The sequence below is a fragment of the Ammospiza caudacuta genome, chromosome 4 (genome assembly GCF_027887145.1).
Source record: "Ammospiza caudacuta isolate bAmmCau1 chromosome 4, bAmmCau1.pri, whole genome shotgun sequence".
NCBI lineage: Eukaryota > Metazoa > Chordata > Aves > Passeriformes > Passerellidae > Ammospiza > Ammospiza caudacuta.
Window position 1 is genome coordinate 16,049,188 of NC_080596.1, and position 137,751 is coordinate 16,186,938.

General features: G+C 40.7%; 2 protein-coding genes across 2 annotated transcripts; one reads left to right on the forward strand and one right to left on the reverse strand.

Annotated features, from left to right (window-relative positions):
- The first annotated feature begins 21,618 nt into the window (after positions 1-21,618).
- Positions 21,619-51,197, forward strand: HPGDS (hematopoietic prostaglandin D synthase). Its single transcript, XM_058803988.1, has 6 exons — positions 21,619-21,697; positions 34,207-34,347; positions 44,928-45,020; positions 46,971-47,080; positions 50,081-50,179; positions 50,842-51,197. The coding sequence occupies exons 2-6, from the start codon at positions 34,215-34,217 to the stop codon at positions 51,004-51,006; spliced, it is 600 nt and encodes a 199-aa protein (XP_058659971.1). The 5' UTR covers positions 21,619-21,697; positions 34,207-34,214; the 3' UTR covers positions 51,007-51,197.
- A 1,744-nt stretch (positions 51,198-52,941) lies between these two features.
- On the reverse strand, positions 52,942-93,601 carry SMARCAD1 (SWI/SNF-related, matrix-associated actin-dependent regulator of chromatin, subfamily a, containing DEAD/H box 1). The gene is made up of 24 exons (XM_058803204.1): positions 93,444-93,601; positions 93,019-93,233; positions 85,843-86,008; positions 82,512-82,689; positions 79,530-79,593; positions 75,178-75,266; positions 73,179-73,268; positions 72,467-72,551; positions 70,634-71,025; positions 65,435-65,637; positions 64,175-64,265; positions 62,905-63,004; positions 61,339-61,398; positions 61,042-61,117; positions 60,468-60,603; positions 59,455-59,592; positions 59,054-59,149; positions 58,508-58,625; positions 58,132-58,253; positions 56,838-57,026; positions 55,849-55,967; positions 54,767-54,949; positions 53,963-54,072; positions 52,942-53,661 (listed from the first exon to the last, which is right to left on the reverse strand). The coding sequence occupies exons 2-24, from the start codon at positions 93,218-93,220 to the stop codon at positions 53,600-53,602; spliced, it is 3,069 nt and encodes a 1,022-aa protein (XP_058659187.1). The 5' UTR covers positions 93,221-93,233; positions 93,444-93,601; the 3' UTR covers positions 52,942-53,599.
- Between the last annotated feature and the right edge of the window lie 44,150 nt (positions 93,602-137,751).

Genomic DNA, 137,751 nt, shown 5'->3' on the forward strand with positions numbered 1-137,751 from the left:
TTAAGGGACCATTTAATGTTTGATTGAACGAGGTTTTGAATTTCTCCTAAACACTTTAAATAGAGTAGATTGTTTTGGGGTTTCTTTAAACCATAATTTTATTTAGAAATACTACAGTAAATTTTGCATTAGAACTATAGACAGGTCAGATCACACACTCTCAACTTCTCAGAGTACCCGCATGCATGTGCACACATGCACACACTTTGATAAAAAATTGATTTAAGTAAAAAAATATTTCCTGATATAGGGAACAGTCCTCATTGCTCAAGTTAACTGTACCATTACTGATCATTTATTCTGGGAGTTACAATTTTGAGTTCTCCATCCAACTTCTCAGCTCAGGGGAAGGCTGGCCTACAGAAAAAAACCCACTTTTTCATTCTTTCAGAAGCATAAAGGGGTGTTAGATTATAAAGTAAGCTTTGCCACAGTTAAACTCATGAAATATAGCTGCATATTACAACAGATAAACAGTATTAAATAAATTCTTGAGTTTCCTTATTCTTGTTAAGCTTTTCCCAATAGTCCCTAGTATTCTCCCCACCTTTATCCCAAAAGACACAAAGAATAGGAGCTAATGTTTCTTTGTTAGAGCTACACTCTGGTAACAAGGAACATTACATTGAGGCTTAAACTCTTTAGCAACAGCTATGCTTCTATATTTATAGATAAAGATTAAGGGAAGACCAGTGAGAAACCAAAAATTCAGAGACAGAAAAAAATCTAGTTAGACCATCCATTCTCTCTTGCCATCTCCATGAGTCAGAATGGCATATTACCATTCAAGTAATCACTGGAACCATTCAACTGGAAACAAGAAATAATCCAATTTGCTTCAGGAATCAAAGCAGCCTATAGCAAATTCTGTCTGGCAGAGAGCATAGGTTTGTGAGCTTTCAGGTATGTTTAGAATTGCAGTATTTTGCCCAACTACACCATTAAATTCAGTGTTGCAGCTCTGCCAGGAATCAGCAGCTAAGGCTCAGGAAAAAAATGAGACATCTCACTCAGCATCACAGCCAAAGTGTAGCTTTAGAAGTCAAGGAAGGAAAAGTTCTGTGCTCAAATGGCAAGATTTGCCATGGTTGTTTTGTTATTATTAAATTAAAAAATTAAATCCAAAAGTCACTTTATCCATCTCAGACTTGTAGAGCTGAAAGTCAGCAAATTTGGATTTGGTATAATACACAGCAGAAATATTAAGTTGCTTTTCAGCAAAAGCTGTTGATACAAATACAGTTTTATTATTCCTCTTGTCAGCTTCCCTTTCAGCCTTTGGTCCTGAATAATAAATCACTTAAGTCATGGAACCAACTGCTGCTGTTATATCACAAGCTTTCATTTGGCTTATCTATTTCTGTTAGGATAGTGAGAACAGAAGTTGGTTTACAACACTGATCTTCACATATGCATTAAAAAACCACCTTTATTGCATTTTCTAAGCAGAGATATTTCTGGGCACAAATCACCAGGATTTGGCCCTTACTTGGAGAGACTTGGCCCTTCTTGTGCTATATCCTTCACTCGGTTCACTTTTTGAAAGTCTGTCCAACACAAAGCTGTACTCTGCTACTCACAGAACCAAGTAGATTGGAAAAAACCTTTGAGATTGTAAAGTCCAACAAACACCACCTTGTGAATTAGACCATGGCACTAAGCACCACATCCAGTCATTCCTTAAACACCTCCAGGGATGGTGACTCCTTTGTCTCCCTGGGTAGTCTATTCCAATGTCTGATCACCCTTTCTGTTAAGAATTTCTTTCTTATATCTAACCAAAACATCTCCTGGTACAGCTGAAGACTGTGTCCACTTGTCCTGTCACTGGTTGCCTGGGAGAAGAGATCAATGGCCACCTGGCTACACCCTCCTTTCAGGGAGCTGTAGAGAGTGACAGCTCTCTTTGAGCCTCCTCTTCTCCAGGCTAAAGACCCCCAGCTCCCTCAGCCACTCCTGATAGAACTTGTGCTCCAGACTCTTCATCAGCTTTGTTGCCCTTCCTGGGAGATGCTCCAGCATCTCAAAGCCCTTCCTGAACAGAGGCACCTTGAACTGGACACAGGACATGAGACATCACCAGTGCCAACAGCAGAGGAGGAATCCCTTCCCTGATCCTGCTGATCATTCCTGGTACAGGCCAGGATGCCATCAGCTTTCTTGGTCATCTGTGCACACAGATCAGCATCCTGAATAGGCCAAAGTCTGCCCCCTGCAACTGAGGCGGCTGTATCTTCTCCCTTTTCTTGTTTCTTTCAGCACCTCTTGCTTCAGACCTCCCTGACCCTGATGTGGTGTAACAGGAACATGGCGTGATGCACAGGGCAGCATCAGGCAAAACTGTGCAGCCTCCATTTTAGCCATGCACCAACTTGTTTTTATTTCACTTATGAGGCCCCACTAAAGGCACAACATGTTCATTACCATTGTAGCACTTTATAAACAAAACATCAATCAAAGAATTAACTACGTAAACATCATGTTAAATTTGCTGTCACTATTTCCTTGTGATCTGATGATAGTTGCATAACTTATTGCTAATAGTAATTATTAGTCTTAAAAGTTTTGGCACATATAATGATTTCTTCATCCACTTCCTGGCATTACTGTTTCCCTGCTTCTGATCACCACTGACTTTGTGTTACCTAGAGAGCCTCGTGCTTTCTCCAGAGAATTTTGTAACCTCTTATCTGATCCCACAGCTCCTCTACAACCACCTAATTGAAGCAGTCACTTTTGGACAGGAAATATAAGGTTGAATTGATATCATATTCTTCTGAACATGGTAATTCTGAGTCATGTCATACATCTCATCATGCAGGGAGGATGCATCTCAGGGAGAACTGAAAAAAGAATTCAAGTCAAAGAAGAGGAGTTGAAGGCATCTTTTTCTTTCCTTTGTGGTGCAACAATTACAGCCACTGATCTAATTTAATAATTGTCTCATTATAAGATTCACAACAGTCAAAACTCTGAATATGTAGAACTGCTTTTTGATTTAGAAAATTGTGATGATTCATAATTATTTTTGTTTAAAAGAGGTGACTCAGAACCCTTAACAACAGGGTGTCAGCAAACTCCTAATTCTAGTTTTACAAATGGTGCTCCAAAAATATCTTCCAAAAATATTTTGGCTCCAAGGTATGAAAAATATGTACACAGGAAATTTAGCCTGAGATTTTGATTTAGTTTCTGAAACTATGGTTTTTGGGTCTTTATACTGAGAGATAAATTTCTTGGTTAAAGTTAATTGAAGTTAAAAAACACTCTACTAAACCTTTGCTGGTCTGGAGGAAAGGATATTTGGCAGATTTTAGAGAGAAGTATAAAAGCAGAATTTCTGAGGGTGAGCATGCTAGCTAGTGCATGTCCTTCACATCTTATAGAAAGCAAAGTACTCCCAAGAAGTGAACAATAGTCTCCATAAATTTATGGAATCTGTGAGTTTATCATATAGATTTATTTTGTACCTTTTGCAGAATGAAAGTAAGTTTGATTAAACCAAAGAAGTACCCATACATAAAATTTTAATGTTAACTAAACAAAAAAAATTGCTTAAAACTTTCAGGAAAGGGAAGCTTTTTGGGATTTTCCCCTGCTGGGCCCTTGCCCGCAAAAGAGAGGTGGAAATATTTTTATAGCTTCTTATACTTGCATTTCCCTGGATTATTCAGATACTGCAAGGGTGAATGCAGTAACACGTACAAGTTACTCAGCTACCACGGTGTTGCAAGCTACATGAGCTAATAGAGAAATGTTTCATTCATTTCCAGGGTCCAGTGTTACAGTGCTGGGCCCTTTTCCAGCAGCACTGTAAACTTTAAAACTGATGGATCAGTTTCCCAAGAGTCTTTATAACCAAGACTTCTGACTTCTCAGCAACTGGAACAGCCTTGTAAACTTGTAGTAAAAGCAAGATTTCTCAAAATCTTCTGGCCTGTATTAGCTAACAGATTTACATGATGCTTCAAACCCTCAGGATTCTTGCTTAGTATAAAGAACAAGGAAAGTCTGCTAAACAAAGCTAGTGCTGTTTGTTTGTCAGGTCTAGCATGAAATGGTTTTATATTCATGAAATGATGTTACACTCACCCGCTTTGCACTCACCCATAGCTCAAAACAAGAACACAGAGCAGCAAGACTCAGCTGAATAAAATGGATCTGTGATGATTTCACTGGGCTAAGGAGAACTGCTGAAATTTGATAAACCTGTGAAAAGTGAAGAGACAATAAGTTATGGAGTGTTGGCTTCTCCCATAGTAAAGTGTCTGCCACATTTTGTTCTTAAAATAGTGCCACTATTCCAGAGGGACATTTCACAACATGATTGACACCTTACTCACCCTATGATCCACCCTTCAGAAATGATATTTATCTAGCAAACAGATATCCTCCCTTAGCAGAGGGGCTCCTGCAGTAGTTTACATCCCACTGTCAGTGTCACAGTCTTGTCCCCCACTGTCAAAATGCCATCCAGCCTCACATGAAAATACTGCTGGTAAATCAAGGATAGGATCATCATAAGTTTAGTATATCTACACAGGTATTAAGGTGCTAGAAATTATTTAAATTGATTAATTTTTGCAACCATATTTGATTGTGTGAAAACTATTTTGCTTTGACTTGCCTACTTAAGATCTCCCTCAAGCAGTCTTCTAAAATGTACTGACAAAAAAAAAAAAAATAAAACATTTTGTTCTGCTTCTTAGTTATACCTTAGTTAGCAATGCAAAAAAAAAAAAACCTCAGTGAGATATTGCAGAGATGTATTTATACAATCAACATTCAAAACTTTGCTAAAATCAAGAACTGAGCAAAGGACTGAATACACCTTCAATGTATCACACAGAACTAACCAAGAGCTCTTGATTTTCCAGGGAAGCACAGATTTTATGGGAAGTTTACTAGTAGACTAGAATATTTTAAAAAAACCAAACCCCCTATTTTATTTCAGGTTGGCTTGTACAGAAATTAGTGCAATTCATTTTCTTGAGCTTCTGTCATGGCTTAATTTCTAGCAGTTAACAAAACAGAAAACTACCTTTTCCCTTTGGCCGCCCCTCCAAGGCACTGAAAATGGGAAAATCTGGGTGAGTAGAGAAGTTAAAAAGTGCCTTTCTGTAATTCAAGTCATGTGTCTTTTACAAACTTTGAAGTATGAAAATAATCTTGTTGATGTTGAAAATGCTTCTACATTGGTAAATTCCTGGTCTTTCAGAACTTGGATTCCCAGGAAAAAGCCTTGAAACATGAGGATTTTATATCAACAAAGCTCTGTGTGCAAATACTGGACTTTCCTGTACAGGGGTAAATACTAAATCCTGCTAAGCTCTCATAATAGTCCTCTTCAATCTGAGAGATTTCCGTAGCACGCATCACATCAGTGTAATTATTACTCTCCTAGAAATTGTTCTATTAACATTTTCTACTTGTACTTAAAGGTTAAGAACATTTCCTTACCCAAGCCACTCAATTATACAACTGCAGTTTTCTGGTGCTGAGATGCCCCTATTGGGCTACAAATCAAAGAAGTCTTTTAAAGACATTTATCAACTACATCCTGATTGTGCAAACATTATTCATGGGGAACCAGGTGACAGAGAAGTCCTGCCCTCTTAAATTCATCTTTCCCAGGCTGACAACTGCATGGAAAGCACGATGGAGAAAAACAAAACCAAGCCACGCCACAGAGCAAAAGCAGCTGAGCATCTTGAATTTCTTTGGACCTGCTGTTCAAGGTAATGATTTAAACCCAAGAAATTTGTGATCCTACTGATGTCTAACGTTTCTGCAGAGAAATGTTGGTTTAACCTCAAAGGGACAATGAATTCTCCATTCCAGCTCAGGAAAAACTTCTTATGTGATCAAAAGGTACAGAACCCATTGAATTATTTGTGGTCCCATTTTCCTCCCCACGATATAAATCTGGCCACATCAAAGCAACCACATCCCTGTTGCACTGATGACCCCACTAAGACTGAGCTGTCGCTCATGTTCCACTAAGTCAAACCTGTCAAACTGCTCTATGACCACTAAGCCAAGACCAAATGACTTCACCAGTGGCCCCTGGGCTCTAACTAGCGGAAAATAACATTGATCTTAATCAGATCAGACACCAGCTTCTCTCAACTCTATCTCAAAGTCTATTTGATTTCATGCTTCATTATAAAATCAATTAATTGTTTCATTGCCTAGTTATTTTATGTGCTTCTTATGGAATATATTGTGTTGATATTCAAAAGAAGCAGGCACTCAGGATATTTTGTATTAGCCACTCACAGTAAGAATGGAAAACAGCATTATTTTTAAGAGATGCAGCGCATGCAAACCAATGCCATGAATGAGTTCACCAGACCATCCAAAGCAGGGTGATCAATTGTACCGGCCAGGGGCCTTTCCTGAGTGCCTAAAAGCCCTGCTTTCACAGGGCCTTCACAACCTGCGACAAGGAGATAAGTGCCATCCACAAATTCATCCTCAGCATCACCTTTTGCCAGTGCACAAGCACTTCCCAGCACAAGAGCTCAGTCTCCTCAGAGCTGAAAGCAGAAGCATCTTCAGAGCACTGAGATATTCTGGAAACTGAAATGAAGCATGCAACACCAAATAAATGAAGGCAAACATTACAACATGCTGGAAAAGTTAGGCCACGATGAGGTTCTTTGGTGGCTGTGCAATAGTGATTTAATTTTCCATGCAACTCATAAATGTGAGTGGATGTTGATGGAAAATGGAATCATTCACTCACTTCATTCACTCAAATGAGTTTCCTAATGAGGGTGATTTTTAATAAAGTTATTTATACTTCAATCTATCAAGCTTTTCATTTACATCTAGATTCAGTAAAGCACTTAGCCGTTATGAATCTAAAATTAAAAACATTTATTTCAGACAAATGGAATTATAACATTAGCAATGAGGGAAAGAAGTTGTTAAGATTCAACCCTACAAAAATATGCATATATCCTTCCCCTGCAGAGAGTATTTGCAAGAGATGTGGGCTGGAAAACTGATTTCTCTTTTTATATTAACATTTGTCCCAGTTGCCATGACATGTTGTATTCATATTGTTGTTATCATATTTCTAGAGTCCCGTACCTTCTGAGTGGTTTTCTCACACACAGCTCTTCACAACAGTGTTGCTCCTGCTTCTTCATCAGGTCTCCTCCAAGGCTCTCCCTGACCACCCAACCCACCCCCTTTTATCCCAGTTATCTTCATTAGCCACAGCTGCAACCCAATTAAGGACACCACAGCTGCAGTCCATTTAGAACAACTAGGATTGGGGCAAGGCCACTTATTCAATACATATATTTTACTAGGACTCCTACTATAATGACATATTCCAAAGAGTAATTTCCTTAGCCTTCCTGATTAAGTGCTCTTATAACAACTATATATTTTTTTATCTTGGATTTAATTATGTATAGGTTTATCCAATATTCCTTACACTCATTCCTTGATAACCTGCCATGTTCTCTTCTTCTGTGATTTATAAATATTATTTCACAGTGGCCCAATGACATTACCCTTGCCCTACTTTTGTCAATAACTGGTGACAAAGGTGTCAATAATTGACAGAAGCCTGTCTTGAAGCTCTTTTGAAACCATTCTTTATTCATACCCAAGCTGTAGAAGCTGCACTCAGAGCTGAGCTTCACCTAGAGCACAGTATCCCACTCTTGATGCTGAATGCCAATAATTCTTTCAAAGAACATTCACCAGGACTTAAAAGAAGCAGAGATATGGAATAGCTTGCTGCATACAGAATGACATTTCCCCCTTTTAATTCAGAGTAGATTTACATCTCCTCTCACATTATGATCTTGTTTACTTGATATGATGGCAGCTTTTGATGGTTGAATTATTTCTAAACATTTTTTTGGAGTCCTAAAGGCCAGGGCATGTTCAACCACACTTAAGCACTCCCAAAGGCATCCCAGTGCCTTTGTCAGGCAGGACATCTCCTGCCAGTCAATTTGACCAGCCCCACAGACCTGGCTTTAGTCTGGCAAGTACCCTCCTGCCAATCAGGGGAATGGCTGGAACTACGAGTGACTGGCTGGTTTTCAACAAGCCAAGTAATATTTACAAGTATTCAAGGCAGAAATATTAGTCTCAAATCAGCTCACAGTGTCTTATGTTTTAGGTGTTCCTCTGTCTTTTACACAGAAGCAGCTGAATTCCACAGTGTTTCACATCCTCCCTGTGTCTCTTAGTCAGGGTCTCATTTCTATTCATTCCTGGAAAGTGGTCCTGACATAAATGCTCCATTTCTTGTAGCTTCTTCACCACTACCCTGTTGTCCAGTGCCAGCACAAGGCCCCAGAAGCTGCATTCACCTGCACTGTTTACCTGAGAGAAACTGCCTTAATCCACCCTGTCAGACCACTGAAAACCCCAAGTTTGTAAGCTGAGGTCAGGTGGAAGAAAGCCTCTTGGAGCAGGTATGTCCCTGTCCATGTGAGGAGCACACTGCAGTGCCTGAGTGCTGCCAGCCTGCCTTCAGGGGACACCAGCTCACATCCAGCCTCTGTCCTGACTCTCCAAGGGGCCTGGCATGCTTGGCATGTTGACTAGAGCCCTACCTACCATGTAGGAGTGACATGTCAGTAGTGGGAGGCAGGAACAGTGTAGTAAATGCCAGATGGGATGCACTGGAAAACAGTCTGAAAGAATTGGTCTTACTCTGAATACCTGAGGCTAGATAAGCCAATTTGGCATGTCCTTAGCTTCTGCAAGAGGAAAACTATTCTTCTGGAATGAGGATAAGTAAACATTTGGACTCACCAAATTACTGATAGCTTCCATTGAGTTTGGAGGGATTTTTAAAGTTCCTATTTTTTTTAATTTATGTGCTATTAGAAGAAATTTTTACTTAAATATCAATTTCCAATATTTCTCTGAGGCATAGAGGTCTAACATGGCTGGATTACTTACTCAGCACTGTCTTATCTCTTTGTTTGATCAATAGTTATCTCTAGAAACAAGTTAAAATGTTTCTTCTGCTAAATCTATTTACAACACCACTCTAATGAACTTTCATCAGGCTGAATATATACAGCACTCATAACCTGAGAATCACATTTCCTCATGTGTATCATCCATAATAATGTGAAACTTTGTTTCCAGGCTCCTGCCCTCACTATTTTGGAATCAAAGAGTGCTTCAGGACTCGCTAAATAACTCTCCCATCCTGTGACTGGGAAGACAGTCACCAATTTGAAACCAAGAAAAAAGGCCACTTTCAGGACTGTGCCTCAATAGGGAAGAGGAGGAAAAAAGTTGAGTCATAATGCCAGTGATTTTAACATTGATGAACTGTCCTCTCTATTTAATTTATGAAAAATTAACATCACCATTTGGCACTGCAAGGATGTAATGTAGGAATAAGTAGGTTAAATCCAACTTAATCATGACGAGGCCATATTGTTTCTACATTTCTGTTGTGTCGTATTTGAAAGTTTTATGCTCAATGCTGAGAGCTCATATCAAGCGCCACAGAAAAGGAGATTGTACAACACCTTCCTGGAATAAGTCCCACATTTGCATAATTTACTTAGGTATTACAACTCTGCCTAGAGAACAGCACAAGTCCACAAACAGTTTAAGATTGCTGCTTCCAGTGAGTGTGAGTGTACCTTCACCAGCTCCAGTCACAGTTCTGGGCAACCCAGTCTAAAGATGTGGAGTTACTCGAGTGGGACCAGCCCAAGGCTGTAAAGCATCTCAGGGACTGGAATATCTGTCATGTGTGGAGAGGAAGAAAGAGCTGGGACTGGTCAGCCTGGAGAAGAAACAGCTGCATAGACAGCAAAGCACATTAAATTCCATCTTCAGTATTCCATCAAGGATACACCATTTAAACTCTAAAGGTGGTAAAACACAGAAACAGGCTGTGAACCTATTAAAAATCCAACTGGACACAGGCCTGAGCTGCCCCTGCTTAAGCAGCCTGGCCTGGTTAGTAGATCTCAAGCGATCCCTTCCAACCTAAACTACTCTTATCATCAACACCATAACCTGCAGTAGCAACACTTTAAAGGCATTTTATTACCGCTATGTTTCTGCACAAGTAACACCATTTTTGGACAGTCTGTAGTTTTCATTGGGTACAAGTAACTCCAAATAGTTCCAATTGATTAGCCTCTAGTTGGGGATAACATGAGAAAATGAGGTCAAAGATAGCTTCAGCAATGGAACAAACATGTCATCTGCTTTAGTGGTCAGCCAAAGAGTTTGCAACCAAAGTCATACAAAGGGCAAATCCTCTTTCCAGTAACTTGCTATGCTAAAAGAGATAATCCTTGCATTGCCTTGTGACTGCTTTCAGTTCATTTCTCTGCTTAGAAATTGAAGTATCTATGCAAAATAAATCTTGTGAGAAAGTGTAAACTGCGCTACACTTTGAGAATGTGAACTAAAATCCATTACCTTAATTTTTCCCCCTAAGAATGCAAATAAATGCATTCTGGAGCCACTGATTAACCAAATCAACAAACCAATTTCTGAAGGCGACAAAATTTTACCGTGCTTTCAAACACTAACATGCACATACAGCTACTTCCAGGTAAACTCTTGCTGTACTTTTACTCCAGAGCACTGCACTGTCTCTCAAGTTGGGTCCTTGAAGGCCTTTTAATCAGAAGCTAACTGATCTGTCTCGGGCTGGAAAGAGAAATGTCACTTTTTAGCTTATAATGGGGATAGAAACTTCCACAGATAACCCAGAAAATAGGGATCCTTACCTCACTAGCTGGATTTCATAATCTGTGGACTCTTCTCACCTCCTTTGTCGTCAGACTAATGTTCAATTATGGTAAGAGATCGGCTGTACAAGGTGTAGGCAGACAACAGAGTTCCTCTTGCTTTTATAGCATCTTTCTGAAACGAATTTATGTCTTTAATTTCAGCTACTTCCTCTACTTCAGCTACTAACTCATCACCTTTCAAAAATTTGCAAAGTATGATACATTAAGAACACAAAGCTACTTTAATTTCTTTACTATTGTGGTAAAAAAGTCAGAACTGTCCAGTGATTTTGCTATTTCTTTAGAGGGAAAACAGCAGTGTATTACTGGAAGCCTGTACACAGGCAGAGTTTTAAAAGTGAAAGGAACTTAGTAAGTTTAACAAAATCTTAGCAAAAGTAGAAAGTTCCAAACAGACAATACTCAGCAGGGAGTATTTTAGTACAGAGGAGGAGATGTACAGTGTGGTGAAGACATTATCCAATGTTTTCTGCACATATTTTGCAATGATAGAGAGTGTTCACCACTTGATGAGACTCCGCCCTTTTCACACAAGGCACAGAAGGAAGCGTGACAGCATCCTCTCCTGTTGGGAAACGCAGCAATGCGGAAAACAGGAAAAGGGCACAATGTCATCTGAAAGGAGACAGCAGTGCCTGAGCTCTGGGCCTCTCTCTCAGGCGTACACAAAGCCTACAACCCTGCCTGCACCCATGCCAGGGTCATCTCTCAAATGCCTCAGCTTTCACTCAGCCTCAGATGTAGACTGTAACTGCAACTCCAACCACCCTTCCAGCAGGGATCTGTCTGAGCTGCTGCCATTGCTCAGTGAGGGGAAAGCAGCAGCCCTCGCTATGCGTAGATCAGCAGGGAGAGTGAGAGGGGTTTGTGAGACAAGGTTGTTGGAATCCTTAAAGTTAGAGGGTTTTTAGGAAATGGTTAAAAAAGTATAGGCCTCAGACTGAAGTTTTGTTAGCATTGCAAATACAGCAGAAAAGTTTCCCATGCAAGCAGAAAAGTTTCCCAAGCAGTAGACGTGACAAACCACAATAGGTCTTTGTGGAATTGGCTTTAGGATGGCAACAAGGTTATTTAATGTATATCTTTAGAAGGTTAGCATGAATAGAACTCTGTTCTTTGTCTCTTATGAACTAGTCTTTGTTTTAGCTACGATTACGTATATTTTATAAGATTGGATAGAATGCTTGTCAATATGTGTTTTCTGTGTCTGATTGGCTGAATTCTAGTCTGAGATGATTTTATGTATTGCTGTACCAGCGCTGTTGGAAGAGACATTTTTGGTGTGGATCAGTGAGCTGTCATGTCTCCATTTTGTATTTTGAGACCGATGTGCTGGAAATAAAAGCAAAAATCTCTTCACTGGTCTGGTTACAATGTTATCCATATTTGGATATTTTGCCGCGGCCTAGTGGATTCCTTTTTTAAGGCGTGGGTTCCTGACATCATTGGACTTATACCTGCCCCGTCCCCCACAAAGGTTGGCTTGGGTTAGTTCTAAGAAATTCAGAAGACTACCTGGAGGAGCAAACCCTCCCTGATCACTCATTCTGACAGGTCATGAGACTGGGAGAAAGGCAAGAAAGCTGCCTGCAGGCAACCTGTCAGACTGTAATGTTTGGGTTGCACCAACACCTCTGCTTTACCTTTAGGTACAAAACCAGGCTGATGCAGACCTACATCTGACATTCAACACCACCCCAACAACCCAGCCAGATCCTTCAGGCTGCTCCTCTCTTCCTGCACTCTGAATCAGTGGAAACAAAAGGGAGCAGGATCTGGACAAGTGAATCATTTCACAATGACTCCCAGAAAAGTTTCACAATGGAACAGAAAACATATGGATACATTATCTTGTCTCACCTTCTTGGCTCAGCTTACCTCTTATCAGATTCTCATTGCACCCTTGCAGAAGTGCAGTGATTACTTAACAGTATCTACTGGGGGGAACTCTCCATTGCTCATGGGCTGCTGTACACTCACAATTTTGATGCTTGGCATAAAGTGTGTCAAACGATGTGCCAGCAGTAAAATATCTCTACATAGGTCATCGAATCAGAACAGTTTGCAAGTAAGAAATAATCTTATTTATCAAACCAGTAAAATAAAAAATTATCATGGAGAAAATAACAACTTACATGGGTACTTAAAACTCTTGGAAAAAACATACCTATATTTGCTAAGAAAAACACTTACTGATAAAGATGATGTTGCAAAGGCCTTAAGATTACAGCAAGTATTTTGGATAAACACCAAAAATCTTCTAGTTCGAGCAACTTATTCTTCCTACAATTTTTGAGGATAAACAGAATAGTCCAAAGTATGTTCAAAACAAGAATTTTACTTTTAGCATCCAAAGATTTTTTTCCTTTCTGCATTAGACAATGACAAAAATATCAAAGCCTACAATAGGACAGAGCTTGGTCTTTTTACTCGGTGCACTTCCAATTTTTGTTCTGTTTTTCATTCTGCCAGCAAAGAACTTGCACCCAAACAGAGAAACTTTTCTGTTGAAATGCAGTTGTACTTCTCTCATCTTCTAAGTCATTTAATGCTACTTACAGCAAACAGGAAGAGGGAACTGCTCTGCAAATACTACTCAGTTTATCACTAAGACTTTCTGTATTTTGAAATCAACAACAAGAAGTCCTATAAACGTAATAACAAAATATGCGTAGACACTTCACAGTGTCACAGTCAGCATTTGCTGCATGGATGAAGTCAGTTATACGGCAGCATCTGCCAAAAGCTGGAGGCTCTCTACTACTTTTACCTCCTGAAAGTCTGCAGAAAAGGTACAAGAACATATAGTTAAAGGAAGAGTGGCTGTTTGAAAGTCTTAATATCTCTCAGAGACTGTTTTGCCATCTGTATCTCCTGAGAAGTACATTGGAAAGAGAAGGGCGGGTAGAAAGAAATGTTTTCACAATATCATGATTGACAGAGAACCAATAACTCAAAACCAGAAACATCTTAAGAACAACTCAGCAGACAGGAACCTTGATTATTTCAGGCTTCCCTTCACAAGGCAATAAAAGTACTGATATTGACCTCGAAAATCCCATCTCTGGAAAGCTGGAGACAGTTCACATTATTTTCTCTTATGCTGAAAAGAAAGGAAGGTAAATCCAGGAATCCTGACAGAGTAAGCTCTGGTCTCCATATGAATTAAATCACTGAAGTTGATGAATAATTTTGCTGCGGTAGAAAACAGAAATTCAACTAGTTTTATATTAGTTCATTTTACCCTGAAGAGACTTCCTCTAGCTATGACACTTTGCTCAGGGCCATCTCTGCCACTTTGGAAACTGCACCATTATGAGTAAATGCCTCTGGTTCTTGTTGCTGATGGACACATCTTGTCTACCCAATGTATCAGGCATCTTAATAACACCTCCAAATATGTCCCCAAAGCTAAAACGAGCACATTACTAGAAAATACAGTATTTATTTTCATTTTGCCTCTACAGAAGCAATGTGAAGAGACAATGCACTTTTGCTCTGCTCTTTCGTATTGACCTCCATGCCTGGTTATCAGAGTTGGAACATGGAGCACAACTGCTGCTGAGAACTGCATTTTGATCCAGATCACCCTTCCAGAACATGCTGCCATGGCTATTTTAGGCACTCTGGCACCTGAGAAAAAGCCAAAGGCAATCCCTGTTTCTCTCCCTGAAGAACTTCCCCCAACTGATTCTTATTGTAATTGTGCGTGATTGTTGTTCATTTTTAATGAATTTCATAGTTTACATCTGCCTAACATCAACCAAATGTTAGCTCCCAACCCCTTCTGCTGTACTTTAAACCACGAAACAAAAGACATTGCTTTGTTCTCTGGGCCTGCAACTACTGTGGAGAAGCACAAGACAGAGATAAAAAAGTAAAATATTTATAACTAGAAATGGCCTCCAGGTCTCTGCCCCTAGCTTTGTGCTTCTTTGTTTTCTATGGGCAAACTAGGATTGCAGCTGCCTACCACACACAGTTACCTGGGGACTGCACCCTGAGCTTCAAGCCACTTGAAGCAAGCACCCTTAAAGACATGCCTGCAGGTCTGAACACTGCATGCCCCCAGAAAAGGAAAGGCTGAGGCCAAGGACTGCACTGTCAGTTTAAGGACTGCACTGTGGGGCAGGGCAGCACACGTCAGCTGAAGTCTCTGAGAGCCCCAGCCAGACAGAAGTGTCACCTCATGCTGCGTGTGGCTCACACACAGCACAGTCACATCCTCTGGCAGCACAGGGGTGGAGCTGCACTTGTGTAAGAGCTCCAGAAACCACCAGAGAGATGACAGGAGCAAGGAACAGAGGACACTAAACTGCCCTTACCTACCTTCTTGATTTTTTCTATTGCCAGTAGAAATTCAGACAAAGAACACCTAAGTAACTTCTGCTTGAGCATCTCAGACTATTGCTTGATTCAAGGAGGAGGAAGAACAGCTAGCAATCCAAATGCGAGACTATTTTTATTTTGAGAAGCTAAACATGCAAAGTTCCTTTCTCCTTAAGCACAAAAGAACAAGTAAATAATTTTCTTGCTCATAAATTCATGGCAATTTTCTATTCTACTAATCTTTTAATGACTTCTACACTACAGCTTCCCTGTTTTTTGAGTTCAAATTTGTTTCTGGTGCACAAAGATTTGCCCCTTCTTCCTCTTGTCTCTGCAATAAGTTCTGAGAACTACCTCAGTCTAGTGGCACTAATTCTTCCTGAAAATTTCTCCTTAGTGAACAGAATCCAGTGCTTAGGCTAGACAAGTTAATTTGTCATCTGGTATTTTAAATAGTTTTTAGAAATATCTATTATACTTCCTCTAACCTCCTTCACCATACTAATTGACTGGGGACACAGTGAGTATCAGAGGTGGGCTGGCTGTTGAACTGGCTACGTTCTGTCATCTGGACAAAAAATACAAGCATTCCCTTAGTGAATTTATGTTGGATTTACTGGTTTCCATTGTGATTAGAGCTGTTGGTGCTGCAAGGTCACTGCTGGAGACATAGGGCAACATTGATCCTTTTATCCTACTCACTTTGACAGATCAGCCTCACATATTTCTGGGAACAGAAGACTTCTCCTACAGCAATAATTCAGAAAAGAAAAGAAAAAAAAACAAACAACCAACAGCAACAAACTCCCCCCAAAGATTCACCCCAAAAGAATGAAAAAACAAAATCACAAACAGATCCAAACCAACCAATCAACAACAACCAAACCCAACCAAGTTTTTAAATCGTGTTCTTCTTAATCCGCTTTAGTTTCCTTGAAAGCAATTGTGACATGTAATGATTCGTTTTGTGGAATCACAAAGGACAGCATGAAAGGATTGGGTTTTTTTTAAAAGAAGTCTCAAATTTCACATTGTTGAAGCGAATGTTTTCTCCTCCTTCATCCCTCCAAGTATGTATCTGTAAACAGGTCCTGTGCCTACTCAGGGCTCCCTGGGGGCTTCTGAGTGGGACTGTCCAGTACTTGTGCATGAGATGAAGGGACTTGATGTTTTTAGGAAGGCTTCCCTTTAAAAGCTTTCATTTGCTTGTTAAGTAACACATTTGTCTAACGTTATCCCTGCTGAAACTGATGAGGATGGAATCAGGCAGACAGCACATGTTACATTACATTACGAGTCTTAACATTTCACTAATTGCATTGACCTACTTCTGTGAATCACAGATTATTCTGCTGCTCACAAAGCACATCTGATTCCTTTACGTAGTTGTTCATGCAACGTGATACAATTGCAAGGGCCCACAAGGGGGTGAAATCTCATGATTTATCTATCCAAGTAAGCAGACAGCATCCCCAGCTTTCATCAATACTTTGACCACATGAACAAAATGAGGAACAAAGCTCTCTTATCTTCTGCAACTTGTACAGTTATTTATTACTTAACTTTTCCTTCCCTTTTAAACAGAGATAACAGAACCTTAATTGAAATTAGAAAAGCAGCTGATCGGCTCTGACCTGGACATGCGGTTTTTCATTTCCATGACAAATTTCTGCAGGATGTAATAGGAAACAAAGCTTCAGTATAGAGACCTCATATGGGTAGGGGTCAGGCATCAGCTGACATATCTCCATTCAGTGTCTCTGTGCTGAACTGCATCTTCTGAATAGATGAGTTCTCTGGCTATTCATCAAGAATTTTTACTTAATTGTCAGGTACACATGTAACTCCCTATGAGCTGGGAAGAGGGTCCTCTGCTAAGGCAGAAAAGCTGCTGGGATAAATGCATTCTATAGAGTAAGTGGCTTTTTAAGCCTTGGCCAGTTTCACATAAATAGAAGCACTAAGATCAAGCAAATAGTCTGCCAGCTAGCTCAGGACTGAGGCAAACACACTAGAAAAGGCAACTCCAAATGCTCCACCTAAATGAGTTATTATGATCCTGCCCAAATTCCCAATGGCAAAACCAGCCCCCGAGATGAAAGCTCACAAGTCCTTAGGCCAGCTTTACTGGACTTTGGAGCAAGGTCTTTCATATTAAAAAACCACCTGTAGCTATGAACCTTCCTACTTAGGAATAAATACAAGAGACCACTTCTGAACATAAAGAAGTGTGTCTAACAGACAGCTCCTTATGGCTCTCCATGTAGTAACCTGAAGATGAATCTTTCAGATGATGCTTTTCATTGTACACAAAAAAGCTCCCTGCTGCCAGGAGCAGAGGAAAAAGAAAGTTATCAGCTAAACTTAAAACCCCAAAATTGCAGGCTTGTCCATAGTTGATTGCTTCTCTAAGCTGCCCTGCTTCAAAAGCAAATCTCATTATTGCTTGTGTAATGATCTCATTGATCATTAAGCATGGCCTTTTACTAGAGTTACAGTAACACTGGAAGGATATTTGATTAAGAATGGATAATTGCTTTTAAATGCATTTGTGACTCTTCTGCATATTTTTAACAAAATATCATAAAAATGTAATGGACTATGCATGAGCAAAGCAAGGTGCACATGTAGAAACATGCTTATATTGACACAGATGGTGTTTTCAAATACATTAACCTTTTTGTAAATATTTTAAATTAGAAAAAAAAAGGCAACAAAAACATTAATTCCCAATAAACTTTAAATGTGTCAACTTTTCAAAAAATAAATACCTGGTACTTTCAATATTCCCCCCAGCATTTCTTTGTTTAAAAGTGTTTGCAAACTTAAGCTGCAAAGGTCCAACACTAGATCTTTCTGAAGGTGTACTTTTCTGGTTGAATTTACTGCTTGCTAAAAGAGAATAGCAAGCTCAGCAAATTGCTGAGCTCTATTATGAATAAACATAAAGGACCAAGCGCCTTTGCTACATTTGTGAGTCTAGCTTTTTGCAGGCCTAATACCCCTCCTTAAGTGGCTTAAAAATGATGCAATTCACTTCCCATATCATATGCTAAATGCTAGTTTGTCAAGTCTGTGATAGCAGCATAGTACTGTAATTTAAAAAATAACAAAAACAAACAACCAAACAAGGCAAAGGTTGGTGAGGAAATTACAAAGGAAGTGAACGTGATGACTATATCTAAGTTTACAGCGAAACTTCTGACTTGAGTGGATTTATTCTCTTCAACACACAAGTAGGCGCACTAAGAGCAGGTTACCAGTCTTGATAAGATGGCTGTTGTTTTGTGCAGTGCAAAAGTTGACTCACCATAAAAAACAGTTGGAATTTCCTTCCCAGCAGGGAAAAAGCTGCACTGTGGCGATGTGCTAACTCTCCTTTCAGCTCTGGGGAGCTGGCCTCTTTCTGTTCCCAAAGCAAGATTTCAGCAATCGTGGCTGTTTTGCCTGGCACATGCAGTAAGCAAGTTATCTCACCACAGAGACCTGCAACACAACACAGGCAACTTCAGGAGATGCTACATTTTGTTTCAGACCTTCTGCTTAACTATCAGCTCCCAGGCACAAGGTGGAGCAGCAGCTGGGACAGAAGAGGTGGGGAAGTTCTGGCCATAAGTCAATAGGCAGAGGGATCCCTCAACACTTAGGAGTCACGGGGCAGGAGATCTGCCTGGAGTGTACTCATCCTCTAATAGCCTGTGAATGCCCTGAAAGGGACATCTGCTGAACTAAATCTTGGATTTAAATTTAATCCATGTGAGTTCCTCTTCATTCATCTAGGGCTTTCAAACCACAGGGAGAGCCCCCACGCTGACCACGAAAGGAAATGTGTCATTGACTTAAATGTCCTCACTTCCCTGTATAAAACACAGAGAAAACATCCTTTCACTGACTAGTTACTCCACACAATTGGCAGGTATACGCCTACAGAGCTGTCCATGGGGCTCAGGTGACCATGAGAAACCTTTATGTTGCTCCATGACCAAAACACAAATGGGCAAGAGGTCAGCTGCTGAGTCCTGAGACAGCTGACTGCAGCTCCTGCTGCCATTCCCAGGAACTGTGTTGGACAGGAATGGATGTCTCCACACCCAGGTTTTATCCATGCTTCATTTATTACATCATCATCTTGACTGGTCTGCTCTCCCATCCCTGAAGTTTCCAGAAGTTGGGCAGAGGTGAGAGATGCTTTACGCAAAGAGCCTCACGTAACAGATGGATACACAGTCCCGGCCTGGCTGCTTCGTTGAGCAGTTCAGCCAATTTTTCATGCTGTCATCAGCAGTTGCAGGCCAAAGGGGCAACAGAAAGGGAGAGCTTAATCTGTAAGAAATCATCAGCAAATGAAAACAATGTAAGATCAGGGCAGCGCACTACCAACTTCATTATTTTGAAATTGTATGCACAAATCACTTCCCATTTTAGAAAGCAGAGGAATTTATTTGATAATCCACATGCATTGAGCCAAATCTGGCAGAAAGGAAGAATTACTTTTTCTTTAGGAGAGCCTACTTCCTGATCATGTAAAGAGTTGTACTTACCTTGAGTGATAGGTGCCCCTGTAAATCCCACTGTCTGACCCTGAGGTGCTCAGAGCAGCAGTGAGGGGAGGGAATAATGCCTGCCCCTGCAGGCAGCTTCCACTGGACAGGGACTCGGTTACCCATTCAAAACAGGAAGTGAAAAATGTGGTCCCAGCACACTCCTGTCACAGGTTGGAAAAGCAAAGGGAAAAAGAGGGTTTCAGTACCTTGTCAGTCATTGAAGGTATAATTGTAGCACAAAGGAGTATTTGTGTTTCATACCAACTCAATGAATGGAACTCTTGCAGTGAAGGTACAGTTTTTTGCAGTGAAGGTACAGTTTTAACTCTTTAAATGGCTCACAGAGAAAGTAAATGTTAGATTACCAGTGTGCTTACTAAGGCTTTACCATGTTTTTACTGGTAACTTTGCCAATCTGCTGTCTGTTGAAAACAATTCCTAGAGAAGAACACCTTCTGCTTCCCTTTGAGAAGGCTGAGAACCAGATCCCATAACATGCTGCTGTGTTTCACTCTCTCCTCCAAATTAAAATAAATAAAAGTTCCTAGTTGCTCAAAATTCGTGAATGTTTATAAAATAAGTTTGTTTCAAATTCCATTTGCTTTAGAACCCTAAAAATTCTTTCAGTTTTCTGCAAATTAAATGAGGAAAAAGTCTCAGACTGCTTCTCTGCAACTGAAGGAACTGTTTTACCCCATATAGCCTGCTTTATCAAAAGTCAACAATTAAAAACTGATGAAATATGGTATCAGAGCACTTGAAACTTTACTTTTTGGTATCCACTCAGAACTACTGCCTCCAAGGAGACATTCTGAAGAAAAGGAATATTAAAGCATAAACTTGCAGCCAAGGCAAATCTGAAAGCATGGAAGTGCCACCACCAAGGTAAGCCTCAGCAATTTGGCTTATCACTCAGCATACATCAGTCCCAATAAGAAGACACTTTGGGGTTCTTTTTGTAAACTTTTTCTTAGCTGTAAAGGCTGTTGGTTTGTGAAAACTCAGCTGTTTACATCAGGGAAAAACATGTATTACATGAAAATGCAGCAAATGATTAAGAGTGTGATCTATCACCTCATTCCAGGAGAGAGTACTTTGGTTAGCACCACTCCCTGCATCTGCAGGGAACACGCACACAATTTTTTATTGACACAAAGAAAACCTTAGAGCAGATTTGTGTGGTACACTTTGCACGGTACTGTCAGAAAACTTTGCTCTAATTCTGCTGCATTCTGGTCCCCTGCTCAGAGGAGAGCAAAGCAGAGCAACAACGAATGGACTTTGCTAAGGCCGAAGTACAATGAAAAGGAGAAAGAAAAACAGAAAACACAACGTTCACTACACATGAGGAGCAGCAACGTGACAGCCATAACTACAAATGTGCATTATTCATAGACACAGCTTGCACCACAAATCCTTCTTCACTGATAACAAAAACCCCACCCACCAAAACCACCAACTTAAATCACACTTGGTTCTTTATGTAAAAGGTTTAGGAGCTGGCTTTTTTTGGTGCTGCTGGTGGAGCATTTTGGAGTGTTCTTGTTCTGGCTTTTTTTTGGTGCTGGTGATGGAGTGTTTTGGAGTGTCTCCATTTGCAGCTGTTTGAGGCATTCCTCTATAATTAGATCAAATAGTGTGGGCTTCACATAAGTTAGAAATAATCTACAAAAGACATTACTTGAGTTGTTCCACACATTTTACATTTAGAAAAAGCACCTATCATCTGACTCAACTCCTCAGAGCCTGTCTTTACTGTTATTACTATTATATATTATCAAATGGCACTTTATCACTTTAAATTTGCTTTGAACGAAATCCAAGAAATTCCACCAGCCAGTACGCTCTGCTAGCCCCAAGTCAGCAAACTTGCTCGTTATCAGGATACCGTGTATGTGTGAGACGGGGGAGGAGGAGAGTCATGCAGGCGGTCATGGGAAGGGGGTGGTTTGCATATTTAACAGCCCGTGCCCGAGCGCCGCAGCCTTTTCGGGGTCGGCGCTGCGAGGGACTGCCGAGCACCGAGGAAGGGACGGCGTGCACCGCACCGGAGTGAGTTGTGTTCCAGCTGCGCTGCCGCTTCAGCCCCGCTCCGCTCTTTCCCCTTGCTGCTTCTGATCCTGCTCTGCCCTCCCTAGGCTACCGCGACAGTGCGTGCGAGGTCAGGCTGTCAAATTAGGCTGCGTGTAGAGCACGTCCTGAGAGTGTTTCATTTGTAGAGATTTGTTCGGTGTACTCAGCCTGACTGAGTGGTGCTGCCGGCAGAGAGTAGCTCCATGCGGTGGCTGCGAGTTTAACCCGAGCACGCCATCCATGCACCTTCTCTGCTGCTTCCAGGCATCCTTACACTGTGCCTGCTGCACTTAGGACATGTGTGCGACCACGTGCACCCCTAAAGCCAGACTTTGCTCAAAACTGTGAGCTGCTTTCCTGCGGCAAACAGGCACATCACTGGCATGGTGTAGAACCGGGCCGCTGCTCCTCATCAGTGCCGAGCTACTTGGATAACCACGCTGTGTGTCAGGGTACTTGCCAAGAAAAGACAGCCTCATCAGCCAAGAAATCAGTGTGAGGAGGCTCTGGGAATTCTGCAGGGAGATTTTAGTAAGTGAAAACCCATTTCAAACCAATATTCCATTAGATGTAAAGGCTGACTAAAATGCCTTCACTTACATAACCAAGCTAAATCTAGGCTAACGTCAGAGAAATTAGATTAATTTTAAGCAGCACCAACCAATTATTGCAGGTCATTTTTGTGCACTGTTCTGTTCATGTTTCAAATTCCTGTGTTCTAAAACAGTGGATTAACATACTTTGGTCCTAATTCCCACAGTCATTTTATAGAGTAAAAACCTCCTGCATCTGACTCCACTCACTCAATTTTTCTCCTTATCAAAGTCGAAGGTTTTTTTATTACTTGTCTTTTACTTCAAAATGATACTCTGAATAGCCATTGAGGATTTTTTTCTTTCCTTCTAACTGCTGTCATTTTCCTATATACATAATCCTCCCACACACATTTCCTCTGTTAAAAGCAGTCTCTTGTTCCCTGTTCATTTCAGACTATCCAAGCAAACAAACCAAAGTTATAAAAGTATCTTTCCTGGGCTTCTGTACTCCTTACAACTGTTCGTAAACACCAGTACTTTTATACTCAAAACTTGCAACGTTTGTAAAGAAACAAAGACACAACGGTCTTTTTTAAGTTTACTTTTGTTCATTCTTCTGTTTTATTTAATCCAAAATAGAATCCACCTCTCCCTAAAAATGTGCACATTGTGTAAATGATTGTGCTGCAGATGCACACATGCCCAGGAACACTGTCAAATCTGTTTGTATAGAAATCAGACAGAAGCTCTCCAAACTTTAAACTGAAAATATACACAAAATAATTCTTTAATGAGTTCTGGGTTCCTGCACGAGCAAGCAAGTTAGCCAGTGCAGCATGCTCCTGTGCCACTGCCCAACATGCTCTGCTGCCCTGAGGGTTTGCTCATTTCTCCTTGCTGTCTATCCCACCTTCTCCAGAGCAGCTGCAAAGCAGAAGGACCAACAGAAGTTGGTGCTCATTTTCAAAACATCCTTGATCAAAATCTCACCAGAAAGTAATTACACTGCCCAGGAACCACTGATGGGATTGGCCTTGGGCTGGCAGAGAGCACAAAAAGCTATGCTCATTCACACCTGCTGGAGACTTACCATATATGCTGCAAATTTCAAACAGGTGATTTTTTTTAAACCGCTTTACAGTTAGTTCAAGAAGCATGAGAAAAAAGAAAGGAGGGGGAAAAAAATTAGCCAAATCCCACATATACATTTCAAAGTGCCACCACTTTGAAGAATCTTGTCTGACCTCGAGGCAATCTGCTAAAACTCCCAGAAAACAAACCACAACAAGGAACTGAGAAAAACTGAAACACCTACTTTTGAATCTCTTTGGAAGTAACTAAAAATATTGCTGGAATGACTTAGTAAAGAATAAGCATGAGACGGAAAAAGAGAGAAAACAAGGACATTCAGTGATACCAGGCAAATTGTACTATGCTTTGTATTTGTAGCAGATGCAAAGAGGGAAGGCAAAAAAGCTTTGTGCTGTCTGACAAGCTTAGTTTAGTTGATGTGTGACAAAAAAGAATGTGTGATGTGTAAATGCATGCCTCAGCCAAAGGGCCATTTTTCTGTGCCAGGCACACAGCAATTGGGACTGCCCCAGAGCCAGACTAGCTGCAGTTTCCATGAGAAACTGGCAGCATGCTGCCTCTCAAAGTATTTTCTACTTAAGTGTAGGAACACACAGGTTAGGGTTTTACATGCTGGGCAGTTTTTGACTGTAACTCAGGGGTCCTGCACATTTCTGACTTATGGCTAAATTTGGGTGGTCCCCAGGCTTCTGGCTGGGTGTTGCTCAGAGCGGTAGGGCCACATTTGGCACTGCTGGTGCTCTCAAGGAGACTGGCAATGCCTGAAGAACACTTCAGCAAGGTTCTGGGTCTCCTCAGGCTCACTCTGGCTAAGAAAAGAATTTCAAAATATTTGAAAATACCTGAGATCTGTGCCCCAGCCCAGTGTACTGATGCCTCCTGGGCACAGCGGTGTGTGTGCCATGTACTGCAGGGCAGAGCAGGAGGATAGCAAGAATTTGTGACCAGGACACATAGTGGAGGGTACTGGAGAACTCTGCAAAGTGAATAAAAACCTTTCCCAATCAAACCTGTGCCTGCTGCAGGGATGCTTAGAAGCCTAAGTCTTTCATGACTATAATTTTGGGGTGTTTCTAGCAAATTATACAGTAGGTTCATGATATACAACAAGTCGAGCAAAGTAGTTTAGACAAGCAGGGAGAAGGATTTGGTGCTTGTACTCCCCCTTGCACTTACACACACACTCACACCCACACATGGCTGGGATAGAAAAAAAGCCCACTTTTCCACATCCAATGAAAGATGTTAGGTGGCCAAGACAGTTACAAAATTTTTGTGCTGGACAGGCTTATGAGGTCGAAAATGGACATGATTCGTCCTGGCAAAAAGCAGCTGGCTTTGGAGAGCCAGCTAAACAACACAGAGCTCTGGTGCTCACAACTGAGCTCTGAGCTTTGTAGGAATATTGTTAGGTCATGCTGATTCATCTGAAGAGTCCAGAGAGAGATGCAAGGCCTGAATTTTACAGCAATGACATGGGGTTGGCAAGCATTAAGATTATTTAGGCTTTTGTTCTACCACAAAATGCTTCTGGGAATTCTTGGAACATCTGATGTGGATATAAAAGACTTAAGCAGTTTTTCCTGAGAAAGGATCCTAACCACTCCTTTGTCTGCATCTTTCCTGAGATCTCTTGCAATTTTATTTACCAGTATTTCACAGTCTTGGGTGTGAAATTTATTAATCTAAAAGAGGCTGCACAAAACAACTTCAAAAGTTGTCTACATAAAACTGGGACCAAGTAGATGCAAATCCAAGGTTTGAGGATCAGACAGAAAGCAAAGTCACCACAGATGCTCAGGCCCTAAAGGGAAGGGTGTGGCAAGCCAGGCAGACTGAGGACACACTGCTGAAGTGGCTGAGTAAAGCCCTGTCCATCACCACTTCCCTGCCTCCTTAATCTTGCTGACATGTGAGAGCTCCCTCATTCACTTCAGTTCAAACAGGGTGAACTTCAGATATCTGAATTAATTACCATCAGTTTGATTGCAGTTGCCTGGGGGGCAATCACAAACTCAGCTCAGGGAAACCCAGTAGGGTCTGGCATTCTCCTTCAACAAGTCTTGACAGTGGACACCCATTCACACTGGACTCCCACTTGAAAAAAAAAACCCAAACTTTTCATATCTTTCTTATCTTTCACTGCTACATTGTGGTCATTTTTCTAAAAATAATCAGCAAAAAACCAAGTGGTTTTTCTCCTGTGTTCTTGAAGGATTTTGAGTTCTGATTTTCCACATCAGCAAATCAAGCCTAAAGCGTCCTCAGAGAGATAATTGCTTTAAGGTCTCCTACAGCTCCTTTTTTTTTTTTTAAAGGCCACATATTGATAGATCAGGCTTTGCTCAGACAGTAGAGTTTACTCATCAGGTCACTTGAAATACTTATAACCATTAGGGCTACTCAATACTCTCACAGTACTGCCTTAAAACCTTTTCTCATTTTAGTATGTTGATTTCCCCCACAGGTCACAAATAAGCAGCACAGCAGGTGCATGCACATGCAAAATCCTTCTAAAAAAAGAATTTAAATCTATATTATGCTCTATGTTATCCAGGAATCTAACCTTGAAAATCATGCTAAGAAGTATCCATTACAGTTGGAATTTTTTATTTCAAAACTCAACCCTACATAAAATTCCATAAACATTTACTTCAGATGATTTGTGTACTAAACAGAAAAGGGTACACAGATTTTTTTTCACTTTTCTTTCCAAGGTCAAGATTGCTATCTAGCTTAGAAATATGAGATATCAATTCCATATATTTATTTTCTATAACTGGACCAGAGTGGAAAAAGAGACCATCAAGTTTCAGAAAGAGAGCCTATGTCAGACTGAAAGCTGACAGCAAATAGAATTACTTAGAGTTTTTAATTTTATTTTCTGTCAAAACAGACTGCTGTGGAAATCTTCCACTGGAAGACTTGCAGCCTTCCATCAATCTGCCAATATTCTCTAATCCTTCTCCCCAAAAGGATGGACAGAAAATTTGTTGTTCTCTTTGCTTAAAAAAAGAACTAATAAAAACATCTTTTGCAGGGAAAAAAAAACCCCAAACCACCATAACTATTAAGTCAGTACTATTCTTGGTTTTCAAAGGCTGAAAATATCTCTTAAATCTCTAATATTTTTTCACTCAAGGTAAAAAATTTGAAGACATTCCTGCAGCATCTAATTAGATCAGTAACCAGGAGGAGTGCAGCACCACACCCACAGGCAGGGCAAGGCTGCTCCTCACAGGGCTTCTGCCTTTTCAGCATTGCTCAAATGGATAATGTAAACAATTAGCCTTTCCCCAAAACTTTCTGACTGTTATGTTGGTTAAATAAAAAAGGAAGAAATACTACACATGGATAGTTTTATCTTTCCTACATTTTGCAGTTTATAAAGTTACAGCTGTGGAAGTTTTGCTTTCCTTGCCTTCTACAGTAACTATTTTAGTCTTGTCTCTCTGGTTCCTTCCTCTGAAATTTGAAAATTTAAACGAAGGCAGAAAGGCTCACTTGGACAGGTAAAACATCATTTTAAAACTGAGGAGGGAGAAAGGTGCTTTATGCTCAGCTCTCCAGTCACAGGGATTAAGAATTCACATATATGACAAGGACAATAAGCAAATAAGGGCAAAATTGAACTTACTATTCTTAATGTTTCTCAGATGAAACAAGACAGACTAAGTCTCTTTCCTGGTTAAAGATTTTTCTTTGTACTCCATGAGTAACACAACTCTCCCTAACCCCTAAGGAACAGAACCAAAAATCCATGCTTCATATTTGGAGAAGTCAAGTCACTCCTGAGATGACAGCCTAAGAAAGATTGCTCCTTTAATGAGCAAAGATAAGATTCTTTTGTCTGTATATGCAGAGACCCAGCCAGCTTCTCACCTTTCATTTTCTAATTTCAGTATCCTAGCTGACACGAGCACTACACTTGCCTATGGCCCTGTCACTAGTGTTGTCATATATTACAAGAGTTCTATTGTCATTGCATTGCAAGGGTTCCATATTGCTAGAGTTTCATACCTCCTCAATGTTTCTTGTAGGCTCCTCCTCTAGGCTCTGACTCTTCCTTGTCCTCAGAGCAGCCAACTGACTCCAGTTCCTCTCAGCCAACCAATCCACTCTTTTATAACACTCTTCTTATTGGCTACAGGTGTGGCCTGTTAACATCAGGCCTGCTCCCAATCTCTAATAATTCGCTCAGCTGCAACTCTTTAGGGGGTAAGATTACATTCTCTACCACCTTCTTTACCTATACTGTATGCTCTTACACACTGGGAGTGAGGAAGACAAGAAAGAGTCTTCCCTGAAATCCCAGTGTTACTATTAATGGAAGACATTTGGCTGACACTAATTTTAAGACTTCAGACTGTGTACATGGCAGAAATATATAAGTAAATATAAGAATTGGATGAAATTGCAGTGCCCCATCCACCCCTGTAGGACATCCAAATCAGGTTGTTGGACTTGCATCTGCTTCAAAAACTATTTGATTTTCAGGCTAACTTTGCAGAAAAACGTCATAAAGAAACAGCAAATGCTTTGAAAACAGCACTAGGAAAAAAACAAAAAAAAAAAACCAAAAAAAAATGTCCTCAAAGCTTCTCACCTTTGGATAGTGCTTATGGAGGACACAAACTTCAATTCATAAAGTAAGAGTCTTCTTGGCAGAGAGATACCTGTCGGCTTACGTGACTGAAAGCTGATTTGTTGTTATACTTTCATCCTGCAAAATAATGAAAATGAAATATATAATCTGCTCCAGCAACTCTGAATGGTTATAAAAGCTTAATCTTACAATAAAAGCACTCTGAATGGTTATAAAAGCCTAATCTTACAATAAAATTAAGAGGTATCCATTGACTGAATCATCTCTCCTGAATCATTGTCATGCTCTGGTTGGAATTCAAGAGAGGACAATGATACCTGGCAGACAAAGACCTGCAGCTTCCCCTTCTATGGCAGCATTGTGTCAGGCACTAATTGTGGCACTTTCCATAAGTGACTCCTAAATTAATGAAGAACCCTCATGCTGAATGAATAGAAATGCAGTGCAGTGCATCGTCTTTTCCAAGCATACAATTCAAGTCCCAACTTTTAGAAACACCCTGATGAACCTTACCTCAGTCCTACTGGTCTTGCTTCTTGGAGGGAACAGCTGGGCTCTTTTACATCCTCTAGTGTTAATGCAACCTTGAGGCTGGAAAACTCTTAATTTCTTGCAGCGCAAAGTACAGTTAAAGGGACTTTGCACCACAAGCCCTTTGTCAGACTTTGGGTGCATGTGAACACATAGCTCCATAGCTCAACTTAGCTGGTTTCCCCCTCCCCTTCACTCCCCTCTGTTTTTTTTTTCCTTTTTTCCCCCCTCTTTCACCCAGGGAGAGCTCTCTGCTGTCATCTCAAATACTAACAACCCTATATAGGAAAATGTAGTTATGTGCTGCCTTATTTCAAAATATTTTCTCTGAATTCACACACTGAGTACCTGCCATCTTCGCATTCCACTGTAAAGGAATCATGGAGGGATTCTTCTGAACAGATTTCTTGGTGTAAATAAAGAAATATTGTATCACCAAAGGTGGATTGAAAAGGGAACAGAGAGGCAGGAAAGACCACATGGCTGAGGCAGGACAAGCGGAACAGTGGGGCAGAATGAGCCAAACTTCCAGACGAGCCTCCTGCTCTGCTAGAAATGGAGCCAGCAGGCCCAGGTTATGGCGCACTTACCTGCGTTTATGTCCTAAGGCTCCTCCTGTAATTCCATCGAGCACTTTGAGATTAGGGTCTAGTCAGGGAGAGTTGTTCCCAGGCAGCAGGAGTTTCATCACCTGCAGCCCAGTGGTGGGAGCTTTCTCTCCCCTGACTGCCAGGCCAAGTCTCCCCACATCCAGAGCTTCCTGCCATTTTCTAAAGGCCTTGTCCATGTAGAGACCCTAAAATGGTGGTGGCCTCTGCCCCCCTCATGTGTCTCAGTTGCCTCCTGAACACAGCATGCATTAAAGCTCTGTAGTAATTTTCCACCCCACGTCAAAAAATGGATTTTTAGCATAAAAGCTGGACAATATTGAGGAATGTTGCCAGGCAAATCCCACTAGAGCTTACCACCATTTTCTGAGGGTGTTATCTGCTCAAAGACTCTAAAATGGCGGCGGTCTCTGTTGAGGCATAAATAAAAGTTAATACGTTCCTCACATGCACCCAGGTTTTGGTGGCTGTTACCCACCTAAAGAATGTTTTCTTGTCACTTGAGGGCAGGATTTTCCAAAAGAGAGGTGAAACACTGTTCCACTAGAGAGGCCAGCAGAGTTTTGGTGCTTAATTTTGCTGAGGCTGGGCACTCAGGACCAAACACTGGCAAGCAGATGCTGCATGCTCCAGGTACACACATGAAAATCAGCCTGAGCAGTGTCCAGTCTGCCAGTGCTTTTTCTCTTCTGTACTACTGCTATCTGAAACTCAGCATTTCAGTCCCCAAAAAGTGCTGGTTCCTTCCTGGGCTCCATTTTTAAACTCTAAACCTGCTTGAAGTTTTCAAATCGATTGTTCAGTTCTGCTTCAACTGGAATAAAAGCACCCCAAGTTCATCAGGAAATACAGTATCTCCATAGAGCCACAAACAGTTTTAAATAATTTGAAATGTCATAAAATTTTTAGACACTTGTAACTCCACCATTATTTTTTGACCCATGAGTATAATGGCGGATGCCAGCTTTACACATATTTGACATTCTCTCAGATTTCCTGTTTGATTTTGTCACTGAGTGGCTCCAAGTTTAATTTAATCATGAGATGCAATAATCTTCTGTTTAAAGGTATGTTAAAGCCAGTTAAGCTGGCTTTCACAAAGTCACAGAGGAAAGCTGGGAAATCAGCTAAGCAGGTCAACAACTTTAAAGTATTAAAGCTAATTTATTAGTAAATTTAAAGCTGTTGAGTTCATGGCTTTGAAAGCTGTATGCAGTGAAACTGGGACTGAAGTGTCAGGAAAATCCACAAAAACTAAAGGTTTATGTCCAAAAAGGAGACACAAGAGTCCTGCAACTTTATTTGAATAAAGGGAGAGCTTCCACTGGGGCGCATGCCCATGGGGTTTTCTCTCTTGAGGTTTCAGAGTGTGCAGCCTCCTTTGATCCTAAACTCCTGGCCGCATGTTGCCCTCTTCCTTTCCCCACTGGTTGAGGTACTAGGAAGGTACAGTCTTCCTGAACCACCTACCACATATCCCCCCTTGAGCCTACTATTTTAGCCCAAAGTTCAAAAACTCAGACTGTGTGTTTAAAAACCCTGACTGTTTCAGCAGCCAAGCTGTCTGGCTCAGCAACCAACTTGCAGCCCAGAGTAGGTAGACACATTTAGACCCATATGAAAGACTTTAATACCCACATCTTCATCAAATTGTTTGTAAAGACATCACCTTTCCTCTCAGAAGTGCTGTCAGTGTAGGACAGGACAGGTGTACAGGGCTGTCCCAGCCATGTATTCATCAGAATAAAAATTGGAAAAATACTGGTGAGGTGGCAGGTTTATTGGTGGAAAGTAAGTCACCCCCTTCTGATTTTATACACACCTGGCTTTGCAACGAACTCACCTGAACAGATTTAATAGCATTAAGAAGGTGGCTAAATGCCTGCAAGTCTGAGCACTGAAGTCCCACCATGACCATCTTTCAGTATTTTTAAGCCATGACTAACCTAAAAAAAGAGAAACAATTTTAGATAAAGATTTTCCTGCTCTCCACCTCCAAAAAAGTCCCCAACATCTTCACCCCAAAAATCAACTCAAAGACGCTAAACAGATATTTTTCCCCTAGAAATGACATTTTTCAATAATTCAGTAATTCTGGATGGTTTAAATGGTTTTAATTTGCTCCTCATGATCCTCTTTATAAAACACACTGGGGAAATGAGGGAGAGGAGGACAAGGGAAAAAAACCCTAAAACCCCAACAGCTTACTTTGTATGTTTGGCAAAAAGCTATTCTGAACACAACCATTTCTTTCATTTAGAAACTTATCTGTAATTGTTTAGGAAGCACTACTCCTGACATTTCACAGTAAATATAAATAAAAAATAAAACCTACAAATATTTACAAAAACATGTTTACAGTAAACCTATAAGGGCCTTTAAAACGTCACGTATTTTTGGTAAACTCCTTGTAGAGCTGGTTTTAGTTTTGTTTTTATTTTTTCTTATGGATGGAAAAAAAATCATAAGCTTAAGAGTGCATCATCACTACAAATACTTGATTAGTCCTTATGATGTGATCATTAGAAATTTGTTTAGCTTTGCTTTAGACAACTCAAACAATGGCTTCCGCTGCTTCCTTGACAGACCAAACTATTCCACTGTCTATCACAACAGGCAGAGATTTGCTAATCATCCGCCAAAATTCCCTGATCCTTTACATCACTGCTCTTGACTGGACATACCTTTGTGTACAGAAAGCTTCCAGGGTAAGAATTAGGCTCTTCCAACACACTCGCCTACCAGAATGTTCTGCCCTCAGCCATCTCCAGCCCTCTCTCTGTGTAGCTGTCTCGTCCCTCACGACTGCACCTTAAAAATCTGCTATTCTTATGCTTTTAATGCCCTCCAGCTGACAGCAACTATTTGCTAGCAGAGGGCTGAGTGGGCAGCCAAGAAACAGGAGCCATGTGTGAGTGGTGTAGCAAGTCCAGGGCACTGGGACTGCTAGGGGTGTTTATGGAAAAAATTCTATGGACACTTCTAAAGGAGGGAAACAGACAGTAAATCACTAAATCAGTAGCATTTGCTTGTCTCTAAAAACCTGAAAATTAAGACTCAAGGTTTGGGGTTTTTTTCCCTTTGGCTCCTGAATTGCTGTCAGGAATCTCAAATAACACATGCTCTTTTAAAAATGCCATTCCTAGCTCTTGAATGACAGCACCAAATCAGAAATAGGGAGAAAAGGGAAGAAAATCCTGCTATGATCTCATTCTCTCTTCTTACATTAACTTTCTAGATGCATAACCAAATTCATAGTATATAATAGTATATTGTATTATCCTATATAGAGCATACCAAGTAATAAATCTGGGTATGAAATTTGAAAATGGAGTAGCCAAGCTCTGCCACTTAAAACTTGCTTGAAAACGCTGGATTTGTCAAAATTTCTCTCCTTAGAGAAAGAAGCGGTTGCACCTGTAATCTGTGAGCTGCTTGGCAAAAGAGAAACATGTTTTCCCTTAATTAACACATTTAAAAAAACTAGTCACATCCTGATGCAACTCATTTCACCTGGAGCCTCTCTCTTTTATACTGTGGAAAAGAACACACTTGACTTAATTGTAATGAAATCTCTGTTTGGAAGCACTTGTAGATGTCTCCATTGGTAATTTTCCAGCAAATTCCTGCATTTCTGCTAGGCCATTTGACATGATAAGTTTCCATTCACTAATAATGTGAATCTCCATTCACTAATAATTCACTTCTGAGCCTGCTGCATGCTGTAGGGCAGCAGATAAATTTTACAATGAATTAAGCAGTCTCTAATGTGCTTATTTGCTGGTTTTTTTGTTTGTGTTTTCTTTTTGCTTTTGCTACTCTGAAGACAGAAGGTACGTGCTTTGACTTTAGAGGAACAAGTGGCAAAAGCAGTTTGCTCTTTTCAGAGCTTCACTGTCTACAGTGAAAAGCTCATTATGTATTTCCTCAAGCACATGTTTTCAAGGCAAGATGACTAAACAGGGAGTTGTTCTATTGTGAGATTATGTGGTAGCACTTACTCATGAAAAAAGGAAAAAAAAAGAGTTCCCTTTCTGTTCTAGTGCAGATGATCTGTTTTCCAGGCTTTGTTACAAGCATTCTGAATGTGATGCATATAAAAGAACGGTAAATGCAATGTCTACTTCAAAGCAAAAATGAGAAAGGGTTTTGCTTTGGGTGGGGAGGCAGATGGTTGTTTTACTATCCTTTCCTCAGCACATTCAAATCTCAGCTGAGCTCTCTTAATAAAGTGCTGTGTGTAAATTCTTACTTTTGATTTAAAGCAGCCTTATCTGTTTCACCTTTCCTGTACCATCCTTGCTACACAATCAAACCTTCAAATACTATCTTTTGTTGTCTGTTACCCTGGGAAACAAGTCCTGTAAAGTGACTCCGAACTAGAACCGAAAAGAAAAAAATAAATTACATGAAAACTTAATAAAGTAATTTCAAGATTTCTTTTGGCTTCTGTACAAAAACTGAAAATTCAAGGATGATTTTCTCAAAACAACACTGTAGCCTGGTTTCCATAGCAGATTTTTCTTCTAAAATAACTTTGGGCGATTGCTTGTACAACTTTGGTACTAAATGATGCAAAAAATCACAAGGGTTTGGTAATTCCCGTGATTTGGTCTTGGATGAAGGTCTCCATAAGCAGTAGGGGCTGAGCAGGGCAGGTCTGAACAAAATTGCTTCTCGAGATAACAACTGTCTTCTGATACAGAAGAATAATATATCTGGAAAAAAACCCCAACAAAATCAAAAAAACCAAATCAAAAATCACTTTATAGATGGCCTGAGTTTGGAGTCACAAGAGAAATAAATGAAAGCTGAAAGTTCCTATTACATCTGAATAAAAAAAAAAAAAATCAAGTCAGCTTTCAGGAGTCACTCTAGGAGGAACTGCAGGTTCAGCTGTCTTTGTCCACTTTGTCTGTGGGTGCTGTGGCTGACAAATGGGGAACACAAAGGTGTGAGAGACGCAGCAATTGCAAAGTGCAGCGCACCAGGGCTTGGTGTAACATTTCCTCTGCATTGTACAAGCATGTCTGTCAAACCAAGCAGACAGTGTTTTTGTAGAAAAGGGAGTTGATTTAACCCTGTGTAAAGCAGCTCTGTCTCCCTTCCCTGCAGGGTCCAGCATGCCTCAGTACAAGCTCACCTACTTCAACCTGCGGGGACGAGCGGAGATCAGCCGATACCTCTTTGCCTATTCAGGCAAGAAGTATGAAGACCACAGGATAGAAGCAGCAGACTGGCCCAAAATCAAGCCAAGTGAGTAGCACTTAAAGCCAAAGCTCCACTAGAAATGCTGGCAAAAAGAAAAGCAGTTGAAGAGGTACCTGTATGTTTTGTGAGCCTAAGTACACATAACTTCTGGCTTTAGTTAAGCTTGTGCGAGTTTTAAGGTGAGATAGCCAAAATGTCATTGCTGATGCTCTCACAGGAGACTGGATCCAAATGTTCAGACCATCTGAAATACCTTACCTGCTGTCATCCAGCTGGACTTTTACTCCTTTTCAGTTCAGTACAGTGTGTGTGTACCTAAAGATAACCAAATGAGTGCTAATCTCAGTTTCTCTGCGTAATTTGATCTCAAAGACCACACCTCAGACTTCACCCTAGGTTTAGAAAGCCAAATTGGAAAGAAAGGTCAGGAAAGACACTCCTTTGCAACCTGAATGGTCTTCAGAGAGGAAAAGTGATGGGAAAACAAAGTCAGTTGCTATAGCAAAGAAAAAAAACAAAAGGATCAAAAGAGGTACTAGAAAAATAATTGTTCCTAAGAATTAGCCCTACCAACCCTTCCAGAAGTACCCTTCAGGCTATTGTACCCCATTCATTTTATGTCTTTTTGTTTAAATAACCTCTTTTCAGCTTTTAAAGGTATTTGTTATTTCTGTTCATTAAATTAGCCTTAGTTCAAGAGAAGCAGATCCTGCATTTCAAGACTCTGGGTAGGAACTCAGTGTCTTCATTTCATGGATTAAGCTTGTGTTTGGCTACATGGGCTATGACTTTTCACATCCAGAATGAAAAATCACGGCTTTAGTTTGGGGAAAAGACACAACCAATTCACAAGGTGACTTCTATTAATGAAGCAATGTTTCCTGATAAGCTTTCACACCATTTAATAAGCTCAGCCTGCAAGCTACCAGATTTTTCTAGGGTGCAAATTTTGTAGGTTTGGTCATTCCTGTTTGCAGTGACTAGAATGATAATCAGTCAAACACAACTGTAATCCAAGTGGCAATTGAAGCCTTCAGTGGTGGTCAAGTATAGAAAACACTGACAAAGATCCACAGAGAGGAATAAGAAGCAGTGGAACAGAGACACTTTCAGCTAGGGATGACTGACTTTGGAAACGTTTTTGTTATAAGAGCTTAAGCCAGTTAACCACGTGGCATAGCTTATTTCTCTTTCACTGCAGTTCTCAGGAAGCAGGGTAGAAACTGAAGGTGAGATTAAGAATTCAGATGACCTGGTGTAAGCTCTGCAAAGGCTTTTCATACTTAATTACACGCATATTCACACGTATGCACACTCACTTTTGTCCTGAAACAAAGTTGAGAGTATAAGTAAAGTATGTTTTAATGTGGCATTTTCTATACCAATGAATTAAGACAAACTAAAAAGACAAAGCATAATTAGTCACTTACAGGGTGCAGAGGCATTCACATTCTAACAGCAGATTTACCATAAAAGGTAAAAGCATTGCATCACTCTTTGAATACTGTTGACGATCCCGATGTCTGAAGAGCGCAGGAAACAATGCAGGAAAGTTCCTCCTGTGCTTTTCTTCAGTGCTCACTCCACAAACCTCACAGTGGAGCTTTATTTATATAGGACATGTGTACAGTAAATGTGCAGCAGCAGCACCTAAGTGTTCTTCTTCCCTAAGTATTTTTTTATCTTGTTTCATCATATTTGAAGCTTTTAAAAAGAGGGACATCACATTCTATTTGCAGACTGCAGTCAAAATTGGTTCCAGATCTTTCATAGGCAAGTGGGTAAAGACAAACGTGATATATGCAAGTGTACACAGCAATTTGTCTGGTATGTCTTAATCTCACCTCAATATGTAATTATGTAATTAGTTCCATTAATTTGACAAATTTACTGGTTTTTTGAAGGCTACAAAATAAACTGCATACTAAATTGCCTTACTTTAACTGCTGTTACATCAAATGCTGCTGTAATTCCCTTTACCATCGCTTAACATTTACCACCCTTTGGTTTTCACCAGGATGAGACTGACTGGAATCTGCTAATTTATTTCTATGCTTTCTAAGGTAGACCCAGTTCAGAAAAAATAGAAGGAGGAAAAAAGCTTTATATGAAGGAACTGAATATTATAAATGAGCGTTGTGCAGAAGAATTCTCAGCAGAGTGAACTATGCCTGTGTATATGCAGTGGGTTGGATGGATCTCCTCATTTCACATTTACCCTTGAACACAGAAGTAGTTTAACTTTTTGGTCAAGAATCCTCTTACTTGGTGCTTTTTCCTCATCAATCTGTGTCTCTGTGGCGGGAGCTGAAGCACATTTTGAAAACTCAGGATAGCAGAGAATGCAAGGTTTGTTTTCCATAGGGCAGATGCTGTATGCAACACTTACAGTGTGAGGGCACACAAAGCCTGTGCAAACCTACTCCCTCTCCAGGAGACAGCGTTTCTTGTGTTGAGTCACAGCTTGCAAAGTCAGGGTTTGGGTGCCCTGGGGCAAATTGGAGCGCTGGCTATTGGTCTTGTTGAGCACTTAGGGCTGTTTGTTCCAAAGCCTTGTTGCTACCTTTGATTCAGTGTTTTTCTGAATGATTTGCCTGTGGGAGAACATTTTGTCTGGAAATACTGTGAGTAACCATGAGAAATGCCTCACAAAGGAGGAGGAGATAGTCATAAGGTGATCTCCAGACAATTTCCTTAAGCAGCATTAGATTTTTATGCATGAAAAAAACCCTTTTACTCTTTTTTTTTTACTAGCAAACCTCTTAATTGCTTGTTGTCTGCAATGTGCATGTCAGTGGTGGCAGATGGCACCATTACTTTGGTGCTAGAGCTGGGGTTCAGGGAGATGGGAAGAGCAAAGGTTTAGCCTGCTGCCATAAGATGTAAACAGCACTTTCAGATGGGCACCCAGCGATTTCTGTGTAGGTGTATGTTTTCCTGGTCAATTAGCAGATACATTCCTGTTCCTATCCACTGAGTGACTGGATGTCTACAGATGCCTGAAATTCAAAGAACTCTTCGACCAGTATGAATTTTGCACAGATGACTTCACAAATCTTAGAGCAGCAGCTCCCAAATTTTACTAAACTTCTTATCTGCCATGGAATTTCATCTAGGGCTCAGTTATAAAGGCTGCTGTGAAAAGCCATTATGCAGAGAAAATGAAAAAGTCCAATTAACCCTTGGTAACCCTGCCAGCAAACTTCTCAGAGTGCAGGAAGAGAAACAAAGTGCCCAAAGATTAATGACTTCTCCAGCATTTGTTAATGCAGCAGGTAGAGTTACAAAGTGTGTAGCTTAAGATTTCTAGGTTGTCTTTGCTCCCAGTGTTTTTGTGGTAATGGTTCTGCAGCTGCACATTTACTGTACACACGTCCTATATAAATAAAGCTCCACTGTGAGGTTTGTGGAGTGAGCACTGAAGAAAAGCACAGGAAGAACTTGCCTGCATTGTTTCCTGCGCTGCTCAGACATCGGGATCATCAACAATATTCCAAGAGTGATGCAAGGCTTTTACCTTGTGTGGCAGATCTGCTGTTAGAACATCTTGTTCTAGAATGTGAATGCCTCTGCACCCTGTAAGTGACTAATTATGCTTTGTCTTTTGGACAAGAGAACACTTCATGTTTCTTGAGCTAATAAGGAACAAATTCAAGAATTCAAGTTTGTCCAAGAGTACAAGGAGTCATGAATGAGATCTGAGAGGATAGGTTTGCTTCAGCAGTTTTCTCAAAATTGAAATAAGGTTTTGCAAGAAATACCAAGCTATCCAAAGCATCTTAACCTATAAACCAGGAAATATACTGACATTATTCTGAGAAAAAGACTTAGTTCTGTAAAAATGATGGGAAAACAGAAAACCTGTGCATAAAGATCAATGTGAAGGAAGCCCATTGAGACAGCAGATTGGCAGCTGCAGCAAGTTTTATTTTTCACCTGAACTGAAGACTGTGGTGGGTTTTGTTGGGTTTTTTGGGGCATTTTTCATGTGGCTGTCACCAATAGGCTGCAATCCTAATGTACCTTCAGGCAAATAAGTCCCTCCTGGAAAAACTGTCCTACTTGATTTTGTTTACACCTAATGGTGCTTTTGTTGTGTTTGAAAGGATGGCCTATTCTAAGACAAGAACTTCTGTTATTTGACTTACACACTCTGAAATTAACATTTCTATAACCCAACATTTGTTTTTTTCCCTTCTGACACTAATCAGATCATCTTTGGCAAATTTTACAGCTGATGATTTTGGGCAAGGGCTGCAGTTTAGAATATAAACAAATTTTTAAAAAGCCAGTGTACAAGTATTAAAGTATTAGCATTGTCCTGTCTTAGCACAGAATTTTAAAAATCAGACAAATATCAGCAGCAGCTTTCCCTAGTGCTTCACCATATGTAAGTCAATAATTATTTTAACAAGTAAACAAACTCAGTCTCAACAAACTCTGACTTGACAGTGCCCCCATTTAAAGGTCAGTCAATTCAAGATCTGCAACAGGCTCATACAAGATCTGTACTCCCACGCAGTGGACTGCTCACAGAAAGCGTCCTTGCACTGACATAAGTCATGATACAGCAGAAAATCCACTGTAATGGTGAACTAAGTTACCACCATCAGTAGTATTGGGCTGGCAGGCAGCAACAGGTTCTGGTCTGTGGCTCCTAAAGCAGTTTGAAGCAATGGCAATAGCAGACTTTATCATCATAGCAAAGGACGCTTCTCCTGCACTGATGGCCATAAACATCCCATAAACAGTTTAGGATGTGTAGAATGGTGCTTGGAAGGTTCTTAGGAAACCTGACAGACTAATGGCCCAAAAAATACTCCCAAGATAACATATAAATCTTGAGAAGCACCTGACATTAGACAAAAATTCCTCAGGGGAGCAGTTGCTTTGCTTCCTGAGTGACTTTCTGCTATGTAGCTCCACTAAAGTGTGTACATAGCTGTCTCTGGGTAAAAAGCAGGGCTTGGCAAGAACTTCCAAAGAGAATATGAGTTGTAATAAAACCAAACCTGGGGTGAGATTAAATCACAGCATCCTCCTCATCGTCCCTTTCTAGAAGATTCATATTCTAGGTACCTCCAGCTCTTGGCCTACCATTTCCCATGTGCCTGCTCCTCTGCTGCCATTAAAAAAATACGTATTTCATATATTTCTTATTGGAAGATGCGAAGTATCTATTTGTTTTTCATGATCCAATTTAAATATGAATGGATAGGAAAAGCAGTTATGATCAGTTTTCAGGGCAAAAGAGAACTTATTTTGATACAGATATTGCAGTAAGAAGCAGGTCTGTGATATTTATTTGCCCCCACATTTAACTAATCCAGCTGCCTTATTATGGAGCCAATCTAAGCTTGATTACCAAATGATTAATTATTTAGCTTTTGAGCAATAATCAAGCACTTAAATACAGGCTGCATTGCATCAGAGCCACAGACAATTACAACATGGGCAGGATGAGTCATGGGCAGGTCAGCTCCGGAAAAATGGGGGAACATGTTGGAAGGACAGGACAGAAATGAGGAGAAGAGTAATGGAGAAGTTAAGATCAGTGAAAATGGAAGAAAGAGATGAGGGAAGGAGAAAGTGAAGAACTGTATCTGCACAGGGGAGAGAGCAATGAGAAGCACAGCACAGCACCAGCAGCTGACCGGCCTAGGTGCCAGGACTGGAGAAAACTGTGCTCAGCTCTGTTGTGTTTCCCCTCCCTGTCCCTGACAGAGGAACAGCCCCACAGGAGCACCCTCCACTGGGTCATGGCCAGGAGGATGAGTGAGGAGCTTGTGTTCCAAGGGAAGGCCTGAACACCAGTGAGAGCCTACAGGCATGGCAGGATGCCAGCAGTCATCACAGCCCTTAGGGGCTTGATGGAGTGGAAATTAATTAAAGGGATGGTCTTGCTTTTAATGCACACCACACTACTCAGCATCCAGCAGAGACCTGTATAAACACCGCAGTTCTTGTCACAAAAGCCAATGAAAACTAAAGTAGTATGAAAAGGAATTAATCCAATTCCTAAACACTGTACAGATACTTTAGTGAGATCTTCCTAAAATGAGAAGAGAGACTGCAGATCAGCCTGAAGACTTGTCTCCTGTCAAGGTTCTCTTCGCGGCAAGTATATGTGCAGATTTCATTCCAGCATGCAATGCAAAAAGCCAATAAATAACCAACATAATCTGAAAAGCAAGAACCTGCTGATAAAAGTTCAATTTAAAGAGGAGTACAGGTTTAGTTATTCAAAAAGGAGGCTTTTTAAAAACCCTTTTCCACCTTCAATCTAAATTTGGAACACCAGCATTCACCACCTTTGTACTTCAGATGAGAGGCAAAGTAAGCGGGAACCGAACAGGAAAGGTCATATTTTGTGCATGCCTGTGAAATGACACTGCTTGCATGGTGACAGCAATAGATTTTCCTGCTTTTCCTTCTCAAAATGCATTTACTCAAGTGGGAGTTGGAAATGTTGTTAAACAATATTGCTTTGAAAAACATGGAAAGCACATCTGTATGGATACACAAGGGTTTAAACTGACATAAGTACCAAGCAGCCCCCAAAACAACAAGGGTGAGAGAAAAGCCAGCAAAGTGACACTAACATCCTTTCAGCCTGCACTACCTTGGCTTTGCTGCTCTGTTTTATGGCTCCCCAATGGATGGTGTTTCATGCCTTGCCCCTGTGACCTTGGTTCTACCCAAACATCTCTCACACAGCAGCTTTTCACTTGCTCATCTGAAGTAGGGGCCTGGCAGGAGCCACCCTGCCTGCTCTGCTCATCTGCAGTCACACAAACCATGCCTTTCACCAAAACTCAGAAAGCTTCAGCAGGTTTAGTACCATACTTATGCACATGGGGATTTTGGGCATCTTCTCCAACAGGTCAATGAGCAGAATTGGGCCAAAAGCACCACAGGAAGTCAGAGCAATCCACAGAAGCCCATATTCCTGAGTCTAAGGGTAAGACAGCTTAAACCCAGAGGTTTCTGTTTTGTTTGGAGCCCCTGAGAACATGGCCTGGTTGTGGTTTCTGCAACTGGCAAAGTTTCTAGGGGCCACATCGAGGTCATGTGTCAAACCCCAACCTTACCTCCAGCAATCAAACAGTGTCCATCCAGTGTGAAGGCTCTTCTCATCCTCCCTTAGGATGAGCTGTGTAACAAAAATCCACTCCTCTTCCAGCTGGAGAAGGAAGACGCCCAGGTTGCACAGAAAATGCATTCTTCCTCATAACAGCCAAACTCAGACATACAGTAACAAATCTTCTGGGAAAACTGTTATTCTAAATCACAAAAGGAAAAAGATACTTTACAGCAGGTTGAAAAAATTTTGGTCATTGCATGAATTTTAGACAATAACATTTCAAAGGCAAAGATTTTTTTTCCTAAATTTATCCAGACTGAAAACTCAGCTTTGTAAGCCATTATACCTTCTCCTCAGATATGGAGGAGATGTACTATAAATATTTTCTTCCCTCCTGACTACTTTTTGTTATTTTCTTCTGTTGTAAAACAGTCTGAATATTTGCTGTACTTTCTGGTTCTCAAGAATAGCCTGCCCTGCACCCAAGAAGAAACAACAGATTTTTAAAATTATCTGCACAGCACATGTGTACTTTCTTCAAACCTCTTAGAATTGCACTCATTTGTAGCTTATTAACTCTATAATCAACAAAATCAGTGTATAAATATATATGTGCACTCCATCAGCTGTAAAAAAAATCAATGTTTACATTAATCCAAATTTTCCCCTGTTGCTAAGAAAAAAATCAAATAGCATTTTGAATACACAAGAAAGGAAGGAACATCTACCATTTACCATCTGTTATCCTTTAAAGAGTCCAGAGTTCAGTAATGATAGCAATAGATTTGCTGCCTCCTAACAAACAAACCCCAAGTCTCATTATAAATCAAAGCATAAATCCTTTTAGATATTATGGGATAACAAAATAAAGTCTGCACTCATTTATTAATTCAAAATTGTATTAAGTCATGCAACTGTAGGTACACAAAACAAAGCTGTCTTTGTATATTTTAAATTGCAAACTCAGTTCTCTTTCAGAAAAGAATAACCAGGTCTTCAAGAAAGTCACTCAGCACTGAGGAGGATGATCTTTGCAGACATTACTCATGTTTTCAGGGAATTAACATCAATTCCCTTGAATTCAGAAATGACCAGATTCCTGACAAACAGAACATGAGAGCTGACTACCACTCTGCCTGAAAGTTGACTTTGACAACGTAATCTGTGTTCCTTAACTTTCAGAAAGATGCTTCCCTCCTTTAGTTGTAATCAAGGGTTTCTTAAAAAAAAAAAAACAAAAAAAAACCAAAAAAAACAAAACCCATAATAACACACTGGCTTTAATTTTTCTTGTAGTGACCCACAAAGTGAAACATCAGTCAAAGCTGGGATTTACAGATGACTTCTCCTGTATGTAAACACAGCAGCAAAAATATCTGTGGGTTTCTAGATGAAGCAATCCCAGTCTCACAGTTTCCCAACCTGAGCAGTGAGTGACAGTGTGTTTTGACAGCTATTGCTACAGACTGCCTTAGTCATGTTGACCCTGCCAGAGCTGCATCACCCCAGAGCATTCCTACTGGGGCCTCCAAAAGAGGCCGCTTAACTCCTTCATGGGGAGAGCCCTTAGCCCTGCTCTGGCTGCACTTTTGCTGTTTCCTGTTGTCAGGCATTGCTGTACATCCCTGTGTGCTCTGGGGGGAAGTGGAACAGGCTGACCACACTGGCACATCCAGCAGTCACACCTGCTGTCATCCCCTCTGCTCGTGATGGCCTGAAAGATGTGCTTCACATAAGCAAACATTATTACACACCTCTGCAGCTTTGGAGCAGTGATGCTCAGGGCCCTGTGCACCACTTATCCAGAGTGCAGAACCAAGGCTCTTCTGATTTTCATAGCCAGAGAGCTTTCCTGTGAAACATTCAGGGGATACAGCTTGTCATCTCTCAGTGATTCTCAATGGAACAAAACATGGACTTGCCAGGACCTTGCTGCTCTCTGGATGATGAACATGGGAAGTCTTCTGTGCAACAAGTCTATTATTGCTTCAATAACAGCCAGCAGAGCCTGCTTTCTCCTGGGGTACAGCAGCTCATGCTCATTGAACTCTCTTGCTTCTGCTGTTCATCAGCATCCAAATTCATACTGAATTCCCAGTGTGCTAAAACTTAAGGAAAAAAACCCCAGTATCATGAGTACTATGTTCAGATGTGGGGAAAAAAAAAAACAAACAAAAAAAGGCACAGAGGAGTTCTGGATGTCTTGTGCAACTGCAAAATTCATGTTGCAGGTCAGGACATAACATCTAGGACCTGGTACCTAATGTGATTCCCATACTACATGCTAAACCACACAGCAATGTTCGTCCTTTATGAAGCTGCCTTGTTAAACAGTTATGATTGCATAAGATTTCACCATTGGCCCCTTTTCATTAAGAACTAAAAATGCTCATGGAATAGATGTGTCATTCCAGCTGCCCTGTAAAGACATTTGTCCTGGATTTGAAAGCACTTTGCATGCTTCCAGTGGCCAATGTTCTCACTTTTCCACTACCACGTTTTTACATCACAAGATTCTCTTAAAATGGATATAAATCTTAATTATATAAAGTGTAATGCAGATGAAAATTGGGTACGAAGCATTTAGCTATGGTCAGCACTTGCAGTTATGTACTTGGGAACAGCACCTTGGGAATGCAGAGATGTACAGTTGCCTCAGTGAACGGCACCAGGTTCCCACAAGCAGATTGTCACTGCCCTAAACAGAACTGTTTTCCCCAGATCCAGCCTTTGCTCCAAGGCTCCAGTTCCATTTCATACCCCACAGGCAGCTTCTTCAAAACACAGAAAAACAGCAGTCCAAGCCTCCATGTAACTACGAAATTAGCAACAGGAAACTAAGACTGATTTCTTATCTCAAACTCCTTTACAGATATCCACGACACCTGCTTAGTTTGTCTACTCCTATACTTAAAATCTGGAGGCTTCTTCCTCATAACTGGCAGATTTTTTTTTAAATGCAAGCCACGTCAGGTGAATTTGAATATCTTTTTAGGGTTTGTAGTGCAATGTGAAAGATATTTTGCCTCAGAGATGACTACCAAGTGAGATGCCTTATCATGATACAAGTTCTGAAATTAATCACTGCTTCTGGATTTGCCCAGTCTCTTGCTTCATGCCCCAGCTGCATCCTGCAGTATGAAATCTTCAGCAGTACGTCACTTAACCTTGGCAGTCACTTTCCTGGGGAGGAAAAAGTAGGATAGAGAAGGAAAAACTTATATTCCCCTGAAAAGTTTCTCTATATAAAGAATTCTGGACATATAGGAGTGTATTCAGCTTCTAGCATGAAGCCAGAAAACAGGAAGTGCACCCCTGGTTTCTGTGCTGTAGCTGCCTTCATGCAGTGCACTCTGATTACATCCTTACCCTTTTTTATTTTTAGTCCTTGCATTTCTTCTCAGAAACAGTGTGAAACTGTTAAGTGCTATAACAATGCATATCCTCTGATTGGTAAAACTACAGCTGTCACAGACTCCCACTGTTAATGGCTATGATTTAACTTTTGGTTGTTTTTTTCTTTTTTACTTTCCCCTTCAAGCTATCCCATTTGGCAAACTCCCTATTCTGGAAGTAGATGGAGTTATCATTCACCAGAGCCTGGCCATGGCAAGATACCTTGCCAGAGAAGCAGGTAATGTATCTCTGACTATTTTCTTTCTCTCCTCTGAGCTCACATTTATTGTTCAGGTAAAAATCCATCCACAGTAAAAACAGAAACAAACCAACAGCCTGGCAAGCCTAACCATGCAGAAATCAACACTAGCATGGCAAAAATGAAACTAGTGCCTGGGATTTGGGCTGACTTCTCCAGCCAGTACACTTTATCCACCTGTCCCTGCATGAAAGAAAGCACATACCTGTGGTTTCCCTAGAGAAAACTGCCCTGGCAGCCTTAAAGCTCAACTTTGCCCTGCCAGGCTAACCAGAGAGATGACCAGGAGGAGGAGGTTTTTGGAAGCATTAGAGATTATCACAGCAGGCAAAGAAATCTGAAGCAGATTTAGACAACAATTCTGGGCTAGCAGAGAGATTAGAGATGTTGACATCACTTGCATCTTTAAATACTTACATGCTGTGGAAGTACACAACCAGTTAGATGAAATGATAGGAGACTTAGTGTTGCAAGTAATCAAAGAGAGTGGCCAGGCTTTGCTTCAGGTCAAAGAGCTGTCATTCAACACCATCTGCAAAACTGGTCTGGCTGAAGGCAGATGTGCCCATGCTGGGCATCAGCAAATTGAAAAGGGGGGCTGGGAAGCAAGTACCATTCTACTTTTTTTTACACTGTGAGCAAATGGATGTAGCCTGCCTTTCATAATATCTCCCATTTTCTAACTGAGGAAGGAAGCAGAAGTTCATAGCATTATTCTTCAAGGCACTAACACAACACATTTCAAGAGTGTCTGCAATACTCTGTCCCAGCCCATTTCCTTCAGCTTTGGTACAACCTACTCCTTGCAAGAGAGGAGAATGAGGAAAGCCCACCTGGTGATAAAAAACAGTGGGAAAACCTGCCTTCCACCCAAGATTCCTGCCTCCCTGGCTCCTGTAGGGAGGCTGATCTGGAACCATGCTCCTTTTTCCAGTCTGAAGTTCAGATTTTTTTTGATTGACTTGCACCAGTGACAATGGCTTGGGATCTGGAGCACATTTCGACCATGATGGGCTCTTCCCAGAATTAGTCATGCTGTCAGCTACAGGAGGAAAAAAAGCCATTCATGGAAGGGAAATGATATCTTTTCAACTTCATAGTGAAAACTTGCTAGTTCTGTCATTAAAATGAAGAAATGGCATTTTTAGGTGCCCGACACCAAGAGCTCATAGCTGAAGGATCACAGAACCTGAGGTCCAAGAGGACAGGCATAGCCCTCACCTTCAAAAGCACAAAGTTTCAGTAAGGGAGATGACCTGTCAGAGGTAGGGCATGCAGTCTGTGACCTGAACCTGCCTGGAGGTGAAAGCATAGGTCTGTGAAGTGACAGCTAGGGAGAAAAAGTAGAGACATTAAGAGAACTGCAGGAAAGCCAAGGAACTACAGGGGAGAAAAGCAGATTTGTAAACAAAACAAAGCTTGGCTGAGGTCCCTGATTACAACGAAAGAATAAAAAGTAGGCAGAATGTCATGAAAACTTTCTGAATGGGGCTGAGAATATAGGGAAAGAGAAAGCAGACTCTCACAAGTGCACTTTTGGAGAATGTGTTGACCAAAATGGAAAGACCATGAGATGGAGAAGGATGTGGAAAACTGGGATGGACAAAGATTAAAGGAAAGCAATTTGTGCTGACCCTTGCTGAATGTGTGGTGGAAAGCAGAGACGATACAGAAACAATGTTCAGGCTGGGGGCTCAGGTAATGGATAGAACAACTCAATACTTTGGGTGGCTGTACAAGGCTAGAACTGGAAAAATCAAAGGCAGATACAATTGCACCTAGATGCAAAGAGTGAAATCCACATTGTTAGCTTCAAAAAGACCTGGAGAAAATGTATGTTTATGAAAATATTCACAATTTACCTTTGGGGCATCAAATATTCCTTCTGCTACTGTCTCTAAGGTCCCTTCATGTGCTTGCTTCCCGCAGGTGTGGCAGGCCAGACGCCTGTGGAACAGGCTTTAGCTGATGCCATTGTGGACACCATCGATGATTTCATGACACTGTTCCCTTGGGCAGAGAAAAATCAGGACGTGAGAGTAAGCCAATCATTAATTAAACAAAGATGGCTTGTAAGCCAGAATCCTGTATCTGAGCATCTGCTCTGGAGACACTGATGGGGGTCAGCCACTGGGTTCATCACCTCAGCTCAGCAAGGCTGACTCTGTGGTTCTTCCTTGAGGCTGATCCCACCTCCTCCTTCAGCAGGTTGTTCTCACCCTTGTTAGAAACTCTGAGGCCATCAGCTTGAACCAAGGATGGGCCTACACCAAACTGCTCTTCAAAAGGGCAAAGACAGGACCCTTCCACCCCAGCTGGCACTGTGGAATTCCTCTCTCTTGTTGCAAGGAGCCTATGCTCAAATCTTTCTGCCAACTCAATAAGATAAATAGCCCTTTAGTGTTTCCGCATTTTGATTTCTTCTAGGTGTTCAGTAAGTATCAGTGTTCAATAACATCACCTGCCAGGGATGACTGCTTGTCAGGACAGCAGGCACTGCTAATCAGGGCAGGGAGCACAGCCCTCACCGTGCTTTTCAGATGTCACAGCTCACCTTGGTCCTCTGCAGTGCTTCTGACACCAGGCTGTGGTGCCATGGCTACTTTAACACACAGTCACAGGCTTGTCCTACAGCATTTGGAGTTCCTTTGGCATCAGGCCAGTGCCTCTCACCAGAATCCCAAAAGCAAGCACACAGATCAGTTTGCTGGGAGACAAAGGTAATGGATGATTTCACTCCAGCATTACAAAGGCTCTGCACAGCTCTGCCCCTAGCAGACAACCTGACCCTCTTATGGAAATGGAGGTGTAACAACAGCTCTCACCATAAACTGCCAGTGAGCCACCTTCCATTTGTTCAAAGGCAACAATTCAGATCATTATCTGAAATGCTTAATATGGTATCTTATTAGGGTTATTATTGTTAGAGTATCTTATCATTAGGTAATGAGATACCCATTATTAGGGTATCTTATTGCAGAGAACACAGAGTAAAAAATGGTGCTCCAAACCCATAATGAATAAAGAAACAATATGAAAGTACTCTGAAGTCTTGCCGGGGAAAACCTGAAATTTGGAGGTTTAGTACTTAAAAGTGTGAATTACTTACATGTCCAAGTGATTTCCTTAAGTTTCCTTGTTTGGGGAGGGTAAGCTGACTCATGAGTTTTAATCATTTCAGAAGAGCCACATTCCACCACATGTGCTGGTGGCAGAGTCAGCTCTGCTGCCCTTCCATGGGGAAGCTCCTGTTGTAACTCCTGCGTGTACCCAAGCACTTCTCCAAAAAAGGACCCAGATCGTGTCACCAGTGATTAATTTAAACGGGAAGAGCTGGCAGCCAACCCAAATGTGCCAATCCGCACGTATTCATGCTAAATTATGTGCTGGGGCCAAGGATGGTCGGGAATCTCACTTTCCCACGCTCCCAACATTGTCCTTCCTCCCCCTCTCCTCCCGGATCCGCTGCCACCACCTTGTGGTCAAAAAGGCATCTCAGGTCGCACCAGGCCAGATTTAAGTTTTGATTTTTGTTTGAAGCCAAAACTCCTCCCCAGGCCTGACCAGTGCTCACAGGAACACACACCCAGGGAATGGTGAGAGGATGTGTTACCTCCATCTAGCCAGCAGCAAAGAGAAGTCTAAGCAAACCAGGGGAGCAGAGCTGGAAGCTGCCCGTGGAAGTTCCCTCCGTACCAGGCACAGACTCCCCCTTCACCCCACGTTCCCCAAAACACAGCTGGCATTGCAAAGCTTTGCACCCACCACTGCAGAGCTCCAGGGTTGAGAAGAGCAGGTTGTGCCACTCCAGAAGAGGGATCTTGGTTGTCCCCACCAGCTTCACATCTTGGCTCTGCACTCCTGTACTTGGGGAACGCTGTTACCATCACAATCACACAACAGCTTGGGGTTTTCTTTGCAGGGTAAAACGGTGGGGAGGGGATCAGTTACCTAAAAGAAAGGAAATACTACAACCCAGGGCACAGATATGAGATTTCTGGACTGCAAACTCCCAGCTGATACTTTCAGTCACCTCATCCAGTTACTAAGCTCTTAACGAAGCAAAAAATTACGTCAAATCTTTGATCATGCCTGTAGAAACACTGATTTTATTTCAGCCTGCATTTAGGTTTCTGCCTCATCTAATTTTCTTTTTTCACCTGTTAAAGCTGTAGAAATAATTCCATTCCTGTACACCAGTGCTTATTTACCCAAGCCTGAGCGTGTTCCTCCAAAATTAGGCCAAGCACAGTAACTGCAAAAACTGTGCCATGTGAGTTGACCAGATGATCACAACAGTCTGCAGCCTTAATTATTTCCATGCAGGTGAGAAAAGAAAATCAGAAACCATTTTCCTCACCAAAGAAAACAGCTTAGCCTTTTAAAAGCAGCCTTAAGCCTTTCTGCTATGGGGAACAGCCTGTAGAGAACCACCGCCATAACCTCACTAAGGCCGGAGCCTTTAGCTCATCCTTTAAAAACAAGTTTTAGCCACCTTAAATCTTACTGCTGTAGGGACAAAAAAGCAAAATAACATGAACATTAAAGCTCAAAGATAAATCAACCCCACCAAAAGCTCAAAACCCAAGTTCCACATCTCCCATAAGAAAGGTTGATAAGCAAAGATAACTGACCAGCATCTGACTGACTGCGTGGAAAGACTGAGCACAAGGGATTCTGGAAATCTGAGAGTCTGCACACTAGAAAAGATGACATTCAAAAGAGTCGCTTAAAAATTGCTATGAGACATTAGCAATCTGTCTTGCAGCTGGATTCTTCCCAAACCTATGGCTGAGCTCCTGCCTTGCCATGGCTGCGTGCTTTTCTGTTAGCACATCACCACAAATATCATGTCAGCATCAAGGAGCACTCAGGTGTTCATTAAGGAATTGGCTTTAAGTCATGGCTCAGCAAGCCATGAATGCCATGTTTTGGTATCTAACCCTAATCTTTTTCATATTTCAGCTTTCATAAATAATAAAACCTAAAAAATTCAGTTTTGCTGACTGCTGTGCATCTATGTTTTGCTCTTCCACCAGAAAAAAGCATTTGATGATATCCTCACCAACAAAGCACCTGAGCTACTGAAAGATTTGGATACTTTCTTAGGGGATAAGCAGTGGCTGGTGGGGAATTCTGTAAGTATAATTTTTGTTTCTCCCATTCCCATCAGATTGCCAGAAAACTCAAGTAATGGCCTATTGCTGAATTTCTGGGTTTCATGTCAGGCCATGAAGGAACTCTCCCCACACTCTGAGCCCTTTATTCTTACCAATACACAACTGGTTGCTTAATTGCAAAGTGAAAATTGTTTTCCACAATATTAGAAAAGTGAGGCAAAACAGGACTAGGATCTGCATTTTCTAAAGCAGAAAATGCATGTTCATAAGTACGTTGACACAAAACATTTTAAATGCCCTTCTTTGAACTTGTGAACATAAATTCATGACTACACAGAACCCTGTTTATCATCACTGACTTATTTATAAGGTAATACAAAAAAACCTCTGTATAAACATTGTACCTTTTTTACCCCAAACTTCTTTCTGCAGCAGTTTCAGCAGGAAAGACTAATATTGTAACACAACTAATATTTGTAGCCAGGACTTGATTTGAACCAATATTTACTGAAGTCAAGCCTTGCCTTGGAACCTAACTACTAGCCCTGTAATAATGGGCTTTAAAAAAACCCCAACCCCAAAAGGAAAACTTTAAACAGATAAATTCAGTTTTTGGGAATTGGTCCTGGCTTTTGAGATTACCAACTAAAATTTACTGTTTTCTGTCCCATTTCCACTAGGTAACATGGGCTGATTTCTACTGGGATGTGTGCAGTACAACACTTCTGTCCTGTAAGCCTGACCTGGCAGACAAATACCCCAGGCTTTTGGCTCTCAAGGAGAGAGTGCAAGCACTGCCAGCAATTGCAGCCTGGATCCAGAAAAGGCCAAAGAGTGTAATGTAGATCAGCTGCTCAGAGAAACAAATGCTTCTTTAGTTTTCAATGTGACAAACATCCTAAGTTATCAACTTCTAAATCATTTAAATTAACTTCAGATGGCTGTGCTGTATCAAATCAAAATCTACCACTTGTATCCACTTGCAAGAGAATCTAAAATACTGATTTAATAGAGAAATAAATATTGATTCACAGAAGTGTGGTTGCAATCACATTCTCCCTCTACTAACACAGTGCTTCATCAAACCAAATCATGTTTTGTGAACTCTTAAAAGGGAAAAAAATATTAATACCCCTTCATGGAGAAGTGCAATCTCAACAACATTTTGCCTACTGCAGTCTTCCAGTCTAGAGGAAATCAAGTTAAAAAGAGAGGGCACATGTGTGGAACACTAAGCAAAAAAAAAAAAAAAAAAAAGAGAAGTAAAAAGAGCCACTTCATCAGTAAAATTCAATGGCCTAAAAAAAGTGCTTGAGAAGCTTGAGGTTTATGCTGTGCCCCTGAAAAAAAACAAATAAAAACCTCCAAAACAAGCCAAAAAGCAGTTGTCCAGCTGAGCTGGGGCCCACACCAGCAGCAGTTCTCCATAAACACACCAGCTGCAAAAACATTTAACAACTTGGTACCTATGCCAATAAGTAGGAGAGACAAACTGAGGGTCAGTGGTGGCAGCCAGGTTTAGAACTAATGAAGGGTTTGCTCTTCCAGGACTGGAGAAAAGGCAGGTGGAAATCTTGGCAATGTAGACTGCTGTGGATGAAAGTGATTTACACAAACTCAAGGGGAGACAAGTGCTTGTGAGAGGTCTCCATTGTGTGGTGTAAGCAGAAAAACCACAACAAACTTGGGCAACACTCCATGCTGGAAATCGCCACTTTGGGGAAGTGTTTCCCTTCACATTTACTTTCCCCTCCCACCTCAAGTATTATTTCATTGCATCATGAGTGATGCCAAACAACCCCTCAGAGAGACAACTCAGGTATTGTCAGAACAGAAAGAAACAACCTTTACTCATTCCCATCTTCACCTGCTTTGCAACTCCCTGTGTGCTTTGCTCTGGCCCTTCATACACTTTTCCTTCTTTAGCTCCCAAAACTCCTCTCTTCTTCAGCAACTGACTCCAGAGAGTGGCTCTGTGCTCTTTTCCCTCTGTACATCTTTCCCAATCAGAAAACCAGAACCACAGAATAGTTGAAGTGACCTCTGGAGGTCATCTGGTCCAAGCCCCTGCTCACACAGGGCCACCTAGAGCCAGCTGCCCAGGACTGCATCCAGTTAGTTCTTGGCTATCTCCAAGGATGGCGGCCCTGCCATCTCCTGAGACCCCAGCTACAAACCGTAGGAACAGTTACAAGGAGGAAGGGCAGAGTTCCACAGCACCTGCAGACAGATACTGACCCCAAGGGTAACCACTGCTCCTCCAGAGCTCAAAACAAAAATCCCAGACACATCCAGAACACCACACACAACCCACCCTGAAGGGCAGGGATCTTGTTTCAATCCACACTGGAACTAAGCAAGTGAGAACACACAGGTACAACTGGATAAGATTTGGGTTAGCATCGTGCTCAACAGAAACACACACCCTAATAAGCTGTAGCATTAAACACCAGTGGTTCTCTGTTAAATCCCACTATTTAGCTCAGCAGAACCAGTGGAAATAAAGAAGCATGGAAAACTGTTTCTTACCCATATCCCTTCTCAAACAATAGACTACATCCTCACCTTGTTTCAGTTGTGCATTTTGGAACAGACAGCACAGCCACAGAACATTTCTAGGAAAAGCCAAGCAGTTGAGTCCAGACTTGGAAAACAAGTTTTGGAAAAGCTTTAATTTCCCCACCATTTTGAATTTGCCGAAATCATGTACAGTTGACCACAATACCCACAGACTTGACCAAACCATTTGGCAGGAGTTCTGTTTTTACAATCAATACCCTCACACTACTGTAATTAGAGTATAATGACACACTGGTAATTAACTACTGCTGGACAAAGCCAGGTCAGTTCAAATGGAACATTCCAGCTGGTTTGAGAGCTAATTGATTTTTAACATGCACATTATCATCCCTCACCTGCCCCAAACCACTGCAACCACAAAAACATTTTGTCAATCTATGGAATTTTATTGGAACAAGTTGATACAAAATCAGTACGTACATCAAATGAACCAAAACAAGCAGAAACAGACTCGAGCATTGTCAAATAAGGCACGTATAAAAAAATCTACACGCAGAATCCAGTGAAACAGACAGTTTATATATATATATATATTTGGAGGTAGAAATAATTACAAAAATACTGACAAATCTTAAGCAGTAGCAGATTTGTTAAAACAATTACTACTTCGGTCCCCATTTTCAAAATTGATCTGTAAAACCTTTATTTAGCATCTGAGGTTGGCACATTTGGGTCATTTATGCTTTTAAGCATCAAAAGAATGCTATTGGTGTTAAAAATTTTCAATATCATGAGCAATAAAACAAAGAAACTACAAAAAGTTATAAATGTTCATAAAACTCCTGGTCAACAGTAATGTAAGAGTCCTTGGGATATCTCATCACATTTCTTCCTTGAATTTCACAACATATTTACATTTTAGAGACCCAATGAAGCTTTCAATAGCGTGGCTATATCTGCTGGAATGGTTCCTTCTTCTCCTGAGGAATAAAGAGAAGCATTAGTACAGCTTATAATATTTTACATAGATAAAAGCCTACATCCCCCAAACTAGTAAAAAAATCCTCTGCTTGTAGGACTTGGTTGCTGATTTCTGGGTCAGACTCAGAGGGCATCTCCTGTCAAATCAAAAACAGCCAGCAAAAATACATCTTTCTAGTTAAACATAAAAAGCCCCAAACAAAAAAAGGCTTGTCTGCATGAAGAACATTCTTTTTTTCAGAGTAACATATTGCAGCTTTAATTTATTTAAGTGGTCACCATTATGTGCAAGACACCCACCTGATTCTGCTGCAGTCATATCTTGTTCTAACTTCAATTTCTGTTGGCTGATTTTGAGCATGGTTTCTTCAATAGTCCCCTTACTGATGAGCTTTATGACTTGTACTTCTCTGAAAAACGACAAAAAAATCCATTTGACTGGTTTGGATTAATGTAAAAGAGAAGGATGCTATGACTTGGCCCAGCTGGCTGGGGTTTAAAGCAAGGATGGGGAAATGAATCAGAGGGCAATATAAAGAGCTTCTAGATTTTTCTCTGGAATAACTGTGCTCTGTATTGCCAGAAAATGCATTTTCTCCAGCACTGCCAGCCACTGCAAATATCTGGACAGTCACAAAAATATCCATTAATATAAACAAGTCCAATTCCCCCTATTTCCCTTTTACTGTTGAATACAGTTGAAATTCCATACATTCTATGGTTTCACTCTCTAGGATAGGGTGACACTTAAAAGCTTAGAAGTCTCCTGAAGAGAACAAACAGCTTGGCCAGATAGTCCCAAAGAATTCAGATCTACCTTGGAATAGTTCTCAGCACCAGAAATTTAAGAATTATGCACAGTTTGAAAGTTATAGTGAACTAGGAAAAGGAAGAAAGTGTAAATAAAGGTTTGTTCTGCCAGCAAAATGGACTAAGACTATTATAGTTCCTAGCTCCCACACAACCCACAGCTGCTCTACACAAGTCTCTGCTCAGAACTTTTAATGAAAATTAATAAATAAATAAATAAATATTGTCCTTTTAGCCTCCTTTGAGAGCTCTCCTCCAAGGAAAACCAAGCACTGTAATTTGAAGAAGTCTTACCGTGTCTGCCCCACTCTGTGGCACCGGTCTTCAGCCTGCTTATCGTTGTAAGGGTTGCAGTCAATGTCGTGAAGGATAACAACATTGGCCGAGGTCAGATTGATGCCCAGGCCCCCAGCTTTGGTGGACAGAAGGAATACAAATATACCCATGTCTGTATTGAACTCATCTATCAGATGTATCCTGCAGAACACAAGACACCATGCATCAGGCCTTGGAAAACACTCCACACCGGCTCCAGAGCTGAACACAGAAGTTGGGATGGTCTTTTGGAAGAGAGGGCAGTGGCACTGCACAGCAGCTCCAAAGTACAGATGTTATGCAGCAGGAAAAAGGTACCAACAGTCTTCTGCAGTGACCAGAGAAATAGAGTGACAGATGGATAGCAAAGAGTGAAAAGAGGGTTTGAAAAAGATTTGTGATGATCACAGAACACAAAGAGTCAGTGAGAGGACAACGCAAGACTGAAATGAAATGAATGGAGAGGCAGGGGATGAATTTCGCTTCATGACAATCTCTTGTACTAAGTGCACATGCAAGGGCAGAAACAGGTATCAGCTCTACATGGGAAGTTACACCACAGCAAGAATGACAGTTTTTTTGAAATGAAGGAAAAAGCATCCAAAAAAAAAGAAAAAAATCTTGAAAAATTCTGTCTTTTAAAAAGAAAGAAAACCAGTTCAGCTCAAACAAGAAAAGCATTGAAACATTTTCAGCTGCAGGGACAGACAGAATGGTTTGTCCTAGAGAAACAAAGGAATGTATCTGCCTATTGTGAAAGAGATACACTCTACTTCCAAGGAATAGCCACAGGAGTTATGACAGGCTGACACAGAAATCAAATACAACAGGAACTGCTGAAGACATATTTTTCATTTCCATGGCTAAGACTGTTAACCCCACCACCTAAACCTCATCTTTCAGCCTCAGCCTTACTAAGGTGATCTGAAATTCAACATTAAACACCTTCTGTGGTCAGTGTCCAGTGAGCACAGACTTCTGTACTGGAAAACAAAGGTAAGGATCCAAAGTCACCTCCCCTTCTCCAACACATTCTCTCATTTTTGCCAAGAGTCACATACCTCTCTGAAATTTGTGTTTTTCCATCCAGCCTAATGTATCTATGTTGCCAGTGTTTTAGAAAAACTTCCAAGATGTCCAGCATCATAGTGAACTGGCTGAACAACACAACTCTGTCACCCTGAAAAGGACAAAGCAAAGCAAAAATTTTGAAACGTGTCAACTATGAAGCATAAGAATTCTTTATTGATGCAAATATGTCATTTTACTGTCACAGAATCCCTGTTTTCCAAAATAAAAGACTAAGCTGAATATCATCAAGTCCGGATTGACTTGCAGTGCAGATTCCATATCCATAGTTCTGCTGCATTAATTCACTGTCTGCTATTGCAGTAATATTTTAATTACTTTGTACTTAGGTGGCTCAAACAAATCACATATCCAATGCATAAGCAACAGATCACTTAATGCATAAACATCAAAATACTTCATTCAAAACTTAAATTTAAATATTTCATGTAATACACAGAGTAGCCCTATTTTGTCTGAAATAGTCAGATCCACAGCACCCCCCTGCTCAAATTCAGGATACTCTGAAGCAATATGGGCACACAGTTATTTACAAAATAAACCTATTTGAATCTCTGGGCAGGGCTTCAAGCAGGGACCTCCTCCTCCCTTTCCACGTAACACTCACATGATTATTCTAATGTAATACAGTTATTCAATTGCCAAGAGAACGTCCAAATCCATGAGGTGTGAAAATTATGCAAGACCCCATATATTAATAGAGTAGTTAACTTGGGATGAATACTCTGAAACCTAGTAAATTGGGAAAATTTATTTCAGCTGTCTCTAAAGTGATGTGCATACTCAGGGCTGCACATTAAAAGCTGCAAGTGTTGCTTCTCAATTCTGCACATGCACTAAGTTACATTGTCAAACTCCACAGCAAAGCAACTGGGTTGCATAGAGAGCTGGCAGATATTAATTTAACCAGTTATTTAGAGACACTCTTTGGACACGAAAAAGCTTCAGCCATCTGTGATACCTTCTCTTTGAGGTCAGAGAGAATGTGTTCCAATGCTCTAAACTTTCCAGAGTCCAGGATCTGATCCACATCTAACATGAAGTCATTGATGTGAGAATATTGCTTACAAAGCACGTGCAGCTCAAAATCTGTCATTACTGCCATATCTTCAAAGATAAGGTCAGGGTTAGCATCACAATGTGTGGGTTCCTATTAGCAAAAACAAAGGGAAATAATGCAATACACAACCTCACCAGAGAACTAAAAACAAAACCACCCCAATAACATCCATAACCTCTGCAAGAAAAAAGTAGCACACCTAGACATGGACAAATGCTAGAGCTTGCCTCATGCAAGCAATGAAAGAGGAAATCTCAACTTCAGGTTTATAGGAGAGGATAATTACTTCACAGTTTAGCTCTCACAAGCACTTATACTGCCAAAAACTTGAGAAGAATATGCTAAACCTTCATAAAAATTACCTATTTCCCAAGCCCTATGACCTTTTACCCCTTTTATCAGACCTCTTCCCCTGAAGACACATTCCCTAAAAGGGAGGTCCAATCCTTGGATAGATGGTAGAAGACATGGAAAGCCCAGCCCAAGAGGTAGGGTGGGTAGAGGGATGCCATGCCTGGAAGAAAGAAGAAAAAAAAGCCACATCTGGACAGTATGATGGTAGGGGAGTAAAAAGGAATAAAAATCTTTCACTGGGTCACTTCTTGCTTCCCCAAGCTTGTCTGGGGGGGTTTCACTTTAAAACAAAGCTGAAGAATATTCAAAGCCAGCTGCAACATTTTTAGAACACCTGCTGCATGCTGAGATTTTTTTTTATATTTTAAACATTACCAACAATTTTCCCAAGCTCCTCAGCTATTAACCCCTTACAAATTAAAAAAAAAATCCTTAACAGATCAAACTTAGGCCTTCCGTATTTTACTTCTGTACTACTCAGTTCTTGCTACTTAAAAAGCTACTAGACTCAAGTGCCCACCTAAAATTTTTTCCATAAACACTTCGGGTTCAAATTCTGGGGTGGAAGGAAGAGGTGCTAAAGCAGAGTTTATGAAAAGGAGATAATTGCAGACCCACAACTGTTCTCTCCATTCTGATGATACAAAAATCAGTGTTAAATACCTACAGAGCTTGATTAGAGCACTGAATAGATGCAGAGAAATAAAAAGCAGCAACAATGAATGAAGTATGGCAAAGACACATTTTTGACCAGAAGCCTGACAACAAAACACACAAAGAAACAAGTGTGCACTAGAAATTCTAAGCAATAAAGGATTGCTTCTGAATCTCATCCCCTTACCTTGAGCATGAGGGTGGACATTGTCCTGAGCTTTTCATTTGTGTAGTACTGACGATGCAAAAGTGGGTGATTGGCCATTTTTCTAAGTTGCATCATTGCATTTCCCATATCAGAGTTTTTCTCTGTAAACAAAGAAGGCATCTTTGAGCTACTATAGAAAAGAACCATCTGAAACACTTACTTTTCTCAGCAGAGCTTTGTTTGCAAGAACTCAGTTTGAAAATTCACCTATTACCTGAACTTCAAACAAATTCATAGAAGGGATATAGACAGTTCATGAGCATTAGACATTTCTACAAAGCAAAGACTGTAGTCATGTTCAACATATGTCTCAGCATGACAAAATCCACCGAAAGGAAACGAGGCCCTTACATACCATTACTGTTAATGGTTTTCTTGAGCTTGTTTAAAAGAGCCAAGTAGAGTTGTTCCTGTTTATCAGACATGGCACACAGTTCAATGAGATCTTTTTTGGGAGGTAGTTGTTTAAGGACCTGACAAAACAAAATGATACCAGATAAAATCTGTATTGTCCTGAACCATCAGTAATTCTGCACTGTCTTGTAGCTGTTATGAAACTCTGGTAATTCTCCTCATCCCAGCTCCTTTGACTGCTTGCAACTTCATTAATTCAGGCAGCAATTCAACCCAGGTTTGACCTAGATTATACATGAACGCCCCCATCAAGTAACATGGTCTGCACACTCCCAAACTGCGTGAAATAATATTTATTACATGCAGCACTGGGGATCTACTCTCCTGCTAATCAGTGTTACCCCCTTCAGGCCACCGAAGTCTGCAAGTGCCCATTAACATTTTCTAAGATCAGTAAGTAATTTCATTTCATATTATGGTGTTGGGTCTCAGAGATGATCAGGCTTTTTGGTAACTCAAACCCACCATTCTAAAGATAAAATGTTACCTCATCTTTTACTCTTCTCAAGATGAATGGCTTTATTATCTGCTTTGCATGTGCAATTCTCTCCTTCTCATATATGCTTTGTTCTTCAGCACTCTTCTAAGGAAAACATTGAAAGAATTCAATTGCAGAGTGAAGTTTTCAGCTGTAACACCACCATCTTAACTTCTCTAACTTGACGAAAACCCCAGCCAAAACAGACATACTTGACCTGACCATTAGTACTCCAAGATATCCTGTTTCAGGATATTTTAATTTAAAAGGCTTACTCAATTATTTAATTTTCTAGATTTTCATAATCACATTACCTTTTTCCATAAGATACCAGTAAAACAGAAGCTACACAGCAATAGCAGTCTTCTGGCAAAAAAGTTATTTTCAAGAAGAGAATTCATGGTACTCACTGTTTTTGAAGAGAACATTCTTCGAATTTCACTCGTGCTACTGCTGAACATATGGGGCATGACAAAATTCAGGAGGGACATCAATTCCAACAGATTATTTTGAACTGGAGTCCCTGTTAGCAGCAAGCGATTCTTGGCCTGTTTGTCCAAAGTGCAAAGACCAAGGAGAAACATTTGTCAAATGGGCTAGAAAATATTATTGGCAAAAAACCACAGCTATGGAGAAGTGAGAAAATAAACTTGGTTTAAATGATAACTATTAAAACTTATAATATATTTGGAACTCATGGAATAATTTCCTTGTTAAGTCAACAAAACTGTTTACAGATCTGTGGGGAACTGTGCACCAATTTAAGACAATTAAAAAAGCATTCCTGGATCTATTAGGCTTCTTCTTGATTGTTCTGTTTGGGCTTTGTTTTGGTTATTGTTGTTGGGTTTCTTTTGTTGTCTGGGGTATTTTTTTCTTCCTCCTGATGACTGTGCTAATTGCTGCTCCCATATCAAGTTTTCTAATGTCATACAGTACTTAAGCACAAGTTTTGAATTGCAAGTACAAGCACGTTTTATTGCTTAAAGATTAGCTTTTTAAAAAGGCTATTGATGAAAACATGAACTTGAAAAATAAGTTGCAGTAGTCCTATCAGAGCAGGTCCTGAAGTACAACAAGGTTTCAGCACAAGTAATCAGAACAGCATCTTTAAAATCTTCACTACTATGGGATGTAATGGGGAATTTGCTTAATACTGAAACTCAGGCACTACCATCATTGTAATGATGGTACAGGAAATTTATTACATTTCTTTGGGAGCTTTTGTCCCAGAAGTGATCACAGTGCAGGATCTACTCCTTAGACCACACCAACACTTAAATCCACTTGCATACTCTAGTTCCTCTAAAGTTAGGTGTATTTGAACATTACAGCTAATATTCCATTTTCCCCCTGCTTGTAACTACCAAAAAGAAAAGCCAGGAGCTGTCCCCTCTAAGCCAGCCATAACCAAACCTCTTACATTAATTGTCATGAGGTGCTGGTAGCGGATGGAGCTCATGTTCTTAAGCATGTGACCTTCATCAAAAATTGCATAGTTAAGCTTCAGCCTGCGGAACAGTCCTCGATCTTCTGAGCTGCTGATTGCAGAGTTGTATCTGTCAGAGACAAATATCACCTGCACTTAGTCTCTCTCTGAAAATGAATGCACTGTTATCACAATTAAATTAAATTCTCTAATATTGATAACAGTTATGGAGAAAGTAAATGAGGGGCAGTAGAACTGCCTGGAAGTAACCAATCACAACAGAGTTCATTACTGGCAAATTATTTCAGTTTACTTGATGAGCCAATGCTCTCAGTAACACTTCCTAAAAGTCTGCTGAAGTCTATTACAATGTAATATTATCTCTAATACACATGCTGACAGACAGATATCTAAAGCACCTATGACACAGTATCTCTTACATAATCCTAAAACCCTAGTTAACCATTATGCGAAACCCAGCTCCTAAAATTGTCTGGTTTCCTGTACCACTAGAGGTCAGCAGGCCCTCACTAAAGCTCCCTGTTTGTGGTGTTTTAACTGCACTTACGTAGTCACAATCACGTTGAAATCAACGACTTTATTGTGAATGTCCAACCTGAGATGTTTCCTATCTTCTTGGGATCCTAAAGAAGGACAAATCATAAATGATTACAATTAAATATATTTATATACGTTAATTGTTATATGTAACAATTAAAAACACTGCAGAGAAATCACTCATCAATAAATCTGTGTACTTCAACAGCTGTCTTAAAACAACACTGCCATGAGCAATTAATCTTTTCTTACACTGGCCATGTAAGCAACTGCATTACTGGATTAAGTTCTTAACTAGATTCCTCACCATAGTAAAACAGGACATTCAGTTCAGGACACCACAGATGAACTTCTCTTATCCAGTTATCTGTAAGACAACATTAAAACAAAACCCAAATAATTTATAATTTATTATGTCTTGCTGTTTCACACCTCAGCATCAACCCAAATATCTGATTTTAATGCAAATCCCTTTAAATTCTCCTGAAGGTTAAGACACATTCTGCCTTAAAACTGGAAAACTGCTAAGTAAGAAACTGAATCTGCTAAGTAAGAAGCTGCATCAACCCCAACTGGGCTTTAGTAGCTCAACCAGCTTGCACTTTAAACTCCTGCAGGAACAGGCCCTGCACGGTCTGTAACCACTGTGTGAAATAAATACAATGTGTAACTTGGCAGCTTGGTTTCTTCCCTAGACAGTTAAATCCCCAGAAAGCAAATCCCTTAATCTGTCAGTACTTGCCTGCAGAAGTATGTCACCAGGAGAGACAGTGCCTCTGGGAGCAGGCAGAGGCCTGACATCCCTGCTGTGCAGCTCCAGGTGTGCAGCAGCACAGCAGCCACAGGCAGCACTGCTGTGCCCAAGGGGAAGCTGCCTGACAGCCAACACAAGTGCTGACCCCAAACCCCAGCAGAAAGGGGATTCTGCTAAATGCCACTCGGGAAGGGGAGGGACCCAGCTCAGGGGTGAGAAGACACCTCTGGAATAGTGTCAGGAAAACTCCAGGAGATTGCACTGCCCAGGCATTTCCAACCTGTCTCTACAACAGGGACTCAGACTGACTTCACAAAAGCACCTTTGTTCAGGTACTACGTACACCTCAGGTTTTAAGTGATATATGCATTATTAAGAGTTGTTTTTAAAAGCAGGTTCCAGTGGAGTTTGAAAGCACACTAAAAATGAGGATTTCAAACTTAATCTGTACAACTGGGGACTTTTCTGATGCATCAAGAGCAATTTTTGAAGCCCAGGTAAGTATTTTATATTAAAAGCAGCATTTACTTTCTAAATACAACTTGTTACTTCCTTCATCATTCAATAAATCCAAATTTTACTCCATCAAGAACCATTTTCTGCTCAACCTCATCCACTTTGCTAACATTTGATTCCACCACACTCTCTCCAATTTCAACTGAGGCCATACAACCATCAGAACACACAAGTAAAAGACAGCTTCATCATTTCAGGATTTTCATCTGCTTTGACAGATGCTGTAAAGTAAAGACTAAAAAAAACAGTGAATATTTAAAATGTCATGAAACCTAACCCTAAGCACAGCCTGAAGACTAACAAGTTCAGCCAATATTCAATAAGTAAAAAGACTACTTTGCTACACAAGTTCAGATTGTAACAAGCAGCTTCATTTTTTTTGAAGCAGACAGATTGTCTAAAGTTCCATGCTAAGTCTAATTAATTCAGAACAAGCATGCCTGCAGTATGGTCTGCATTCCAATTCAAATCACTTAAGGAGCTGGGTACCATCATAAGAAAATCAAATTTTCTTTCATAAAATTATCTTTGCTTTACAAAATGTCCATGACTGGTTTGGTTCTTTTTCCCCTAACAAAACTATTTTTGAAGGTTGTAACTTACCTAACGTTGAAGCTGGCACAACTATCAAATGGGGACCTTTATTGCCCTCTTGGTAAAGATAAGCCAGAAATGCAATAGCTTGAATTGTTTTTCCTAAGCCCTAAGAGAAAATAAAACCATTTAAACAAAATTTACAATCCGCGTGACAAAATTGTTTTGAACTCATACAACAATTACAGTGTAGTGATGGCCCAGTAAAGATCAGAAACCTGATTAGAAAATAGTTCTGACTAAACAATTTTATAGAAGACAATTCCTTCGTAAGCTCAACCTCAGTCAAATTTCAATATCATTGCAGCTCAATATTTGAACAAAGATTCATCTTTTCAATTAATGAAGTCTTTCATCTTATTTCAAGTTCATCCCTCAAATTACCTCCAAAAACTTACCTTCCTGAGCCAATGGTGCAGAAAAATGATTATTGGGAAACTAAATGCTAATTTCCATTTGAACCAGTTGTACAACTGGCTATTCCAGCTACTTCTGAAGTGGAATTTATTATTAATTAATATTAATTAATCAGATTAAAGATAAGCCTATATTTTCACCAACACTCACTTTTCCTGAATTAAAAAATTAAATTAATTAAAAAATTTTTGTATTTACCACAAAACCCCCATATTTTTACTAATATGAAACGTAGAGAAGTTGAGAAACACTGCCTAAATAACAGCAAAGCAAAGCAGTGCTTTCATTCATGGTTCATCAGAAGAGAAACAACAGCCAGGATTAAAAACAACAGACCACAAATTCAGAAGCTGCATCACTAAGTTTTTCCTTTGTACAACTATGGGTGGTGTCAGCATTTAACAAAACCTCAGTTCAGTGTTGATGAGGAGCGCCATGACAAGAGATGGCGGAAATGCTGCTTCTGGAGAAGCAGAGTTTCTACCCACTTGGTTTTCCTGTATTGTCATCTGCCTGTTTTGAAACTGGTGAAGAAATTAAGAAGAAGGGGGGGTCACTACACTAAATGCTGTAGAATTAATTATATTTTTGGGCAAGGAGCTGTTAAACTCAATGGTTTGAAAATGAACTGTTGTGGTAGAAACTGGTTCCATTGCAACAGAAGATACTATGTGATTTGGAAGTGTCCATCAATCTTAGGCTACCTTTGATTTCCAAATGGAAAGGAATTCAGCAGCTTCTAAGATCTTGGAGAACTGTTTGCAATTTAGGATTACTTATAATCTGGAGGTTTCTAGGCAGGGATTTAACAGTCTTTTTTGCAAAATTTTAACAATTCTTAGATAAGCAGTTTCACACTTACCATTTCATCAGCCAAGATGCCATTCAATCTGTGCTTATACAGCAGTGCCAACCAGTTCAAACCAATCTTCTGATATGGCTTCAGTTCCAAACTGTTAAAAACAAGCAAGCTTATTACCACCTTGTACTTGTTTCTCCTTGAAACACAACTTTACACTTATGGTAATCACAGACTGGCAGACTTAACACTGCCTTTATTTTAATGCACTCCTGACCTCTCTGTGTAGTGAAAAACACAAACTTATTTAATCAGTCACCTGTACACAAACTGAGCTACTTATCTCCATTTTCACAGACCTTAAATGATCAAAGAAATACTTCTCTTCTACAATCAATGATACACAACCAGATAAAAGCAGTTACAGAACTACTTGTTTCTAAAATACACAATTAATTAAGTGGCATTTTGCAGCTGCATCCCTCATTTTGCTCTGTTGTACAATTACTGTTTGTGTCAGCACCAAAGAAAAACCCAAACACTCAACAGCAAGTCACCCAGTTCAGCACTTTTTCCAAAGAAGAAGCATCACTGATATCCTTCCTCCTAAGACTTCCTGCTTCGTCCCAGGCTTTATTTTCACACAGCTGAGAAGCTTATGCTTCTAGAACAGCATCCAACTGGAATTCAAGCTGCTACTTTAGCCTTTCCCATTACACCCCTACATTTTCTACCCCTTAGAATAATACCCTCCACCATATCCATATCCATATCCATGTCCATTTCCATTCCTCCTAATATCCATTTGGAGAGCCTTACTGATTTACCTCTCTGAAAGAAATCCTTCCCCACAACACATCCCAGCTGCCACTCTGACTGGATACAGAGTTCCAGATTGGTACACCTGCACTTCCTGACCAATGTCTTTCATTCAGCTGATAAACCTGCCCAGTTTGCACAGATTTGTTCAAACTAAGCATTTTTGAAATCGAATCTGATTTGAAATCTGTCCCCCATTACAGACACAGGTTTTTTGGGTTTTTATTTGAAATAAGTTGACAACTCATGATTCCATTGCTTAAGGTTAGATGTTACATTCACCAGAAACTGGAGGAAATAAAACACTGTTACAATTTTTAATGCTCTTTTCCTGCCCTCCAGCTTTCCTGATACACTTAAAAAACATGTTAGATTCTCTCACTGAAGGCTACTAAGTATCAAAAATCTGCAACTCTACATTTAGAGACCACAGTTCTGAAAATCCCAGTCTTCAAGAACACCTTATTGTCCAACACCCTTCTAAAGGATAAAAGTGAGAGATACCTGCGATTCAGAATGGAGGGTTGCTCTATGTTCCATCCACATCCTCCATCTCTAGTAATCCTGGTTACCTGTTTTGTCAGCTTATTGGAAATGTCTTCACATTTATTCATGAGCTTCAGAACCACATCCCTCTCCTTCAGCAGTATCTTGCAGTTCCACACTATATCCTCTGACAAACCAGCAGTCTTTGTCATTTTTGTGAACTGCAAAATAATAATAATTAAAAATCTATGAACACTGGTAATAGCAATTGCAGTGAAAATCCACAGCTGCTGCAGGCAATAATTCAAGTAGTAGACAGCAACAGCATCCCCATCTTCTCTCAAAATTCCAAATACTCCTTACATTTGGCCTGCTGCAAACTGTAGGAATCCATACTGAAGGTCATCATTGCAGCTCCTCATAGTATGAAACTTGAAATCGTAAGTGATAAAAATTCTCTGAAGAGTTACTAACATAAAATACAAATGCTTTAAACTCAAAATCCTCAACAGGAGGCAACACAGTGCAAAGGCCAGCTTTGAAGGCCAGGCACCCTAACAGAACAAAACCCCAGAAGGAAGGAAAAAAAAGAACTGATTCTCATTAAGATGTCCTTTCAAACAAACCCTATTAGACACTAAAGGCAGAAGATGGAAGCATAATGTAGGCATCAGGGCAAGCAAATGAACCTATAATGAAGGTTGTTACATTTGGTTATGGGTCTGTCTGGGGCTCAGCATTACTTGGTTCCAGTTCTAACTCTACCACAAAGGTAGACAAAGGGACTTGGGCATTGTGCAGGTATTTTGTGGTCATCAAGCAGTGCCAGTACAAAGCAGCCTTACTTCCACCACTTGCTTCCTCAAGTCCACACTATAAATACACTGTATTTCCTTCCTCTACATTTCAGACCTTCATCACAGTATGAATATTTTACATGTCAGAGACAAGCAGCCTCAAGTTGTATCAAAGCAGGCCCCTCAGGCCCATCAATTCCTCCTAAATTCCATGTAGAGCCACCTGCAGAAAGTGTAAAATCTACCACTAAAAATATTTCTGCAGTAACTGGGGTCATATTTGTAATTATGGTATTTTCTCAAGTAGTTATGCATATTTCACTGTAAATAATAGGCTTTTTTTTTTGTTTAATAATGTATTTAAAGAATTGAAGAATACAAGTTGCTTTGGATTCACCATTCTTGTATTAAAACAGAAGTAGCTTTCACACAGATTTTTCTGAATTTTAGACCAGGCATCTGTTAAAATTTAGTGCAAGACTTCATATGTACTTATCCTCCAAGAATTCCTTCCATAAAAAAGGAGTCATATGAGCCAGCTATTATGTGTTAAGTAACTCACCAATATTGTCACATTGCAGAGTAAAAGCAAGTTTTGTTAAGGTGAAGACTATGACCAGATTACAAACAGAATTTAAAAAACAGCTTTCATTATAAACATATTTAAAAAATAACCAGAGTGAGGCAATTACAGTCCAGGGGTATGTTTTTGTTTGTGCTTTTTTAAATTTTAAACAAATTCCAGAAAGTATACCAACACTCCTAGGTTAGACCAGGCTAAGATACACATTTCAATACCTGTAAAGAAATTTTCTAAATAGACACCTCTATTTAGAAAAAAAAAAAAAAGAACACAGTTTTTAATAGATGCCTACAAAATTTCGACATTTGTTTTGATGACTAAAGCTTTGGCTGGCATGAATAGAAATCCTGTAATGCATAGATAAAGGTGTGGAGAATTGAGCCATCTGTTATTAACAGAAATTGTATTGTTTCATGTCAGCACATTAACATCCATGTCCAAGTTGCAACAAGCAATACTTTAGCCACTGGTTTGCATGTGAAACACAGGGTGTTACCCTGCTCAAAATACTGATCCACAGGTGGCCTTTGTTTTCTAGAGGTTCTGACATCCTCCCAAGTTCAGCTTTTCTCAAATGAGGCCAAAAATGTAAGGCCATCATGGAAACTGAAGCCATGAGCTTTCCCAGCACACCTGGAATTGCCACACCAGCACACTCTAACTGAGCTTACTCCACCTGCAAGATGATGAAGGCTTTCCCTTTAATGCCTAAGGGTGAAAGTCAGCCTCAATCAACAAACACCACTTCCACTGTAAGCAGTTTTCCATTGCTAATCTGATGCATTTGCTGCTTCCCTTCAGCTGGCTTTGGTGCAGTGTGGTTCTGGAGTTGGGTTTTTGGGGCAGTTTGTACATGTGCAGCCAAACAAAATAAGATAACAAAGATGGAGCTACTGTCCCTTGAGTCTGTACCTCCTAGCTCATACACTGCTGCAGTGCACAGAATAGGATGGACAAGTACAGCAACCTCTGACAGCTCAGCTCTCCCATTCCCCTCAAAGTGGTGCACTGTGTCAGCATTTCAATGTAACACTTTCCACTACATTTCCAGAATATGCACACTAACTTGTGTGTACTCTCTAAGAATTTCTGTAGACCACAAAGTCTTTAACTGCTAAGTAAAACAACTTATTTTGTGATAGAATAATTCTGTGAATGACAAAAATGAGAGGATATAGCAAGCCTTACACTGATACATATGTTTTTACACTAAAAGGAAATCCAAACAGGTAACAGTCATACACCTTCAAAAAAGAGAAAGAGAACAGGATTAAACCCTCTCCAGTTCCTCTCCCACATTTACCAGAAGAAGCAGAAAACTGCAAGACCACCAACCCAGACCTCAAAACCTCAGCTGAGCTCCTCTGGGAGCCAGTCTAGGCTCTGCTTTTTCTTCTTGGCATGTAGTGAAGGTAGGCAATCCCACAGTTGGGAAATGAGAATATATTAAAATATATTCAGCACCAACAAGTCGTATAAAGGAGTTCTGATGAGGAGGAAGGGCAACTGGAGCCCAGAAGTGCTTTCATCAAGGAAAGAAACCATGCTGTCTGCTGGCCCACAATGTGTGCCAGTGGAGTATCATCAGGATCCCAAAGCAAACAGGAGAGAGAGGTGAGAAGCCAACACAGGAGACTGAGGGGAGATCTCACTGCAGTTACAACTTCCTCACAAGGGGAACCAGTAATGGAATCACAGATCTTTTCTCTGTGGTGACAGGGACAGGACGTGAGGAAATGGCCTGAATCTGTGTCAGGGAAAGTTGATGTTGGATATTAGAAAAAGATTCCAGGTTTCCTCCTGGAAAATGTGCTTGACCTACACTGTAGGCATTTCTAAACTGCCAAATGAATTATTCTTTGTAAGCAAGGACAATTTCAGCTCTGTCCCATTATTTTGAGAACCATGTCTCCTAAGTTTTTTATATGTGTTTTAAGCATTACTAGATCAAGTTAAACACTTGAAATATCTACTCCAAAGACTAAGTATTTCCAAGTGCTCTTATTAATCTTATGATCTTATGAAATTAATTCAAATCCTCTTGAAACACAATAGCTTAGTCCAACTTAAAAAAAAAAACCACATCTAGAATAAGACATTCTCATTTATGTTTTCCTGGAATAAAACATTCAATTTACAAATAGGTAGGCTTTATTTTAAATCTCAGACTGAGAGTCTTAATATCCTCCTCAATTCTAGTAATGAACAAGTGGTAACAACTTGTAGTACTTCACATTGTGTTATACAAAATACCATTACAATAAAAAGAGACTTAAAACCAAGCCAATTTCTTTAATGCTCTAACTGAATCAGCTCTCCCCATTATTCTAACCACCCTTATTAATTGGTAGGGAAAACACTGGGTTACTGAGCTACTGGATCTTTATAAACAATTAAATCCACACTGATACAAAACATCTGCTGCAATCTGCTGCAAACCATTTCACCATTTCTACTCTGGGCAAGTATTCACAATACTACATAAACATGTGGCTGCTGACAGCAGCAATCTTCATGAAAGACAAAGCCTGAATGCAAACAGGCCCATGCAGTGTTTTTTTACTGTAAAATATTTAACACAGAAAAGGAGAAGAGCCCTGTAGCAAATACTTGTGCAAAGAATTAAGCTCAGACAAAATCCAACAAGTTTAGAAAGTAATAGCTGTATGACAGATGTTCTGTGAGAAGCCAAAGGCTTGGGGCAAAACGGATTTATTTTGCAGCATACCAGTAACTCATTTTTTTCACATAGCGTCCTTTTGTCTCCCCCCTTCCCTTACAACACAATACACAAAGATCACTTCGTTTCCCTTAAAATTCTGTTTAGTATCTATTATTCTTTCATGTTAATATATTTCACACACTAAATAATAAATATTATTGTTTTACACATATTGAAAAAGTTCTTGCATACATCAGCGGGGGGGCTCAGAATGCACACTGATGAAAAACATCAATTACTCTGTAAAAAGGCCTGTGCACAGTTACTGCTTTAAAATCCAAAGTACCAATAAATTAAATGAAGAAAATCTGCTGTAACAGATTGTAAGAATTCAAATTTCTTACCGGGACATTGCTCTTAGCAGGTCTGAGGTCTAGCAGTTAACTGAAACTGTATGAAATGTGAACTCTACAAACAAGCCATGGTAAACATCTGAAAGTAACAACAGAGCGACAGCAGATAATGTACTTACCTGCAGATACTGTTTTCCCTTCCGTGGATTGTGGCTTAACCTTCTGACGCTTTACCTTTCATACTTAAAACACAGCAGCTCATTCCACTGAAAATGGCTGCATTGCTTAGCTAGCAAAACCATGCTAGACACTAAGCTGCAGTAGAATAAAGGCACAAAAGAAAAAAAAAAAAAAGAGAACGACCATTTCTTGCCTGAAATTGAAAATATCCATGCTGGCTTCTTCAATCATGGAGCTACCCTGGAAGCTGCTGCTGTTGCTGCACAAGTGTCTGCAGTAAAGGTCCTGCCACATTCTTCCCTCCTGCATGGGTTTTCAGCTACAAGAGCTCAGAACAGGCTAGCAAACACCTCCTTCTCAAGTGAAAGCTCTAATTTCTCCTTCTGCAGTGAAATCAACCAACTTTCTGTGCTACAGAGTGAGTGACAGTAATGTCAGCCAATCAGCTTGAGTTTTCCAGAAAAATCACCCCTTAATTCATTCAAAATCAGGTCATATGACACTATTTGAAATGCTATTGGCTTAGGAGGAACATAGCATTTCAGCCTAATGAGGATAAGGCCACCCATCTAAGCCTCCCTAGGCTGAAGCCACCTTGACTCTAGGCAGGCTGGGGATAGGAAAGGAAGAATGCAGACCTACCAGAGCCTCCCAGCTGTTAAAGGGCCGGAGCGCTATTATCTTCTGAGCCTTTTTCTGAGAACACTGGGGAATCAGAGTCAGTTCACTCAGGGAAGCATCCTGCAGGAAGCTGAGGATTTTGGCTTTGTAGCCATCCTCCATCACTTCGTCGCCGCTGCTGTAGTCCTCATCCAGGGAGCTTCCGCCATCTTCGGAAGCGGACTCATCCTCCGTGTGCTCTGCTTCTCTCTCAGCACTCCAAATGCTCCTTTTGCCCTTGTCCTTTTTCTGAAAGCCATTCTGCTCTTTCTCAGAAGCCTTCTGCTTCATCTTATCTTTACTCTCCTCACTCTGGGTTTTAGTGGAGGCTTCGGTCCAGTCAGCGACTTTCCTTTTGGGAGGAAATTCCACACCTATGCATGCAACACAGAAGGCAACAAGTCAATGCATACTGGTATGGGGCTGATGAAAACACAAGTTGTTCTTCCAAAATAAAACCTACAGATGTGTAAAACACAGTTCTAGCATTTAATACACAAGAACTCAAAGCAGGTGATCCTAAGAGAACAGAAAAGCAAATCTGTATAAAATATACAAATAGCTCTAACTGTGAGTACAAAGTAAGTAAAGCTCATTTGTAGAATGGTCAAATAGCAGAAGGTTTTAGTAGCTTAAAATACAGATGATCAACATAATGTAATATTTGTGAGGTGCAGCAGCTCTGATTCAGAGCAAACAGTCAAGAACTCTGATGTATTCTTAAGATGAGATACTGGTCGCACTGCACCTGACTGCAGAGATATTAATTCTGCTGACTTGAGAAAACAAGCTTTCTTTCACCAAGAAAATGACACATGTTTTCCATTTTAATGCACTCTAGTCCAGTATTTGGGGTGGGACAATGAAAACACACTAAAAAACCTCAAATAATGAGGCATCTCCAACCAAAGTAACTCAGCTGCCTTAAAATAAGACAGAAGGTATTTATCTGAACACAAGAAAGTAATTTTCAGAAGCGTCTTGTAAGGGTTTTGATTCCTTCACTGCAAGAGAACGCTTGCAGCACAGAAGTTTCTCTTCTCTCCAATCCCAGCTTGCTGCTGACTCCAACCCTGACAGCTGCCTCCTCAGAGGCAGCAGCAAGGACACAACTTCCTGAGCACTGCTAGCTCTCTCCACTTGTAAAGAACCCAGTTAAGAACACTACCCTGTCCTAAGAACACTTAAATAGCTGATACAGCAAAACATGTACATATCTGACAGCTGTGTAACACACTGAAAAGTAATCAACTCATTAAATAAGACTTAAGTTATAACTTGCAGATTTACTTGCAATCACTGGGTTTGCTCCCTACCACATTTAAAGTACTGGGATTTACAGATGGGTTGCATAATTCAAGGCCTGCTTCTAGGATGTTCCTCTCCTAGAATACATTTTAAAATTGACAAAATAGCATATATTACTTGTTATCTATGCAGTTATTTGCAATTACAGGTTTGGAAACCAGTAATTTACAAATCGTGTAGTTAAAAAACAAAGCTTTTTTTTAAACAAGTAGGAAGGGAGCACGTTATCAGCTTTGACATGTACCAAAATATATTTTAAAAGATACCCATAGGTAATTACAACTTTTCATACCTATCTGTAAAGATATTTATCCCTAGTTAGAGAGCAAAAATAAAAATACAGAAAAATTGAGCCTCCTTCTTTTATCCTCCCTGTAACAATGATTTCAAGTATAAGTGCAAGTTTCTAGGCATGGTGTCAGGACTGTCATTGCTGAACATTGAAAAATATTTGCATCACAGGTCTGTTTCATGTTTGGATAAAATGAATTATGAATCTGTCTTTACCCTCCTCGTCGTCGGCAAATATTTTCAGGGCCTCCAGTGCATCATGAAACACCCAGTTATGTTCCTCAAGTACCTCTCTCAGCTCCTAGTAAAAAATAAGACATTTTGCATTGTGGTGAGATAAGCACAAGCTGAATTTCTGTGCCTAGTAACATCAGGCAAGGAAAACCCTTGTAAATCAGATGATTCAAAATAAAAGGAAATCAAAGTGAGAAAACCCTTCAGCTTCTTTGTACATTCAGTTTAGGCAGAGCTGCACTCCACTTTTCAAAAGTGTAAGAACCCACATGAACAAGCTTGGCTTTCAACAATTTCAAGCACAGTACTGAAAGGGCTCAAATAGTTGCTGAGGACCATCAGGTACTGAAGTAATACAAAGTGCTAAATATATTTAGCAATCTGGGGGAGAAGAAGGAGAGAGGGAGGGATCATTTCCTCTTGCATTTTTACAGTAAGTCATCAAATTTGACTATGCTAGTCCTGTCATAGGGTCAGAAATGTAGGAAGAGAAGGTCCCTGTAGTCCTAACTACATCCCATAGTTCTCACCTCAGGACAAGTTATATTGTAAAAGCAGGAATAGTAAAAACCTTCCTATCCTGGGCTCTTCCTGGAAGTGCTGTTGTAAAAGAACTGTTTCATATGGACTATCAACAGCTGCAGTTTTCTTAAGAACTCAAATCCTGATGTGCTATAGGGAGACATCAGCTCACCTCCTTATCCAATCCAGGGAATGTACTTTGCAACTTCTTCACAAGCATCTCTTGCCTCTCCCATTGTCTTTTGGGTTCTGAGTCATCCAGCTATGTTAAAAAAGGTACCTATTAGGTTTAATATTAATTACAACTACAGAAACAGAAGAAAACCTCATCAGCACTGTTTATCCTTAAAGAGCTACTCTAAATGACAAAAGCACTTTAGACAAACTCAAGCTTAAGTGATTCCTAGTCAACAGTCAATGATCAAAGACCAAAACTTTCATGAACATAGAAAATGTCTTCAGTCATGAAAAACTGGGACTTTTTACTTGATAAGCACACACAGTGCAAAATCATGTACCAAAACATCAATAATATAGAACTGTCTAGTTTATTTTGTTTAAAATCAAAAGTTCTTAGCAATTCTGGACGATACTTAAGGCAGAAGATGTTAGGGTTGGTGATCAGATTAGCTTACTAAGCATGTGGTGTTTATCCCACCACAGCCTACAAAGATGTCAAATGCTGTGTTTATATTAAGACTTATGGGTAAAAAATTTCACAAATATTATGTGGAGTCAGCATCGTGGAGTCACATCAAAAACTGGTAAAACTTTTCATCAACAATAGCTTCACTAACAGCTACAACCAGCCTGCAAAATGGAAGTTCACAAGTGCCAAAACTTCCACGGGCCACAAACTGCTGTGCTTTGCATTCACCACAAAGAACTACACCAGTTCCTTCCTGGAGCTCTGAATGCAAAGTGGTTACAGAGCTACTTGTCTACAGCAGATACCAACACTTACTTGGCTGAAGGAGCACAAACCACATCACCCAGAGGCACTCTGAGTAACAGAGGACATTATTTCTTTCCTCAGTGAGTGTTAGTGTCACTAAGAGAGCAGCAACAGTCCACAGAAGAGCTGCCCAAGTACATGCTGGTCTTAGGAACCACAAGGAAAAGCAAAACTAAGAAAAAAAAACCATGCAAGTTCTCACTGCAGTTCCCTAGAATGAGTTCCAAAAATCCATATTCCACATTTGGTTTTTTCTAAACCTTCCCCCTTTAATTGTAATGAAACTGTTAAGAACAGAAATCAAGTTGATATATAAAACCAGGTCCAGTGGAGCACTGTTTGCTAGGCTGGCTGGTTAATCATTAACTAAAGCCTCCTTTCATATCCAAACCCAGGGGATTGGTGAGGAGGAACAAACCCAGTTCACATCTCTCTTTCAGGAAGGAGTAGTTACAAATGAGTTGTAATATTTTTGCTTTAAGAGAAAACCATGTTTTCTTTAATTGGTTCTGTCTGAGGACAACAGTAGTCTAAATTTCAACACAGTCATCCTCCCTCATCCAGCCTCCAGTATTTATGTATAATTCTCTTTTTCTATGTAAGTGGCTTTCAAGGATGTCTCCTGGGATGCCTGGGAGATGGCCTCATGACAGCACTGCAGGACTGTGCAAAGCTGCCAAATACCATCCTGAATGCACCATGATCATGACATAGCTCCCATTTATTAGCAGAGGTCAAAGCAGTCATTCCTTTAAATGCAACCAAGTCATTATTTTTAAAGATTTCCCCAAGTCATAGTTTCAAATATATAAGCAACATCTATAACAAAGAAGAGCAGAAGATACAGCAAAATATGTTAACTTGATGTGCTTGAAGAAATACAAGGAATGACCCGAGGAGAAAAAGTGATCCAGAGCCTGTAATTCCCACTGCTGCTCATAAAAACTGAATAGTGCTCAGAGCCTCCCTGCTACCTGCCATCAACTGCTTGCACAAAAAGCAGTGAAGTGGCTGGTGTGATACAAAGCCACAAGCACTAAAGAGCAAAGCAGGTCATTCCATTCAGAATGTCAATAATAAAAGAAATACAAAAATCTCATCCAAATGGCAAGATCTAATTTGACTTAATTTTCTGATAAAACACATCATTGTCACTGACCAAGTCAGGTAATTCCATTTATTTTACAATGCACAAAGAGAAAAGCACAGTACTTACATAACTGATTTTTGACTTTTTTGCAACTCGTTCATTTTTTGTTTTGCAATTTGTGGGAGAATCTCTTTGTTTCCTTTTACCAGAGGCAGCTTCAAAAAGAATTGAGATGAAAAAAAAAGAATTAGTTAATTTCCTTAAGTTCACTCCAAAACAGCAGGATATTTTACTTACTACAACAATGCAGTAGCTACTTGTTACCTGCACAATGTTTAGCAGTCTCCATAAGTTTCCTGCTACAGAGCACAGATACATTGAAACTTGAAGCAAAGCAGCTGCTTGAAGGTACATGTTTATTTACCTCTAAGTTATCTTCAGCTGTCTGGCAATTAATTAATCAAGTAATTACTTCTCATATACAACAATAGTTGTTGTATATGAGAAGAATAGCATTTTATTCTTCTTTTTTTAATAGTTACCACATGTTATTACACACAAGTTGCATAAAGGTGTATCGGTGTCTGGTTTTATTCAAGCTGGTATTTCTCCCAGGCTGAAGCCCATATGTGTGCTGGAATATGTACATCACTGCCAATCTGGAATCACTGGTGACTGATTTCTGGCTCAGGTGCACACCAGAGCAGTTACCAAATGCTTTTCAACATTAAATCTACACATCTCAAAGAAAACTATGCATATTAAGTCTGTGATAACCTTATCACTTACAAACACTCCACATGAGCCATAACTTTCTGACTGTCTTTGGGCCCTGGTGATTATCAAGAGATTATCATCTCAGCATTGAGGCCTGCCCAGCCAGGTGCACTTCCAGACTGCTGCTGTGCGTGGCTCATGAAGGCCAGAAGACATTACCAGTATTTCTGCACACCAGCTTGGCTTGAAGCAGCATTACCAGAACAAATTATTGTGAAAAATCCTAGTCCACGATCTGAAATACTACTGGAAGTTAAATCTTCTCTGGAACAGCAAGTGCCTGCAGAGCTTTGGTGTCTGATACCAGCATCTCCCTCCCAGCCTGCCCTGGGAGACCAGTGAAAAAGAACACCCACACACTCACAAAAAGCACATTTGCTTTCCCATCCAGAAGCCTGTCTGGATGATCAAAATAGTTTTAACTCTACAACATTATGTAGCCAAATCTTCATACAAGAAGACACTTTGTGTGGAAATACTTCCAAATAAATTTTCTACTATAGTCATTCACTCTGACATCAGAGAAGTGGCATAAAAATATTGAAAAAATATTAAAACACCCCCAAAAAAAGCAAAGTACTAGCAACTCTTCCTTAAAGTAAGGATCTAGTAAGAGATACCAGAAAACACTGTTAAGATTTTTTTCAACATCTATGTATTTATATATATTTAGATAAAAATATCATAGAATCATACATTTGGGTTGGAAGGGACACTAAAGATCACTTAGTTCCACACCTCTGCTCCAGTCAGGGACACATTCCACCAGATCAGGTTGCTCAGACCCCCATCCAACATGGCCTTGAACACTTCCAAAGATGAGGCATAATTTAAATAACTTAAACAATACTGCCAGGAAAATGCCTGCTACTAGCTGAAGTCTGAGGAATGGGTGGTTGTCTTGATATCCAAACTAGGAGCTGTGGGGCTGCTGCTGGGCCAAGCATTGGAGGCCTTGTGCTATTATTTCTTAAGCTCAATTCAGGATGGATAATTCTGAATGTGAACAGTGACCCTGCAAACCTCTTTGCCCTAAAAAAATAGATGGGCTGGATATAAGAATATTTCAAAGATTTTCCTGGTTTTGGGTCATGGGCTGAGCACTCCATAGCCTTTGAAGAAAGCCCCATTATGAGCAACTTTAGAGGCAATTGAACTGAAACAAAGGATCTGGAAAACCATGGTCTCAGGAATCTATAAACAGATTTATTTAAAAATCAACCTGTGGTCTTTGGAAACCCACCATATTTGCAAATGACAAAAAACCAGCCAACTTTCTGAAGACATCCACTTTACAAAGTACACTTAACTTTTTCTTCCTTTGCTAAGGGAGTATATGGCTGAAGGGATAAAGAAACTCTTACAGATAGGAATTGTCCTCAGAGTGCAAGCACAGCCTTCCAGAGGAATCCTTGCTCTCCCCAGAAATTTTGCAACTAATGAGCAATGAAAAAAGCAGCTCCAAGGTCTCAGACTTTAGAGGAGCACCTGTCATTATTTCCCCTGTTACTTGCTACTATCTCTAACACAAAAAAAAAAACCCTTTTATTACTGTGACTTCCCTCATCATGATAAAAGAAACCAGTAATTTTTGACTGCTCAAAAAGCAGAGAATTCCAGACAGATTTACATCAGGCTTCAGCTCAGAAGCACATCCCCCACTTCTGATGTTTTCAAGAAAAGAACACCAGAAACAAATCACAAGCAAAAGGTATCACTACAACTTCACATCTTAGACACATCTTTTCAATGTGTCACATCTAATCTTCATACCTTTATAAAATCTGCACTGTTTCTTGTTTTAGCTCTACACCACTATTGAATTCAAGCTATAAAGACAAGCTTTTTGTCATTTTGACAGGACAGAAAAATTCAAGGATATCGTGGCTACACTTTTTTCACAAAGCCATGCTTAGCAAAACTGTATCTTGCCTTGACCTCTCACACAGCCAACATTTCACAACAAGTAAAGCATATCTGAAATTGACACAGTTCAAACAGATGTTCAGTAATGTCTCCATATTTAAAAAATGTGTCCAAAATGAGGTGATTTATACCATCACTGTCAGGCATGCTTACTGCTAACTAAATATTTTATACAACAGCAGTGATTAGTGAGAATTTTGCTGCCAAGAAGATTTTTCTGTGGCTCATATTTAAAAGATGTGAAACAACATTCTTAAATCAACACAAAAATGGCCAAAAGGCAGAGCCTACATACCAGAAATCAAAGTGATTTAGTTCAAACACTGTGAACTTCAGCAAAGTTTAAGGATAGATAGTAGCTTAAATTGGCTGAATATTTATGAAAACCCTTGAAAAATAATCAGTCTTCCAGGAACAGCAGCACTAAGTGTATTTCTCAAAACATGCCAGCCTTGCTTCCCGTTGCCAATATCCAAGAATTTCCATCTACAGAATCTGACCATGCACACAGTGACAAATTCAAAGTGGTTTGGTGGTTGGTCAAAAAAACCTATCAAACAACCCAAAGCATAAAAGCATCCCTTTCACTCAAAGCAGCCTGGATGTTCTTAAAACTTTTTGGAGATTGTTAGAAATCTTTGCACTTTGATACGAAAATAAGAAAATTAAAATACATTAAGTACAAAGGGGAAATTAAATAAAAATTCTGTACTCTACAAACAGGAGTACAACAGTTCTCCCTCAGCCTATGCTTTCTCCTATACATATTGCTCCAAACCCATAGGTTCCTGCATGAAAAGACACATGAACTACTCAAAACAACTAAATCATCAAGAGTGATCAGAAATAGCTTTTTCCATAATTTCAATGAAGATCCCTCAGGAAAACCTTGGACAGCTGAACTGTAAACAGATGGTTGATCTGCTTTCTATAATATCAGAATTCCACTCTTCCCTGACCAACTCCAACAAATCAAAAATACAAGACAAGACTTAACCCTGGACTTGGGTGATGTGAAGAAACAAACCCGAAGCCCAAGAACTATGACCCTTTAACACATATAACACTTAAAACACATTCCCACAAAATCTGCTAGGGTGTTTGTCTAGCTTTGTTTCTTTGTTTTGGTAACAGTATGAGACTGCATAAATTGAGGTGCAGAACAGACACCCCTAAATAAGCTCTGAGGGTCCAAAAACTTGGTTTGGGTGATGTTTTGCTAGAGAACCAGGGGGATCTGTCTAGTGTTTAAGACTAAGAGTTCCTATTCAGAATTACAAGCAGGTCTTGAAAACAACCAGAAGCAAAAACTGCAACTGACCTTGATATAAACAATATCTACTTATTAGTAACTACATACCCAGTGTATTTTTCTGTACTACCAGACTGCTCCCCTAGAACATTTAGAATTACTTCTGCTAACCCTTTACTATTTGCCTCAAGTTCTGGACAAAGGAACCAGCAAGAATAGAATCACTTAAAAACCCACAAGCAAAGCAATCCTGAGCTTCACAGAAAAAAATTCTCCTTTCTGGTTTTATTTACAGATTTTGCTCCCCATTCTCTTTTCATTTTTGTCTCTGCAAATCTTGTAAATTCAGTTTTGTGTTATTACACTAAACAAACAATGCTCTAACTTTCAGCAGAAGCTTTACCACTTTTTAACACTTCCCAACCAATTTCACTGAATTAGCTACTAAAGTTTGGGTTCTAAACTACAGTTTCTAAAGTTTGGGTTTTGTTTTTGTTTTGTGGGGTTTTTTTGTTAAACATACCTTTGTCATTGAGCTTCAAACCAGCAGCTACTGCTTCATCCATTGTGCATGCTGATTCTATCAGCTGCAAAACAAAAAAAAGGCAACTGCTAAGTGGAGAAATTTAATCCAGTTGAACAGAGGAAGACAATGCTGGATCAGCTGTGACTGAAAAACACTTTTACACAAACCCTCCCCACCAATATATATGTATTATAAAATCCGAGAGCAAAACCAAGAGGTATCAAATTAACATTTTGAATACAATGTCACTTATTATCACTTTCTTCCCTACTTCACAAGCGTATTCCACATATTTACCTAGAAGCTTTTTTACAAACACTGTTCAATGTCACTATTACAAAACAAGATAATAAAACCCTCTGATTTATTAACTCATAAAGTGTCTGAATACTATTGTGATGCACTGGTCCATTTCCTGTAAGTGCATGCATGAAATGTTTATCAATACATCCTTGCTGTCCTAGATTGTTTCTCCATCCACATGTAATCTCAACACAAATCTGTTTTACAAAGTGCATGTGGAGACTTCCAGAAGGCTTTCTGCAGGTGCAGTAACAGCAACAAAAGCAAATGGCTTAAATGTTATGAATATGGAAAAAAAAAAAAAAAACACAAAAAATGAAGATATGAGGAATCCTGATTCCCAAGTATCAGTCCACATTTGGAAACTGCATCTTACAATTTTGCTACATTGGCACAATTTCCTTTTCAAAAGACTTGTGATTTTTTTCCTTAATAGCATTCATCAGTTGTGCCAAGTTTGTCAGGACAGCCTGCTCCAGATCCTTCATGAAGGAACAACAGATTTGCCTGACACTCCTCTGCCCTCCTTAAAAATGTTCCCATGTAACTGTAGAAAAAAAATCTGCATAGTCTCCATTTTCTACAAAGTTCTGCTGATACAGGAGCTATCTTGCATTCTCCTGAAAACAAACACCATCAGCCTCACATGCTGCTCAGTAGCTAAGTCCCAAAACAGCAGTGAGACACACCACATAGCATTTCTAGCAAGTTACTAAGCTACAATGAACTTTCATCAGTCTTTGAATCAGACGAATTCTATGCAGCCAAAAACTGCAAAAGATAGAATCTGTTGTGCATGTCCAGAGTGTAACTCTAATGTTCAGGAGAAAAATTCAGAAACTCCTACTTGAAAACCTTTTGCTCTTCCCAAAATAAAGGAAGTCTAAGCATAAAGCTTGATTCACTTGGAAACAAAATACCCAGCAAGGAACTTCAGTAAAATGTCTGTATTTCTTCAATGCCACTTCAAAAACCAGGAAACTTTACAGACTAATTTAAACACATTTGGCTTTATAAATGATGATAGCCTTGTATGGTACTAAAGATATTTTACTGTAATGAACTACCATATCTCACTTGCAAGGAGTTACTTGTAGATTTGTATTGTACACTGGACAATGGCCAAGAGTTCCCACATCAGCTTAATCAGAATACATTACAGTAAGTTCAAACCTACCCTTTGCCTCACTGGAATACTGAAATCTTTGCATGTTAAATGCCATCAATGTAAACTTGCACAGTGTTTCATCTACTGGAAGATGGCAGCGATTCCACTGCATTTCATCAGCTAGCTCATTCCAACAACAGCAGTTACCAACTGGGACAGCCATAATTAAGCTTAAACATCACAAGAAATACTTGAAAAATTTTCTATACACTGGAGTTCACTGTTGTTGAACTTACCTAAAGGTGTTTATTTGAAGTGTGTGTCTATATATTCACTTTTATAGACATCCAAGTTCCCATGCATGTGGAAATGTTACACAGTTGTACTTCCCCTAAAATGTTACTTTTACCCTTTGCTATTAACAAAACAATAATCAAAAGCTGCATGGTGTTTGCACGGCAAGGCTTGACAGCAGCAGGGGCTACAGAGGTGGCTCCTGTGAGAAGCCACCAGAAGCTTCTCTGGCATCCAAAAGAGCCAGTGGCAGTCAGATCCAGGACAGTCCTGCTGCTGACCAAGGCCAAGCCCATCAGGGACACTGGCAGCACCAGTAGATCACAGGTTAAGAAGGAAAGGGGGTAGGGAAATAGGAAGGATCAACACACCTGCAGCAGGAGAGAGGAAGGGGAATTCATGAGAGAGAAATGGCCCTGCAGACACTAAGGTCAGTGAAGGAAAGGCTAGAGGTGCTCTGCTGGAGCAGAGATTCCCTTGCAGCCTGTGGTGATGCCCATGGTGAGGCAGCTGTGTCCCTGCAGCCCATGGAGGCCAAGGTGGAGCAGAGATCCACCTGCAGCCCATGGAGAACAGCACAGCAGAGCAGGTGCACGTCCAAAGGAGGCTATGACTACATGGGAAGCCCCCTGAAAGCAGGATCCCAGCAGGACCCGTGGAGAGAAGGGCCCTGCTGGAGCCGTTTGCTGGCAGGACTGGGGACCCTATGGAAGGGACCCACAAGGGAGCAGCTTGTTCCTGAAGAACTGCATGCCATGGAAAGGGATCCAATCTGGAGCAAGGGAAGGGTGTGATGAGTCCTCCTGCTGAGGGAGGCTGATGAACTGACTGCAGCTCCCATATCCCATTCCCAGGCCTCACTAGTATGAGGGGGAAGGAGGCAGAGAAAATCACAAATACAGTTAAACCCCAATGTAAGGGAGGGGTGGGGGGAAGGTGTTTTAAGATTTGCATTCATTTCTCATTACCCTACTCTGATCTGATCAGTAACAAATTAAATCTTTTCCACAAGTTGAGTCTGTTTTGCCCATGACAGTAACTAGTGAGCAATCTCTCCATGTCTTTATCATGATCCACAAGTCTTTCATTCTATTGTCTTCCCTGTCCAGCTGAGAAGCAAAGTGACAGAGCAGCTTTAGTGGGTACCTAGCATTCAGACAACATTAACTCACCACAAGACTGTACCCTGTAATGAAGTCAGAAGCTTAGAAAAACTGCCTATAAAATCCTATAAAACAATCATCAAAATAAATCAAAGAACTTAGTATTATTACTTTTAATAATTCTTGGTCACTTCTTTGGGGAAAACGTTCCTTCATTGTTTGCAGCTTTGAGTCCCTGGCATCCTTCTCTAGATGCTCCTTCACAGCTGGCTGCTGCTCCTCACCATTTACAAGTGCCTGCTGGGCCATCTCCTCCTCAGGCCGGTCATCATCATCAGATGGTTCAGAGCTACAATGTACAGGGGAAGAAAAAATAATTAAAATTCTTTTTGCTTATGAATGTTCTACTCTACCAGAACATGACTGTAAACTAACCCACCAGGACTGCACTAAATGCACTGAGATGCATTCAGTAACACTGAATCAACTTGCATGCAAAGGGACACCTCTACTCAGGACAAAGTCAGGCATGTATCAAGTACAGTGTCCTCTTTGCACTAAACAATTTCAACTTGGCAAAGGAAAGAAGGGAAGAATGGACTAGCAAAATAACATCACTTACCCTCAAATTATCAAAGATTATTGATAATTTAATAACAACCATCTTAATAAAGTTTAGCTACTTGAACAGTTTCAGCTACCTGAATTACATCAGACTACCCCAAGTTTATTTTAAACAGCCTTGCTAGTGTTTATTTCCCCAACAGACAAACAGATGTAGATTAGGTTCTTTGTAAACACTTCCCAGGTGCAGTATTAACTCTGTCCTAGCTCTTGGCTCACTGAGAAAGAAAATTCAAAGCTCCTCGTGCAGCATCTTAAATGTATAAATGTGGCAAGAGCCTTTCTGAAAAAAAAGATAGTGTTCTGAATTTACTGAAAGACAGATTATTAACACTAATTTGCAGGAAAAGCAACCCCTATGTATCTTCCAGAATATTAGCTGCACAGATAAGACTGAACCCAAGCACCAGTCTCCCATCCTCCTTCCTCCCATAGACAATAAAACCTCCTTTTGGGAAGGCAAAATTAATGGAATGATATGGAGTTTGCCATTTAATAGGGACTTCACCATCAGAAAGGCTTGCCTGCACGTGCCTCTACATAAATATAGGTAAAAGACTAAAAATAAACCTGGTTTTCCTCACTATATCTTTCTTAAGCAGTTGCAACAGGCAGATTGCATTAGAATTCTGGAAAAAAAATTGATATGTATCACTTACATAGAAGATACACACAGGTAACTGTTCATCAAAGAACTATTTCCTCCCTTTTCAAAAGGCACACACAGCTACTAGGACTCTCTGGTTACTCTTAAGAGTAAGGAAGTAACAAGAGAGAATCCAAATTATTCTTCAGTCCATCAAGGCATTGAGTTGTAAGCCTCAAAACATGAATCCTCCTTCCACTTAAAAAAACCACTTCATTAAGTATCATATTAAAATCTATTGGCATTTTTCTGATCTTTTTACCTTGATAAGGAAGGTTTCTTGTAAAAAGTGCATATGAAAAAGAAAAAATCAATCCAAATGAAAATGGTGACACTGCAATTATCCTATCCTTTCCTATCAGGGAATAACATCTAGACACTTTTCAACAAAGCCAGAGTTGCATACATCATAAATCTTGTCCTCTGTGTATAATCACATTCTTATCAAGCATAAAGAAACACTCATTTAACTGCTGAGCAACTCTGACCCAAAAAATCCTTGTGTTAGATTCTGCTTTTTTTTCCAGACAACAACCCTCTGGTAGCACAAGCCATGGCAAATTTTCTTTAGGAAAGATGTGTTTTCTACTCTAAACTTTCCACTTTCTGTTCTGTGCCTTGTTCAGAACAAGGGAAGCTAGGATACTCTGCAAAAATGAAGTAAAACCCCAAAAAACCCCACAAACTAAGTAACACATGCACTAAAATGCACAATGCAGACAATGAATTGAGTGATTCCATGCAAAGCCATAATTCAGCATGAGCCAGAGCTAAGCCTGGACAGATCCCAGCTAACTCCTGCCCCACTCTCCATTTGTTTGTTAGCTCGACCAGAACAGCCACTTGTGCCACAGCCCTGTGGGCTCTGTACACATCAATCTGCACCCGAGCTGGCACACTGGGACAAAGTGTCAGGCACTGAGGTGCCTGGTGGCTACACAGGAATACTGAGGAGCACAAGACGATGTAGTCTCATGGTCATCAACCCCACCAGGGAGTCACCTTGCTGTCCATCTCTCACTCCCAGCCACAGCAACACAGCATAGGAACAGGAAGCAATGGCTCTACAAGTTGCATCCTGTGTGGCTTATCAGCATCAGCTCTATATGACAGAAAACCCCTTGAGCTGCTTCCAGGTGGGATTGATCCCAGAAGCAGAGTAACTCCATTCACACAGCACTGCACACAAGCCAATTTGATGCATGCAACCAGCTGGCCACCTCTGTCTCCTTGCACAATCTAGAACTTAAATCACAGGCAGAAGCAGGAGCTCACTTGTAACTGCTAATACTTTTCTCCTTTTCAAGTAGCTCCCTTAAGTTGAAACTTTGGGGGGCAAACACTAAATAAAGAAAAACAGCACAACATCAGCATTTCAGGTAACAGCAGTACAAAAATGCATTATTTCACTTCTGCTGTAAACCCCTAATAACTCCAGGCTCTGTGTAGGACTGAAAACCTGACAAAAAGCAACACCTGTTAAGGCTGCAATTCCCACACAAGTTTTCTGCCCATTAATTCAACTAGACTATCAAAAAAGCAGGTAAAGCCATCTTGTTTTGCTTAGCACAAGAACATCTAGAGGGCACAATCACCACACAGACATAACTAGCAGGGGTTCCTTTACACTGTTGCAAATGGCTGCAGATGCCTATCTACATCTTGTCTCACCTGCTCTCTCAACACTGTCTTTTCAGCACACACACAAGCGACTCCTCCACAGTGACTCTTCCCTCTCAGCACATTCAAAAACATAAATTTCCAAATCACTTAGGAAAGAAATAATTTTCACTGTGCATAGGAAACACACCATACAACTCATACTTAAGTTTACCTCAGGACTTGTACAACACACTGAAGTTCTATTTGCTTCCCTGTCAAATACAGCTGCATATACAAAAAAAACCCAATTCCAACAGTTGAAAATTAGTAAAGCAAGTGTTTTATGGTTACATTTTCAAGTTGCACTAAAAGGATTTCAGAAGGGCAAAGGCACAAATGCATAAATGAAAAAACACCACATGTTTCAACATCACAGAACTCCTCCCACTGAGAAAATGTTTTACCAGCATACTTCTTCCCTGGAAAACCAGTAAAGTTTAGTTAGGGGCAGCTGAATCCCAAAGGAGCAAACAAGAACTCAACCTAGGCTCTGATTTTCACTTCAGGGTTTCAACTGAGAACAGCCCCTGGGGGTGCAGAGACAGGACAGAAATGTGGCTCAAAGCGTACATTACGGCCACCTTTGCCCTCGGGGCCTGGGCTCCTTTTCTTCTTGGCTCCTCATCCTCGCTGTCAGACCCATCCAGGAACTGCACCCCTCGCTGGCGCTGCCGCTTGAAGTAAGACACTTTCCTTGTCCTCTGGGCTTCAGGAGTTTCTGGGATGGTGGAATACTCTGTGCAAGACATTTCAATGGGAGAAGAAAGAGGAGACAATGACTTACGACTTCAAATATTTATTTCTACTCAGAGCATCAGGTAGCTATGACTGTTTTCAGAGACGCAACAGTCAGTTAAACAGAACTCATTTTCTCATGCACACAAAATTCCTGTCAGCTGCATTTCTTAAAGTGGGAACTTACCTGGCAAAGGATCTTCAGCTCTCTTACATCAAACAATTTTTATATTACAACATTTAAGAGAACATATATTTCAGGTAAATAACTATTTATAAATGAACAAATAAATACTTGTTTTTAGATAAATGAATAATAAGCAAAGTCCTCTGAACTACTTCCAGGCTTATCAGAACATGGACAGAAACAAAAGCACATTTCTCTCTTTTCTCTATGAAGAGAGAAAAATTGATGTATAGAGCAGAGAACGTGACAGCTGCAGAGAACATTTTCTGTATGAAAGAAATCTCGTGGAAAATAAATTTTAAATAACACACTGTGGCAGCACTGAATGAAAGGAGAAAAATGATAAATCCTAGAAGTACAAGATATTTGCTGACACAGGAAACTGCAAAGGCTTTGAAAGGCAAAGGCACCCAATAAACTAAAAATATATGGCACCAAATGTTACAGAGTACACTACAGAAATAGAAGAAAACAACTTTAAAATGGAGCTTCATAGTGGCTAAAAGGATGGAGGTGAATGTAACTTAGTGTCTATAAGGAAACATCAACAAGGGTTCAGTGACAGTTCAAAAGAGCAATCATTGAAGGCTTAAGACTTCAGGTTGTTAAAAGCCTTCCTTGTCCAACAATCCAGGAGCCACTCTGGCAGCAGCATCTGAGCTGGGACCAAGACCCTTTTGCAGCTATAGATTCCACACTCACAGAGTCATACAAGGTTTTCCAGAGCACCCTCAGATGTCTAGATCCCCAATATCATTTAATCAAGGTACAGTAACAAAACCACAGCTCCAGCTGGTGCCTCTGAGGAAAAACCCCCTACAAAAAAATCCCGGGCTTTTACACGCTCACATTCTAAGTGCAGGCAAGTCTGGAGCCATCAGCTCCTGAGTGTCCTGTGCCTGGCAGGGCCATGGGCACCTGGGACCTCTGTGCAAGGGGTCAGCACTTCCCTGCCCCCTGGCTGGGGCTCTCCCCACCCACAGCTCAACCTGAGCCACTGAGCGACCTGCACTGAATGGATCCCTCTACAAGGTGACCTTAACCACACACAGGAAAAATCCAGGATAAGGGGCAGCAGAGTCAGCCACCAGCTTCTGGGAAAGCTGTGTTTTAGTGATACTACTGTCACAGGAAGTCCTCATGTAAAAAGATCTTTAATTCTCATAACAAAACAAAGTATCACAGGCATCCTCTCCCCCTAAACACACCCATCCTTTTTTAAAACCCATGTGCTTGTGAACCAAGCACCAGGGATGCTGCTAACTCTGGAACCACAGTTTTGGCTAGAAGTAAAGGTAGTTTCTTCTCTCTCCATTCAGTAATGTAGAAACTTGCTAAGTCAAATTACTAGAATGTAACATCAGTTTGCAAGGCTAATTTGCCAGCAGACAGTAGACACAGATGAAGCTAGAATAAATTAATCTGATAGTCAAATGCAGAAAGAAGCCACATGGTGTCTAATTCCATCATCTGGGATAAAAGACCTAGTTTTAGTAGAGTTAGCAAAATCTAAGTCTTTGCTATCACTTTCAAAACACAATATAGGATTATAGCAATGATTTTTACAAGAGGCAAAAGTCTCACTTGGCAAATTAATCTTATTTTGAAAAGCCTATACACATGCAAATTTAGGAATGCATAAAAATTATTAGTTCTGAAGTAGTAGTACACAGTTCCAAGACAGACCTCCCTGCATCCAAGATCAACATGCTGGCAATGGAAGCTTCCTGAGCAATACCTTCTTCTATCTGTCCATTTTAGCAAGGAGATGTGTTGTCCTTGATGCACTTGCTTCATCTGAAAACTGATTAAGTTTTTAGATGAATACAGGAGAGGAGCAAGAGAGACCTTTGGGAACATTATGAAGTTGGGTTATCAGGGCAAAGGCTACGACAATAGGATAGAAATACAAAACACATTAAAATATGCGATTCAGTATCAGACCAGGCCTATAAGAAACATGAGAATTTCAGATCTATACTGAATTAAGAGAACAGATCAAGGCAGTTTTCATGGATCTTTGCCTTGTAGATTAGACTAAATTTCAAACAAATTCTCCTTGTAAGCAGCGTGACACAGAATTGACAGGTGCTCATGACAACTTTGCTAAGAGGCTTCCTTACTGAATTTAAAGGAAAAACACAAGGAAATTTTACAAAAATATGACAGTCTTAAAAGTAGTTTTATTCTACAGTATAAACCTTAGACAAGATTTATATCTAAATAAAGAGTATTTACTGTTTCACTTAGTGATTTCTCATTTTATTTTTATTTAGCAATTACTGTCCAGTCTTCATGACAGCTCCTAACTTCCATATTTAAAAAATGCTGAGTTACCTGATGAAAAAAAAAAAGCATTCTCCCTCTCAAAAAAAAGCCCAATCTTCTGCACTTCCTCCACCTATCCCACTGAACAGAGTACCCTACTAACTGGGGAGGAAGCAGAAATCACACATTTAATAAGGAATGCTCATATTTAGAGCAAACTGTAACTTTGTACAGTAGTAATAGATGAAAGTCATAGCAACAATATGTAATTGTTGGAGGCAGAATTTTCTGATTACAAGCAATTCAAAAGAACTATTAAGGAATGCCTGCAACCATAAGACCAGATTTTGACTCTGAGACCAGAAATAGGAACACTCATAAATATCCCTGTATGCACACATTAACATCAAAACCCAACAACAACCACCAATTTTTGCTACCACAAAAAGAGAATCCACTGCCCTGTAATTCTAAACACAGCCTCCTACACAAATCATACACCTAACTCTGAGAAAGCCAGCTTCTCTCCCAAGTAAAAACAAAGGTAAAACCACAGCAAAAACTGAGGCAATACTTAAGAGGCTTACCACATTTACTAACATTGTCCAACAAGCATTGTCAAATAGAAAGTAACTTCCACCTAGTTTTGGAGAGCAGCATCAAGCACATGCTGCTCAAGCCTACATGGTAATAAGAATTCCCTTTTCAAAGAAAAGTCTTTTCCATTGGCTAAAATAATCCTAGATGTCAGTATTACTCTAAGGTACTTCTTAAAGCTGCCCTTTTAAAACAATGATTACTTCAACCTATCTTCTTATGAACCCTTAGAAAACTTCACTTGATACTGCAGTCATCACTTCTTTCCAGAAATACTCCAAGTAGAATTACACTCTATGAACTGAGAATAAGCAAAAAACAAGAACTTCCACAGATCCCAGAGAAAATGACAACAGAACAAAAAAGAGCAGTGCCAGTGCAAGTGAGCTCTGAGCATTACAATCTCAAAGTGTAGTCATTTAGGATACATATTCAAACAGTAGAGAGAGGACATCAACAAAATCAGCCATCAATAATGGGGTTATATATTGTAGTTTAATTTATTTTACAACTTCTATTTCAATTCTTTTTGGAAGCTTAGTAAGCATGGCTTTTTGAGACCTGAATAAAGGCCTCATTTTGAAATTCATGTTGGTAATTATTCTAATTTGTGCACTTCTGGTACAGTTCTGCTCCATTTCTACAACAGTGTAGACTAATCTCATTATCTTAGTATACTGAGCTATTTACAAAATTAAAAACATCTAAATGAAAATTAAGATGCTTGTTTCCTTAACAGATTAAGAGATTCAATAAATATTACTATTGAGTAAACAATACTCATCTGCATGAAAAACTGTAGTAAGCAACTCCAGTGTATTTTTCCAGCTCTTTTTAGAGATATCTACCATATATAATTTGGTGACTGTCCCCAGAATTGGTTTCTATCCCTCAGTAAATGCAGTGCAGAATTATTCCTTACAACCTGGCTGCAAAGTCACTGCAGGTCTGTGTAATTTTGAGCACAGACAAGTGTACAAAGATGAACAATTCTTGTGGCCATCACACCACAAACTGCTTATTAAAGCATAAAGGATGAATGTCCAACACAAAGGAATGAGAAGCACGACCTACAGACACAAAGGGGGTACAGAAGCATTTACCAATATTAGTTTGTTCTGGGAAAACAAAACTAAAGAAAATAGCTAAAAAGGTAATGATGGTTCATGACACAACAGACAACATCTGACTATACTTTTTGAAGATGGATGACATTTAGACAATCCTATACTTTGTTGGATTTCAGGGCATTTGATAAAACAGAAATATGAAGAAATCTCTTGGAAATTATACTAAACTATTTGTGCTACCAACGATAAAGATTTTTAAATTCTTTTTAGATCCACACAGTGGTTGGACTATGTCAAAGTTGTCAGCAAAAGAAAACCAACCAAGTTATTAGGGATTTAGTAGCATTTTTGTTTGTATAAGTGATATAAAGATCACACTCCTCTTCTTTCCCCAGTTTCTTGTATTTTACTTGTATCAGTATTTTGTCAATCACTTTGTCCTCAGAAGAAATCTGAGTAATTGCTGTCCTCACACGATTCACTGAGCATCAGGACAAGTCATTTTGGTGAGCCTGGTGTAAACTGCTCCTCACACAGAACAACTCCATAGCCTGACTTGTTGGTGCAGTTAACAGCAGAGAGTGACATAAACTCAGCTTTGGGCATTTCCATGACTACTCAGCAATAACAAACCCAACAAAAAAACCTGACTGTTTTATTTGACCCAAACCAAGAAAAATTTTGTCTTCATGACATTAATTAGGAAACAAGGAGGACAGGCATCTGCTCATCAAATCTAGTCTTCTCTATTACATTTAAGTGCCTCATATCACGCAGACAAAATCTGAGTGTTTAATTTTTTGTTATCTTCTGTAGACGCAGAAAATGTGATTTCATTTCTTAAAAGGTTATTAATTCTTTAAAGGGGTTACATAACATTCATGTGCAAATAAGTGGGAGAAAAAAAGTCAATAAACCACTTGATCTTCTTTAAACACTCAATATCTGTGAAAGATGAAGTATTATGTATTTGCAGAGCACTACTAATTACACCTCAATTTTAAATGTTAATTAGTGCCCCAGTTCTCCACCAGCATCTGTGCCCATGGATGTTTATTTCAATTGGACACCTGCTGCAGTTCTGCCTGTTCTTGCACTCTACCCTGTTTCACTGTTAGCTACCACCATCTCCCACCAGTTTTCCTCACAAGCACTCAGCCTGGCATTCCATATCTTTTAGGCTGGCCTTCACCTTTCTTTTTACTACCTTGTACCTGAACTAATGCCTCTAAATTGGGTGCCACACCCCTTCTCCACAGTCCTGCAGAACTGAAATAAAGGGAAACCAGCATTTTGAAAAACAAGCAATGAAATCTGTTGGTCCAGCTACATGCTTACACTGACAAAGTCCACAAGCAGATTAAAGGATGAAGCACAACACCAAAATAAAGTAAATCCCCAAACCACTAAGGCACAAAACAAGCAGCACCATGCATTACTGCACAACTACACTGAGAGCTCAAGAAGGGCCCCTGCACTCAGTAACTCCTCCAGAGCACAAGACAATGATTCACCACCATCAGGAAGGGAGCACCTGCTCCAAAGTGCACTTCCTCAGAGTGCCCATTGTGCCATACACGCATTGCAAAGACACATCAGCAGGAACCAGAACTAACAGCTGCTCACTTCTTCTGTAAAGTCTCCCTGTCACCAAAATTCTTTGCAACAGGTTACTAGTTCCAGACTGGCAACTTACATGTTTTACATATTTAACACAGAACACTGCTTGGTATTTACTAATGTAAACACAAGAGCACTCCAATCAACTGACAACAGTCAACCTGCACTAAAGCAAACTTTAGGGAAGAATAAATATCCACCTTCTGTAATTCTGACTTCATTCAGTTTTAAAAGAGGAACTCCTTGTGCATGAATGGTTCTCTATTATTACCTAGATAAGGTGTTGTGAAAAACTGCCTTGCACCAAGAAAGTCACGTGCCAAAAAATGCAGTTAAACAACATCAAGAGACATTGTTTCATTTTTTGAATAAATGCACTTTCAAAGTCTGTCTGATCTCTCCTGTAACACCTGTAATTTGACAGCTATACCACAAGTCATATGCTATGTCTGAGAAATAATAAAATAATCAGCAGGAGATACTGTCTGCTTCTCAAATGCCTCAGTAACAGGAAAAACACACTGGTGAATGTGATTACACAGCCAACAGCAATTTCAGTCCTTAGTATTAACCAGCAAATCCAGACAGTAACAGCACATCCCTACTCAGTCTCAGCCAAAGGAAACTAACACACTATGACACAATCAAGGTTTTGACATTTCCATGAAAACCCCAAGCTTCTGCCCCAAGAGGACAAACACTACAACAAAACCAGTAACACAGTCAGCTTCTGAGAATCAGTACCAGGTCTCTCAGCTCTTTACAAAACCAGGCCCAAGTGAAAAGAAACTGTTCCCTATCGTTTCAATTCCATCTGTAATGCTGCATGATACATAAGACAAGGCCTCTACTGAGAAAATTAAGTCTACAGTGTTGCATCTATCAGGCAATTAAAAGTAAAAGCCATTTCTTCCTCAAAAACACTGAAACGCTAGCATAAAATAAGTATCAGTAAATAGAGTTTACAAATAGGAAAACACAACACTCTTTCAACATTTAATCTGAAACTTACTTAATCAATTGAAAAAAACAAGTTATTTCAGAAGGCTAACGACTTGCCTGTAAATGCACATGTTCAATGAGAGCACACACTGCTGCAAATGAGGACACTTGAGTGGAAATTGTTGTGAAAGGTTTGCACAGAACAACACATTTGTAAAAAAAAAAGGGGGCAAAACCCAAAATGACAAACACCAAAACAAAAGACAATTACTTCATTTGTAGAAATTAAGGACTTCCACTGCCCTTCATGCAAAACACGTGACTCACCAGTTCTCTCTGTCACGTCCGAAGCCGGAGTGCCCGGTCTCTTGTTGTCACCCGCACCTTCCTCCTCCTCCGCTCCGGGGGCCCGCACGGCAGCGCCAGGTGCCTCGGCGCAGGCGGCCGGCGGGGACGGCGACACCGACACCTGCTCCGCGCCCTTCGCCTTCCTCTCGAAGCGGAACCGGTCCAAATTGTAGAGGCTCATATTCCTAAGCTTCCTGAGGGAAGAGCCATGAAGGGGAGAGAGCCGGCAGGGCCGGTCTAATACAGACAGTAAAACGCTGCCAGAGGAACGCGCGGCCAGGGGCGCTGTCAGGCAGCGGGGAGGCTCCTGCCCAACCATCCATCCGCCCATCCACCCTCTCTCCCTCTCCCCCGCGCTCCCCCGGCGTCCCTCCTTATCTCAGGGCGGCGGGCCCCACACGCACCTGTGGCGCAGCGGGAAAGGCGGCAGGGAACGGGAACGGGAGCGGCGGGCAGGGCGGGCCCGGGCCGGCCCCCGGGGCAGCGGCGCGGACCGGCGGCAGGGCGGGATGGGGCCCGGGCAGCGGCGCGAGCACGGCGCGCTCCCCTCAGGAGCGGGGCGCGGGGCTGCTGCCGGCGCGTTGCGATGACGTCACGGCCGCTACCGCCAATCGCCGGGCCGGAGCGCGCGGGCGCGTGCGCCTCTCGTGTGGAGGGCGGCGGGAGGCGCTGCCCTGTGGGGCGGGAGGGACGGCGGGGCCGGGTCCTGCCTCTGTGGGTTCTGGGGCTGCCGCCGGGACCGAGCGGGTCCAACTCCACACCCCGCACCTGCCAGTGACGTTTGTGATTCCAGATCATCGCGTGGTCACACCCCGCCCCACAGTTCCAAGTTTAAAAGTTTGGGCGGAGAGCCGCGGAAAGACCATCATGGGAGATCCGGAGCCCTAAAATACGGGGTCATGCAATCGAAGAATGGTTGGGGTTGGAAGGGTCCTTAAAGACTCCTAGTTCCGAGCCTCTGCCATGGGCAGGGACTGCTTCCACTAAACCAGGCTAAAAAGCCATCCAACCTGGCCTTGAACACTTCAGGGATGGGGCATTCACAACTCCTCTGGGCAACCTGCTACAGTGCCTCACCAGGAGCACTGTAATGAATTTCTTCCGAATGTCTAATTTAAGCCTACTCCCTCTGACTTTGAAGCCATTCCCCCTTGCCCTGTCCACTGTCGTGTAAAAGTCTCTCTCCATCTTCCTTGTAGGCTCCTTTTGGGTACTGGAAGGCCACCATTAGGTCTGCCGTAAGCCCTCTCCTTCACACCAAACAATTCCACTCTCTCAGCCTTCCCACCTGGGAGAGGTGCTCCATCCCTCTGATCATCTTGGTGACACCCCATCCATCAGATCCGTGTTGTTCTTGTGCTGGGACCCCAGACCTGATGCAGCCCTGCGGGTGGGGTCTCAGCAGAGCAGAATCCCCTCCCTCCCCTGCTGCCCACACTGCTCTGTGTGAGCCCAGGACACGTTTGGCTTTCTGGGCTGTGAATGCTCATTGCCAGATCACATCCAGCCTCTCATCCAGCTGCACCCCCGAGTCCTTCTGGGCAGGGCTGCTCTCAATCTGTCCCTCCCCCAGCCTGTATTGATACCAGGGTTGCCCCGACCCAGGTGCAGCACCAGCAGGTGCCTTGTCAAACTCCATGACGTTCCCATAGACCCACTTCTCAAGCTTGTCCAGGTCCCTCTGGATGGCACTGTAACAGCACACATCACAGTTGAGACAACCATATCACCATACAATTCCAGAAGGCTTCAACCCATACATACCACTGCAAGCATCTGCCTTGTTCTTCAGCCCAGCCTTCCTGTTGATGCCATGCCCCTGTGTGCCCTCTGTTCCCTTTGGTGATGGGTCAGTGCCCCTGGGCACTCCATGGCTCATTGCTGTCAGTGCTGCTCACCTGCTGCTCACAGCTGCACCCATGGGGATGAGGCTGGACACAGCCCCACCCCAATCACCACAATCTGTGTGTGCCTACATGGTACCCCATCCCCATCCTTCAGGTGTGGACTTAGGGCAGTTTTCAGCTTAGGTTCCTCGGCGTGTTTCCAGCATTGTGTTCCTTTGGCAGAATAGGTGGGAAAACTCCTCCTTTTGCTGTCTTGGGCCAGGACCTGCTGCCATGATGGGTTTCGGTGACTGTGTGGTCACAGAGCACGTGCAGCCAGGTGTGCAAAGGCACCTGAGGTTACCTGGTATTGCACAGAGAACCTTGCCAGGGCTGAAATGGTGACCTAAAATGGCAAAGAGGTACTGAAACTACCTTTACCCCTTTAACATACCAGCCAGCCATGAAATAAAGTGCTTAAAAGCCTGGCAGAAATGAATAAGCATTATACTGGTGAGCCAGGTGCAGCAGCTAACAAAGACATTCTGGAGAGATTAGGCTGGCTAACAGAAAACCAGAAAAGAAGCCACTTACCCATCCTTTGTGCCAGCTCTGTAGGTCTGGGCTCACAGGATGTTCCTTCACCCTTTAAGTTATTTGACTTTTAAATTGCAGTAGTCAAACACCTGAGAAGCAAAATGATTTGGAGGAAATCAAGCTTCAGTGATGATGTCTTGCCTTCACATCAAATATTAATCTACAATTTGGATCATAGATGAGTTTAAATTTGTTGGAAACTGCCTTCTGCTAATCCCAAATACAAATAATTGACAGTGTAAATGGAGCAGAAGAGTGATTTCACCCCCAGAGGTGGATGCCAAGAGTCAGGTGGATTTGCAGACTGGCTGGTGTCTGAACAGTGCAGTTCAGAGATCATCTGAGGTTATCCCCTGAGGTTATCCTCTGAGGAGGGCTAAATTGTGCTGGAGAAGGAGTGCCTGGGCTAGACTCACTGTTGACATATAAAAAGGCAAGAGATCAAGGGCTTTCATGCACAGAACAGGTCAGTGTGAAATGGAAGAGAGTTTTGCCTGTCAGCACAAGCTCAGACACCTACCAACTTGAAATTCCACACACTTAAAAGGCAAGTAACCCCAAAAATGGGTATAAAGAAGCTTGTAGGTACATCAGAAGTAAAGCTGGGTGTGGATTAGAGGAGGAAAAAAGTATGGTCCATGAGGACACTTTTTACTTTAGCTCAGAGAATTTGGCTCTTTCTTAGGATTTGACAACCATGGCAAAGCTCATCAGCTTCTCTGCAAAGCATTAGTACTGCTGTTAGCACCTCTGGTGTGCTTGCCTCACACTGACTTATCACAACACGTTGAGCATCTAAAGGTTAAGGACTCTGACAAGACTTTGACCCCTTTTTCCATGAGGAAAGGATGACAAACTGTGCATGTGATAGATGTTGAGCCAAGTTGTTTGACTGACTTAGAGGACACAGCCAAACAATGCTGTTAAATGTGCAGAGAAAAATGGGCTGTGAGGCTGCAAAGCTGAACAAGCAATGTTGGAAAAGTTGAGAAAAGAAAGGTGAAACTAGGGAAAGTGTAAAGGGGAGCGCACACTCAGGTCAGTCTGTGTTTGTGACTCAACAAGGCAGTCAGGAACATTAGTCTTGGGAAAAAGTAATAAGAAAAAAAAAAAACAAATTCCAGAACTTGGGAGAAAAAGCAAGTTCAAGATAAGAAAACAGCGAAATTAAGAGGATTAAATAGAACACTCCAGAACATGCCAGTTTTAAAAGCATGTTTACAGGAATTAGCATGAACCTAGAAAATACTGCAGCAGATTACTTCAGTTTTTACAGTGCTTTGAAATTGGAAAGACTGGGTAATTGGTAGGTATTAATATTGTTAACAAGCTATTGTGAATTCCTGGCAAGCAAGGCAGGCAAAATGTCTTTTTTGAGGTGCTAATGACACTGGTTAGACAGCTCATGCTCACTGGAGAACTGACAGATTGCTGTCTGCTATTGTTTTGAAGGCTAATTTGTGAGATTTTTTTTTTAAGAATGGCAGCAGAAATTTGCAAAGAATCTATTTATATACAGATTTGCTTTACATGCAACATTAGAGCTGTTACATTTGAGTTGTTTTTACTTAAGACACAGTTTTGTTGCTATGCCAGTGATAGAGGAGCCTACCAGATGGTATGTAGGCCTTCAGAGAACTTTATGAAGGTTTATAGATCAGTGAAATATAATAATGGCCTGAACACTGAAAAAAGCAAAGAAAACAAAAATATCAATTTAAAATTGCTTATTTTGAAATTGATGTAAATTGAATTTACATTGTTCTTAGTAGAAGCAAATTCAATTTTAAGAGTTTGATAATACAAGTTAAAATCTGATGAGATACAAAGAGTCACATTCTGTGTTACATTTTACAAGCTGGCAAGGCAGTAAAATTGTTGTTCAGTAGTAAATAATCAGCCAAGACAAAATGTGTCTACAGCCCTTCCTGACAAGTTTCTCCTGTTTCAACTATTGCTTCTTATATTCATGCCCTTTTTGTGCCCTGTCACTTCATCAGCTTTATATTAAGGGAAGGTCTACCTCAGCTACCTCATGAGAACCTCTGAAGTTGTACTGTGGTGTAAAATCAACAGGGTCTGTGACAGGTAAAGCCTCACAGCACCTCTGTTGGGGTTTGCCCCCAAATATTGTAGAGGATTGGGGAAATTTTTTCTGCTTTGTGAGCAACAAAACCGGTTGTCAAATGCTGGTGGGTTTGTACCTGATTCTGTCAGTTTCTCGGCTGTGTAGGTGACCTGGAAAGGCCCGGGGGTGGCCTTGGACAACCCGCGCTTCAAAGGACGAGAAGAGGCTCCAGATCTTGTCTCGGTCTCGGTGTTTATTGATTGTTTATCTAAAAGATTTTCTCTCGGCCCGACAGAGGTCTGCTCAGCAGCCAGCCATGAGCACACTCTGAGAGCCCCCGGGGCGGTCACCTATCTTTATACTCGAAGTTACGTATACAATATTTATCATTTTTCCCCAATACCTTTTACCCTTATTAATCAGTGCACTTTTAGTAATAACCAATCCCAAAGTGCCACCATCACCACAGAAGATGGAGGCCAAGAAGAAGAAGAACAGGACAGGCCCCAATTCCTCCATCTTACTTCTTTAGACCCCCCTGTACAGAAATCCTAAACCCTGTGTCTCACACTCTAATTAACTTATCCCTTCACCATTTACCCCAGTGAAATCCTCCTATCCTCATACAGGTGTCGTCTCCTGTGTAGGATCGAAGTCCAGCCACCAGACACTTCTGGCAACATTCCAGGACTCCCGAGCCCCCCAAGGGTGGTCTCGGTGCCTCTGCACCTCCATCCTGAGGTGCTGAGATCCCACATCTCCCCCTTCTGTTTGCACCAAGAAGACCTCTTTTGCCATCTGATTCATGGCACGTTTTAAACATGCAATAATAATAATAAAAAAATCTAATAAAAATTTAAAATCTATTAAAATGTTAAAACTAATTCAGCTCCCACCAAAAAAGCAACTAGAGTTGAATGTAGCACATGGTGTTGCTGTAGCAACATCACCATACCTAAATAATGAATATCCAAATTATTTTGTTGTGTGAGCTGCACAGTGATGGTAGAGTAAGACCTCAGATGGAAAATGTCTCTCCTCTCTTAGACAAGGCTTTTTTTTTCCTTTTTTCTGTCCATTGCATAGACAGGGATTTTTTTCTACTCAGCAAACAATAAAAAAGAACACTCTTTGGGAAAGAATAAGAGAATAAGACTGGTTTTGTAGTACAACAGGTTTTATCTTGGTATTACTTTATATCAGTACCATTTTTTTGTGTGCGTATGAAGATACTTTAAAGCTGTCTGTTGTGGTTCATGTTTTCTAGGAACATGAACCATTCTACTACTCTACTACCACTCTAGAACATTTCTATTTTTTCTTTTTTCTCACCTGAGGTTGTTTGAGGTAATTTGTTTCCAGTACTGTTATTTCAATATTGAGCTTATGATATATATATATTTATTTACATATATATGTATGTGTGCATGTATATATATGTGTGTGTGTATTTATATGTATATATATATATAGTTTTACTTGTTAAAAAGTAAACACATTTTAGTTTATTTTTCTCTATTTCTCTAAAGTAGTTAGTTGCTCTTTTTTTGAGTTTATATGTATTTGATTAAGAAACATGAGAGAGAAAAACTTGAGTGTGGAATTTCAGACATTGTGCTTGCTAACCATTTCATTCATTTGGACAAATGCTCTCTCAGAAATCAAGCTAACCATAATCAAAGGTCTGGCTAGCTCTCAAAAGGCTGTGATTTATCAGAAACCATGCATCCATAATACTTCTGCTGAGGTTTTTGTTTTAACTCTCAGGTGAGTATTACTTACAAGCACCCGCTGAATTGTGGATGAATCTGCCTAAGGCTGGAACACCAGTTTCACAGGGACAATCGTGGAGTTTCCCATTTCATTCTGCTCCAACAGCACATCACCCATGCAGAGTTCACCACAGGACTGCAGGCTATCTTTAGATCCTTTAATCCATTCATGATAACATGTGGATCATCATTTGCTGCCCAATTTGCTCAACACCCCGATTTAATGGACACCATCTACTCAACACCCCTGATTTAATGGCGTCCTAAATATCCTGAGCACTTCAAATCTGTATTGAGTCAGAAAATTATCCTATAAAGGAAAGCAGTAGCTGCTGTTTATTTAATACATAAGGAGTTAAAAATACTTGAAAAAATGCAGCTTCATCAGAACCAGGTTAGCCTGACATGCTGAATATATGACCTTTGGAACAAAAGAAGTGTCAGAACTGTGGAAACATGCATCATTATCAAGGATTTTGGTTTGTCACCTGCGGCTGAGACCCCCCCATATTGTGTGCAAATCACAGACAAATCCCTTTTTTGCTTGAAGGAACCATTTTGAGAGAAGCATAACCACAAAAGTACAGGCCAAAAGGTATTTTAGTTCTTCTGAATCAATTGAAACAAATACATTTCCAGTGTGTACATTTCCATACTTACTTTTTTGCTTTCTTCTATCAAGCTACACTGCTGTAACTCTTCTATAGTGTTGCACTTTTGATGTCACATAGTACAGAAACTGACCGAGTAAAAATGAACAGGAAATTCAAGGTCTTTGGCCCAGCATTCATATAACTGTCCCCATAATTCACCAAAACAATGTCATGGGGCTTGTACAAATAAATACACAGGAGCAAATACATACTTTCACCAAACACTTTTACAGGGTTTTTTTTGTTTGGTTGTCTGGGGTTTTTTCCAAATTATAAAATCTGATGCAGCTATTTTTCCCCAGCTACTTTTGAGAGAGAGAAGGGCTGAACTGAACTTCTGAAATAGTGTCTTTCAAGAACAGAATTTGGCCTTAAGAAAATAAAATTTGTTCATTAGCATGTTATTAGTGCATAAGCAGTAGCAGAGTTTTGTCATGTACTGTTCTGAATCTCAAAGGAACTGGAGCAAGGCATATACACTCATTACATACATATATGTGTTATTTTATACCACTTTCTGTTTAATTCATGCTTTTAAATTATAAACCCTCATTTTACTGCAAATAGAGTGCTTAAAGAATCCATGTCTGCACTGGTTAATCTGATCCTAAAGAGACATAGACCAGTTATTTTTTTAAGAGGAAAAACTCAAATCCTCCTTTGAGCTGTCTTTATACTTTCTTTGGGTTTCTTTATAAACCACTATAATTTTTTACTTCACACCTTGATATTTAAAAGCTGGAGTAATGGTTTTTGTAAATGCACACAGAAAAAGATTAAGTACAGGTTCACTTCCACTCCTAGGATCAGAGTTCCTTCCTTCATATGTGTTTCTGCAATCAGAACAAATACACTTTGATCCATTTTATTTTGCATTCAAAGAAAATAAGCCTCATTCCTAAAAATATATCTTGATATTAGAGAAATATTTTTATCTCCTTGTTTCCAAACTTGAAAATCTCATTAAGAAGCTATCTTTAAAGCTTTGGGACTTAGAAAGGTCACACAGGTAAATTGGGATTTACATGACATTTTTTAACTGCTATTTAATTCAACACTGTCATATTATTATAAGCTTTGAAGGAAAGGATTACTGTTACTAGGCTCTATTTAACTATTTGCACACAGTAAAAGCTTCACACATTTGGGGAAAGGATGACAATTTCCTGTTCTATCTCTCTAGTGAGATTTTATATTTACTGTAAAGTGAAAGATAATTTTCAGGGCTGTGACACAACCAAGCTTGAAACACTTTTAAAGAGAGAGAACTGTTATGCCAATAAAATGCCAAGAAGCCATAATCACTTAATGCACACCCACATCCCTGCCCCCCACACACACCCAGGGAGCAACAGCCAGCATGGATTTGGGAAAATGTGCAATGTCAAAATTGTTTTGAGGCAGAGCAGGAAGGCTCATGAATATGGAGAAAACAGCAAATGTTTTCTATGTTGACTTCAGTAAGGCTTTTGGCAGTGTGTCATTATGACAGATGCATGACTTGGGGTACCCTATGGCATTCCCATTAGCCATAGAAACACAATCCAGATCAGTTTCCAGCACTGATTAATGGCCCAATAGTGAGAGGTCAGTATAGAAGAATTTATCTTATGGGGGCATGATCCTGTGGCTTTTGTCCAATTCTTTTATTTACTCTACAGATCACAGGATGCAAACTGCAGATGACACCAAACTGAGACAGGACTGTAAGCATGCTGGAAGTGCTGGGCTGAAATTAAGATTAAAATTCGAAGGGATCTTGGAAATTCAAGAAATTGTTAGAAAATAATTACATGTTCCTCAGCAGCAAAAACATCACTGTTCCATACAGGATCAAAAAGAAAAAAAAAAAAAAAAGAGTGGCATAAATACAGATAAAACAGATAAGAAAAAAAAATAACCTACATAGCCATTCTGGAGAAGCAGAACTGGGAGTGATAATAGGTCACATCACTATGAAAAATGGAAATGCCATGTTTTGTTGTACCCCCAAGACTGCCGCTTTCTTTGAGTAGGACTGTTATGCCCAATGCACAGTAAGACAAGAGCCTTGTGCCCAGTTTGGATACAGTTTGGGATGTATCACTTGTTTCATTGTGGCTGAATTGGAGATAGTGCAGAAACAACCTCTATTTATTCTCATTTCTTGAGATCATGGCCTTTAAGGAAAAGTTTAATGAATGGGATGTGCTGAATATGAAGCAGAGAATACCAAGGAACCATGTCTGCAAGTGCACATAGAAACACTGCAAGAGGTAGACAAACATCTGTCCCCTATTTTCATGAGAAACAGAACATGCAGAAATGGCATGAGGCTTAAGAAATTCTTTCAAACCGTAGACATAATTAAACACTGGAGTATAACATCTGGTGAGACTGTGAATTCGTCATCATTAGAAACTTTCTAGAACCAGTTAGGCAAACATCTGTCAAGGCTGACACAGTTATAGTTGATCCTGCCTTCAGGCAGAGAAAGAACTGGATGATCTCCTGCTGCCTCTTCCAACTACATTTTAAAAATCATTATTTCTCTCTCTACCTCTGTTTCCTTAGTGTGCTTTTCCCAGCTCCCTAATCTGTTTTCTTGCACCCAGTTATAACAAGAACAGCTTGGGACAACTCAGAAAGTCATGCAGACTTCATGGAAGCTTTCCTTAGTTAACCCTTTTAATTAATTTTTACCATATGAGACAGAAATATCACACGAACAAGCCCACGCAGTTGATTTTAACACATTTCAGTTTTCTTTGGTCAATAAGTACATATGTCAAATGAGAAAAAACAGTATTTGAGTATATTTACAATATAGGTTGTAATGAGACTATAAGCGATGTAATAACCCCCCCAAATTCCCAACTCCTTATTTTAAGGTAAGCACAAGAAGAGGGAAGAGGCAAAGGCTGAATGAAGGACTGGATTTCAAGCTGTGACGAACCAACCTACAGGTTCTAGGATAGATGCTACTGCCTCTAGCTACATGCTGCTTCTGCCCCCATGGTCTCTGCCCCTCTGTAGCTCAGGGACAAAGCACAAAGCAGGCCATGGCTGCACAGATAGACTTCCCAGCCTCTGGCAGACACTGCAGCTGTTGCTGAGCTCAGGATCCACTGATCTGCCAAGGGTTGGGGCTGGCAGGGGTTCTCATCCTGCTGCCAACCTCACTTTGTGATGAACATCAAAAAGACAGACAGACAACCATGGCCAGCATGGAAATGGGCAACTTTCCTTCTCCTCCTGCAATCCCGGCAGAGCCAAGAGCAGAACACAGAGATCACCCAGCCAATGCATCTCCAGCCTCAGAGGTGGGGAAATCCAGCTGATAAGCAGTCCATAAAGCAGTTATCAACCAATGGAAATGACCCCATATAAATGCCACATTGTCCCTGGTTTGTTCCCATACAACATGTTCTTAAAGGTCCCTTATTTCACTGTGAGAGCCAGCACAAGAGGAGCTTGGCATCACACAAAATTAATCTCTTGAGTTTTTTCAATTTATAACTGATTATATTTGCTGCTTTTTGAAGGGCAGGGCAAGGGGAATGGTTAATGAGGGCTCCTGAAGACTTGCTTCACATTTTAAGACATTGTTGACATTTTCAATTAAAACCAAATAAACCTTTTGGGATGGAAACAAATGTGCCTTTTAACTGGCATGGCACATAAAGAACAAATAAATACAATATATATTGCCTGCATAGCATGAGCTATTTACTAAGTATTCCCTAACAAGTACTGTGGTGCCTTTTTTTCTAACTTTCTGGTATGCTGACAGCTCAGTTTTCAAATACTTGTGAAGTCATGAACATTTGTATTCCTTCTGTCTGAGCTTTACAAACAAATTATTTTAGATTACGTTCTCTCCTTTAAAAAGACCAAAAATAATAAAATACATGTTCTTAGGCCTATCTCTTTTCTGGGACTATTTGTTTAAACAATCTAATTTTGACAGAATTTTTTATGAGAGCAAGGCAGCTCCATCGTCTGCACGTCACAAGTTCAATTACTGCTCCAATGATGTCTTGAGTACCACTCTGAAGAATTCTCTCGCCACTTCTATCAATAACAAAGAATTACTTCTGTGCTAAATAATCGCCCACTACCGATTTTCATTTTGGGCAGAAATCTCCTTCTCAGGCTCGTAAGGAGGGAGAGCAGTAACAGGGATGTTGCTGATTTAGGAACGAAAGCAAGCTCATTCTCCTGGCCACCAGGGGGAGAGAGCTGCCACCAGCATTTATAAAGTGCTCAAAATCGACTTTAAAGATGCAGATTTTTTTTGCTTACTGAGGCTTTTTCAGAGATTTAGGTCCATCAATTATCTTACTGAACTAATTATGAGGAAACAATTATTTTTAAGGGTTTTTTTCTAAAATACTGCAAACACCATAATGTAATGCAATTTAGATTAACAAATGTCAAATAGTTGCTATACAGATCGTGTTCTCTCCCTAGGTTAGTGTTGCATGCTACCTTATTTTAAAGCTAATCCTATTATTTCTAATACAGCTGATTGCATAGTAAGACACAACTTAGCATAAGTACAGAAAATACTGCCCTAAGTGAAAGGAACAAATTTATTCAAAGCATGATGACACAGGATGACACACTCATCCCTTGGCCTAGTATGAACTCTGAATCAGAACAGAAAAATGAAGAAAAAGAAAGGTAATGCATTTAAATCTTGACATGGTACTCAAGGAGAGTAATATGCATTCAAATTACCTTCAGAATGTAAGGAAAGAAGTTTGAGGGGGTTGCATGTTGGTGGAACTAATAAAAATATTTAAGATTTAAGATATTAAAGGTTTAAGACTAAATGATAATGCAAGTCCTTCATGTAGGTACTTTTAAGGATATTGTGTCTTGCATCTCTCCTTCTGAGCAGGTATTTAGCACGATTCCCTCACATATCTTCTAATATTAGTTTTTTTCACATGTTCACATTCATTGTGGCAGAAAAACCCACAGAAAATAGGATTTGTATCACAGAAGCAAGTTCCATGAAGGAACTATTCATAATGGGCTCGACTTTCTAAGTGGCAGCTGACCAGATTTAAGAGTAGCCGTGAATTTTTAACCACAATTAGGACAAAAGCTGACTACAGCTTGCAGTCAGGCACATGAACTTGGGGTCAGGACGAGTTTTTGGGTGGTGCACAGGTAGCCTTGAGCCCTACTAACCAAAAGGCAGAAGTGATGCAACAGCTAGTGTCCACTAGATGCCAGGCTTCCTTTGCGGAGCAGAGCGCTGGCTCCGGCTTTCCGCAAGTTTTATCCCCATGGCCTCCGCAGTCCCCTTCTCTCCAGCACCGTGCAGAAGCTTTAATGTTTAGCACCAAACCCTGATCCCGTTCAAGCTGCCTCTGGTTTTAGCACTGTTATCCCTCACAAATTTACAAGAGAGGCAAAAGCCTTCCTTCCCAGAAGGACTAAAAATAGGAGTTGTCACTGAGAAGAATTGGGCGTTTTCTGAGTCTCTCCTTCTTGCACGAGCTTTCTGCCCAGTGAAGAGAATGGGATGAGTTCTGTGACTGACATAATCCATCTGCAAACAAACCTAGCTGAACAGTGGCAAGGGAGAATGCTGGCTGCCTCCTGTGCTCCTGCTGCCATCATCAACAGGTAGGTGACCTCCAACCTCTGGCTGTCATCAAATAGGCCAGGCAGCAGCTCAAAATATTGGGGCAATATTTGCTTTCTGATTGGTTCTGTAGCTGAGGGAGGCTTCCAGAGTGCAAGCATCCCTCTGTATGGGAGGAGAGGGGGATGGTGGGCAAGTAGCTCTCCATCAGTACCTGGGGCAGGGCACACTCCATCACTCATGATGGACCAGCCAGAGTGGCAGCAAGACTGCACACTCCTCCAGGAGGCCAACAGCTGCTGGCAGTGCTGCCCCCACCTGCTGGCACAAATCCAGGCGTTTCTGTTGGGATTTGTGTTCCTCAAAAAAAAATGGCAGGGCTATTTGGAAGCCCCCACCTGGTTCCAGTTTCTGAAGATAGCACAGGTGTGTGGTGCTTATGGTCTCACTAAATGGAATGGTCTTAGTAAACTCTAATTCATCTTTAGAATCACAGAGGCATTTAGGTTGTTGAGTCCAACCATTAACCCAGCACTGCCATATCCACCTCTAAACTATTCCCACAGGTGCTACATCTGCATGTCTTTTAAATAGCCCAGGGATGGTGACTCCAACACTTTCTATTATATAGGTAGCCTATTCCTGTTCTTACAGCTCTTTGTGGGTTTTTTTTTTTTTTTTTTTTGTTTTTTTTTTTGTTTTTTTTTTTTCCCTAATATCCAATCTAAACCTCCCCGGTACAACTTGAGGCCATTTCCTCTGGTCCTATTGCTTATTACTTGGGACCAGAGACCAACCCCCACCTGGCTGCAGCCTCCTCTCAGGCAGTTGTGGAGAGTGATGAGGTCTCCCCCGAGCCCCCTTTTCTCCAGCTGCACACCCCCAGCTCCCTCAGCCACTCCTCACAGGACTTGTGCTCCAGACCCTCCCCCAGCTCCACTGCCCTTCTCTGGGCATACTCCAGCACTTTCTTGTATTAAGGGGCCCAGAACTGAACTCAGGATTTGAGGTGCAGCCTCAGCAGTGCTGAGTACAGGGGGAGGATTCCTTCTCTAGTCCTGCTGACCACACAGCTGCTGCTATCTTAGTTCAGATCAGTAGTCTGCTGTGAGTAGGCACCTTAGTTTTAAAGAGTTGACTGCAGGAGAGAATACCTAATTTAAGTAAGACCTCTGGCAAGTTAGAAGCTACGTTAGTTAAATTACCTATTGTTAGCTTAGAATATTTACTACTCAAAAATGACTAGCTATATTATTCAGAAATCCCTTTCTTCAATCCAAAATAGGATAATGGATATGAAATCTTTCTGGAAAACATAACAGACCAATTAATTTCTAAAAAATCACATTGAAAAATGATATTAAATGTATAACATACATCTCTGCAACTAATAGAGTTTCATAAAAATAAAGACAAAAAAGAGAAACTTTTTGATTCATTCATTAAATCAGCTTTGGTAAATGGACTGGCTTATAAGGTTTCAGCATTGATGTTTATTCTCTCTGCTCTCAGATTTTGTCTCTGTGGGCCCTGTGTGGCAGGATCTGCAGTGAGCATCCTGTGCAGCTCCTGCAGACTCTGAGCAGAGACCCAGGGGTTTGAGAAAACCACAGAGTGAAGCAGTTCTCTGCTCACCTACCAGCTCCTCCCAATAATCCTGCCCTACTCTACTTGCTGGAAACAATTAGGGGAGTAGAATAGGGCACTCTGCCACTTTGCCTGTCATCAGCTTCCCCATTGAGATCAAGTTGCATAAATGTTAATGGTCCTGCCCTCTCCTGCTTAGCACTGCCATCCCTAAATTCCCTAAAACTTGGGGTTTCAGTCAGAGTAATCAACATCTGTGGAAGGATTACTGTGGCGTTAAACTTTGTGAGCACCACGAGTTGGACATTTATTTTAGAACTCAATCTTCCTTATAGGCATAAAAGAAAAAGGATGAAAAGGGCTGCTAGCCCTTTTCCGTACAGGAGAAAATGTTATTCCCTACCCACTTTAGAGGAAGCAGCCATTTTACACTGTGCAGATCCTCGCAGATAGAGACATTTCTTTATTCATGTAACTCAGTGAGTGGTAAATGAGGCATGCTCACAGAAGTTATTTGGGATGGAAATGAGTCTAATTAGTCTGTCCAACTTAAGAATAGCACTGTGAAGCAAGTCCAGGGAAGTTGGGAGTTTAGCAACAGAAACAGCAGTGGAGAAACAGAGTTATGTGCTTTCCTCAGTTAAGCAGAATATTTATTTGAGGTTTCTTGTGACAGAATAAACAATAGATAAGAGGATAGTTCAGGCAGGCAAACCTTTCTAAGAAACTGGCTTTAAAACATTCTTATTTTAATTGCATTTTCTGTAAGTAGCCCCTTACATATTCCTGCCTTAGTTTTTGACTTCATAATTTGTTGTACAGTAAACAGTAAAAAGCTTCTCAGTTACTTCAGAGCTTTCTCAATGGGACAGATGTACTCCAAACTTAAGTTATAGCAACAAAAAAATTGGTGCCTTTTGAGGTTAGCAAGGGCATAACAGCTAGAATATGTACGTGTATTTTATGTACTGACAAATCTTTTAATGGGAGAGAATCACATCTAGCAATGAATCACATTCTTGGAGTGAATAATTCAGCCCTTGACGCCAACCTCTGAGGGAGAATATTGTGGTCATGGTGTCTGAACTGTGTGGTAGCTATGGCTACCTATATAATTCTTAGCAATGGAAAAAAAAGTGACAATGACATTAAATTTAATCAGGTTCCCCTTTTCTGTGGTTCCCACTGGGATGAGCCACTAGTCTCTTGCCTTAAATATTCAAAGCCTTCAAAGTTTGCATGTGTTCATATACTGGGACAATATCCTGCTAATACAGAACAATGGATCTGTCATGTATCATGGATCTGTGGGTAGCCATAAGTCTGAATTTAGTTAGTATAGGGTATTATGATTGCTGCTTCTTTAGTGATTGTCTTTACATTAGTCTTCACTTAGAAGGAAGAAGAGCAGTAATGAAATGTAGCAAAAATACAATGAACTTGGCTGTTTTGGTTTGGAAATATGGAGCAAAGGACTGTGTCTTCTTAAAAAGATCCAGCTTTATTTCCAGTCACACTTCATCTGATATGAATGAGCTGGTACTACATATCACATGGCTGAATACATTTGGGAAACATGACCTAACATATATTTAGCAAAGAGAGCTTAGAATCAAGCTAGAGAAGTTAAATGCACAAATTATTAGAATTCTCATTTCATAAAATTCACTAATTCTTTTTGTGTTTTGTTGGCAAAGCTGTGAAAATGTGACTTTCATTAATTAATATTTACTAGTACAGGAACTTTCCTTAATCTGCAGTAAAAGCTAGTAGTGAAAAAGTTTAAACTGGCTAAATATTTTTGAGTATTGATTTGAAGCAGATATTTTAAAACACGGTTCTTGGAAAACATTTGCTTTTTTAAATTTTAATTGGGAAAGAAAAAGTAAAGAAGGGTGTTTTTTTGCTGGTAATTTGGAGTTAAAGGCTTCACAGCAGGTAAATGGGCTACAGGAAAAGCTGGTGCCTGTACAGTTAAGCACATTTGACAGAAAATCTTTCCCTTACTTTGTATTTCTTTGAAGAGTTCCTGTAATCAGAAAATTACTGGATCTCTGGTGATTTAATATTTTCTCTTACTTTTTTGTAGTTTAATGGTGCTTATCTTTGTTTGTCCTGCATAGTAAACCAAAGCCTACTGTTAATACTTTCTCAGAGCATCAGAGCCACAAATTTGAAAGCATCCCTAGTAAGGTGTGTCTTGTCTCACACACATATCCATAAAGGAGTTAGGAATACTGGTGAGTGAGTGAACATGTTTCACCATTTCCACATGCAAGCCAAAAAAAACACAACAAACCCTTGATAAGAGGTGACTTCCTCTGTATGTCACATTCTTACAACTTGTATCTCATTAAATGATTGAAATGAAAACTAAAAAAATGCCACTCTCTCCTATGACATAGTACATCATAAAGGAAACAGGATGTCAGCCACCTTTATTTATTTTTCTGGGTTGTTATAGAGTCATATATGCTACTCATGATCCTGCTGCCAGAATGCTTCTCATAGTTACAATTTGCTCATGTGAAAGAAAAATAAGATAATCTCTCTTGCCCTTTCTTTGCTTTGCTCAGGACAGAGCAAGCACCCAGCCTTATGTTATTTGGTTTAGGCAATTTAACATTAAAGAGTTAGATGTCTGTTAAGCATGCAGCAAACACTATATACTTTTAGTTTTACATCATAAAATCCATTCTGTATAGGGGGAAAAAAAATACCAAAAGCTTGTTAGAGCCACGGTAGTCTGCATCCCAGCTAAAGAATCAAGCTCTATAGTTTGATCCAGGCCTCAGTCCCTGAAGGTGCAGCACACCAACTACAATCTAACAGTAGAACCGGACATTTAATTTTAGTTGAAAAAACAGCCTCTCTTCAGTCACAGTCTGTCACTAGGGGATCACAGAAATTCTTGCCCAAACAGTAGCAAGAGCAGGACTGCCCGTGTTTCCCAAACACACTTGTTTTCTCCACCTGGAGATTTTCTCCAGGTGGGATGCAGGGACTCTGGCCCCATGTCTAGTCTCTACAGGCTGCCCCACTTGCTCTGAATGCAAATTTCACACCAGTGACTTTTACACATGCACAGGCTGAGAACCCAGCTTGTGTGCAGCAGTTCCAGCTCTTACCCATTTTAACACACACATGAAGGTTGGGTATCTTGGGCTCTCCATGGATGTGTGCTGCAGAGCACGTGCTTCCATCCAGGAGATGTCACATAAAAATGGAAAACCTGCCCAAGACTTCTGGGTGCATTCAAGGATGAACAGAGGAATGAATTCAGCTTGCATGAATTCTCTGTTCCTCTTTGCTCATTACCCAGATGCTCTTGGTCATTGTCCAGCCCTGTGTACAGATTTTGTGTTGAGATTCATCTACATTTTAATCCTGTGTTTGGTCCTGTTGTATGAACCCTCATTCAGACTCTGATGTATCTTTTCAAACATATAGAGGACTAGAAATCCAGTTCTATTTTTCTGTTTTACTTATGATTTTCCTTCAACCTCCCCTCACCAAAACCAACTTATCCCTCTCACTGCTGCTTCAAAACCTTTGCTTTACAGATTGTATCACTGATATGATAATGCCAGAAAAAAAAGGGCTTAGGAGAATAGTCACCCCAAGCCTGCTGACACCAGAAAGTGATGTCTGCTCTAATTAAGGCCTAATAATGAGCTACATGTTAAGATATGAAACAATACAAGGCAAATTATGAAAACCAAGTTTTACCCCTTGCTGTGTCAGACTGTTAACTGTACAGTCAAGTGGAAGAAATGACACCTGCTTTGGTAAATTAACTTTATATCTCCAAAACAGTGGCAACCAAATGTAATCTACTTAAAGGAGTGCCAGATCTTTCTCTTAAACACAGCTGTAGCAAATACCTGACTAGTAGGTGACACATGAAAGAGGTCAGCAAATAAAGGGTCAGCTAGTCAGTTTAAAAATTTTATGCCCCCAAAACTGACCACAAGCTTCCAACCTCTGTTCTGCACCAGGGCTTCACTGAGAGCTTGGGGAGTGTAAGGGGAGTCAGCTCAGTTTTCTGATCTGACTGAGACCTGGGATAAAAAGAATAATTTCACATTTAATCTCAATCCAAACAGATATTGTGTTTTCCTTCATCTGTGTATTTTATTGACACTTGGAAATATAACAGCTAGTCACTATTCTTTAAAGAAATATTTCTATTAGCATTTTCCTGGAATAAGTTCAAAATAAATTACTACCAACAAAACATTTCTTTACCCAACTGTGTAGCAAGTCTACAAACTGAGACACCTAAATGTGATAACTCCTCCTAGTCTGTATGTTTTTAGATGAACCCAAATGATGAAAAGTTGTTTTCCCACTGAAACTGCAGGAACTGCTTTAGGAGCAGATATCCCAGAGGCTGAGAGGAACAAGAGCCTTTCCAAGGAATTGATGACAACAGGAGGGTTCACCAACAGCCAGCAAGGTCTGAGCAGCACCTCTCACACCACAGGGATGCCAAGAGGAAATAGCATAATCACGAGACTATTTAATCAGAAAAACACTATTCTCTCTCGCTTGGATGGATCATATCACTCATGGCCAAAGCACCACTCTTGCCTGCCTGATGATCACTGATTGACACCCAGTTGTCACAACTATATATCTGAGGATAAATTTGTCATAAAAACTTGTCTTCCCTGCAATAATGTCTACTGAAGATAATACACACTGATAGGCTTAGCTGTCATTTTAAATTGAAGGATATACCACCAAGACCAGGCAAACAGCCAACCATAAAAAGAACAAAATTACTGTGAGAGAGAGCAGAAAAGCAGGTTGTGACAAAACGTTGTGCTCAACACAGAAATTCAAATATTGGCATTTCAGTTTGAATTTTGTCTGAGAATCCTACAGCAGTTAATAATAGGAAGCAAGAAAGCTACCATAATCAGATTTTTCTAAAAATTAGTAGTGGACCAAGACAAAAATGTCAGGAATTTTTATTCTTCCCTTTCCTCTTGAAAGCTAAGTAAGGACCTTAGCATTAATACAAAAATTATAATTGAGTTAAACTTTCTTTGTGCATGTAGGGAAACGATGCTGCCATCCTGCCTCTTCTTTCTGAGTCCACAGTTGATCCTACTCTAGGGCTGTACATATGTATTGCCCAAGTAAATACAAACTTTAGGGGTTGTTTAAAGAATACAGCTGTGAAAACATTCAAACTGTAAGTATGGAAAGTGGGATTCATTCTGCTATAACATGATACCTAAACTTAGGTTTGATGCACATTCAGTTTCCTGAGACTACAAGAAATAGGGCACATGGTTCACTTATCTTCAGTTGACTCTTAGAATTGCTTCACTGATTGTTTTATTATCATAGCTTTTAACTTCAAAGTCTTGTGTGGGTCTGAGACTGAAATGAACATCAGTATACATATATTTAAGCTCTAGAATCTGTGCATGTCTGCATCAGTATTCAGTCCCAGTATATCAACCTCACTCCTTGCATTTTCACAAGAGGCACAAAATGTTTTAGATTAAATACCATAAGTACTGAAACTGAAAAATGTGAGTCCCCAAGAGGTAAAAGCAAATGAGATGTACCCACAGTGACCACTTCCAAAGGACTGTAACAGAATTTAAAATAGTCACATCATCAGTAAAGCCATTTAAACCAGAGGGAAGACTGATCATCTCAAGATTAGGTGGAAGAGCTGTGTCACTAAATGACATTACCAATGAATGATAAAAAGCCTCAAACAAACAGGAAAAGCCCTTTGAATCAAAACAGGCAACAAGAGCAAGGGACTGCAGCTGTTCCACAGGATAAAAATCATGTTATGTATAATACAGATTTCAGATTGTATGCTTAATGGGCCACAAATTAACTTTTTTTTGCTTCAAATGCTAGTTCCTCCAAACCTGTTGCAAAAAACATGCACGTACCCATGCCCCAGCTATCTTAGTGTATTTTAGATGCAAACTCTATAAGGAAATTTTATCTGGATATGATTAAAGTAGCAGTTGGCCAAAATGAAAAGTTTTTCCTTGAACTTTCTGCATTGACCATAGGGAAACCACCTGCCTCCCTTTCTGGGGCAACTAACGATACTAGTTAGGTACTAAGTAAAAAAGATGCTGTTACAAAGTGAGGCCATGTGGGCTTAATGAAGGTGTGGCTTTTTATTGCTCCATTTTCTCGATCCCTGCGATAGCTCTCCAGAGGGGAGCAATATAATAAAAAGGGTAAGCTGATATGGCCCTTTGGAGTAACAATCTTCTTAATTGTTTTACTCATCTCTTGCACGGGCTGGCCTCAGGGGAGCACGCCCTGTTGTCAAACAGCAGGTTCTGTAGCACAGGTATTAAACGCTGATTCCAAAGGGCACCAACTTGTGTGTGCCCAGCAGAGCCCAGCTGATCATTCATCAGCTCAGCACAGGGGTGATAAGGTTAGTTATCATCCTGTGGCACAGCAAAGGTAGATGTAGATAATTCTACCACAAGTTCCTGCAAATCAGCATAATATATATATTATTGAGTGTCAGAACCATGTTAAGCTTGGGATGATGCCAGAGATGTCCTGAGCTAACAACACCCCTGACCTGGTGCTAGGTGTGTCCCTGTTTAATATCATATATCCCTTTCAAATGGGGAATCGCTCTCCTGGGGGAATGGGATGTTATTGTTGTCACAAACTTGAACGTACAGCGTGACGTCTGTGGAGCTCTCTTCTTGGGCAGGATTTGGTGACAAGCAAATATTCTACCTTTGTCATTATGACAAAGACTCACTGTTCTTCCCATTGCACTAAAATAAACCAGCCAAGCTGGCACAGTTGGGTTTCAGATTCCAGGGGACAGTGAGCCTCAGTTGGGAGAAACTTGTTTTTTATTTCACAGACAGAGGGACACAGACAGTATCAGTTGGAGACACAATGATTCTGTTTTGTTTTCCTGGTATTTGCAAGCTGGCCTGCAAACTCTGCTCACCTCACAAGCCAGTCATTCCAGAGCTTATGGGAGGTGCAGCTCCCTCCATCTGATCAAGTACCAAAACCCGAAGCTTGCCACTGTGATGTGAGGAACTTTTAGCTGCAGTGTTTGAATTAAAAGAGAAATCCATGAGAAATCCAGGAACACCTAAATGAGTTATGGATAGCTAACACCACCAGATTAATGAAGGGTCAAAGGTGAAAGTTATTTACAATGTGGAGTGATTAGAAGAAATATTGCAGGCTAAGGATAACTTAATACAGTTGAAATTCTGCTTTACGCAGTTTGAACAGATGCCACAAACACAAGTAATTTACAAAACCCATCTTGCCAAATACAAACACCACTGTCCCTCAAGAGAGTAACCCCTGGCAAATTAAGATTCTCACATGTACTGTTCTCCAGGCAGCTGGCTGCAACCACCAACCTCCTTGATCTTGCACTAAATTCACTTTAAAGGGAAGGGAAAAAAAGTCTTTCCTTTTCATGATGGGTCCTTTTGAGACTCAACACAGCATCTCTGTTTTTTTTCTTTGAGACTAAGAAAGTATTCCATGGGTGCTTCTTTCTGGCCTTGGGAGAAAGTCTGCTTAAAATTGCATTTTAAGACAACCTGTTCAGGATTGGCGCCTGCACGGATGGCAGAAAAAGTTATTCCCAGTGCTCCTGGAAGCCAAAACTAATGCTTGCACTTTCCAATGAAGTAAGAGGGCAGAGCTGTGACTGAGTGATGACAGAACCCTTCCTTAATTCTTTTGAACAGACATTTTATGCCCCAGTGTGTATGTCAGTTAAAGTGTGAAACATTGTTTTCAGTTTTCTTAAATTGTTTCCGCACGCCATAGTTCAGTATCAAATGTTCATACACTCCTCGTTCCCAAATAGATTTTCCTTTTTTCATTCCTAATATACTTCCTAGTGTAAATTTCATTGAGGAACAGGAAAAAATTTTCTTGGTAAGGATAAATAGAGAAAAATATCTTTCTAAAAAGGGTGGGCTCTTAAAAACTCACCAAGGATTCACCAAAACCCATGAGGACTTTTTTTATGATCCCCTAATATCTTGCTGATTTGCAAGGACTTTCATTTTTCTTCCTTTATGTCACTGCACATTACCAAAGATATTTGTGGTTTTTCCTACATTTCTATGAGCTAATAAAAATTAGGAATGTTTAATCTATTCCTATATTGTGCTGATTGTGTGATAGAGCAGATACACATCAACAAACAGTGTGGCATTTCTCACATTCTGCCTATCACACCCTTTGAACTTGCAGCTTTGAAAAGCAGGGGTGATGAGGAGCACAGAGAACCTGTGTCAGGCAAAATTACCAGTCCAAGGAGTCTTGTTTCTTGTTAAAATGTATTGAGTCTTTCCTATGCAGGTTAGAGCTTTTGTATGATGACAGGGAAATTTCTCACAGTAAATAATAATTATTTAGTGAGACTCACACAGATTGGCTGCTTTGGTATTTAGGTGTTTAACATTTTGAAACAGAATAGGAGAGAAGGGGCTCTGTTATGTGTTTCAAAGACAGCTTGCATCACCAAAACCAGTGAACACAGAGCCTGTGACTTTCCTGACAATCCTTCTGGTGGCTTTCACCCTTTCCCCGCTCTCTGGATTGTCCCAAAGCACAGAGATTAATGTGAGAAATCCCAGGCTGAGCAGCTCGGCTTGCGCACTCCCGGAGAAGCCGGGGCACCTGATCCAGCCCGTGGTGGCAGTGATGGATGGATGGATGGATGGATGGATGGATGGATGGATGGATGGATGGATGGATGGATGTGCCCTGGTTCCAGGGCCGGGATCCCCACGCTCCGACCGTGCCCCGCTCCCCTCGCCAGGGCCGCAGCGCCGGCTAAAGCGGCGGCACGGCGCGCCAATCCCCGAGGTTCCGTGTCTGCTACTTAGGCTCATTACAATTAGTCAACTTGATATATTGTTTACAATTTACACCAAACAAGCTTGGGGCTAATTATGACTTAGCTAGTTTGTCTCTTTGATGTCAAGATCCCCCGCAGGAGGCCCGGCTACTGAGCAGCAGCTACACTTGGTCTCAGACACAGGTACAGGGAAGGAGCAGGGCCCTCTAATGTGACTGCAGCCATGCAAAGTCCTCAGGCATTAAGAATTGTATTAGCACAGCTTATAAACTTAGCTGCAAATAGATTTGTTTCTGTGTCCTCTCAAAACACCTGCTATCCAGGAAAGCAGCAATTAAGGAAAGAAACCACAAAGCTATGAATTTCAGCCATTCCTTAAGGTACTCAGACCCAGCGAGACTTTGTCCACACAAAACGCAATAAAGAGACCAATATTCCTTCATTGCACTAGAATTTACGGATTGTTTTTCTGGTTTAAGTTGTATCATTATGAAAGCTGCAGCCAAAAAGACAGATGGTTTGACCCTTTCATGTAGAATTCTAGGCTTACTCTACCATTGTGTTGCTAAAATAATATTGTATAAATGAAAGCCACATGATCAGATGCACCAGGGTATTTCATGTATAATTTCAAGTGACAGAAATGTAAAGTTTTTAAGGGAGAAAATATATCTAGTCAGAATTGGTACAAGAAGGAGGGTTTTCAACAGAACAGGGTGCTCCTTCCATCCACAGGAAGAGTGAGCCACAAAAGTCCCCTTTCCTCGGACACCACGATCACATCACTGACCTTGACTCTCACCCACACCTTTGGCACTGGGTGTGTAACTTGTGCTGGAGCCAATCATCCCATCAACGCATCCACAGAGGCAAGAAATGCTGTGGTTAGAAAAGTCTAGCATCAAATAGGCTTTCCTAACAACTCCTAGGTAAAATCTGTGCATTTCATAGCTCGATTGTGGGTTGTTTTTTTATTCTTAATTTTTTCAACTCAGTATAGGTAAAAAGCTTTGTACTTCTTAGAACTTAGTAGCAGCAGTAAAGGAGCTGCAGGTTGGTTTTAATCAACACTGTGGTGGTGAAGTGCCACCAGTGTGGAAGGTGAAGAGACTGAATTCAGTGGGAAAAGCCTCATATGTCTCCCCAAATTGTTAAGTGAAATGTAAAAATAATGACTTAGGATTTTCCAGTAAACTCCACCATGTTCCTGAACAGTAACTTTATCAATCAGTACATAAGTATTTTTTTAGAATGAAAGATGGGTGCAAATAAGTGTTAGAAACAAACTCTGTATAGTCTGATTTATGCAGTATGTTCCCAACAACTCGGCATTCTTTTATCTCGTTCTACATTTTTCTGTAATCACAGCAAAATTTGCTTAACTACTGAGGCAAAATGAGGTAATGGATGGGTTAAAAACTGGGATCAGGAAAACATTAAAATAGGAGTGGGTAATCAGACAAGATAATATCTGTAAACGCCATTTTCCTTGTCCACCTGTGAAAGTAACTACTTGGGAATAGCAAGGATTGAAGGACAATCACTGTATGAGTCCCTCTAAAAAAGTCACATGCCTAACAGAAATGAACACAGTCCTGCAGACCTTATTTTTAAAAGCCATTTCAGTTGTGGGTTTATCACTTCAAGAGTTGAGATATGCCTCAAACTTGCAGCCTGAAATTAGCTGCAAACTTACCCTGCCATTTTAGATAGCCAGTCAGCTTATCCACAGAGATGGACATGAACTGCAACGTTCAGACCCTTAACCCATCTCTGCTACACAGAGAAACCTGCAAACTGAAACACCAGCATCTGAGAGAGCCCTAACCAGCTTCCTCACAAGCACAAAAAAGAGCTTTCTATTGGATCCTTTTAGGGAACCACGCAGGGAATCAAACTCTTCACAGAGCCCAAAGTCCTCCTGTATCCCCATGTGCATATTGAACATAACTGCTGTGATTGCAAAGAGCTGCAATGCAAAGTTTACCAGTTACAGATGGGATTTTCTGTTTCCTTTGAAGCTGAGGGACCATTGTGTGGCAGCGATGGCTGCTGTTATCTGCTATGCTTATGCCACTTGAAAATCTCTGACCTCTGCATTCCCTGTGTCATAAAAAGAACAAAGCAGTGAATATTGATTAATAAAAGTCTTTGACTCTACCAGCAAAGCAGTTACAAGCACTGGGAATTTGTTTGAGTTGAAGAGTATGTCCTCCAAGACTCAACACCTCTGGTTTTCACTCTTTTGACCCACAGCAACCTGTTTCTCTCTCCCTCCACTAAGTAAATTTACCTGGCCGGGCAGCAACAAAATTGTATTTCTGTTCCTCCTGTGACTGAAGGATAAAGTTAAGGAGATGCTATAATGCCTTTACAACATGAAAACCAGTGGTGAATCTGAACCACCTGAGTTCTGTCTCTGCAGGACAATGATAAATGTCTGCCTGAAGTGCAAAGATCAAGTGCTGGGAGAGCAAGGTCAGATGCTTTACATGACATCTAATGTGACTGTCATTTCTCAGGCTCGGTAGCCGATGGAAATGTGGCGACAGGATGAGCCAATCACTAAGGTACCATGTCTGGCATTTAAATAGAGTGCAGCAATTCCAGCAGTGCCAAATGATTAGAGATCTAATTGCCATTGTCTAATGAATTCCTCTGTGGTGTGGTGTGTGTGTTCAAAGAAAGCGTTAAGCTAAGTCCAGCAAGGTACTCCCAACCAAAAATGAATTTTTAAAAAATTAAATTCTGGCTTTCTACTCTTAAATAGCCTCATGAATTAATAAAAGGTTCCATACAGGCTTATCTATAAATAATGGACGACCATTTTGCTGTTTTATTGGGAATTACCTTTCTATATATTCCAGCATTTGGCTCTAGGGAAATACCACTGTCTGTATTAAATGCCCCTCCAAGATCATGAGAATTATACAATTCAATCTTTTGGGTTTAAAAATCATTATCAACTTCTTTTCTTTGAAGACTATGTTGCCTTATGATTGTTTCAAGGTACTAGTGGAGGATACAAGATATAAAATATCTATTAAAGGAGTGGAAAATATGATTTATTGGGAGACTGAAGACCTCCCAGTTTTCAGGTTAAGGTGATTTGGTTGCACCCTTGAGCACTTCTGGGGGAACAGGAATTTGGTGACAGATTGCTCTTCAGTTGATTTAACTCAGGCCATTACACCATCCTGTGGTGTCTTATAATGAGAGCAGCTTGGGTAAAATCAGATGTCCCTTTTTAAAATGGGAGAGCAGCTAACCAGTCACACAGTTCCCAAGGACTATCATCATCTTTGTGTTCCTGCTGATGTGTAAATACAGAGGGAATTGTTATTTTCCATGAAGCTATACTCTCTTTCATAGAATTACATCCAAAGTCAGGCAGTTCAATGGCCTGTGTAATACCAAGGAATCCCATGGGCTACAAGCACTGTGATTCCTGTCTGCTTGTGGAGCCTAAACATTCTCGCTTGGATTCAGATTTTCATACTGGATTCAGATTTTATAATGGGACCACCTCCCATTATAAAAAAAATGTTTTTCACTAGATTTGTGATTTCGATTAATTCCTATTCCTTGAAAACTGTAAAAATCATGGAGATAACTAAAAGCCTTGTCAGCTGATTATCCACTGACAGGGGGCTTCTATCTACCACCAGAACCCACCTTTTTCATAAATGGGGATGTCTTTAAGTTCCTCTCCATGTCACTTTCTGATCTGCTCCTAAAGGTCAGATGGAAGTGAACAAATGTAGGCAGATGAAGTTGAATATGAGGGGGTCTGAGGTTTTTTGCCCATCCTGTGATTGACAGCGAAGGCCTTGCACAGTGACAGTGTCACTTGAGAGACCCTACCCTTTTTTTCCCAGGTTTTCTGCAGTCTCTGGTGTCACAGGGGGACAGCCCCCTGTGGTAATGCCAGGCTCCTCACTGTCAGGGGGCTAAGACCTGGACTAATTCATTGCGGTGCAGTTTAATTAAACTGCACCGGAGTTGTTTCCCTGGTAAAATAAGTGTGGGAAGAGAATGTGTGTCAAAAGAGACATGCCTCTTACTGTGTGTGCTTTATTGTTACACCACAGCTAATATATTGTGGGAATTCCCATGGAGTCAATGATAAACTATATTATCAAGCTCCATAAAATAGGCGTTCTACTAGTGAGGGTTACTGTAGCCCACAATTCCATTAATCCTCCTAATTTATTATATTATAGCTGTATGTGAGGTCTCATAAATTTATTATACCCCTTTCATCTTGATAAAAATGCTTGTTTCTCCTCTCAAATAAAACCCCTTATTATTTGTTGTGTCTCTCTCTAAAAAATAAATGTATCAGCCCCTTGCAAGAAAATATGATTATTGGCTGAGAAATGTAAACTGCACTTGACATGTCTTCTGCCATAAAATTAAAGAATTTTATTAAACCTTGCTTTCTGGCTACAAAAAACGGTATATGAAGGTCCATTGAATTTTTATTTGCTTTTGCTTTAGAGCATTGCATTGTCTTATATATATAAATATATATATATCTTTACAAGGTTTTGTAATTTAAAGCCACAGAACCTGCATCTGTCAGCTTTGCCTTTTATGAAGAAGGCAATTTTCTGAGACTCAACATTACATTTCTCTTGGAAATTCACCTGGGTGGCAAATAAAATCATTCCCTCTTTTAGGGCATTTCACATAAGTAAAATGTTTGTTAATAGGTTTTGTTGCAGTAATCTATACTGAAGCATTTTTCTATTTGCTAATAGATGTTGGGTAAGTATAGATGATGAAAACAGCAAACTTTTCCCTGGGAGCTTGTGTCCCTGGAGGGGGTCAGAGTGGCCTCTCTCTTTCACTGGGATTCAGCGGGTGGAATAGAAAGTTTGCTTCAGCCATGCTCTAAAGAGAAGAAGTCCTCTATCATGGTTCAAAGCAGAATACAAGCAATCAGTGGAGTCTCACAATGAGCAATATCAGGTTGGGCTGGGGAACACAGAAAAGGCTGTGCTGATTCAGTCCAAGGGCCCTTCTGGGCCATGTCTCTGATGCAGGTGCCTGACTGAGAAAAGGGCGAGGCAAAGGACCCTCCCAGCTACTGTCTCGGGCTGCTTTCAGCTCAGATTTCTTGAGTGATGTGGTTTATCTTATTTGCTAATCCACCATGGAACTGTTGTTTGAACATTTCTTCATTCTCCTCTTGAACCCAAGCAAACTTTTTAAAATGCACAACATCCTTTACCAGGGAGATCCACGCACCTTCTTCAAACAGGGGTGAAGAAATGATCTCCCTGCGCTCAATTTACCCTGGTTCTTCCATGATCTCAGCACCCTAGATTTTATGTTAGATGAAACAACAAACAGCACACCCCTGTCCATTCTCTCCACACTGCTCCTGACTTTGTTGATCTCGACTGCCCTCCCACTACATCCCCTCTCTTGTGAGCCTGCTCAGTCAATCCTCATACAGAAGCCACTCCTTGAACACCTACATTTTAAGGACAGGATTCCCTCAGCCTCCTGTGTCTTCGCTCCTTTTTTGGATTTTACTTCCAGTTACCAAATTACAAGCTTTGTTATGCCATGAAAATCCTCTAATCCAGCTCTCCTTCCAAGTCAAGTGCAAGAAAATCTGCAATGCTCATAGGAGTTCTTTTACCCTGGATACAGCTCACTGTCAGGAAACAGCACCAAAATATGCTTCCAAATCCCAGTTCAAAAGCTTGAAGCACAAAGAAATGATGCTGGAATCCTACTGAATAGGAGACTAGGAATAGGGTAGTCTAAATTAATCAGCCAAATGTAAATTTCCCCCAGGCCACATTACAACAAGTGTTAAAACTAGCATGTCATGTGGATCTATAAGTCATGAAAAGTTGCTAGTGCTAAAGATTACTTTTAAACAAACAAAAAGGCTGAGTGAAAATTTTTGAAATTTTGTGATATGGTCTTAAAGGAGGAATGAGGGAAGGATAAGAAGATGAAGAAATCCTCTAGGTAAAAACTCTATTGTGAAAGAACATTCAGTGATACCTCAAAACCCACCTAATTTTCTCTTTCAACACATTTTCCTGTCCCATGCTAAAAAAAGTTTATTATTCAAAAAAAAGTTAGCTGTTAGAAGTGCCTGCTTTAGTATAAATAACTACAATTCAAGGAATGAACATGAAGCAAATGGTTTCTTTGGGGAACCAGGAAGAAAAAGGCATTGTTTTCCAAACAGCCTGAAAAATAACAACAGGAAGGTATTTCCCAAGAATGCCTGTTCTAAAATACTTGGGGAAGAAAATGCTAGATTTGAAACTGTACTAAGAGTTTAACATCACAAGTCTGGGTAATTAGTGACAACAGAAACGAGGCTGAGAGAGCAGGATCTGGTATCCATGCTGGTGCTTACTGGGCTCTGTGTGTGGGAGATGAGAAGAGCTCCTGTTCCTCCAAAGAACTGATAGGCTTTTGTAATTGTGGGGGAAAATCTCTTTTACCCTCAAACTGTTTAGAAGAGTCTGATGAGAGCTGCTTTCTATAAATCTTAATGAAAGGCCTCAATGTGGAATGCGCAAATCCAAGGCAGGATTTGCACTCAATCGTTTCTATGCCAATTTGCACTACAGAGCACGTTTGGACAACCCTACTAAAAGTATCAATTGTGGGACTTTCTTGGCAGCAACAGAAATAAAAATCTGCTCCATATCATAAAATTTACTTCTCTCCACAGCAGCCTCTTAACTGCACCAGGATGCAGTTAAGGCCTCTCAACTGCCTTGAAATTACATCATGTTTGGTAAGGAATGAGCTCCCAATTGGTGTCACTTCTGGCCACTTCCTCACTTCAGTGGCAAGACTGTGCTGTGTCTAAAAGTTTCTGATCTCATACCAGAAGAACGAACTTTTACATATTAAACCAAGAACATGTCAGTAGACTTAAAGTCCTGGGCCACATTTCTGTCCTAGTTCTGAAACCACCATGAGATGCACCTTCCACAGCTGCCTTAGGCACCACAAGTGAGAGAAATAATTGTGGAAACCTGAAGCATGTCATAGGCTGGCTGTGCCATGATGTGATATCCTTTGCCTCAATTCAGCTCTGTTGTAAGAATTTCAACAAAAATTGTAAATCTAAATAAGACTGAGCTTTTAAGAACAAAGCTGGTATATCCTGGGACAGTGCTTTGTAGAGAAATCACTGTTCAAGTAGCAACATTTCATACACTCATCTGCCCCTTGACCCTTTCCTTTGTGTCAAAAGATGGTCTTTGTTCTTCCAATAAATACATTGCTTGTGATGATTTTATCGTGCTAAGCTGTTTTCTCAGTTAAGGAAATCCTCCTCCACGTTGGATATGGATTTCTACCTGCCAGCAGATTTGTTTCCTACCTAAAGATACCTGGTTTTTAAAATGCACATACCCATATCCTGTTTGTAGTGACCAAAAAAAAAAAATTCTCTATGAGCTGGCAATGTGAGACAGTCTCTCATGTCACACGTTCTGGACTGTAACAATGATTCTTTAGCACTGGACAGTCTTCAAAAGCTATTCCTTATGCAGAAGTCTTATATTTACAGTCAGTCCTATTTTCACTTAGTATTTCACTTAGTCACATTTAGGAGCCAGGTGCTAAAGACAACAGAAATCTTTAAACCTCTTTAAAACTGATATCCTCAAACATGAGCAAATTTGTTTTGTACTGTATTAAAGTTATGCATTTCATGTACGAAATTGACCCACCAGAATTACAACATAGAAAGTGTGCTTTAAAATCAGCCTAGTGCAATAACCATTAATACAGCCACAGTTTATGACTATCCCCTTAACAGTCTTTTAAGCAGTAGATATTTGCCATCCAGTTGGAGGATGTGTCACTGCTTTCACAAGGAACATTTACCATGTGTGGTTTTTTTTCCTCATTTTTAAGCTGTGTGAAATTCAATTCTAGATTTTGACTAGACAAAGTCTGGTACTTGGGACTGAAGGAACATGGACCTGAATATGACATTTTATCCCACTTACCCTTTTAGCAAGATACTAATAAAATCAACACTGCCTGTTATTAATTGGCATTGCCTGATTTGTGTGATTTGCATTGTTCGAGTGCTTTGACACACCTGTGTGACCATCACTGGATAGTGGCAGAGGAAACGTGCTTCACATAAATTGAGGATTTGCATTTTCCTGCCGTAATACAAGAACATGATTCAGCAAATAGAGAATTGGCTGCTAAAGCCAAGCTGCACAGGTTGGAGGAGTATACATTCACTGACCTGCCTTGCCTAACACTCCATCAGTCACAGGAACAGGAGATGTGCTCAGGAGAGAGTTTAGCATGCACGTAATCCAGTGCAGAGACAGGAATCAGATTGAAAAAGGTGTTTTGGACCAAATGCCAATAGATATGAGGCACTGAGGTAGCACATGGATGTGGGTAGGAGAACTTCTGTATTGAGATTAATGAGTATGAAATGGCAGCGGGAAAAACTCTACAGGACAGTTTTCTAGAGGTCTAATTAAGTAAGGAGCATAGTTTAGAGGGAGAGTAGAAGCAAGTGGAAACTGAACCTTTTTTCCCAAGAAAGAGGAAAGAAAATTCAATAGGATTTACTATGCACAGCTACAAATGATAGTGATTTTCACACAGGTCAGAAATAGAAGGCAAACTCCACCCACATTTTTCACCAAGTGTTTAGCTCAGCTCACTGAAACTTGTACATTATTTTTGTTCTCAGAACAGATCCTATTACTAGTAAAATAACTTAGGAAAATTCATTTTTTCATCACCCCTAAGTTTGTAGGCTCATGGGGCCCAAACTGAAATTAGGGAAATAAAGGAAGATAAATAAGATGTTCATCGAATTGATCCATTTTTATCACAGTAGGATGATTTGATGTAGTTGGTTAAAATTGGAATTAACCTGCTATAAAAGAAAATTTTCCTTAAATTCTAGTGGACAATTAAGGATGCACATGTGATGGAATCAATCTTATGGACACATTGGGAAACTACAACAGCTGCACCTCTTGTTCAAGAATGGAAATGCACCAACCAAATAATGAAGTTACCTCCAGTCCAGACAGCAATAGAAATCTCAAAGCTCACCTCACGTGCAAATGTTTGCAAGAATTTGAATCATGGCCAGAGGGTTGACACTGGAAGGCACAGTGGGAAAAGTGGATGCTGACAAGGAGAGTATTTCAGGAAAACAAGCAAGGTTCCTTTTTCTGGAAATTAAAACTTCTGCACTGAACCTAACTTGGCTAAACCCAGTTGTAGTGTCAAGGGGTGAGAAGGGATGATGCAGGCTAATGGTACAACTTTTATATTGCTTTCTATTTGCAGTCCAAAAATGTAGTTGGGAAAAAGGATCAGAGCTTTACACGACTTGGAAAGGAAATGGAATGTGGGCAGAGAGGTGTGTGGGCAGGGAAAGAGTCCAAATATGAGTTACTCTAATAAAGTTAAGAAACACTTAATTCAAGGTTCTACCATGTTGATTGGCAGCACTCCTGTGTTTACAGCATGTGGTGATGCTTGAAATTAAATAGACTCCAATGACAGCAATTGGAAAAGGTTGTTCGAGCTTAAAACAAGAATAAAGCCATTACACTCTGTCTGGAGGAAAGTTCAAGGGGGGGAAAAGGGGGATGAGAAAGCAAGGTAAGGAGGAAATAAAATCACAGGCACAGTTTCTCAATCTGAGGAATTGTTTTCATTCTGCTTCTGTAGGGACTTTGTTGGACTTGGATTTTTTTGCAGCACTGCTATAACTTGCAAACACTATCGTCATGGCTCATACCTAGTTACCAGGTACCAGGTCTATCAGAGCTGCTTCTTACACTATTTTTCCTTATTTTCCCCTTTCTTAAATAAATTTTCCCAGAAGCACAGCTGTGCCCTGCAGTAGGTCCATTGAAGCTGTCTGGCAATACTGTGTCCAGTACAGCTCAGCCTCTGGCCTCACCCCACAGAGGGTGCAGCCCCTGCAGCCCCCCAATGGCAGTGCCTGGGCACCTGTGCCCAGTACTCATAAAATTTCAGTGATAAGGCCATAATTAGAACATTTGAAAAACCCCAAAACCAGAAAAACAAACCTACAGAGCAGTCAAACAACAACAGCTGAAGAGAGCATATGCCAAGGGACAGAAACCCATTTTTATATATGTGTGATATGTAACAAATAAAAATGAAAGATTAGCATATGCCAAAGGACAGAAACTCATTCATATATATATTTATATATATTTATGTGTTCTCCCTCCAGCACCTCCTGCTTTTCCCACGCATGACTGCTTACACTCAATATTCCTCCTAATAACTTTAAAAGGAAAATCTTAACACATTTGCCATTGATAACAGACCGAGGCAAAGCAATTAAAAATGATAACTGCAGGTGACAATCCTGCCTCCTGGCATTCAGGGAAACCTCTTCCAAAGGCTTTTTAAGCATCTCCCTGTGAGCCTCAGTCTCGGTGGGGGGAGGAAGGACTCGCTGCTGGCGCTTTCTGTGCTGGCCTCAGGCAGGATGCATTCCCATACTCAGTGCAAGCACAGCCTGCTCTGCAGTAACCCCAAACACACCCAAGTCCCTCCGGACATAAATTTTACTTTCACATCTCCAGCCTGCCGCCGGGGCTGGTAGGAGCCTTGTGTCTGCACTGAGGATGTGCTTCCAGGGGGTGGTGACAGCTCTCAGAAGAAAGCAGTGGCTGAAAGGGGAGCGTGTCAGGGGGCCCTGTCTGACATGGACCTTAGCAGCATGGGAGAGGTTGCAGGGACGGCGGAGGGAGTCAGCGCAGCCTGGCAGGGGATGGGGCAGCCAGCATTAATTCTCACCCTCAGACAGAGCCTTCTACCAGCAGCTCAAATCAAAAAGAAAAGTTTGCTTTTAAATCATAAGGAAAGTTGCATGGTGTTAAAAAATAAAAAAAAAATCTCCGCCATAAATAATGCAAATTACAATAAAGCAAGATTTGAAGTGGACTAAGTGTAATACACAATTCTGATCGAAACAAAAACTATTTACCCCAAACTGCTTACACATAAATAGGGATTTTTTGATACCAAGTTCACCTTCTGCCTTGACTGTTTATGTGTTTTATTGATTTGTTTGAAACTCTGTTTGGGGACTGTTAAGAAATTGCAGTAAAACAATGTTGTAGAGATCAGAAACACCACATGTGTTAAATAACCAAGAGCACCTCTTAAAGCCTCAGGAGCAGCCTAAGAAATAACATGAACACATTCAAATGTTAAGTTTCCTATTTCTATAACTAAGAAATGCAAATTGAAGTCAGAGATTGTGGCCAGTGTGTAGTTAGGAGCTGAAGCTCAGCTTTTACGCGTGGATTAACTTGCGTGATGGATCACCCACATCAGAGCAGTTTTGCTTCTGTCATGAGCCGGCTTCATCACTTACAGAATTCATCTCTGCTCCAGTGAGAAAAATGCCAGTGCACAGGTAACAGCTTAACCCAGCCACACACACTCTGGAAAGTGTTTTCTTTCAGTGTGATTGTGAAGGCAAGGGCAGCTTTCAGACAGGAGGACATGGATTCCCAGGATTTTGAATTGCTCTGAGTGATCTCACAGACAGAGCAGGCTGAGGAGCAGTGGCTGCAGAGGATACACACTGCCACATTTGTCCCACAGACACTTGCTGGCTGAAGAGCAGCTAGCTTTATTAATGCAGCCTTGAATGGAGAAGTCTGCGTGCTGTCCCTTTGTCCTTTTTTTCCTGTAGTTTTTTTAATTTTTTTTTTTTTTTTTCAGGGAAAATACCAACACAGATCTAGCATTTGTAAATAAAAACTATAGTAATAAAACAGTAAAGGCTGGCGGTTTTCTGTGGTTTGGCCTGAGAATAGGGGGAGTTGGCAGTCATTTGAGACAATAACAGTATTCCTCAAGAGCATCTCTGAAAAAGATTATGAATTGGCCTCTGATGATTAATGAAGTACATCTAGGACTAAATTGTCTCTAAAGAGTAGCAGGACAAATTTCAGTAAGTTTTAAGGTCAGGGCATACTAGAAATACAGACTAGTTCTATTACAAAGTTCAATCAGAACAAACCAACAGTTACTCATAGAGCAAAACAACCAGTGTTTTTAAACACAAACTTAAGGAAAATTAATTGCAAAACAACTTCCAAAACACATATCATACTTTGCTCATATATGCAAATCAAGTGGTGAATTCTTCATTAAGTGAAGAAAGACTCTCAATAGGGAAACACTATTAGTGATACTGAATAAAAAACACACTAAGGAATATTTCAGAGACATAATGAAAGTGTAGATTTGAGTGTGGCTCACATTGCCACATGTAGAAAGCCAGACTGAGTCCCAGGCTACCAGACTGGTAAGATCTGAACAGGGCTTAGATAATATCTCAAGGTTGCAAGGGAAAAAAGCACATTACCTATCAGCTATCATCTTTAGACAGAATCTGAAATAAACCAAAACAGCTCTGTAAGGAGTTTCATATAAGCCTCCTCTGCCACAACAGTGTAAACACAGGAGAAAGGGCAGGAGAAATTGTACAACAATCTGGAAATCTGTGGGAAAATAAGCCATTAAGGGCAAGAAGCAGCTGTCAGTCACTGGTTGTGCCATCAGTTTTTTCCTGAGCATGTGTTAGAGATTTATGCATCATATCCAGCATCCCCAAGTGTTTTGCTTGGCTAGAGAGTTTTAAGGACAGAAATTCAACTATGAAAATAAAAATCATGTGAATAATAAAAACAATAATAAAAAGCACCCCTCAACCAATAAAGATTCACAATGCAGATTCACCAGTGTCTGGGCACTTTCCAGATGTTTTCTCTTGCAAACCAAAATGAAAGAGAGCTTTGAAAAATGTCATCAGGAAGAATTACAGGAGTGGTAATTCTGATCATTGGACACACCCTCCATGGACACACCCTCCTTTTAGGGGAGTAGGGGAAGGGCTAACTCAGAAGGGCTTTTCTTTGCTCTGCAAAACCTGGTGCAGGTAACTCCTTGCTGACTTCTGAATTTCTCACCATAGTGCCAACTGGACCTTGGTAACAGCAGCTTCTTTTTCAGGGAGGTTTGGGAGACACCTGTCAGAATCAGTCCTGCAGGCACGGATTGTGACACTCTATAAGGTGTCCCAGGTTCTCTAGCAGGTAAATTGCAACTGCAGTGCAGTTATTCTTAAAAGCAGGTAATTATTTAGCAATTTGTTGAAGGCAAAGAACAGATAATTGCTTGTTTTCCTTATAGACCATGTAATAGTGCTTTAGGCAAAAAGTTTGATTTGCTATTAATTTGTAGCTCAGTTGATGTGAAATATTTGCAGTACAAAGTGAATATGGACCCCTGTCAAAGTGCACTTTTTTCTCCTGTCTGTTTAAAGATATCAGAGAGGAGAGTGCAAAGGAGCAGTGCCCCTAAGGAAGGCCAGATAAACTCTGCTCACACAGAAAAGAGCCTGGACTGCAACGTGGTACCAGCCCTTGGAGCCAATCTCTGTGCAAGGAACTCGATGTTAAGGCTTGAAATGGGAAACTGAAAGAGGTCACTCTGCTTTTACTGAGCTTCTCCTTCATGTCAAACCAGCAGGTTGTGTGTTCTGCTGCTCACGGGTCACTGGGAGCCTATCACAAAGCCTCTCTGTTTGGATGCCATCCCCCAAACCTCACCAGCCAGCAGAGCAGAAACACTTAAGGTAGAGCTACGTTCCAAAAAGCTTCCCAGCACAATAGCTGCTGCTGTCATGGCAGGACAATTAAGTGGACTTTAAGCTGGTATATTTTTCTCATCATATGCATGACAGAAAGTCTAATGGGCCTTACTAGTTTCTTAGTGGCTTTTAAGGCCCTATAAAATAGCCTGATATCAGTTTGATCTGTGTTCTCAAGATGTCTGCCTGAACATCAGAGAACTCCAGCAGGAGCTGTGTTTTCATTCCCCCAACCTGCAGGGAAGAGATAAGCTAATTAGCTGAGAAATGAGAGAGGGAAACTATTAGCATCACAGAAGTAAAAACGATATATAGATATATATATAGATATATAGATATATATATAGATATATAGATATATAGATATATAGATATATAGATATAGATGGGGAAGACCTACCCCACCTACTGCTCTCTGAGGTCTGGAGGGGTTTTGTTAACATAGCCTTTTTTTTCCAGGGGAAGGCAGTTCCTGCCAACAGTCCTGATGATAAGGGACTCTGTTAATGTTGGTAGAGAAACACTTTGCCCTTCAATAGTCTACTTGCAGTTGGCTCTCTGACTTTCTGTAGTTTCAAAAGGGGCCTAGTGCTAGAAACCCTTCTAAAAAGGTTGTGCTTCAAAATTACTGATGACAGAAGCTACAGACAGATTTAACAAGTGGAAGGGGAGATGTTTTTCTTCTGACCAATATATCATGTCTGGCTGCTGAAGTCATACCCCTTTTCTTTCTCAGCAGCCCAGGACTGTCCTACGTCAGTTCACTTGGTTCACTTCAGCTCCTTTTGGGGGACTGGTAAATCCTCACCATTTCCCTGTATCCATTGTTATCCTTGATTCAGGACAAAGTACAAAGCACATTAGTGTTTCTCTCTCTGTCTTTGTTATACTGGTCTGGCCAACTGCAGCAGAGTCCATAGAAATAGTACTTCAAGAACAGAGGACAGATGGATTGCATAATCTTTTTGCAGCATAACTTACAAACTTAATTCTTGGAAGACAAAGAAATTGAGTTCTGTTTTCAGTTCTGCACAGATCCAGATTCACTGTCTTGCTTCCACCCAATAAATAGTTTATTACTGAAAAGATGCAAATAGGCAAATGAGAACCATAGGATCTGAATAAGCCCACCCCATATTTCACACAAATCAATCACGTATTTACAAAATCAGCTACCAAACACTTCATTTTTAACTTCTTCCCTGAGAGTTATGGCTATCCTCAGGACATCTCCTGGAGAGACACCCTTGTCTTTAAACACTACAGAAGTCAAGGCTGAAGGTAAGAAGGAACAGAGAGATTGGAGCAGACCTTGTTCCCCTAAACTAGTTTCTCTCAGAAGTTTTAGTCCTGGTTCTGACCAAGGAAATCACTTTTCCCATCACATGTCCTGATATATCTCTTTCCTGAGTTACTTTCCAGAAGGTCCCAGACCTCTAAAGATGGGAATACTGCCAGACCTACTACAGACTTCTCTAACAGCACTTAGTTGTGACTATTCCCATGTTCCTTTCTTGCTGCTGAAGCAGTTTTCTTTGGTCCTCCTCATGTCACAGCAGATGCATTCCCATAAATAGGTAAGTACCAAACTTGCTCCTTTTAGGAATTTAAAGTAACTGCACTTCTGAATGAACAAATAAATCTTTTTTATTTCCTGAAGATACTTTTCTGGAAATTTATATGCATAACAACATAGATGTTCCCTTTCCACTAGATGTTCTTTTAAACACCTTCCCTTAGATAAGCTGAGCTTTCTCCAGGGCCTGTTCTTAGAATCCCTCTTGCCTTCACGTGGTCCCACAAGTGGAAGTGCCCATCCAGAGAGAGCCATGCTCCAGATGCCAGTTCACACAGGCAAAGACACTGTTTTGCTGCAATAATGAATTCAACAACCAGCCTACAAACCCACCCCACTTGTGCTTCAGGCTGAGCATGTGTATGGGTGCTGTCAGTGTGCGTAAGGCTGCCAGCTCAGGGAGGCAATTCCAGGTTAATTTTGCACCTCCATGATGGGTACTCCCTGTGTTACTGTACACAACAAACCCCTGCAGCCGCTACCAGGGCTCTCCCTGCAGCCTGATGAGACAGGGCACAGGCACAGACAGCTCTGTTTACCCAAGGTGCCCAGGTCAGGAGGGATGAATATGCATCACAAGCCGCCTTTCCTGGTGCACCCAGGCCATTTTCAGGACAGAAAACACTTGTTGTAGTACCCAAACATATGTATTACAGCAGTAGCTGGCTCTGTCACAGACATCTGGGAACAACCTGACTTCTTGCACTGCCCACCCCTGTCCTATGCATTGCAGTGTAAAGACACGGGATTATGTGGCCCAAAGTCCTACAATAGTCCCTTTGAAGAACATGGGAAAAAAGTAGAAGTTAATAAAGCTCTCTCAATACCCTCCTGAAAAGGCAAAGTTTTTCAGCAACTATTAAGGAAATGCTCCTTCTGTTAACTTGTACTTTCACTAAACAGATATATATTTACATAAACATTTTGTATATTTACTGTTGGCCTTGAGAGACATAATACACGTGTCACTGAGGTCAATAACATTTTCATTCTAAAGAATTTTTTTCCCCCCAAAGCCACCTGGGAATGGTTAAAACAGGATATGGGGCTTTTATTCCTGCCTGCCTTCACTGGGCAGCCCTATTCTGTGCTGTACACACGATAGTTGCTATGCATACTGATAGAGCCCCAACAATGCTATTCTGACATTCAAGCATTTCACGCTCTGTGCAGGACAGCCTGTTTGTGTTTTTGAGCTTGGCTCTTGGGCCAAATGCAAAGAGGCTACTGTGTGACTCTGAGCTTATCTTCTGTACTCCCATCTAAAAAGTTAATGCTTGGGTGTGTCAGGTATCACCTGGGGATTTAAGCAAGAGGCTTTCTGCAGTTAACCTAATCCTGTGACCTGCTCTGAATTACCTTTGATTTGAAGGCAGTTGCATTAAGTACCCAACTGCCCCTTCCATTAATTGGAATCAAATTCTCCTGAAATGTGGGTGCACAATAATTCCTATTTTACCCCCTTAATGGCTCCATACATACTCTGTTACACCTTAGAGCAGAGGTATTGGTGAGACACAAGTGGAGAAGGATGTTTTTTTCTGCTCACCTTCTTGAATCTGATTTTCTTTACTGAGGGTTTGCAGAATATCAGCATCTGGTTAATCTGGCAGTTGCCTATATGGAGGTTATGGAGGTTAGTGCCTCCTTGATGATAGTGCTTTCTTATCAGCAGACAAACAGTTTGTTCATTACTGGTTTTGTTTTACCAATATTATGATCACACTCATTTTTGCTCGTCTTGCAGCATCTGCAAAAGGAGGGTAATAGGCACTAGCTTTGTCTCATTTCTCATCATTACTGATTGAAAAAGTGGTATGCAATCAGTATAAAGAGTGGTGGCATGACTGCCTTGCAGGCTAAATAAAACCTAACATATGCCCTGAGTCAAGGGCTGCAGCAGGACCTTGCATTGATGCCCCAAAGGAACTTAGCAGGTAATAGAGGAGCACCACCTTAACAGCAAATTATACTCAATGGCATAGTCAGGGCTAAGCTATTAGCTGGGGTTTGGGCTCTGGAAGAGAGGATCTGAGGGGTTTTTTTCAGTAAGGATGACTGCTCCAGGGATGCTGTGAGCCAGGCTCATCATCCCACCCTGGCTCATTCCATGCTGTCCCTGTGCTGGCCCACAGAAGGCACAGGCAGCTGTGGCTGCACTGTCACAATTCCTGCAGTGCCCTACTGCATCCATGAGGTCAGCCCTGCCACTGCAGCCAGGATCAGCTTCTCTTGCAGCTGAGATGAATCCATGCCTCTGCAGCAATGCCTCCTCAGCTGTGGCCATGAGCTATTGCACTGTGCCCAACAGGCAGCTAGAGGAGGATCTGTGATGTTTAAGAAAAGAATGTACAGTTTGTATTTGATGCAACACCAGTGACAATTACTTTCCACAGTTCACCAAGTTGTAACTGCTTCATAAATCCTTAGTTATGATGGTGAGAGTAAATAGCAACTGAAAAAGGAGCATCAGATGGAATTGCGCCTGGGAAGCTGGTATGTTTCTGGTCTCCATGCTTCTCTGTACCTGCTGGTTTTGTCTCTGCTGTCATTACACTTCCAGAGACATGTGGCATGTAAGCCACCTCTCTCTTGTGCAGGCTGACTTACCCACTGAGGGAATGGTGTCTGTGATAGACCCCTAATGTCCTTCTTCCACAACTGCTGCAGATAGAGGCTTTACAACAGAATCCCTTATTTTGACCAAGGGGACATGAGGCCATGCATGTACACGGCAATTGTTATCATTTTGCCACTCCAATAATTCCTTTAGGACTGGTGCCTTTTGCTTGCTGTCCCTTAGGTTTTTAGAAGCAGACAGATTACTGTTTATGTTTAAAGATACACATTGGATACAACTTTTGGTAATTGAACAACACCTCTTGAAAATCCTGCTAGGAATTGTCCCCAGGGTGTTTCCTCTGGGACAACCTAACTCAATTTTTGTGATTTAAAGGTTCTGTCTAGTTCTTTTAAATATTCCTTTGACGTTGTAGTGCTCTGCTTGTAATAGATTGTTATTGCCCTATATTGAGTTTGCAGAGTGAAGGTAAATCTTTTGTGATGTGATTGTGCTACCCCAAACTCAATATTGTTCAGAGGTCCTTTATAACTCTCTGGTTTCACTGCAATGAGCGGGACAAATTTTCATTTTTACTCTTTTAGATTTCTATTCTCTGTTCTGAAACTCTAAGGGACAATATTTACAGGCAATGTCTAGTGCACTTTTCATGAACTGAGAACTCAAATGTCGTGGTGGGACTGTGGTTATTCCCCCATCTCAATCTACAATATATTTAGGGACAGAGGATGCAAGAGAGACCACATGTGAGTCCTGGCATTCTATAGTAGCATTTCTAATAGTGTAGAAAACAAAAAAGGCTTCCAGTTCTGATATCAAGTACATCATAGCAGCTCTTACTTTATAAATAGAGAATATACAAATTTTCATATAATATCACCAGTCTAATTCCTTATAATGGTACTATAGGTAAGGGAACCAGCTACACACCACAAAAGCCGGATAATCAGTACATTAATAATCAGCAATCAATGATTAGGTAATCACCCATCAGTACCCTACAAAATACATATCTGTGTTTTTCTACACTGCATCCATACATGCAAATGCATACACAAACTCACACAAAGTGGAAAACTTATTTACCTTTATGTCTGCCCAAGTGTTTTTTATGAGAACTCTTTCCAAATGGTTGAGTCAAATTTTGCAAGCTTGATGTCAGGTCACACAATACAGGTCAGGAAGCCTTTCCTGTTCAATGCTATGGGCACAAAATATCCCTGAGAGCACAAGGCTCTGGCTTGAGTCTCTTCCCAGGTTGCATGCATGCAGCCAGCAAGAACAAGTCCCCAGCTCCTGTCCCAGATTGCCAAGAACTGTCTGGGGCGAGGAGAGTAGCCCTGAGATCACTTTTGTAGCAGCCTTTGCAACTGCATTACAGCAAGTATGTGTGACAATCCCACAGCAAGGGCACCATCCCTGTGCTTACTCTTGCTCCTCACACACCTTGGGAAGGGAAGGCTCCCCTGCTGCCCAATTTCCTCACAGAGGTTTAAATATAACCAAGCAAAACCTTGCCTCATTTAAGAAATGGGATCTGCCTCCAATCAACTTCAAATTTCCCCTCACTTATTTTCAAATATTTGGTAATGACATTCCCTGTAGGATGGGGATTTAAAATTTTGTCAGAGAATCAGTATATTACTGCATGAGAATATTTTCATTTTGCATTCTATCAAGTAGCCTTCTAGTCCGAAAAATAAATTATAGACAACTCTCAGCTGACAGAAGGATTTATTCAAACATCAACTGTCCCCAAACCTTTATGTTTCCCTAAATGCTTTGACTGCTTTTTAGTGTTCAGGTTTAATGTGGAAAGCCCCTCAGACTGCAGAGACAGTGCTTCTTCTGAGGAAAAAAAAGGAACATTCTTTTTTCTCATCATTGTACTAGCAAAAAATATCTGTACTGCCTAGGGCTATTTAAGAGGGACTCAACATTTATGCTGGTTAATAAAGCAAAGCAAGAAAATGGTTTGTCACTATTGTGTAGCTCATCTCATTTCGGTTTTCATTTGGGGTCTCTTTTTTGTGTGCACACGTACTTCTGGGAAGGTAGGATTTCATTAGAAATGCTGAAGAAAACCAGCCTTAATTAGTCTGAAACACACCAGTAAACTCAGGCTTGCTGGCTCAGAGTCATGTAGTGTGAAAGGCCGATACACCGGGGTCAGTCATGGTGAGTTAGTGGTTTAGTAAGACTCCCATGAGTCTACCTCTCCAAACTCCAAGTGGTCAGCAGGACAAAATAGCCTTGATCAGCATTCAAAGTCATGCCTCTCTGGACAGGATGGTTAGCTACAGTTTTCTGCCTACTAATGTTGCAATTATTTGTGGTGCCCTTTGTATCCTGGGTCTCTTATTCTAAAATGTTTGGCTCAAACCCTTTTCCCAGGTGAGCGCGCTCTGACTTTCTCTAAGTTAAAGGTCCTTTGTGAGATGTGCCTTTGACTCAGAGAACAGGATCTGCAACCATTTTATGAGACATTTTGGGCTAAAATCCACTCCAACATTCAGGCAGACACCCCATGCAGTGCAGGCAGGGCTGGCTGGGCCAACAGATGTACCTGCAGTGTACCAAAGAGCTTGGGGTGAGCTAAGCTAAATTTCATTGAGACCCTCAAAACATAAATAATAAATGCACAATTAAAAACTGTTGTTTTTTTCCATTGGGGTTTTTTGTTTGTTTGTTTTAACGTGCTGAGATGAAAAGATGAGATTTTGGACTTGGTGGGAGCACTCGTAGGAGAGTGGAGAATGACAGGCATCAGGAAAGGGAGAAGGGAAGCCCCAGGCTGAATGCACTGAGGGTCTCTGGTTTGTCACCGTGGGCCACTGATGCTACAGAAGGGGATATTGCCCTTACTAACACCAGTAAGTTCTCCATTTCAAATAATGGGATTCTATTCCAGCAACAACAAGGGATTTAAAAACAAAAGCATCTTGAGGGTACAGTTTCCCACTTGGTGACTTTCCTCTGGTCACAAAACTGAAGGTCTCTTGGGAAGGAGGATTAAGAGAGAGGGAGATTGCTAGGCATTTGGAGAAGAGGATTGAAAGTAGAAGTTTCAAGGCTATTCTCAAAAATTCTATGTTCTGCAATAATGTGAACTGAAATTCCTGGCATCAAATTAAAAAAAAAAAAAAAAATCAACATTGTGAGATAGAGCAGGACTGCAAAGCCTTGGCACCTACAGCCTAAACAGACCCATAAGCATCCACAAAATCCCAAATGTCTTCCAATCCTGCCTATGTCCTGAACAAGAAGCAACCCACTCAACAAGAAAAACCCCAAACCAAAATGTCCTTGCATTCTCAAGAGCTTCTGCTTCCCCTAAGAAGGCAAAGGAAGAGAGGGCATGTTCCAGTGTCCCTGCTGACCTGGCCAAAGAAACCACAGAAACAGCTTTGGAGGCACTTCAGGGGGATGCTTACTGGATTGTGAGAAGCTGCCCAAATTACTGCAGGGAACAGCGTGAAACTGCAAGGGGCTATTGGAGACAACCCCAGCACAGCCCAGGGAAGTCAGGCTCCTGGGCGGGCCAGGAGAAAAAGGGGCCTCAAGCCCAGTTTTGCCTATTTTGTTGTTTTGGTTTTTTTACATCTGTATCTGTGTGCAGATCTCTCTGGCTGATATTTAGCTTTCTTTGTAGCGATTTTATCGCTGCTACATAACACATCCCGAGGCAGTAACAAAGGAATAAAACTTCTGGGACAGCCCAGCTGATCACCAGGCTCTGATACGAAGAGGTGCCATCATCTGTCCTTTCACTGAGAGCCTGGGCTGAAAGGAGGCTGGAAATAGGAGGCGAGGAGCCAGTGCTCAGTGACATTTCAGGCACCACAGGAGGAAGATCACCTAACACATTTTGCTTTCTCATTGTTAGCTTTGTCTGATCCCGAGGTACAGGTG

What these genes read in the sequence shown, in the direction of transcription:
- HPGDS (XM_058803988.1), top strand. Translation starts at nt 34,215, where the DNA reads ATGCCTCAGTACAAGCTCACCTACTTCAACCTGCGGGGACGAGCGGAG. An exon ending in ATACCTTGCCAGAGAAGCAG is followed by an intron (nt 45,021 to 46,970) that starts GTAATGTATCTC and finishes TGCTTCCCGCAG; the next exon opens with GTGTGGCAGGCCAGACGCCT. An exon ending in AGTGGCTGGTGGGGAATTCT is followed by an intron (nt 50,180 to 50,841) that starts GTAAGTATAATT and finishes CATTTCCACTAG; the next exon opens with GTAACATGGGCTGATTTCTA.
- SMARCAD1 (XM_058803204.1), bottom strand. Translation starts at nt 93,220, where the DNA reads ATGAGCCTCTACAATTTGGACCGGTTCCGCTTCGAGAGGAAGGCGAAG. An exon ending in TGTGCCAGCTTCAACGTTAG is followed by an intron (nt 61,399 to 62,904) that starts GTAAGTTACAAC and finishes GTTGTCTTACAG; the next exon opens with ATAACTGGATAAGAGAAGTT. An exon ending in TCTCTGACCTCAAAGAGAAG is followed by an intron (nt 55,968 to 56,837) that starts GTATCACAGATG and finishes TGTCCTTTTCAG; the next exon opens with GGTGACAGAGTTGTGTTGTT.